The sequence below is a fragment of the Theropithecus gelada genome, chromosome 7b, assembly GCF_003255815.1.
Source record: "Theropithecus gelada isolate Dixy chromosome 7b, Tgel_1.0, whole genome shotgun sequence".
Lineage (NCBI taxonomy): Eukaryota > Metazoa > Chordata > Mammalia > Primates > Cercopithecidae > Theropithecus > Theropithecus gelada.
The window spans coordinates 25,721,971-25,862,848 of NC_037675.1; the positions used below are offsets into that span (position 1 = coordinate 25,721,971).

Below are 140,878 nucleotides of genomic sequence, written 5' to 3' on the forward strand. Positions count from 1 at the left end.
TGCTGCCTGAGAACAACATGGCGGCCAAGTAAGTCCCATGCAACTTCCCCTCAGTCTGCAGGCTTTATACTAGCTTTCTCCATTGGGCCTATGCTAGCCCACTTCTTCCTTTTCCAAGAAGAGGTAGACCTTATTCCTAGGAGCTGGCTTCAGGCCTACCCACCATCTGGAAGAGGACTTTTGGGGATGTGGGGGTACCCCACAGAGGCCGTCTGTGGGTTAGAAAATAACCTCCTAGGCACTCATCGAAAGTCATTCAGGGCTTTGGATGGAGGGCGGGAACTTCCCTCTTTAGGGATGTATCACCATTCTGGCTTCAGCTAGGAGGGCTTGCCATCCATCCTTTGCCTCCAGCATTGACTGTGCGGGAATCTTGAAGCTTCGGAATTCAGACATTGAGCTTCGGAAGGGTGAGACGGACATCGGGCGCAAAAACACACGTGTGCGACTGGTGTTCCGGGTACACGTGCCCCAGGGCGGCGGGAAGGTCGTCTCCGTACAGGCAGCGTCGGTGCCCATCGAGTGCTGTGAGCAAAGAGGCCCTGGGCCATCTCTCTGTCTCTTGCAACTCTTGTCTGTGTGTGTGTGTCTGTCTGCCCATTCCCTCTGTAGCGTCCTGTGCCCTGTCTGTCCTGAGTAGCTCTATAGAGGACTCAGGCTTTATTTCTATGCTAGTTTGCCCTTGCCACAGACTCTGTCTCTGGGGTGGCCCAGAGTGACCCTGGACCCTATCTGTTCCTGGGGTGCCCTGTACCCTTGTTTGGGAAACTCCCTGGTCTACTCTGTTTAACCCTCTCTCTGCTCTGGGAGTGGCCCCTTACATGGTGTGTGTGACTCCATGGATATTACTGGTTTATTTGTGTGTCTACTGCTGAGGAGGGCTCCCTCAGAACCCTGTGGCAGTTTTTCCAAAGTGGGTGGGGGTAGAGGAGGCCACCTCTCCATGCCCAGCCCAGACAGTCCTCTTCCTTGCACTGCTCTGCAGCCCAGCGCTCAGCTCAGGAGCTGCCCCAGGTGGAGGCCTACAGCCCTAGTGCCTGCTCTGTGAGAGGAGGCGAGGAACTAGTACTGACTGGCTCCAACTTCCTGCCAGACTCCAAGGTGGTGTTCATTGAGAGGGGTCCTGGTGAGTACCTGCTGCAGAGGGGAGGACAGGCAGGGAGAGCTTGGGAGTGGCAGGTGAAATATCTCTGGCATTGTCACTAAACTAGCCAGTGGAGCCTCAGTTTTTTTTATTTGTAAAATGGGACAGACAGACTACCTTTTCTATTATACTGTCTGCTTTCCATGTGGGATGCGTATGACAACAATCTAATATATTGAGCATGCTGAACAAATGGAAGCGATGCACATTCTGTCTATTAAAGAGGAGGCTCCTTCGAGATAATTTATCCCATGTAGATAGGCTCCCCGCTGGGCCTCTCTTGAGTTATGGGCAGTGATTAACAGAGCCTGTTAGGTGCCCTGAGATGGAGCTGCAGGAGTGGAGGAAGGGAAGACTGAGGGTTCGAGTTGCCAGCACCAACCTGAGGCCTTTGCCCTCTCCAAACACTGCTCACCAAGAGCCTCAGTCCCTATATCCTATTTTTTTTTTTTTTTTTTTTTTGTAGCAGGGTCTCACTTTGTCACCCAGGGGAGTGCAGTGATGCAATCATGGCTCACTCCAGCCTCAACCTCCTGGACTCAAGCAATCCTCCAAAAATATTTTGTGTAGAGATAGTGTCTCCCCATGTTGCCCAGGCTGGTCTCAAACTCCTGGACTCAAGTGATCTTTCCACCTTGGCCTCCCAAGGTGGGAGTGGTGGGTGGTGGGATTTATAGGCATGAGCCACTACATCTGGCCCCTATATCCAAATTTAGCATCCTAGGACCATGTCAGAGCTTCTCTAGAGATTCTGGGTCATGATACTTGAGTGTCTCATTGCCTTCTGTCAAGCTAGGACCCTTTCCTACCTTTAGTCTTCCTTCTTGGCATTATCATGGGAGAGGATGTTTGGAGTTGGGTGGGAGGGCTCAAGAGTTGCTTCCGTTACTGACTCCCTCTGGTTTCTGGGCTGGTCCTGCCATTTCCCTTGGTCTCAGTTTGCTTCCCTGTACCTTGAGGACAGTTTAAAACCCTACCTCTTCCACTCACATTAAGTTAACATGCAGTGGGCTCCTCTGTGTGTCAGATCTTCTAGGGCCTTCTGAATTTGGCCTTGGCTCTAACAGGAGGGGAAATGGCAGAGAACTAGGGCAGGGGGCAGGGGCGCTGGAGTTGGGCTGCAGCTCTCTGTTCCCTCTGGACAGATGGGAAGCTGCAATGGGAGGAGGAGGCCACGGTGAACCGACTGCAGAGCAATGAGGTACCAGTGTCACTAGGATACCTCCCGGGGGCGCGGGGTGGGAGAAGGCAGGGGATTCTCAGCTGGGTCCTCTTGCTCATGGGAGTGGACTTTTCTGGAGAAGGTAGACTGGCCATTCTGTAAGCAGGTGCATCTCTAGGGAATGAACTTTGCATCTTAGGAAATGGAGAAAACTAGGAGGTGGAGTCTGGGTCCCTGGAAAGGCTGGGCTAAGCCCAGATGCCTGAGGGCTCCCTGCCTCATTTTTACTCTTCCCTAGGTGACGCTGACCCTGACTGTCCCTGAGTACAGCAACAAGAGGGTGTCCCGGCCAGTTCAGGTCTACTTTTATGTCTCCAATGGGCGGAGGAAACGCAGTCCTACCCAGAGTTTCAAGTTTCTGCCTGGTGCGCTCTGGGACAGCCCATGGTGGGGGTATAGGGATATGGGGAGCTGGAGCAGGGGCAGAGGGAAGCAGTGTCCATCATGAGGGGCCAAGGGGTGAATGGAACCTGGGAGGAGCAGGCACCTGGAAGGTGTGCAGTGTGGAGACTACCAGACCTCTCACCAGCATGTCCTCCCACTTCTTGTCTTCCCAGTGATCTGCAAAGAGGAGCCCCTACCAGACTCATCTCTGCGGGGCTTCCCTTCAGCATCGGCACCCCCCTTTGGCACTGACATGGACTTCTCACCACCCAGGCCCCCCTACCCCTCCTTTCCCCATGAAGACCCTGCTTACGAAACTCCTTACCTATCAGAAGGCTTCGGCTATGGCATGCCCCCTCTGTACCCCCAGACGGGGCCCCCACCATCCTACAGACCGGGCCTGCGGATGTTCCCTGAGACTAGGGGTACCACAGGTTGTGCCCAACCACCTCCAGTCTCCTTCCTTCCCCGCCCCTTCCCTAGTGACCCCTATGGAGGGCGGGGCTCCTCTTTTCCCCTGGGGCTGCCATTCTCTCCTCCAGCCCCCTTTCGGCCTCCTCTTCCTGCATCCCCACCGCTTGAAGGTCCCTTCCCTTCCCAGAGTGATGTGCATCCCCTACCTGCTGAGGGATACAATAAGGTAGGGCCAGGCTATGGCCCTGGGGAGGGGGCTCCGGAGCAGGAGAAATCCAGGGGTGGCTACAGCAGCGGCTTCCGAGACAGTGTCCCTATCCAGGGTATCACGCTGGAGGAAGGTGGGTGTGGGACTGGGGGCTGTGAGTATGAGTGTGTGCAAGAGATTGCTGTGCATGTTTGCTGAGGGCTGGAGCTGGGCTTTTCAGAGATTGGGCATCCCTGGTCTCTCAGGGCCAGTTAGAGGTTCCCAGGTGGCATGTTCTTGATTCCTATGGCTGCCTGAATCCAATTAACTGAATTCTGAAGGGTGCATGGGGTAACTGTCTCAGCCTTTCTTCTGCCTCTGCCTCTGCCCTCTGCTCCAAATCATAAAATCTTAGAGCTAGAAGCACTTTCAAGATCATTCTATCCAGCTCACTCAATTTGCAAGTTCAGGCACTGAGTTCCAGAGAGGGATGGTAGCTTGCTGAGGTCCCAGTCAAACACACTTGCATTGCCTCAGCTTTCCCCTAAACACGGTGTCTGTGGTCAGGGTTGGTGAGGAGGAGCTTTCCTGTTTTGCCTCTCCTTCCTCCCGTTGGCTATACCCATCTCTGGCCCTGCTGATACCAATTCCCCTGACATTTCAGGCTAAGCCAGCAGGAAAGGGCTAGGACAGGTGCCTGGGAGTCCACATGGAGGGAGTTGGGCAAGATTTGATTCGGAGCAGGTGTCAAGACACGTTGGGGAAACTGAGGCCCAGTGGAAGAGAAGCCAGTAGAGGAGGAATCTAGAGGCCTCCTAGATTAAGGCCTGCCTGGAATGGATTGGGGGTGGGTCTTTGGAAAAGGAGGGGACCCACCTCTAGCCCAGTCTCTCAACTGCCCCTCCTTTACAGTGAGTGAGATCATTGGCCGAGACCTGAGTGGCTTCCCTGCACCTCCTGGAGACGAGCCTCCTGCTTGAACCACCTGAACTGTCATCACACGGCAACCCCAGCCCCAGCCTCAGCCCTGCCCCCTTTCCCTCCTTCCTGGAGTGGTGGCTACAGAAGCTTGGGGCCAATCCTGGCTCCTCTTTCCCCAGCTTCTGTTTGTCTCACTGTCTTCCCTCCCCTCCCCCAGCTGAGGTGTGGCCCCCAGGCCTGGTGCTGCCTTGGAGGGCTGGGGGAAGTAGCTGTGGAGGAGGGAGGAGGGTGGAGACTGAGGCTAGGTGCCAGAATGGACTGGAGTGAAGGCATGTCTAGAGTGTGGGCAGGCTGTTGTGCTGGGAAGCTGGGGACACGTTGATGGTAATAAACTGCTCAATGACCAGTGTTTCAGGCTCCAGAGCTCTTTGGAGAGACGGGTTGGGGCAGCTTACTCCAGCCCCGGTCCAAGGAGGCCCAGAAGTTGGAAACAGACGGAATGTGGCTGGGAACATTGCATCCCAAAGAGCTCAGTGGAGGAGGCTGGGGAAGGCATGAAGGGGCTAGGAGGCTCCTTGACTGGGGCCAGGATTGGGGGCCAGGGCTTGAGTAGGCCTCTCCACTCTCCTCCTTGGGGGTCCAGATTCCTTAGGAGCTTTGGGATGGGGCCCAGGAGGCTGCATTTTTCAAGCTCCTTAGTCTTGCCACCACACAGATGATTCTGATCTATAGCCAAGAAGAGGACACACTGATGTAGTTGATCTCTCTCATTTACAAAGGAGGATTCTAAGATTCAGAGAGAGAAAGGGACTTGCCTGAGGTCACGTAGATAATCAGCAGCATGTTGAACTGCACTCCTGGGCTCCTGTCCCCCGCCCCCATTCAGACACGCTGACTCAGGAGGTCCAGGCCTCTAAGGCTTCTCTCCCTGGAGTGAGGGTGGAGGTGAGGGAGAGCTAGCACAAGCTCTCCCTCTGGATCCTCCACTCCTGGGGATTATGAAGACATTCTGGAAAGATTTGTGCTTCAGAGGTAGACTGCAGAAAGCAAACAGTCTACCCAGCAGCTCTGAATGTCACCTGCCCCGGGAATCACAGCACTGTATGAGTTCCTGGCCTATCCTGCAAATATACCCATGCTGGCCTTCTAAATAGCTGGTACATCCATCACCACTGACGGGCCTGGGCTGGAAACCTGGTTTGTCCCCTGTCTTGATGGCCTACGAGAGGCCAAGTCCCATTGGGCTGGGGAAAGTCACTTTGTCTGTCTTGTTCACCTGGAGCCTGACACACAGTAGGTACTGAGTACAAATAGCTTGAGATGGCTAGGCTTGGCTGCAGGGGGACATGCCTAAAAGACATTCAGGGCGTTTGCACTTGGGAAACTTGCCTCACCTTCAGGCTGGTGGGGCCTCTCTACGCCCAATGAGTCCAGGCAGTCCTAGCAAGTACTCAGGAGAGCAGGGGTGGGTGTGACAGAGGCTGGCTGTGGATTGGGGGACAACAGAACCAGAGTAACTGCTCACCTGTTGCTGCTGTGAACCAAATTGACATCAAGTGATTAGCTCCCGGGCCTTGGTTGCTTTTCAAAGATCCCCTTCAGCCCCTTGCCAGAGTCATTGTCCCATAATCACCGTGTCAGAAGGAACCCTAGGGCACTCGTGTGCTATTTAGCAATCTTCAGCACCACCTCTAAGATCTCTGACAGAGGGTGGGTCAGCCTCTGTGTAAACAAAAAGCTGTTAGGACTTGTTGCCTCTCAAGGTGGACTGTTCTGTTTTCTGCCAGGACACTGCCATTCATGCATTGTCAAGATACTTATTAAACAGCTGCAAAGTGCCAGCCAGTGGGTCCTGGAGGAATTTGTAGCCTCATGGGGCAAAAGTAAATAAACAGCTCATAACAATTCAAACTAAATATTTTTTGCAGAGAGTACATTAGACCTTGAGGAGTCGGTGAACAATGTGTGTGTGTGTGTGTGTGTGTGTGAGAGAGAGAGAGAGAGAAAGAGAGAGAGAGAGAGAGAGAGAGAGATGGGGTCTTGCTCTAGTGTCCAGGCTGGAGTGCAGTGGCAGGATCACAGTTCGTTGCAGCCTCAAATTGCTGGGCTCAAGTTATCCTCTGGCATTAGCCTCCCGAAGTGCTGGGATTATAGGCATGAACCACTGTGCCTGCCTTCAGTGAACAACTTTTTTCTTTCCCTGCTTGCTCCTTCATCCACCACCCCCCTCCCGGGTAGTGGACTCCCTACCAAGGCACACAACCCCATGTCACTCCGTCCCACAGTGAACAACTTAAATATGAGATGTAGAGGGAACAGAGGAGAGGCATTCCGTCCAGCTGTGGGGGTTACAGGGAACCTCAGGGGGTGACTTCTAAACTGGGACCTGAAGAATGACTAGTAATTAACCAAGCTAAGAATAGGGGAAGGGCAGGCCAGACAGAGAGACCAGAAGAGGCAAAGTCCTGGAGGGGAGCGGCAAGTAAGAAAGACAGACAGATCTCCAGGGCCTGGTATACCTGGAGAACTCCGAAAGGTTCCCCTTCGAGGGTGGGAAGGCAGGTGAAGTTCTGGAAGTCAGGGGCTATAAGAAGGGATTGCAGAGGGAAGCCAGGCTGAATTCTGAAGGACCTTATAGCCTGCCAGGGTATTTAGAGTTTTCTAAGGATGATGGGCATTCTCCCACTAGACTGTAGGCCTTCAGCTGTGAGTGATGTAATAGATTTGCCATAAAGTTCTTCCTCACCTTGAGCTCCCGTCTGCTTCCTTGTGACCGCTCTGTAAGGGGCTCGTTATGCCCTCTGGGCCCACATTCTTCAGGCCTAACCCCTCTTCTCTTTGGAATCCTGATGTGGGTAGGCCTCCTGGTGCCTTTGCGTGTACTCACTCTGAGACTGGGGTCATTGTCTCCTCCCAGGCTCTCTACAGACATGTAGCTTCCTGGGGCTGTAGTTAGGAGAGAGAAGAACGAGGCTGGGTCTCCAGGTGGTGTCAGAAAAGACCTTCTTGGCCCAGGTCTGAGGATTACTTGTGTTTGAACCACTAAGGAGGTTTTTGTTTTTGTTTTGTTTTTAATACAGATTCCTAAGCAACCCTTAACCTGTTTGGGAGGGAGGACTGGACCCAGGTATCTGTGTATTAAAGAATACCTTCGGTGATTCTTCAGCACAGGAAAGTTCAAGTACTAGAGTCACCTGCCAATTGTCATTCCTTCCCATTCCAGATTCCAAAATAGCCCACTGCCCCAATGTCTAAATCTTGTCTAGGCTGCCCTGGGTAGAGAGTCACCTGGTGAAGAGGAGGAGACAGACACACACAGTCCTCACATTGCAGTTCATCCTTCCCCTCACCTGGCTCTGTCCTGCTAGTCCCAGAATGTGAGGACGGTCTCAGGCACAGCCTGCAGTCCTGGTACAGGAGCATCTCTGCCCTCCGAACTTACTGAGTCTCCTCCTTTGGCTGGAACTCTGGGCCTCCACAATGCTTGGGGAGTGGCGTGTTGCGTAGCTTTCCGTTGGGGTTTGGGATCTGCTTGGATTGAGTTCTGTGATGCCTTGGAACCCACTGCTGGACTTTCTAAATTGTCATGGAGAGGAACTCCTGGAAATTCCAGATGCAGAAAGTGCACAGGGGTTTGGCTGCTTTTATGGGAGCCTGTTTTAATCGCCTCAGTGTCTTGATTGTTCACGTAGCCAAATCCCCACAAAGTGCTGCAGGGTCCCTGCTCTGTGCCAAGCCCTGTGCTAGGCTCCAGGGACATGCATCTCACTGCAGCCTTGACCTGAAGGAGCAGACAATCTCATCGCTAATGAGAGAGACCTTCCTGCCTAGAGATTGAGGTGAACAGAGCAATGAGTAATGGTGAAGTCCCGGCGGCTTTGGGATGTCAGAGAAAGAGCACTGAGTCTGTCCTCTCTCGCTGCTTGTGTATCTCTTGTAGTAACAGTAGACAATTACGTTTTGAGATAACCCATGAGTCCATCCCTTATGGTGGGAACATTACATTCTCTGAAAGGAACATATGTTCCCAATGTCCATTCTACTGGAATAAAGAGTGTCTGAGTCAGGAAATGGGGATTTGTTACTGAGGCCTTGGGCAGAGTTAGAGGAAGCATCTCTCTGTACTTCTCTCTCCTGGACCTGAACCCTGAGGGCACTAGTTAGGCCAGGCTGTTCCCTAGTAGCCCCCACCTTGGTGAGGCAGAATCCTGGCAGGGCCGGGAGCCAAGGGGCAAGGAGGCAGCTCCATTGCTGGGTGGCACTCCACTTTTATGCTCCTCTGAGCAATTCCTTTCAGTTCTTCCTGGATCTCTTACTTTCCTAGGGCTGCTGAACCAAAGCATCACAAACTGGGTGGCATAAAACGACCGAAATTTATCGTCTCACAGTTTAGGAGGCCAGCAGACTGAAATCGAGCTGTTGGCAGGGTTGGTTTCTTCTGCAGGCCCTGAGGGAGGATCTGTTCCATGCCTGTCTTTTAGTTCCTGATGGTTGCTGGCAGGCTTTGATGTTCCTCGGCTTGTCGAAGCATCACTCCAATCTTGGCCTCTGTTGTAACATGGCTGTTCCCTATGGGTCTCTGTGTCTCTGTGTCCAAATAAACCTCCTTTCTCTTATAAAAGACACTGATCATTGGATTTAGGGCCCACCCTAATCTACTCTGAGCTCATCTTAACTTGAATACATCTGGAAAGACCATGTTTCCAAATAATGTCACATTTACAGGTACTGGAGCTTAGGACTTGAACATATCTCTTTTGGGGATATGTTTGGGAATTCTGGGGACCCAATTCAATTCCCTACACTGGGTTTCCTGCAAAGTTTTGTCAGTCATTATGATCTCAGTTTTGCTATGGAAGGTTAAGTAAAAGTGCCCGTGTTTGGGTCCATCCAAGTGGTGAAGGGGAGAATATTGTCTTCTGATTCCAGCTTGGTGGATGCAGCCATAATTCATGGGATTCCCAGGACAAAGGTGACTTTTGAAGGAGGAAAAAGTAGGAATTTCCGGCCCAAATCCTCAAGAGATTCTTCCTGTCCTGCTGCCCTTAGACAGTCTTGGTGTTATTTTATTTGGGATGCTGGCCAATTGTAGGTTTACTTACAACTACATTTCCAAACTGGAAAGAGTTAATAAGATGAAAAAGAAGTAAGTCATTATATGAGGATGGGATTCTCCATGAGTATTGTATATTAAAAGCTCTGAGGAGTCCTCTGAGAAATCCCTTTAGCTGTTTAATCCAGTGTTTCCCAAACTTATTTAATCATGATGCTCTTTTCTGTAAGACAGTACTGTGTCCGTTAATTACTCCCATGTAACACATTACCCCAAAAACATAGTGGCTTAAAACAACAATGAAAAGCTATTTCTCAAAGTTTCTGGGGATCAAAAACTTGGAAGTAGCTTGGCTGAGCAGTTTTGGCTTGGTGTCTTTCATGAGGCTCCAGTCATTGGAAGTGTCGCTAGAACTGGAGGATCCATATTCTAGGTGGCTCAGTCACAGGGCTGGCAAGTGGGTGTTGGCTGCTGGTGGGAGGCCTCAGTTCCTCACCTTCTGGGCTCTCCACAGGGCTGCTTGTGTGTCCTCATGACATGGCAGTTGGGGCTTACCCCACCGTGAGCTACCCAAGAAGCCAAGGTGGAAACTTCATAACCTTCCCTTGGAAGGAACTGTCACCTCCACCATACCCTATTAATCACACAGACCAGCCCTAATTCAGTGTGGGGACACCAGAAGGTGAAGGTCATATGGGGCCATCTTGGAGGCCGAGTGCTACATTAATTAATTCACTCAACAAATATTAACTAGTACCTACGAGTGCCATACACTGTTCTAGACACTGAGGATACAACAATGAGCAGAATAGACACACACTTGTCTCCATGGAGCTCACATTCTATTGATACTTCATTCAATGCTTGAGACAATTTGGGAAGTGCTGCTTCACAGGTATTTGGAAGAGTAAGTGAGAATTGCGAATACAGAAAGATAAATGTGGCCAGGTGCAGTGGCTCACGCCTGTAATCCCATCACTTTTGGAGGCCAAGATGGGCAGATTGCTTGAGCCCAGGAGTTTGAGACCAGCCTGGGCAACATGGCAAAACCCTGTCCCTACAAAAAATACAAAACTTTGCCAGGTGTGGTAGTGCACGTCTGTAGTCCCAGCTACTTGGGAGGCTGAGGTGGGGGGATCACTTGAGCCTAGGAGGCAGAGGTTGTAGTGAGCCCAGATGGTGAAACTGCACTCTAGCCTGGGTGACAGAGTGAGGCCCTGTTTCAAAACAAAACAAACAAAAAAAAGATAAATGCTAAAACAGGAGAGAAACTCACAATATCAAGGGAATGAGGTATCCTGATGTAGACTTGGAGAGTGGTCACAGATGGTTTCCTGAAAGAGGTAGACGCGTGAAGTTAGCCAATTAAAGGAGGAGTGGGAAGAGGAAAAGTGTTGCAAGCAGATGGAACAGCATGTACAATGCCCCAAAGCTTGATACAGTTGGAGAACGAAAGCAGCAGGAGCATATTATGTGTGTATATGTGTTATGTGTGTGCTCATGCATGTGTGTGCCTGCCCATGCACGCGGGGTGGGGAGAAGAGGTGAAAGATAAGGCTAGATGAGGTAATTGGCTGTGGGAGGGGAGGCAGAGAGATGTCAGTGATGGCATCCATGTTTCTGGTGTGAATCACAGCAATAGAGTATAGATGGGGAGAGAAAGGAGTAGAGAAAAGGAGTAAGAGAGGTCTGGGTTGGTTATAAAAGGAAGAACTCAGTTTTGTTCACACTGAGTACAGGCCACCTTTGGGGTTGTCAAGAACCCGTTACAGGTCAGCAATTCCACAACTGCTTTCTATGCATACCAGTGTTGAACAAATAAGTAAATAAATTGTCGCTAGTGGGAGGCAGGTTTCTCACTGTCACAGAAAGAAGAGGGGTGTTAGGATGGTGGTGGTGCTGGATTTGGGCTGGAGATATCAGTATGAATTCATGTGCATTTTAATACACATATGTACACTTAATAGTATAGAATATCTTTAATAGATCTATATAGATATCTTTATCTCAGATCTCTATATAGATTTATAATCCATAGATGTCTATATGATGTATATGTATGTACACACAGATAGAGAAATAAATATAGATATTGTATATATATACACACACACATACGTATGTTAATATATATACATATATTTGTTAGCTTTGTCTGCAAAGAGGGCCTAAAAGAAGTGATACCCCATTAGCAACAAGAATACTTAGCATCCAGACCTTGGTTTCTAGATAACATTCTCCAATAAATGAACCAGGGTTCCTTGGAAAAATGGTTAATTCTTGAGCTGGGACAGGGAACACATAAGATGATCCTGGAACAACTTGTAGTACCAGAAAATAAAGAAGTGCTTAAAAAAAAAAAAAAAAAAAAGGGCGGTAAAGGGCATATCAAAAGGACACAGGAGCCAACTTGAAAGAGCTCCCAATGGCCAAATCTGGAACAGTTTGAGCAATGGTAAGAGATAATAATACTGGATTATAACTCCAAGAGTAAAATAAACCTTTATGAATCCATACTGATGTAAATAAAGTATTGAATAAATAACTAAATGAGAGAGAAGGGATAAATCTTACTTGCAAAAGAATTCTAATTATAAATGTATCAGGAATAAGGAAAATACAAAATCACAATTAGATCATCACAATAATAATTGCTACAGGCAAGATCCATTGATGAATGTTAAAAGCAGTAGATAAAACTTTAAGGAAAAACAGGACATTTGCAAAACCTTCAAGTATCTGCCCCCAAATACGTGAATACCTGAGTGGTGTTCACACACTATCACAGATTCTTTGATTTCCCTTTCTCCAGGAGGTGCAGCTTATTTCCTGTTGCCTTGAGTGTGCTCTGGACTTAGGGACCTGCTTCTTACAGACTATGGAAAGAGAAAAAGAGTAACTTTGCAGTGGAGAAACCTCACAAACACCACCTGAACCGAATGGTCAAGATGAAGATCACCAGCGATAAATCATGTTGACATCATGTGCCCCCGTATACCGCAACGAGAAGGACATCACCTTTGTGCTACGCCTGCCAAAATCGACAACCTTAGTCTTTTCATGAGAAAACACCAGACAATCCCAGATTGGGGGACATTCTACAAAATACCTAACCATGAGTCTTAAAAGTGTTGAAATTTAAAGACATGTTTTTTCCTTAAATAGGGTCTTACTCTATTGCCCAGGCTGGAGTGCAGTGGCATGATCATTGCTCACTGCAGCCTTGGCCTCCCAGGCTCTAGCAATCCTTCCACCTCAGCCTCCAAGTAGCTGGGACTACAGGTGTGCACCACCACACCAGATTATTTTTGTATTTTTTGTAGAGACAGTGTTTTGCCATGTTCCCTAGGATGGTCTCAAACCCCTAAGCTCAAGTGATTCACCCACCTCACCTTCAAAGTGCTGGGATTACAGGTGTGAGCCACTATGGCCCACCCACTTTACATGTTTTAATTCTACATTTGCTGCATTCCTAAACCAAGGCTCAGAGCAATTGATTAAAAATAGCAGCAGCAGCAGCAGCAGAAGAAAACACGTTAAGGAGCCCAGGCGCTGGGGCTCACGCCTGTAATCTCAGCACTTTGGGAGGCCGAGGTGGGTGGATCACTTGAGGTCAGGAGTTTGAGGCCAGCCTGACCAACATGGTGAAACCCCATCTCCACTAAAAATACAAAAATTAGCTGGGCATGGTGGCAGGTGCCTGTAATCCCAGCTACTCGGGAGGCTGAGGCAGGAGAATTGCTTGAACCCGGGAGGCGGAGGTTGCAGTGAGCTGAGATTGTGCCACTGCACTCCAGCCTGGATGACAAAGAGAGACTTCACCTCAAAAAACAAAAACAAAAACAAAACAACAAAGAAAGAAAACATGTTAAGGAGTATTATCTGTTCCAGGAGGCTTGACAAGCCCTTTACATACATAGCTCATCTTATTTAATCATCTCCCAACAATCCTGAAAAGTTTGTCCCGTTATTATTACCATCTCACAAGTCAGGAAACTGAGGCATGGAGGGCGTAAGTAATGTCTGGAGTTCCACAGCTTGCTAGAGACAGAGCTAGGATTTGAAGGTCTATTTCCTAACTCCAGGTCCGGCGATCTTTTCCACAACACTGCAGCCAATTCCTTATCACATGGGTGAAATCAGATGAAAAGTAAACATCCAGGGCAGTCTTCAAATGAGGCAGCCAGACAGGCCAGAGATCGAACTTCAGACTTTTAACCAAAGGTTCTGGGATTCATGCTCCCAGTTGGACACTGTTTACTTCTTAAGTAGTAAAATGAATGGGGTTGGATCGATCCAAACAGTGTCTAAGATCCCTTCCAATTCTAACACTTAGGAGTTTATGTTTCAAAAGAACAGCCTGCAGAGGAGCCTGCAGAAGGGGACCCTCCCACTCAGGGTGGCCTGATAGAATATAGGACACTCTAACAAAAGTTAGAGTCAGGGAGGGGAATATGGGCTGAGTGTTCGTAGAATGAGGCTGGTTTTTAGCCCCCACGCACTCCCTTTCCCTACTGCATTCTTTTTTTTTTTTTTTTGAAAGATGCTGCTCAGCCTTCGAGTGAAGTCTTCTTCATTCATGATGGCAAAGGGCAGAGGAAGGCAGATGCCCAAGGGCTCCATCAGCCTTGGTACTTTGTCAACCCCCAGTCCCTAGCATGAAAGGTTTTTCCAAGACAGAGTAGGTAAATTTCAATTTTTTTTTTTTTGACACAGAGTCTCACTCTGTTGCCCAAGCTGGAGTGCAATGGCACAATCTCAGCTCACTGCAACCTCTGCCTCCTGGGTTCAAGTGATTCTCAGCCTCCCTAGTAGCTGGGACTACAGGTGCATGCCACCATGCCTGGCTAATTTTTTTGGGTATTTTTAGTAGAAATGGGGTTTCACCATGTTGGCTAGGCTGGTCTTGAACTCCTGACCTCAGGTGATCAGCCCACCTTGGCCTCCTAAAGTTCTGGGATTACAGGCATGAGCCACTGTGCCCAGCCTCAATTTTATCTTGTGTTGCTTTTGTATTATTTTCTCCATTCTCAAAATTCAGACACTTCCTAACCTAGCACCCATTGGCTACTGCTCATAGTCCTGCCTGGTTTGGGGTTTCCCAGTTTGGGGCGGATCTGGCTTCACTTCATTTTCTGCCTCCATCAAGACTCCCTATTGTTTCTTTGAGGTTGTATTAGGTCAAGGCAAACAATTCTCTTGTTCTCCCAAGATGTAGCAAAATGTCACAATTCTTTTTGGCTCCATTGTTCATTAGCCACTCCATTTTGTTATTCTATTTGCACTACTTCATCACTGAACAAACTTTTTTAAAATAAGGATTTGTGATGGTTAATTTTATGTGTCAATTTGACTGGGCTAAGTGATGCCCAGATAGCTGGTAAAATATTATTTCTGGGTACGTCTGTGAGAGTGTTTCTTGGAAGCGATTAGCATTTGAATTGGTAGACTAAATGAAGATCTTCCCTCATCAATGTGGGTCCACATCACCCAATACGTTGAGGGCTTGAATAGAACAAAAAAGTAGAGGAAGGGCAAATTCTCTCTATTTGAGCCCAGTCATCCATCTTCTTTTACCCTTGAACATCAGAGCTGCAGATTCTTGAGGGAAGGGCACACGTAGATTAGTGTTTTCTGCACAATGAGTTCACTCACTTCTCCTTGTCTGACCCATGAATGTGCCCGTATCTTTTGAGGTTCATTTGATTCAGATGCTACAGACACTGCCCTTCTCCAGGCTACTGAAATAACTTTCAAACTTGGACTGAATTACACTACTGACTTCTCTTGTTCTCCAACTTGCAGTCAGCAGATTGTGGGGCTTCCTGACCTCCATAATCACATGAGCCAATTCCCATAATCAATCTCTCTCTCTCTCTGTTTCTCCTATTGGTTCTGTTTCTTTGGAGAACCCTAACACAGGATTATAGAAACTGCAAGAGAAAATGTTAGTGCCTGTTGGGATTAGAAAGGCACATACGATAAAGCCCTATCCTCAAGGCTGTTGCAGCTGTGATAGGAGCTTGTCTTATAGCTCCATTTATATGTTCACAAAGGATTTACTATGTGTTAATTATCAGGCAATGGTAGGCACTCAGGATACCAAGATCAACAAGATATGATTCCTGTCCCCAAGCAGTTCACACCTAAGAGATCACTAACTGGTGACTGGAGTTGTTTGGTTGGTTGGAAAGGTGCATTAATCATTTCTGTCTCTTATATAAGGCTCATTTCTGTCTGCTATCTATGGCTGTGTAACAAATCACCCCAATTTAGTGGCTTAAAACCACAATGATTTACTTTTCCTCACAATTCTGTGGCTTAACCTGGTGATTCTCCTCCTGGTCTCACCTGGGCACACTCATGTGGTTGCATTCAGTTGGCAGTTTAGCTAGTTGGTCCTAGACAGCCTCACTCCCAAGTGTGAAACCTCAGCTAGGGCGGCTGGAATGGCTGAGATGAGTTTGCTTCTGTCTGCCCATGTGACTTCTTTCTGCCGGTATCTCAATTTTCTTCCTTCCGGCTATCCTGGGCCTCTTTACAGAAGAGCAGAGCATTCCAAGAGGGTCAAAGCCAAAGTTTCAAGACTTTTTGAGGTCTCGACTCAGTGTTACAAATGCTACGCCCACTGCATCTTATTGGCCAACACAAGTCACAAGGCCCGGCTAGAATGGGGAGAAGGAGGAACAGAATTCATCTCTGATGGAGGAGCAGCAATGTCATATTGTAAAGGGTGGGCAGATAGAGATGGGAGGAATTTGTGGTCATATGTTGCACTCTACTACAGCTGCTACAGCAAAACAAAATTAGATTTCACATAAACATCAAGTTTACAATGTTTTTTCCTTAACAATGGGGAGATTTGGCAACAAGCCACTGGAGCTGAGTAACTGCTGTGCCATTTAGACTAGACATTCTATCTCTATTCCATCGTAGTCTCTACCACTTATTTTTTAAAGAGTTGGGTTCTTGTTCTGTTGTCCAGGCTGGAGTGCACTGGCATGATCATGACTCACCGAAGTCTCGACTGCCTGGACTCAGATGATCCTCCAGCCTCAGCCTTCAGAGTAGCTGGGATTACAGGCACACACCACTCCAGCTAATTTTTTTTTTTGGTAGAGGTGAGTTTTGCTTTGTTTTCCAGGCTGATCTTGAATTTGTGACCTCAAGTAATATCCTCCTGCCTTGGCCTCCCCACTACTGCTTTATTTATTTATTTTTTTAAGATGGAGTCTTGCTCTGTTGCCCAGGCTGGAGTGTGGTGGTGCAATCTCAGCTCACTCCAACCTCCACCTCCCAGGTTCAAGTGATTCTCCTGCCTCAGCCTCCTGAGTAGCTGGGACTACAGGCATGAACCACCACATTCAGCTAATTTTGGTATTCTTAGTACAGACAGAGTTTCACCTTGTTGGCCAGGATGGTCTCAGTCTCTTGACCTCGTGATCTGCCTGGCTTGGCCTCCCAAAGTGCTGGGATTACAGGCATGAGCCACCATGCCACTTTTGTGCCACCATGTGCCCCTCTACCACTTTTTAAAGGTGAGGAAATTGGGATTTCCAGGGCTAGGATGTAGTAGTCTTTGGGCTACCGATATCAGAGCCTATGTTTTTAACCACTATATTCAACTGCCATCACCAAATGGGCTCTATGGATAATTACATGGGAAACCACTGGTGGGGAGTTACTGAAAAAGTTTGAGTAAGCTCATGTCACAGAGCAAGTGATGCTCTTCAATTAACTAGGGCTCTGGATTCAGAGCTGAATAGGGGTGAGGGAGGCGAATGGTCTGGTGGCTGCTAGATCAGTTTGAAAGTCATTTCAGTAGCCTGGGCCAGGGAGGTGTCTGTAGCATCTGAACCAAATGGAACTCAGAAGGTAAGGACACATTCTTCGGTCAGACAAGGAGAAATGAGTGAACTGGTTGTGCAGAGAATACTAATACAAGTGTGCCACTTCCCTCCAAGAAACTCTTTAGGCTCCCTCCTGCCTATACCTGCCAGTCTCAGTGGTAACACATTGTTATGTTAAAAAAAAAAAAAGAGGCCGTAATGTAAGCTGTGGACTTTGATTGTTAATGTTGTGTCAACGTTGGTTCATCTATTCTAACAAAAGTATCACGTTGGTGCAGGATGTTGATAGTGGGGGAGGCTGTGCACATGTGGGCACTAGAGGCATATGGGAAGTCTCCTTTCCACTCAGCTTTCCTGTAAACTTAAAACCACTTTAGAAATAAATTTTATATACACGAAAAATGGAGGAGGAGGATGATTTCTGAGGTAAGTTTAGGAAACTCAGGTAAATAAAGTTGATTTTTTAAAAAACTGCAGGCCTTACAGCATTGCTTTTACTTCATTACAATATAGTCACAAAACATAATTATGCAATTGCTTTTTTCAACTTTAGACATAGACTCCGTGACAGCAGGGCACATACTCATTGATGTATCGCCAGCACCTAGAATGGTTTGGCACATGCTGGACACTTCTTAGTACAAGGAAGAAGGGAGAAACAATCAACTCACAGGACTTAATGATTGACTGACTGAGAGAAGTGGGGGGCGGTTAGCTTCAGAGTGGCTTTGGTTAGTCATACCCTTGCTAGAGACACCCCAGAACTCCCACTCCCTGTCCTTCTCTGCTTGACTACTAATGGCCTGAGACCCCTCAGCCTCCACGGGACCAGCTTTTGCCCTCACTCTGCCATCAGTGGCTCCTAGGCATGTGCCCTTCATCCGCTGTGCTCACTGACCCGCCTTCAGACCTCCAGCCTCCTGCAGATACTCCCCCAAAATGTCCCTTACACAGCTTGGAAGCCCAGCCCAACACTCTTCGAGCTCTGAAACATTGTTGCTCCTGTTTTTGTCTTCATGAATCACCCAAAGTACAGCAGTGCCTCATGGTAGTAAATATGGGTAAGTGTGGGAACCACCAGGGTCCTCTGGTGTCCTTGGGCAGCCAAGGAGTAGATCCTCCTGAACCTGCCCCAAGGCTTATTTTAAGAAGGGCTGGAAATATGCCAGCACTGAGGCAAGGCAGAAATCACCGTATCTGGTGTGATGTCGGGGGCAGACTCTCTTTGCCAGCTCAAGCCAAGATAAACAGTAATTCTAAAGTCCCGGGGATAATGTTTGTTTCAGAAGCAAGTCCCAGAGAGAGGTGGGACCAGCCTCTTCATGTAAAGTTAGAACATTCCTGATAACAGAAGAAGAATTTCCCCTGTAAGTATTGATATAGTTGTGTAACAACAGGTGTACCTTCTTTCTGTTAATATTAAAAAATTATAATGATAGTATCTGCTTATTTTTAAAATTCTGGAAAAATAAAGGACTCTGAAGCAGGAAGTGGAAGCCTCCTCTTGTACTCCCTACTCACTCTCATCTTAAAGGCATGCCATATATCTTGTTTTGCAGCCTGTGCCCTTGTGCTCCTCACCACCCCCCTCCTTTAGGAATTGCTCTATCCTCTACTTCACGATTTTTATCGGCCACATAATTTACCATGGTATGGGTGAACCACGATACTGGAGAACAATCTAAGTGTGCACAGCCTTTAATGCAATTATTCTGCTTCTAGGAATCTGTCCTACAGAAACACCTGGCACTAGCGTGAAACACTGTATGTACATAAATGTTCATGATAGGATTGTTTGCCAGTAGTGAAACACTAGAGACAATCTGTCCATTTTAATATAATTGAAGAGAGATGAGAAGCCAACCACTAAGGTATATATGAGAAACTCTGACTTTGAGGACTCTGTAGGGGAGACAAAAGGCCACTATAAAGTGCTGAACATGAGTTTTCTACCAACAAAAGTTTCCCTTTTGAGGGGGCAAACAGGGTAGTATCAGGTTACCTGTCCTCTAACTTGGACTCCAGTGATCTAAAAGAATCGGAAGGACACTCCTGACAGTAGTAGTAGCTGTTGTTGTTCTCCTTCTCCTCCTCCTCCTCTTCTCTCTCTCTCTCTCTCTCTCTCTCTGTTTTATAGAGATGGGGTCTCGCTATGTTGCCCAGGTCCCACCTTGGCCTCCCAAAGTGCTGGATTATGCGCATGAGTCACAGTGTCAGGTCTTTTTTTTTTTTTTTTAAATTAAAGACAAAGGTTAACATGGTATTCTGCATTTTACTTTTTAATTTTTGGTATAAAAAATAGAAAAATCGGCTGGGCACAGTGGCTCACACCTGTAATCCCAGCACTTTGGGAGGCTGAGGCGGGTGGATCACCTGAGGTCAGGAGTTTGAGACCAGCCTGGCCAACATGGTGAAACCCCGTCTCTACTAAAAATGCAAAAATTAGCCAGGCGTGGTGGCAGGTGCCTGTAATCCCAGCTACTCGAGGGGCTGAGGCAGGAGAATCACTTGAACCCAGGAGGTGGAGGTTGCAGTGAGCCGAGATTGTGCCATCGCACTCCAGCCTAGGGGACAAGAGTGAGACTTCGTCTCAAAAAAAAACCAAAAACCAAAAAACAAGCCAAGTTACACATTTAAAAAAAAAACTGATAAGTACCAAAAATACCCTAAATTCCAGAAAAATAACATGGTATTTTTAAAAAAATTAATAAACTTCCCGACATGCAATTTTTGTGACCTCTACCTTTGTGTGGCCATCCCAGGTGAGGTGGCACAGTGGACAATAGGAATATATCTGAGAGGCTTTTCAGCACAGGATGGCAAACAATAAGTATGCATGGAAGTTACTGCATGTGAACACATCCCACTGAACCCACAGTGAATGTGTCTCTAACTTACCTTCCCCACAGCTAGGTCCCAGAAAAGCCTGTGGCTGCTCCAGTGTCACTTGACACAAGGTGATGTGTGACAGAGCGGAAGTTGGAAGAGAAAGACACTGTCATCTTGAACAACTGTGATTAAAATATCTTTTGCAAATTCTATAAAAGCACAGGACCATGTGACCACACTGCTGGGTCCCCTCCCAGGGCCTTGGCAGGGGCCTCTGCAAGTGACCTGAAACTTTAGCTTCCTTAGCAGACGCTGTGCCTGGGGATGTGGGTGCTGTGGCGTGAATAGGGGCAGCCAGCAGCAAAGAGTTTCCTCCAGCTCTCCCTCCTCACACTTGGCTTCAAGTTTACCTTTACATGTCTTGGAGATAGTCCCATATTAGGACAAATAGAGGTGCCGAATTCTATCCCGCTCCCCCACTTCTTTTGAGTGATAGTATTCCGTTGTATGAACATCCACATTTAGATAATTTCCAACCTGCCATAGTGAATAATGCTGCAAAGAATATCCTTGCTCAAATGGATATTTAGCATTTGTGAGAATATATCTGTAAAATACATCTCAGAAGTGTGATTGCTGGGTCACAGAGTATGTCTAGTTAAAATTTTGATAGATATTGTCAGTTGCTGTCCTTGGAGGTTGTGAGAACATGCCAGCAGGGTGTGACAGTGGGCAAGATTGTGTGTTAGCAAACATTGCTGATTCTTGCAGCATTTTTTTTTTTTTTTACCTCTGTAGGTTAAAAAAAAATAGTACTTTGCTGTAGTTTTAATCCGCATTTCTCTTATTAAAAGTGAAGTGGCACATGCTTTTATATTTTAAGAACCATATACAGTTTCCTTTTTGTGGACTCTCTTTATACTTTGTCCATTTTTCTATGGGTCAATCTTTTTCTTATTTGTAAGAGTTGTTTAAATACTTAGGAAATTAGCCCTTCATCTGTGGTATGACTGGCAAATATATTCTCCTAGCTTTTCATGTGTCTGTTGACTCTGTTTATGGTGTTTATGTTTCCATGGGAAATCATTCTATATTTATGTAACTAAAAGTATTAAACAGTTTTAAAATGACTTCTGATATGGGTATTATTCTTAGAAAGGCCTGCCTCTCCCAAATGTAATAATATAAAAATTATTCCATGGTTTGTTGTAGTACTTTTATGATTTCATTTTTAGTATTTAAGTGTTTGATCTTTCAGAAAGTTGTTTTTCTGTGTGGTGTTAGGTATGAATATTTTATTTTATCCCAGAAGGCTACCCTATTGTCCCAATATCATTTATTGAAAAATCCATGTTATCTCCACTGATTAAAAAACTATCTTGATTAGAGGAGAATACCTCCTGGCAAAAAACAAACAAAAACGATCTTGGCCATATACTAAATTTCAGTATATAGTTGGTTTTATTTTCTAGATTTTTAGTCTGTTCCATTGAACAGTTTATTTATGCACCAATTGTTCAGAGTACCTTTAACATATGTTTTGATTTTGGGGCCTTTAGCCTCCAGAACTGGGCAAGAATAAATTTCTCTTATTTTATGCCACTCAGTTTGTGGTAAATTATGACAGCAGCCTAGGAAACTGCTACAGTGACAGAGCTGGGATTTTAACCCAAGTCTTTGACTCTGAGTCCTGTGTTCTGAATGGGAGCACAGGATTATTCATTTCTGTTCCTAAGAGAGAGTGTTTATGAGGCGAAGAGTAGGGGAAATTAGTATAACTTAGTTTCCTTAAGCCTCCCCAGCCCGTAGGCGTTAAGAGATGGAGTGTACTGAATATTCTATGTGTACTCTTCACTCTTCTCCATCCTGCTCTGTGTTCAGGAGGTTGACCTCAAGGAACGACTTAGCCTTCCATGGCCTTGCCATTTGGCTTCTGGTTGGGTTTGTCCACTGCTGGGCATTTGCAAGCCGCAGGAAGGTGGCTCCCTCCATGCTGGGTGGCAGCCTGCTGGTGGCTGCGATCGTTACCCAGGCCGATAGCTTCTGTCTTGCAGCCTATGGCTCCAGCTCTTGCCCAGTGCTTGGTTGCAGTAACCACTTCTGCCTTTTCCCCTTCAGGCCTACTGGTGGTAACAGCTTCCTGCTGATACCTAGCCCTCAAGAACTGCACCCATCTCTTACTGGTTTTCCTTAACCCCACTCAAATCCCCATGAAAGATCCATTCTTTAAATTTCCCTCAGTCCTCTCATTTGCAAGTACTGTGTTTCCTACTGAGATCCTGACCACTCTGGGGACCATATTGAGTGACACACAGAGAGTACCTCTGGTTTCCTTGACTCTAGCCCTCAGTGCTTATTTGGAGCCACCTTAAGTCCTGACCATTCCAAATGCCTCTGGGAGGGCACTTCTGCTTTGTGGCTCTGAAGGAATGCAAGTTGCTAAGGGACAATGGCAAAGTCAGGGAGAAGCCTGTCTCCTCTCTGGGCTACTCCTACACAAAGGTCCCAAGCAGGGCTGCCTGGGTTCCAGGGCTCCCTGCCCCATCTCCAGAACTTGGATAGGTGTGGATCTGGGCCACGTATTTGAGTGACAGAACTGCCTCTCTCTCTGGAGCTTTGGAGGGATAAGGATCTATTACTCTGTCAAGCTCACAGGGCAGGCCCTTCCTTTAAGCAAGATGAGCCTTCTTCTTGGAGGTTTCTCACTCCTCATGCAAACAGACTCGTGACAGGGTGTGCTCCCCTGTTGCCAGACATGCCTAGACATATCGAATTCTACTTACACTTAAGCTGGGATCCTTTTATACAAGGTTAGGAAAGTAAACGAGGGCCAGGTTGCAGAAAGCCTCCAACACATCAAACCAGTTTGAACCTAATATTGTAGGCAAGGAATCACTGAATGTATTTGAGATAAGGAGAGCCTTGGATCAAGAACTGCTAAGAGCTTAGCTTGGTTGCCATCTCAGTGCCCATATTCTTGCTCTCCCTCTAGTTGAAACATCCCCTCAGCAGAGGGGCCTCATGGAGGCATTCTCCATCACGGTACATTGTCTTATTTCCAGGAGAGTAGTTCTCCTTCTCTGAAATCACACTCTTTCCTTTTTCTTTCTTCCATATTCCATGGGGGCAGGGAGATCTTCATCTTACTCAATGCCATACTCTTAGGGCATGGCTCATAGTAGATACTCAGTGAATACGTGTTAAATTTGTTGAATGAGTGAATGAATTTGGTCCTATGAGTGAATTTAGATGAGGAAGCCCAGAGAGTTCAAGGGACTTAGTGACCTGCCTGAATCCACATTAACTCATTAACTCATCCAGAACTGAGCGTAGCTGGGATTAAAATCAGGCTACCTAACCAAATCTCTACCTCCAGGAGAGGCAGAAGCTGGGGGATGGGTTAGTAGGAAGGGTAAGGAGAGGATTTCTACGAAGGTGTGGTGACACATTGGCCAGAACTGAGGTTGGGGAGAAGAGATAAGCTCTTGAAAGGAGGAACTCACATATATTGGGTATCTACTCTGTGTCAGGCACTGTGCCTGGCGCTTTACCTGTGTGGTCTGATTTCTACCCTCTGCTGTATGTATTATCATCCCAGTTTTCATGAGTTAAGGAAATAGGGATGCAAGAGTTTAAATAAATTGTCTGCTTTTGTCCATTTATACATAACTTGACTCCTAAGCTTGACCTCTTCTGACCCTCAACATGGCCTCTTTAAACATAGAATTAAACCCAGGAGTTCTCCATGAAGATGGCCACCATGCTTGGGGTTCACGATCAGATAGAGGAGGGCAACAAGAGTTCAGTATTCATTCAGGGAAAGTGCAGGGAACAGGGGTATGTAACTCTCACTTTGCTTTGTAACAGAAACTGAAGCACAATCAGGCAGGAGCCTCTTTTGATAAAAGGAGAGCAGTCAGAGGTGGAAAGAGGGCCAGAGATGGAGATGCACCCCAAAGGCCTTCTGCTTCAAGGTACTGTAGAGGGGCAGGACAGGGGGACCAGGCAGGATAGAGTAGAAGGCTTTGGAGCCAGAAGTAACACAGATGACTTTTTCCTTTTCTGGATTCCAATCTAGGGAGAAGAATCAGGTGTGTGGGATGAAGCGTGGTCCGGTGAGACCAGGAGTAGCATGAGCCCCTCCCTGCCCCCAGTTGGGCCCCTTCCTTGCAGTAGGGTGCTCCTGGTCCCTTGCCTGCACACAAACATATGATGACCCTGCAGCCCAGATGTTCCAGGGCAGGCCTAATTTAAAGTCTGATGCCTTTTGACCCCATAGGTATACTTGTGTCTATCAGACTGTGGCTCTTCGTTTTAATCTGGAAAATAAGGTCACTGAGGCCGAGACATAGGCCCTGCCCTCCATAGGGCCAGGTTCTGTTCAGGCCCAGGGCTGTATAAGGTGTTCTTTGTGCTGGGGATGTGACCAGAGCCTGGGTGTTGAAGGTGGCCCCCTAGCCCAGGGCTAGTCCCAGAGCACTCATGCCAATTGGCTGGCTGGTCAGGTGTTGCAGGAGACCTCGGAGGTTACATTACTGCCTGGACCCTCTATCTCCTTCCCCTCACAGCATAACTCAAACGTGCTAAAAAGGGCTTTCATAAACAACTCAAGTCTGAAAACTCTGGCAGCTTTCCCGCCCCTCCAGCCCTGGGGGGCTTCAGGAGGGTCTGGGCTGCCCGCCAGCTCCAGGCTGTCCCTAGACTTCAGTGGGGGGTGGGGAGTCAGTGCTGTTACCCTTTCCTTCCTGCTTGGTCTCCAGCCCAGAGTTTCCTTAGGCCCCGGCCTCCCTGGGCTCCCCACCCTACTCTACCTTAACCCTTTCCTCCCAGGGAAGGAGTGGCCGAGGTCCCCGTTCTCTTGGGATGCCTGGGAGAGGCGGTTGGGGGTTGCGGGGGGAAGGTGAGGGTAAAAGGGAGAGATCCCTGTTCCAAATCTCAAAAAAGGGTCCCGGAAACCAATCTTCCCCTCCTTCCTCTTCCCCCGTCCTTCCACTAGCAAGAGGGGAACGTGGAAGGAAACTAACTTTGACCCCTGGATTCTGGCTGTGGGCCCAAAACTTGGGTGGAAGGCAGAGGCCTCCGGGACCCTCCCCGCCCCCTCCTCCCCGCCCCGGCTCCCCCTCCCTCTTCTCCGCGCCCCTTTAAGCTATCCAGCAGACGCAGACAGAGTTGATCCAGGAGGGGCTGGCGGAGTGCTGGAGGGGGAAGGCTGGGGGCGGAGGAAAGGGCGGCAGGAGCCCGACCGGTCCCACCCCTCCTACAACCCCGGGCAGGAAGAGCTCGACGCGGGAGCGGCGGTCGAAGGGGACCAAGCTCCAGAGGGCGGGCGCCCGAGGCGTGCCGGGTGGGTCCGGCAGCCTGGAGGAAGGAGGCCGTGCGGGGGGCGCGCCGCGGGAGGAGGGGGCGTGGCTTAGGCGCCTGGGGCTGGGGGCTGGGGCGCCTGCCGCGCCGAGACCAGGGTGACACTATCTTCTCCTTCGTTCCAGGAGCAGGCGGGGCAGCCATGCTCCTGTCGGGGGGCGATCCTCCGGCGCAGGAATGGTTCATGGTGCAGACAAAATCGAAGCCTCGGGTGCAGCGGCAGCGGCTGCAAGTGCAGCGCATCTTTAGGGTCAAGCTGAACGCCTTCCAGAGCCGCCCGGACACCCCCTACTTCTGGCTACAGCTCGAGGGGCCCCGAGAGAACATGGGCAAAGCCAAGGTAAACAGCTTCTCCCCACCCCCACCCATCTCTTCCAGCCAGATCACTCTCTCCCCTTCCCCTGGGGAAATGGTGGTCCTCAGAGGCACCACCCACCCTGCCCCCGCCTGGATTTGGCAGTGTGGCGGGCAGGTACTGGGCCTTCCTCCTGCCTCGCCAGATCAGCCTGCGCTCCTTCCATGCCCTCTCTTTCCCTCTGGTTCCTTCCTTTCCTGCCCCACCCCTTCCCTACGTGTCACCTCTGTCCCTCAAGTGCACTGAGAGCACCTCCTCGGTGTGTGTCCCCCCATGAGACTTCCCTGGCTAGGGCCCCAGCATCCGCAGCCCCACTTTTCCATCTGGGCAGCAACTCAAGGCGCTGTATTTCTGTGGCCTCTGCAACACACCTCTTTGTTCTCCACCAGGACTGAAAGGCCCAGGTCCTTCTGTCTCCTCTTAAGTCTCCTTAAATCCTGGGCGGCCCCTTGGAGCCTCTGAGTACTAGGACTGGAGGGGCCTTTAGAGATCCTTCTAGAGTGATACTGGCATTTTACAGATGAGGTACTGGTGGCCAGAGAGGGTAAGGGACTTGGCTGAGTGCTCAGAGTCAGGTAGGTGAGGTGGTGGGGGTTGGACCAGAAACCAGGGCTCTGGGCTCCTTACCCCACACTCTTGATGCCACTCAGCCTCTTGCAGGGGTTCTGAGTGGCGTGCAGCCCTCTTCCCAGATTCCCACCCATCTCCAAGGGCTGGGAATCTGGGAGGAGGGCTGTGGGCTTTCAGATGAAAGGGCTTGCTATGTGGGGCTGGACCTTGGACAGGCCAGATCACAGCACACCTCTCTTGCAATCTCCCTGGCTTCTCTCACAAGCTTTTCCTCCCCTTGGGCCTGTTAGATTCCCCTGTCCCCCAAGGTTTACCTCTTCCCTTAGATTCCTTTATCTTACTTCTTTGTAGAAATGCGACAGTCTCCCTCTGCCCCAGACCACCACCACCTTCCCCTTCAACACACACACCTACTGCAGCTGGGTCTATACCTATATCTTAATTGGTCAAGGCCTTGGGTAGACAGGCCCAGAACTCGGCCAGCCAGGCTGGTAGGCATGCAGGCTGGGAAGTTCCTCCCTCAACCCCCCTGTGCAGCTGCTGGGTCAGCAGTTTTTCCAATTTTGACAGAGGTGCTAGGAGAGGGAAGTTCTGGGTGGGTGTCTTCCCAGAGAACAGATGTGCAGGAGGCCTTGAGAGGAAGATGTTTCAGAAGCCTGGGTAGGGTACGCTAACAAGAGGAGTGTTTTGGGTTCTTTGGGTTCTTAATCTTTTTGTTACTTTGAAAGGCAGCAGCTCACCCTCTTAGGGGACTCGCACTTTCTTTTTCTCTTTCTTTCTTTCTTTCTTTCTTTCTTTCTTTCTTTCTTTCTTTCTTTCTTCTTTCTTTCTTTCTTTCTTTCTTTTCTTTCTTCATGGAGTTTCACTCTGTTGCTCAGGCTGGAGTACAATGATGTGGTCTTAGCTCACTGCAACCTCTACCTCCACCTCTCGTGTTCAAGTGATTCTCCTGCCTCAGCCTCCCGAGCAGCTGGGATTACAGGCACCTGCCACCATCCCCAGCTAAGTTTTGTATTTTAGTAGAGATGAGGTTTCACCATGTTGGCCAGGCTGGTCTTGAACTCCTGACCTTAGGTGATCCACCCGTCTTGGCCTCCCAAAGTGCTGGGATTACAGGCAGGAACCACTGTTCCGGGTCAGGACTCACACTTTCGGAGGTGCTCCACACCCCCCTCCTTGCTCAAATCCTGGATTGGCTTCTCCAGGCCTACCTACTCCATCTCCCTCTGCTGCTTCAGGGTTCTTCAGGCCACAGATCTCATACCTCAGGCTCCCACTGTAGGCCCTGGTAATGGAATCAGTGGCTCCCTTGATTCCTAGCCCTGTTCCTCCACTTCCCTTTGTCTTCCGTTTGGGAAGGGCATTGTTGAAAAGTGGGAACCCAGCATGTGGGGATTCTGGGTAGCTCCCTGACATATATATATATATTTTTTGAGACGGAGTCTCGCTCTGTCGCCCAGGCTGGAGTGCAGTGGCTGATCTCAGCTCACTGCAAGCTCCGCCTCCCGCGTTCACGCCATTCTCCTGCCTCAGCCTCCCGAGTAGCTGGGACTACAGGCGCCCGCCACCTCGCCCGGCTAGTTTTTTGTATTTTTTAGTAGAGACGGGGTTTCACAGGGTTAGCCAGGATGGTCTCGATCTGCTGACCTCGTGATCCGCCCGTCTCGGCCTCCCAAAGTGCTGGGATTACAGGCTTGAGCCACCGCGCCCGGCCTCCCTGACATATTGTACACAATGAGCAGAAAGGAAACTTTGTTGGCAATTTGGAGGAGGACGAAGGGAAGGTGGAGGGGGATAAAGTTTTGTCTTGGGGGTTAGGGGATCTGGGTTTGATATGCTGTCACCAAGTTACAACCAAGATAGGAAGGGTATGGTGAGGAGAGTATGAGACTGGGGTTTGCTACCTGTTAACTGGGTGAACAGATCAAATAATTTATCCTCTCTTGAGCCATTTCCCTCATCTGTGGAACAGACTACAATAATACCTGGTTCATGAAGAGGTTGTGACAGTCTGCAGAAATCATGCATGTTACAATACTTCCATAAAATGTGGAGAGCTATAGAGTATAGATGTTAGCTACTATTGTTTTTAACTAGCTGCGTAACTTTGAGCAAGTCCTTTTCCCTCTCTGAGTCTCGATCTCCCTGTTTGTAAAGTGGAAGTCTTGGATTAAATGCTAAGGTCCAGTGATCTGATACATGAACATTTCCCAAGTGTAAGGATCTCTTGTGGTTCTCATAGGGAGGTACTGTGGCTGGCTCCAATCTCAGCTGTAGGGACGCAGAATTATGCACTTTGTTGATGGCCTATTGAACATAAGCCAACAGGCAGAGAGGACTCTGGGAGACCACAGGTTGCAGGATGCTGGGAGGGCTGACGGTGAGGGTGGCCTGCTGGGGTCTAAGGGAGGAGGGATCGAGAAGGATACAGGCTCATCTGGAGAAGGGCCTGAGTGTGTTTCTACGTGGTTGGTTTCTCAGGAAAATCTCTGTAAAACTTGAGTGCTTTAAATTGTTTTGTTTGGTGGGATTAAAAAACATTGAAGACATTACTGTGAAACACATTCCCAGGCAGCAAAACAAACACTGGGGAGGACTCTCTGAGGTGAAATCAGTGAGTGGGGAGGCGGGTTTTAGTAATGATCAGAAGAGGCCCAGGACAAGCCCTGCTCCGCCCTTCTGCCCTTTGGCAATGAGGTGAGGATGGGGTGGGCGGCAGAGAAGAGAGGTGACCACCGCGGGAGGTGATGGGGAGCCTAAAGGCAGTGGTAGTGGGCAAGAGTACCTTCTGGAGACTGGGTTCTGGAGCTCTGGGACAGGGTGTGGCCTGCTGACATCTGGCTTGGCTGTCAGATGGAAGTTGAACTATCTTTGCTGCACACTAACTGTGAGAAGTACCCTGAGAGTTGGTTGTGGTCAGTGCCTGCAGTTGGCTCCTATGGACCCACTGTTAAAATTTCGGGAATTGTGCAAGCGAGTGGAGGAGTATTTGCAGCCATGGTGGGAGTATTTATGCCACAAAAATTGGCAAATGTGACAAATCAAGGTTACCCCCCACCCCCAGCTGATTGTTAAACATTTACCAGGACACCTACTTGTGTTTGGGCACTGAATGCTTCTTTTTCTTTAAACTTAAATTTTCTTTTATCACAGTAATACACATTTGGAAAGTCCAATTATTACCAAAAGGCTTAGAAGAGCACACAGTGGTTCCCTGCCCTGGCCCTCCCAATTCCTCCTTCAACAACCGTCCCCATTGACAGTATTTGCTCTGGCATTTACGCATCTCCACATTTCTAAAAGAATATGTAGACACTGTTGTCTTTTAATTAATCGATTTTTGGTGTTATCTTTTTTTGGTCCCATTATTGTATGTGAGGATTTAGCTCCCTTTCCCTGCCAGTCCCTCTTCTCAAGATAGTTCTGTTTCAATTATCTGCTAAATCTACATTTAGCATTGCCTCATTATGCCTGTGCACATAGCGTTCACATTGAAGCACTGAAGTGTACTATGATTTTGTTTTCCTTCTTACTTTTTGGTTTCACTGAGGTCATTGAGGTTAAGTACTCCTTGTTTTTCAATTTGCCTTTCTTTGTACCTATTGTTAATTCTTACCACTTCCAGTAGCCTCTCAGTACAGTTTTCTACAAGGTCAGTCTATCAGTTCAAGGTGTTCTTTTGGTTCTACATTTTTTCTTGGCGCCATCTCTCCTGTCTGGTCAGTTGCTTTCCAGGCTGACACAGCTGTCGTTCTTGGCATCCTTTGCCTTTTTTCTTTGCTAAATACTCATGTCCTGGACCTTGAAACTTTTTCTTTCTTGGGTTGATGGAACACATCCATCTATAGCCTCAAGTTAAAAAGATGGCGCAGCAGCAAAGTGTATGCAGATGCCTGCTTTCAACATGCCTGCTTTCAACATGCCTGTTTCTTGAGTCATACCCTCCAATCTGAACTAGTTGTCCTGTGTAATGACCATTGTCACCCTAAAACAGTGCCTGGCATGTAGTGAAGAATGATTTATCAAATGGATGAATAAATTCTGAGATTTCTCTTCACTGTCATGCTGGAGATGGTCTTTGCTTCTTTCCTATTTGGTTTGCTGGAAAACTGCTCTCCAGTGGCTTCCTGGGAAAGGTTTTACAGGAGGAAAAATGCTGAGGTTGCATGTCTACGTTGCATAGCCAAAGGATACTTGATTGATAGCTTGGCTGATATCGAATTATAAAAGGAAAATTATTTTCCTTCAGAAATGTGAGGGTTGTGCTCCATTTGGAGGAGCTTGAAGCTATTCTGGTCCCTGGTCATTTGCGTCAGATGTTTTTTTCTCTCTGGAAGTTGTCAGTTTTCCCCGGTGTTCTGCAGTCTCCCAGTGAGGCCCCTTTGTGTGGGTCTGTTTTCCTCCATTGTCAGGCACTCTTGTTGTACTTAGGGGGCCTTCTATCTGGATGCTCATGTTCCTCAGATCTGGGAAATGTGGGAGAAATATTTAGTGGATGATTTCCTCTCCTATGCTATCTCTGTCCTCTCTTTCTGGAAGTCCTCTACTTTTCTTATGTTTTCTCCTCTTTTTCAACTTCTTGTTCTGCTTTCTGAAGATTTTCTTATTTTTATCTTTGAAGCCTTTTCTTGGGTCTTTCATTTCTGCCATCAAATTTTTAATGTCTAGAAGTCACTTATATTCTGTCTGTTAAAAAGCAGTATCCTATGCTTTTTAAATAAAATTTGAAACTTACGTATTCTATTCTTGTTTAGTGTGTACCATATTCTCTGTTATCTCTCTGAGGAGAGAAATGACAGTAGCTTTTTGAAGTTTTCTTCTCCCCACCTAGTTTCTCTTCTTTCAGGTTGCTTTTTTTTTTTTTCTCCCTGTATGGTTTGGTCTCTGTGTGTCACATTAGAAGTTTTTCTCATAAGCCTGATAATCCTTGCATGATAAAGAGTGAAGGACAAAAAGCTGATTGGGAGTGGAGGCTGTGGGCAAGACTTGTTGATTTTGAACTTGATTGTACAGAGATTTGCAGGTGCTGTCGGTTAGGGACCCGGTTTTGTGATCTTTAAGTCTTTGCTCTTGGGCTGGCCAGGTTTTCCAGAATGTATGCCTCTCTTCTCTGGCCTGGAGGGTCAGGGTCTGGCTGCCAAGCGAATCTCTGAGTGGGCAGAATGAGTTTCTCTGCATTTAGCTTGCATTGTATACATCATTCTTTGGCCGTCCTCAGTCCCTCCATGTTTTTTGTGTGGTACTTGCACCTTTGATTATGCTGATCAACCCCTACTCCTAAGACCTTGTTTTGTACTCCCTGGAGAACAGCCCTCCAGTGAGCGGGAAGGTACTTGCCAAGCCTATGTGTGTGTGTGTCTGTGTGAGAATGTCAGTGTGTGTGAATGTGTGTGAATGTGAATGTGTGTGTGTGCGTGTGTGTTGGGAGTGGTTGGGCTCCCAGGTCTAACTGCTCCTCAAAGAACCTGGTTTTTCATGTTCCCCTTCACTTCCAATTCCAGAGTTTCTTGTTGTTTTCTGAGTCTTTTGAGTATCCTGCAGTGTAAATTGGGGTGGTTCTAGAAAGTAGACAGTGAATGATAACTGACTTATGAGAAAGGAGAACCCTAAGTTAGGTGTTAAGTAATAAAGCACCTTGACAAGTATAGAATAGTATTAAAGTAGGTCATATAAATGCTTTTATTTAACTTACAAGTTGACTAACGACCTGCCGGTATTGGACAATATATTCTTACAAATACAGTGCACTTTTTCTGTGCCCTTTTCTATTCAGCCGTATCATCTTACTACCTAGTTGTTAGTTGTTCCTGCCTCTTCTTCTCTACTTTTTCTGCTCTTGGAGGAAGAAGATCTGGGTTGGCTTTAGGCAGGAAAGCTGTTCAGGTATTTTCAGGCTGTAAATGTCTGTTGTTTCCTTATCTTCTCTCCCTCTACAGTATAGATGGCATCATGGTGAAGACCCCTGACTATGGAGCTAGAGTGCCTGAGTATCCCAGCCTACCAACTGTGTGATCTTGGACATATGGCTTTCCTTGCTCATCTAAAATGGGGATAATAGTGTTTCCTTAAAGGGCAGAGAGAGGAATAAATAAGATAATGTGTGCAAAGTGCCTGACACATAATAAGCTCTCACTAAATATTAGTTCAGATTTATTATTTTAAAAATTATCACAGTTCCTATATATTTCTTGATTTTAAAATATCGGGCCGGGCACAGTGGCTCACACTTGTAATCCCAGCACTTTAGGAGGCCGAGGAGGGTGGATCACATGAGGCCAGGAGTTCGAGACCAGCCTGACCAACATGGCGAAACCCCATCTCTACTAAAAATACAAAAATTAGCAGGGTGTGGTGGTGCACGTGTGTAGTCCCAGCTACTCGGGAGGCTGAGGCAGGAGAATTGCTTGAACCTGGGAGGCAGAGGCTACAGTGAGCCGAGATCGTGCCACTGCACTCCAGCCTGGGTGCCAGAGTGAGACTCTGTCTCAAAAAATAAAATAAAATAAAATAAAATGAAATATTGAACAATTGATGGAACCATAACTATTCTAAGCTCTCCGCAGAAAGAGAAAGAAGCCTCCCATAATCTTCTTCCCCAGCACATCTCCATGTTTTATGTTGTTTTCAGGTCATTGAAATGGGGGTGCATGGGGTGGGGAATATTTGTTAAGGTCTGAGACAGCCCACACCTGCTCAGATTTAACCTTGCTAGGCAGTGGGACCAGATGAGGTTGGGATAGGAGGGGTTAGCTTGGGATGTCCATCAGGTTTTGAGCTGGTTTTGGACTGACTGAAAAGGGATTAGACATGTATTTCAGGCTCTGAGGAAGACGTTGCAGGTCTGTGGCCTTGGCCAGCTGGAAGAGGGACACGTAGGCCTGAGCAGGGAAGGATGGCCCAGGGACTGAGCAGAGGCACCTGGGTGGTCTTCAGGATGGCTGTTGGAGATCCAAAATGGAGTATGGGACTGCCAGGGGAAAGCAGGAAGAGGGATGAGAGGGATGACTGTCAAAGAAAGGAGATGTGGAGGGGCATGGGGGCATATGAAGTCCACATGGGGTGGCTGATCGGAGAGAGAGCTCATGGGACCACACTGATGGAACTCAGCCAGAGTGGAGGAACCCCAACCTCACCCACCCTAGCCACTGCTAAAGATGGCGAGTGTGTGCCTTGTGAGCTCTGTGAACTCTAGGACTTGGTCTGCCCAGAAAGCCAGAGGTCTTCCTTCTGGTTAGCTATTGCGTGTATGTGCGGGTGCAGGGGTTCCCCTGGACACTGGCCCAGTGGCTTATCTCCTCCTCTGTCCCCTCTGGGCAACACAGTTACTATGATTAGGGGTACAGGTTGTGCTAGAGGCATTCTGGAGAGGGATGAAGCTCGAGTCTCACATGATTACCCTGTAGTCACTGTGGTCAGCCAGAGCAGGTGGAAAAAACTCTGGTATCAGAGCCTCTAGCTATGTGCCCTTGGACAAGCTGCACAGCTCTTCTCAGCCTGCAAAATGGGAACAGGTTGTGCCAGGTGTCATCCTCAGTACTTTCTGCATATTAATTCACTGAAGCTTCACAGTGGCCCAATGAGGCAGGAACTATTACTGTTCCCATTTTACAGATGAGGAACCGCAGGCATGGGGGCAGGCGTGTTGTGTGATTAATAACTTGCCCCACATTGCATCAGTTCCTAGCTTATGGAGGGTGCTCAGAAGTGTGCAGCCACTTTCCCCCCAGCTGTCACACTATTCAGGAATGCCAGACTGGGACTAGACCTCAGGAGCATCCAGTTCAATCTTCCTTTTTCTCGGTGAAGAGACTGAGATGCTGAGAAGGTGATAAATGCCCCACAATTAACCTAATCAGTTGAGGTTGAGTTGGAGCTGCAACCTGGGTTCTTTCCCTCCTCCCTCCCAGGCTTCCTTGTTCTGTTGGTGTTCCCTGGAAAGAAATGGGTGTGTGAGGGTGCAGGACCAGGGAAAGAGTGGCTGGCCATGGTGGAGTCATTTGGCTCATGATGGATGGGGGGTGGTAGTGGTGGGGCCACATGGTTAGTGAGGGACTGGCCTTTTGGGTGGCAAGGGCAGATCCCAGGACAGGCCCCTAACGGGCTGACTTCATTGTGTTCTCCCCACTGTCCCAGGAATACCTGAAGGGCCTGTGCAACCCGGAGCTGTGGAAGGAGGTTCGCTACCCACCGATCCTGCACTGTGCCTTCCTTGGGGCCCAAGGCCTCTTCCTGGACTGCCTCTGCTGGAGCACGCTGGCCTACCTGGTGCCGGGCCCCCCTGGCTCCCTGATGGTGGGCGGGCTGACTGAGTCTTTCATCATGACACAGAACTGGCTGGAGGAGCTGGTGGGGCGACTGCGCTGGGGCCCTGCCCCTCTGCTGACCCCCCGGGGGATCTGGGAGGCTGAGGTGACCAGGGCCTTTGGGGCCCTGGTTTGGATCCGTGGTGACCAGCATGCAGGGGACCTACTGCAGCTGCCCCCAGCAGTCCAGGAACTGCTGCTGAGCCTGGTGCGGGATGCTGCGGGCAAGGAAGACATCATCGAGTGGCTCAGCCGCTTCGGCATCTCTGACTCCCACTCTGATCCGGAGGTTCTAATCTGCCCTTCCCAGCAGCAGAAGGAAGCCCCAGCCATGGTGTCTGTGGGAGAGAGTCCTGGACCCTTTGTGGACATGGGGACCCTCCAGAACAGGGTCCCAGAAAATTCAAAGAGATTATCTAGCCTGGGAGCCACTGGGTCCCTGATCCCAGCCCAGAGTACACCGCAGGAGGCAGCAAACCAGCTGGTACGGTAAGTTCTGGAGAATGAGCCTGGCTTCTCTGATCCTACCCCTGCTCCCCTACCCCAAGGAAATAGTAGTAGTTTGGGACCAAACTGGCCTTCCACCTTTTCAATGAACTTGGGCTTCCTCCAGGGTCGGTTCCAACAGCCAAGGTGGTATGGACAGTGCTCAAGAGGAAGGGCCAGTGCAAGCCACCAGCAGCCAGGACTCCACGAACCACACACAAGCCTTGTTGAAGCAAAAACAGGTCCAGAGGATAGAAGATAAACTCCTCTTCCAACCTCCAGTATCAGCCCTGGGTGTGTGCCCATCCTGGAAGGCCTGGACCCCGGGGCCAGCCTTTGGGCCATTGTGGCCGGGGGCTATTGCTGCAACCTTCTGGAGGATCAATGAGCTGCATTCTCTCCATCTGGCCTGGCTCCTGTCCCAGGCATGCTTCAATTTCCCCTTCTGGCAGAGGCCTCTGGGCCCCATTCAGTTGAAGCTGCCAGGGCAGAATCCTTTGCCCTTAAATCTGGAGTGGAAGCAGAAGGAGCTGGCTCCTCTGCCCAGTGCAGAGAGCCCAGCTGGTAGACCAGATGGGGGGCTGGGAGGAGAAGCAGCCCTGCAGAATTGCCCAAGGCCAGAGATTCCCCCAAAAGTTACCAGTTTATTGGTGGTCCCCGGGAGCTCAGATGTAAAAGACAAAGTCAGCTTGGATCTTCCACAGATAGGGCCACCCTTGACCTCTACACCCCAACTACAGGCTGGAGGTGAGTCGGGGGATCAAGGGAGTATGCAGTTGGATTGTAAGGGACTGGAAGAGGGACCCGCTCCTGTCCTGCCAGCAGGGCAAGGGAAGCCCATGGCTCAAGGGGAACTGACAGATCAGTCAGTACCTGGAGCTCAAACAGTGCCTGAAACTCTCAAAGTGCCCATGGCTGCAGCAGTGCCCAAAGCTGAAAATCCCCCCAGAACTCAAGTGCCACCTGCAGCTCCCAAAGTGCCTACATCCCAAGTGATGCCGGCAGTGCACACAGAGCCTGCAGCTCCCAAAGTGCCTTCGGCTCCTACAAAGTCAGCAGCTCAAATGATGGCCACAGCTCAAAAAACAGTTGTGAATCAGCCAGTGTTGGCAGCTCAAGTGGAACCCACAACTCCAAAAACTCCCCAGGCTCAGAAGATGCCTGTAGCGAAAACATCACCTGCAGGTCCCAAAACACCCAAAGCTCAAGCCGGGGCTGCAGCTACAGTTTCCAAAGCACCTGCAGCTTCCAAAGCACCTGCAGCTCCCAAAGTACCTGTGACCCCCAAAGTTTCCAGAGCTCCCAAAACGCCTGCAGCTCAGAAGGTGCCCATGGATGCAGGGCCAACCTTGGATGTAGCCAAACTTCTGAGTGAGGTCCAACCTACATCAAGGGCTAGTGCCTCCTTACTGAAGGGCCAGGGGCAGGCTGGAAGGCAGGGTCCCCAGCCCAGCGGCACCTTGGCCCTCAGCAGTAAGCACCAGTTTCAGATGGAGGGGCTCCTGGGGGCTTGGGAGGGGGCCCCAAGGCAGCCGCCTCACCACCTGCAAGCGAACAACACAGTGACCAGCTTCCAGAGGTACCACGAGGCCCTGAATACACCCTTCGAGCTGAACCTGTCAGGGGAACCTGGAAACCAGGGGTTGCGGCGAGTGGTCATTGATGGCAGCAGCGTGGCCATGGTGTGAGTAGTGACGGGCGCGGGGTGGGCTGGGGATGCTGTGGAGCTGGGGCAGGACATCCCAGGGGGACAGAATGTGGGCATCCCTTCCCATCCTTCTGATGGATGACATGGGGAAGAAATGGGAGGGAAGTGGTCCCTGTTGAATGGCTCCTGCATGCCAGGCAGTGTGCTTGGAATCCTCACCACAGCCCTCAAGGGCAGGTTTCTGGTTTCCCTCTCTGATAGATGCTGAAACAGGCTCAGAGGTGAGAAATCCTGCCCAAAGTCCCTGAGCCAGCAAGGGGTCCAGCTGGCCTTTTGGCTCAGATGTGTCCACTGCCAAGGTCTATGCCCTTCCCAGGCCAGCTTTTAAACTTTTAGCCCAAACTTCAAGGCCCAGCATAGATCTCTGGTGTGAAGCTTTTCCTGACCGTGCTGGCCCTTAGCGATTGCCCTTCCTGCACAGCACTTACTGCTGTAGAGGTGTTAGCATAAACACGTGCAGGCCACTGAATTTGCCACATGATAGAGTAGTTATCTGTGCAGAGCACACTCCCAGCACACAGTCGGTGGCCAGGGAATTTTTGTTTGCTTTAAGCTCTCAACTGAGCTCTCTGAGTGGAGGGGCTGCCGCCTTCCTCTTGCCCTCAGTGTCCCTACACTCATGCTTGCACACAAGTACATGCACACGCACACACACATGCACACACACACACATGCGTGCACCACACAGAGTTTCTGGCAGTGGCCTGCACCCAGTAGGTGCTCACAGAATGTCTGAGTACAGAGGGAAGGGGAGAGGGCATCATTAGTGTCCTTGGTGCCGGCATTGCCTGCTTGCTGCCCCAGGGCTGGCTCTGAGGGAGGAGTGGTGAGGCAGGGTGTTTCCTTGTCCCACCACCCCACAGGCATGGCCTCCAGCACTTCTTCTCCTGCCGAGGCATTGCCATGGCAGTGCAGTTTTTTTGGAACCGGGGACACCGAGAGGTCACTGTGTTTGTACCCACCTGGCAGCTGAAGAAGAACCGGAGGGTGAGAGGTGAGGTGTCCCCTGCCTGCCCAACCTCCGCAGTGTCACTAGGCTTTCTTCTCTCTGCCCTGCTGCCCCCACCCTCCACCACTCCAGAGTGACCATTTCCACTTAGCCCTCCCTTGACCATTTCTGTCGTTTGCCTTTTGCCCCCAGAAAGCCACTTTCTGACGAAGCTACACTCGCTCAAGATGCTTTCAATCACGCCCTCCCAGCTGGAGAACGGCAAGAAGATCACCACCTACGATTATAGGTGTGCCGGTCCCCAGGCCTGCCCTCCTGGGCTCAGGGAGTTGGGCCTGGCTGGTGTGTCAGGTGGAGTCCGGCCTGTCTTCTCTGGGGAAGTGGAGGCAAATATGTTGGGGGTGCAGGTCGTGCAGAGGGTGGGGTGGAGCACGGGCCTCTGTTGGCAGAGGGATGGTCACAGTGAGGAAAAGGCTGGAGGCTGGCTCTCCCCAAGCCCGGAGTTGTTCCTGACTTTGGGACTCTGGAGTCCGTCTGCCTTAGCTAACAGCCATTCTTCCCCCATGACCTGTGAACATCAGAGGTTCCTCAGGGTTTTGGGTGCCCGTTTCGGTTGAGGCTCATGTCTCCAGACTGCTTTAGTCTTTTCCTCCCTCGGAGCCCTGGCACTGGTGGAGGTCTATGCATGACTGATGTGGATGGAGCCCTGGGCTCTGAAAAAGGAGAGCCCTGAATGCGTAAACCCCGAATGCTTGCCTGCTTGTCAATCCTAAGCGCCCACTCTTCGGCATGGCTGCAGGACCACTGTACTCAGGGGAAGCCTGTGACCCCACCTCTCTTAGGGCAGGGAAGGCCCTGGCATAGTCACTGGTCCTGGGTTGGAGTTGATGCTGGGCAGACAGAGATCTTGGTTTCACATAGTCAACTCTCATGCCAGGCAGGGAGAAGTTCTGCTTCTCCACACTTTTTCCAAGACACGGCACCCAACCAGGCCTGGGAAGGGTTGGGCAGAGAGCCTGGCGCATCCCTCCTTGTAGAGCTAGTCCCCTCCCTAGTCTTTAAGTACCTCTAAGTTCAGGCGTAGGTTTGAGAGAAGATGCCTTTTCTGCGGACAGTCCCTCTGCTGGGCACTTGTGGAATAGCATGCTCTGGGGAGCAGGAATGGAAAGTTTCAGGGAATACTGAGAAGTAGGTAGCCTTTGCTTTCTTTACTGGTCACAGCCCTCTTTAGAGGAGAGGTGATCCTTGGAAAAGTGGATTTGTTTATTCAGGTATGTGTGCTTATATGTGTTAGCGTATATATGTATGTATGTCTTGGCATGTATATGAATATTGTGCATTGGTGAAGCATTATAACGGAATATGTGTGTGTTTGCTATGTGGCGGGCACTTACCTAGACACTTAAAAGCATTATCTCCTTCAGTTTAATCCTCACAGCAACATGGGGTAGGTATTTTGTCTTTTTTTTTTTTTTTTTGAGACGGAGTCTCGCTCTGTCGCCCAGGCTGGAGTGCAATGGTACGATCTCCTTTCACTGCAAGCTCCGCCTCCCGGGTTCACAACATTCTCCTGCCTCAGCCTCCTGAGTAGCTGGGACTACAGGTGCCTGCCACCACGCCCAGCTAATTTTTTGTATTTTTAGTAGAGACGGGGGTCTCTGTTTTACAGATGCAAAAACGGAAGAAGTAAAAATACATGTGTGAATGTGGATGAATGTGAGTTTCTGTGTCTGTGCATGTGTACGTGTGTGCCTATGTGTATAACAGGGGTGTGTGTTTGTATATACAGCTGGGAGTGTGTGCATCCAAGGTCACCCTTGGATGACCTCGATCCCTATCAGTGATCTCACATGGCCACATAGAGGAGGGGATGGGCTGGGGAGTCCTGGATTTCTGAGTAGGAAGGGCAGTGCCTTTGTCTGACACACCTCAATGTGAAGCTGCAAGTTCATTTTCCCAGATGACCCAGGAAGTAAAGGGGCTAGTTACTGGATCATTAGTGACTCCCCCTCTCCCTGCAGGTTCATGGTAAAGCTGGCAGAGGAGACAGATGGCATCATTGTTACCAATGAGCAGATTCACATCCTGATGAATAATTCCAAGAAAGTGATGGTCAAAGATCGGTAAGATGGCTCCCCAGAGACTTGAGCCATTCCTTCCCCTTGGATGTCAGGCAGCCCCTGGCATGGGAGAGGTTAGGGCAGGAAGAGAGGCCTTGGAGTAGTGCCCACCAGCACCTGCCAGGATGTGGGTCTCAGCCCCATGGAGAAGCCAGGCGACAACAGGGTGTGGGTGGGTCAAGGGCTCACAGTGACTGTGCCTCTTCTCCTCCTGGGCCCAGCTTGCTGCCTTTCACCTTTGCGGGGAATCTCTTCATGGTGCCTGATGACCCCCTGGGCCGTGATGGCCCCACCTTGGATGAATTTCTGAAGAAGCCAAACAGGTAATGGGTCAGGCCTCCCCAGCCTCCCAGGCCCTCCTGGGGCTGATCAGAAACTTCCCCTTAGTGTTGGCCAACATCTAGTGTGTAATAATGATTGGAGTGATCGGACTTTTTCATGTCTTTATACTTGTGCCACGTGTATGTGTTCATAAACCACTTACAGTAGGTTTTTTTTTTTTTTTTTTTTTTTTGAGACGGAGTCTTGCTCTGTCACCCAGGCTGGAGTGCAGTGGCCGGATCTCAGCTCACTGCAAGCTCCTCCTCTCGGGTTCACGCCATTCTCCTGCCTCAGCCTCCCAAGTAGCTGGGACTACAGACACCCGCCACTTCGCCCGGCTAGTTTTTTGTATTTTTTAGTAGAGACGGGGTTTCACCGTATTAGCCAGGATGGTCTCGATCTCCTGACCTCATGATCCGCCCGTCTCGGCCTCCCAAAGTGCTGGGATTACAGGCTTGAGCCACCGCACCCGGCCTACAGTAGGTTTTAATACAGACATGAAAGCACATATGTAGAATGTAGTTTTAACATTCTATGTGCATCCTTTAATACTATATGTATCTTTCCAAACTGGCATTTGTACTCAATGATTTATTAGTTTTTTCAGATGTATCCTATGCTAATTCATGTAGCTCTGTTTAATGGCCATGTAGTATTCCATTACATGAGTACCCAATAGATTTTTCTGTTTTCTTGTTGAGGGCCATTTGGCCACTTCCATTATATGCTGTTGGGTCCAAGGCTGCAGTGAACAGCCTTGCTCTTATTCTTTGTATCCAAGGGAAGCTGCGTCTAGAATATTCACCAAGTAGGATTTTTTCTATGTTTATTATCTCATTCAATCCTCACAACTTGAGTTATACGTAAATGACCACTGTCCTCATTTTATAGATGAGGAATCTGTGAGTCAAGTGACTTTTCCAAGGTCACGTTGCTGATGCCAGCATAACTGGTTTGCAGTAACTTGGATCCTCGGCTGCCCACCTGCCAGTTCCCTAGGCCCGGCAGGGGACCTTGGTCAGAATCTTCTGGGCAGAGCACTGCTTCCTGGGGCCAGATCCCCCAGTCTCACCTTGCCAGTTTGGAAAAAGTGATGTGGATGAGGTTTGTCTGCTGTGTCCTCACAAGTCCCTTGTCAGGCTCTCCTTTGCTTTGGTGACCCCTCCACTCCCCCGCCTTTTCCAGGATTGCTTATCCTGGGTTAGGCTGGAAGCCACCAGTCATCTCTTATCAAACCGTTGGCTTACAGCTAGTTTAAATGTTACTTGGTCAGTGAAGTTTTGATTGGATGAGCCTTTAAGGCACAGATGAACTTCTGATATTGGGGGTCTGGCCCATGCAGGGGGTAGAGGAAGTGTTTATAGGCAGGGGCCCAATTGTGCCTATGCCATGCAAGTTGTTGGCACTTGGCCCAGCCTCAGGACACTTTGGAATGGGGTTTCCACAGAGGTGCTTTCCCTTTGGAGGATTGCTCAGAATGGGGCTGCCTTCCCTCTTCCATCTGTTTTGGTGTAGGTTGGACACTGACATTGGCAACTTCCTGAAGGTGTGGAAGACCCTTCCTCCCAGCTCAGCCAGTGTCACTGAGCTGAGTGATGACGCTGACTCTGGGCCCCTGGAGAGTCCGCCGAATATGGAAGAAGTCAGGGAAGAGAAGGAGGAGAGGCAGGATGAGGAGCAGAGACAGGGGCAGGGCATGCAGAAGGCGGCTGAGGAAGACGACCTTGACTCTTCGCTGGCATCAGTGTTCAGGGTGGAGTGCCCGTCCCTTTCAGAGGAGATCCTGCGGTGCCTCAGCCTTCATGATCCCCCCGATGGGGCCCTGGACATTGACCTTCTGCCGGGGGCAGCTTCTCCCTACCTGGGCATCCCCTGGGATGGACAGGCTCCTTGCCAGCAGGTTCTTGCCCACCTGGCCCAGCTCACCATCCCCAGCAACTTCACCGCACTCTCCTTCTTCGTGGGCTTCATGGACTCCCACAGGGATGCCATCCCTGACTATGAAGCCCTTGTGGGCCCCCTGCACAGCCTCCTCAAGCAGAAGCCTGACTGGCAGTGGGACCAGGAGCATGAGGAGGCCTTCCTGGCCCTGAAGCGAGCCCTGGTGTCTGCCCTCTGCCTGACGGCCCCCAACTCCCAGCTGCCCTTCCGCCTGGAGGTGACCGTTAGCCATGTGGCCCTGACGGCCATCCTCCATCAGGAGCACTCAGGGAGGAAGCACCCCATAGCCTATACCTCAAAACCCCTCCTCCCTGACGAGGAGAGCCAGGGCCCCCAGTCAGGGGGAGACAGCCCCTATGCCGTGGCCTGGGCCCTCAAGCATTTTTCCCGCTGCATCGGAGACACCCCCGTGGTCTTGGACCTTTCCTATGCCTCCCGGACCATGGTGGACCCTGAGGTGCGGGAGGGCCGCAGGTTTTCCAAAGCTTGGTTGATCCGATGGTCCCTCTTGGTTCAGGACAAAGGCAAGAGGGCCCTGGAATTGGCCCTCCTCCAGGGCCTGCTGGGGGAGAACCGCCTGCTGACCCCTGCAGCCTCCATGCCTCGCTTCTTCCAGGTTCTGCCGCCTTTCTCTGATCTGTCCACGTTTGTCTGCATCCACATGTCGGGCTACTGCTTCTACCGTGAGGATGAGTGGTGTGCTGGCTTTGGTCTCTATGTTCTATCGCCCACCAGTCCCCCTGTCTCCCTTTCCTTCTCCTGCTCCCCTTACACACCAACCTATGCCCACCTGGCAGCCGTGGCCTGTGGCCTGGAGCGCTTTGGCCGGTCCCCACTCCCAGTGGTTTTCCTTACTCACTGCAACTGGATCTTCAGCCTTCTGTGGGAGCTCCTGCCCCTTTGGAGGGCTCGGGGCTTCCTGTCCTCCGATGGGGCTCCACTCCCTCACCCAAGCCTGCTCTCCTACATTATATCCCTCACCTCTGGCCTCTCATCCCTTCCGTTTATCTACCGAACCTCCTACCGGGGCTCTCTGTTTGCTGTGACAGTGGACACCCTGGCCAAGCAGGGTGCCCAGGGGGGTGGGCAGTGGTGGAGTTTGCCAAAGGATGTGCCAGCCCCTACAGTGACTCCCCATGCCATGGGCAAGAGGCCCAATTTGCTGGCATTACAGCTGAGCGACAGCACCCTGGCCGATATCATTGCCAGGCTGCAGGCTGGGCAGAAACTGTCCGGCTCCTCACCGTTTAGTTCTGCCTTTAACTCACTCAGCCTCGACAAGGAGAGTGGCCTGCTTATGTTCAAGGGAGATAAGAAGCCCAGGGTCTGGGTAGTCCCAACGCAACTCCGGAGGGATCTGATTTTCTCTGTGCATGACATTCCCTTGGGGGCCCACCAGAGGCCTGAAGAGACCTACAAGAAGTTGCGTTTGCTGGGGTGGTGGCCCGGGATGCAGGAGCATGTGAGAGATTACTGCAGGAGCTGCTTGTTCTGCATCCCTCGAAATCTCATAGGCAGCGAGTTGAAGGTTATTGAGTCTCCATGGCCACTCAGGTCGACTGCCCCCTGGTCGAACCTGCAGATCGAGGTGGTGGGCCCGGTCACCATAAGTGAGGAGGGCCATAAGCATGTGCTTATTGTGGCGGACCCGAACACCAGGTGGGTGGAGGCATTCCCCCTGAAGCCCTACACACACACGGCTGTGGCCCAGGTGCTGCTTCAGCATGTGTTTGCAAGGTGGGGTGTTCCTGTGAGGCTGGAGGCAGCCCAGGGGCCCCAATTTGCCCGGCATGTCCTTGTGAGCTGTGGGCTGGCGCTGGGAGCCCAAGTAGCCTCCCTGAGTAGGGACCTCCAGTTCCCCTGCCTGACGAGCTCAGGGGCCTACTGGGAATTCAAGAGGGCCCTCAAGGAGTTCATCTTCCTGCATGGGAAGAAGTGGGCGGCCTCCCTGCCCTTGCTGCACCTGGCCTTTAGGGCCTCCTCCACCGACGCCACACCATTCAAGGTCCTGACTGGGGGTGAGTCAAGGCTCACAGAGCCCCTGTGGTGGGAGATGAGCTCTGCAAACATTGAAGGGCTCAAGATGGACGTCTTCCTGCTACAGCTGATAGGGGAGCTGCTGGAGCTCCATTGGAGGGTGGCTGACAAGGCAAGTGAAAAGGCCGAGAACAGGCGTTTCAAGCGGGAGAGCCAGGAGAAGGAGTGGAATGTGGGTGACCAGGTGCTTTTGCTGTCCCTCCCCAGGAATGGCAGCAGTGCCAAATGGGTGGGTCCCTTCTATATTGGGGACCGTCTAAGCCTGTCACTCTATAGGATATGGGGCTTCCCAACCCCAGAGAAGCTGGGGTGCATCTATCCCAGCAGTCTGATGAAGGCCTTTGCCAAGAGTGGCACCCCCCTGTCCTTCAAGGTCTTGGAGCAGTGAGTGGGAACAGTGGGGGTGCCCCTGCCCCAGGGCCCTGGGTTTCTGCTGCTAGGCCTCCCCCGTCCCAGCAGTTCTCTCAGTCCACTGGGAGCCCTCAGTTGTGCCTTTTGTAGAGAAGTTGCTTCGTAAAGCTTTGCTGAATTGCCTTGAACTAGGGACCAGCATCCCCATGGAAACATCCCTAGTTTGGGGTACTTGGAGAATTTGCCAAAGGCTGTCAGATATGAGTCCCTGGCAGTTTTACACTGGGAAGTAGAGTGCTCCTCTAGGATATACCAGGCTCCGTGTCTTTTCCCCAAGTATCCTCTTTCCCCTTCACATGTCGGTGTGTGGTGGTGTGCACACACACTCACCCCAGAATCTTACTATCTTGGCCATGAAACTGTGACTGTGGGCCTCAGAATTGGAACCACAGCCCTTTCCCATACAGAAACCCCAAATGAGGGCTCCTCCCTCCAACCTGTTCTTTTGGGGACCCTTTGCCCTTAAAGCTGTCACAGCTGACATAAACCTGGGCAGGCTGTGGGGAGGCCACTGCCTCCTAGCCTCACAGCTTTCTTAAGCCAGGTGTGGCCTGCTCAGCTGTTAGGGCAGGGCTGGCCATCCTCCCAGGCCTCGAGGACAGTGTCATGGAGTGGGAGAATGGCCAGCCACAAGCCACCGGCTTGTCAGCACGGGAAGGGCAAGAGGGAAATGAGTTGGCCTACCTCATTTGACTCCAGCCAATGGAGACAATTCCTGACCCCTGCTTTGATGGTGTTGACCCCACAGGAATCAAGGATATTGATGCCAAGTGTGGCAACTCTACTTGAAGAGCTGCTTCTGTTAGACCCAGGGGCCCCGGCCTCTGTTTTAAGCGAGGAGGGCGTCTGCAACGAGAGTGGCACACGGCAAAGTGCTGGCGTGGCTCTACCTCCCAACCTCTCCCAACCCCATCCCAAAGCCCACAGCCCTCTGCTCCTTCCACCTCCACTGTATCCTGCATCCCAGACCCTACAGATTGTGTGATTGCTTCATCTGTATCACCCCCCAGTCATGTGGACCTGCCTTCTATGTAGAGCAAAACCCAGGCTCCCTCACAGCCATTCTTTGCAGAGAGCACCCTTGCAGTGAGAGTGAGTTCCTCGCAGGTGTGTGCGTGTACACTCACCCTCTGAATTGCTGCCACTGCCAAGGAAGTGGGCTCCAGGTGAAGGCCAGTGCCACGTCACTCTGGCTGGCCTTCTGAGTAGTTTCATTTCTCTGGAAGCTGAGCCAGTCTCCTGGTCTAGCCCAGGTTGCCAGAAGGCTTGGCGTTGCAGAGTGCTAGAGCCAGTACGGAACTTGCCGACTTGATTGTTTTACAGCAGAGGAAAGAGGATCACAGAGGGAAAGTGATTCACCCAAAGTCACACAGCGAGTTCATGGCTGAGCTGAGACCAGGACTAAGCTTCGTGACTCCCAGTTCACCATGAAAAGGGTTCTGGCAATAGGTTCAAGCTGGAGAATCCTTCAAAATCCTACACCCACATTCCCTGCAACTCCTCATCTCCCTGGTCTTCCAGACAAACTACCTGGATGTTGCCCTTAAACCATTTCTAGCTGTTAACCCTGTCCAGAAAAATGATTGAGTGATAGCTGAGAAGTGGAAAGTGTGGGATTTTTGGCAGGTGCTCTCTTTCCTCTGCTCCCCGTGCCATTCTTTCTCTTCCTCCTCTCTGTGATGGTATGTCCAGCCTCACTCTCCCTCCCTGGTGCTGTATGCGTTTCCCCTGTTAGCTACATTTGTGATCACATACCCTTCTTTTAAGTGAATTTTTTTTTCATTTGATTTGTCAATAAACGAATCAAACTGGAGCTGATGTCCAGTTTTTTGTTTAGCTTCAGTCTCAATTGTGGGAATGAGGAGTGTGGGGCAGACATGGGGTATGGCTGCTATATGTTTCCCAGATACACTTGCAGATTTGAAGACCTGGATAGTACCTTTTCCAGATCATCTGCCCTAAGCTCCTACTGTACAGATGAGGAGACCACGGCCCAGAGTGTGATATGCTTAAGGCCCCATAGCTGGTTCATGACAGGGATAGAAGGAGAGTCCCACCTTTGGCCTTCCAAGCTGGTACCCTTGGCAGTTAATATCTTGGAAGTGGGCAGGGTGGGAATGAAAACAAATGATGAGGCAGGGCATGGTGGCTCATGCCTGTTATCCCAGCACTTTGGGAGGCCAAGGCGGGTGGATCGCTTGAGGCCAGGAGTTCAAGACCAGCCTGGCCAATGTGGCGAAATCCGTCTCTACTAAAAATACAAAAATCAGCTGGGTGTGGTGTCAGGAGTCTGTAATCCCAGCTACTCAGGAGGCTGAGGCAGGAGAATTGCTTGAACCCAGAAGGCAGAGGTTGCAGTGAGCCAAGATCACACCACTGCACTCCAGCGAGACTCCGTCTCAAAAAGAAAAGAAAAGAAGAAAAGAAAATTTATAAATGAATGATGAGAGAATGGTGTTAGTGCTGAACCAGTTTCATTGTACTGGAAAAATTATAGACCTAGGTTTGTGTCTATATTTGCTACCTATAGCAGGCTGTTTCCTGGGGCCTCGGTTTCCCCATCTGTAAAACACAGGGTTAACAATTCCTAATTTATGAGATGGTTCAAGGATTACATGAAATAATCTGTTTGAAGAGGCCAGTATGGCTTGGGATGAAATAGCATTCATCACATGTAGCTAACATTACTCTTCTTGCTGCCCTGGGAACTCTTGCTGTTCTCTCCCCTTAGGGTCAGAGACCTTCTTAACCCAGGCCAAGCTTCGTGACTTTAGACCTTTGCTTTTTGCTGCCTTTCTCACCTGCCCAGGGTTCTGCTCAGCACTGGCTGGCATATGGGTGGGGGTGGGGACCATCCTTCCTGGGAACTCCCCAGCTCATGTGCATACCATTGTTCATTCAGTATTTATAGGACACCTACTATATGCCAGGCTCCGCCTAGGTGTGGGATGACTAACAGGTAACAGGAGTGACACGGTCTCTGCCTCTTTGCAGCCTACAGTCAGGTGAGGGAGACAGACAATCCAACAAACAAATACAGTTCAGGGTGGTAAGGGAAACAATGTGGCTTAGGAGCCCATGGTGCAGGGGCCTGGGGTCTTCAGCCCCCATGACAGTCAGAGAGGTCTCGCCTGAGCCCCTTCGTCAAAAGTAATAAATTGTTTGCAGCACAGGTCAGCAATGGAAAGGGTCAGCACTCTAAAGTGGAAGGCTGAATGGAAAGGTGGCTTGGCAAAATCCTATTATTTTTTACTCTAGATGACTTTAAGCAAGAATCAGATTTTACTCACACTGACTTCTAAGTCCTCTGACAGTGAGTTTTTTCTTCTTTGCTGTTCAACAGTCTACCAGGTCTGAACAGAAGTTTGAGATTCCTCCTGTTTTTGGAGGGGTGAATTAAAGAGTTTTGTCCATAGTAAAGAACCACGGATACTCTAGGCAACCAGTCAGTGCCTCTCTGGTTTACACCATCACAATTATTCCTTCTTATTTGGGCCCTGGCAGGAGGGCTTCCCTAAGTCTCTAACAGAGAAATTACAAAGTTGCCAGTATCCAGACAATCCCATGACATAAGCAAACAATAAAAATAAAGAATATCCCTATCTCGTGCCCTTGTTAAAACTTACATAAACTATCTGGTGAGGTTGGGACCACCTAAGACTTGCAATACCATGCTTTCCTAGCAACTATTTACTAAGTCCGTGCGTTCATGAATGAAAGTGAACACACTTGGAAGACAAAATCCTTGTAACAAGTAAATGGCTACAATAAATCAAAAATCCTACCTGCTTTTAAAAGATTGTCCAAGAATCCCTGGGACAGGCCCAAGTTTTAACTTGTTTACTAAGTCATCTGGTAACAGTAACTTACATATACTGAGTACTTGCTTTGTGTTGGGTACTGTTCTAAATGCTTTCCAACCCTGTGGGGTGCGTACAATTAATATCTCCATTTTATAGATGAAGAAAATGAGGCGCGGAGAGGTGAAGTAACTCACTGAAAGTCATGTACAGCCACTGAGAGGCTGGATTTGAGCACTGACCCCTGTGCTGACCATCTTTTTCTTTTCTTTTTCTTTCTTTTTCTTTCTTTCTGACCTCAGGTGATCCACCTGCCTTGGTCTCCCAAAGTGCTGAGATTACAGGCATGAGCCACCATGCCTGGCCTCTGTGCTTACCATCTTAACCACTATACTACTGCCTCTGACACAAGTACATTCATTTTGTTGTTAGAATTAGTCTCCCCTCGCTTAATTTATGGTCTCTCCATCTGTTATTAATGCACTATATAGTATCTGCTAAGATGCCTCCATTAAAGTTTGGTTCTCAGTAAGATGATTCATAAACTAAAAAGGATTTACCTCCATTGAGTCCAAAAACTATTCTCTTGGTCCTGATAAGTTTTGACTGAAACGCTGTACTCTCTTTTTCCAAAGAGGGCCGTTTCCCCTCAGCTAATAAGTGGCACTATTTCTTAGGTCTGTACATTCTTGTAGATGGTGAAAAATGAAGTAGTGGAGATTCTGGGAGATGAATTGCGAGGGATCTCGAAAACCATGGTAAGAAATATGGATTTCATTCTGAGGCCCACCTGGAGCCCCCAAAGGGCCTTAGGCAGTGAGGTTTATTTACACAGATCACTAAGGCAACCGCAGTCTGGAGAATTGAAGGGAAAAACCAGAGACCACAGGACCAGTTAAGAGGCTTTCATAGAAATCTATCTAAAAGATTGTTAGTTTGAGCCAGGGCAGATGGAAAGAAATGAATGGAACCGATGGATGTGAATGACTAGATATGAGGGTTATGGGAAAGGGAAGAATTAAGGATAATGGCCATTTTTGGTTTGGGCTACAGGGAAGTTCCATTTACAGATATAGAAAACAAGGGCAAGAGAACAGATTTAGAGAGGAAAGACTATAATTTCAGGTTTCAGCATGTAGACTTGAAAGTGGAATATTCAATGTATGAGTCTGAGTTTTAGAAAGGGTGATTCTGGATAGAGACAACATTGTCAGCATATGGATGGTCATTGGTGCCTTTGAGAGGGTCTTAGGACCAAAGAATGCTAGGGCAGAACCTTGACGAAAATCAACACTTAAGAGACGCAGGGCACAGGAAGAGAGGTGGAGGAAAACCAGGGAGCGCACAGTCAGGGAAGTCAGGGCAGAGAGTGCTTTTAGAAGGAGGGCATAGTCAGCAGGGTCAAGTTAGGGAGAGTCTGAGTGACAGGAGGACTAGGAAGTGTTCACCAGCTTCAGTAACACGGAAGTTATGAGCCATGGCTGAGGGCAGTTCAGGTGGAGCAGTGGAGGCCATAGTTCACTGGTGATTACGAGGTGTAATGGAGAGTGTAGGCATTTGTACTACGATATTTTGCTTTAAAGAGGAGGTGAGCTGACGCTAACTACCTGCAGGAATAGATAGAGCTGAGGATAGCTATATCTATATCTACAACTACTCCATGCCTATCTTCTCTTTTAGATTTAAGAGACTTGAGCTCTTAAACTTTAAAGCTGCTGAAGGGAAGGAGTGAGTAGAAAGGAGAGTGATAGATGGCAGGATGTCTGCAGGAAACTGGATCCAAGACTGGTGGATAAGGATAGCAGCCTTGACAGGAGGAAGAACTCGTCTCCCATCAAGACAGACAGCAGGAAGCAGAGATGGGGAGGAAGGTGAGTTTATAAGTGTGGTGGTGGGCAGGGTCCTGCTTGGAGTTTCTGTGTGCTCAGTGAGGTGGAAGGTGAGGCTGTCTGCCGCTGACCATGGGCCATAGGAGCAGAACTGGTGGAGCAAAAGGCTTAAAGAGTGAACAGAAGTCGGCAGTGGATTCTGGGGAAGATGAGGGGCAGCAGGCAAAGGAAACCAGTAAAGAGTCAGAGGACTGAGGATTACAGGATTGAGGACCAGATGTGGCTGGAGGCCATGGATTTAGATCCACACTGAATCCTTCATCAGTGGGACTTCTCTGTAGGAATCAGCTGCCAGGCCATGGGCATAGGGAAGGTGAACAGTTGGAGTCTGCTGTTAGGATCCTTAAAGTCTGAGGAGCTTTTGGTACCTGAAGAGGATCACTCACCATCATCTGTGCTTTATTTATTGTTTAATCTATTCACAAACCTACTGAAGGAAAAATGGTCTAAATATTTGAACACAATTTCTATAACCAGCAAATCAAAATCTCTACATTTAACAAGTAAAATTATTTAAACATTGATTAAAAACAATCAAATCCTCCTAAATATTTCAATTGAATCACAAATACATCAGTTTCTCTAAAAGCTTCATTTTGATAAAGGACACACACCATTATAAGGATTATAAAGTTTATGACACCTATGCTTAAATCCACTATAAAAATGGGCTGTAGACCTGAGAGACATTATCTCAGCTCAGGCCAATTTTTGAATTTAGATATCTAAAATAAAAATATATCTCAATGTAGATCAAGTTTTGGATTATTAATCAATGAATTTTTGGTTGGGACCTGGGAACTGGTCACTTTCTAAAATGATTAAAATCTGAACTGATATTTATCTTGTATATATCATGGGAAATTTTCAAGCCCATACGTTTTCCATGCAGTGGTATTGTAGCTGGATGCCTTTTCTCTACATGAAGCCATCTTTAAGTTTAGTGACTCTGATATGCAGATGTCCCGAAGATGTCCATACCTTAATCCCTGGAACCTGTGAATATGTTATATTACATGGCAAAACAAACTTCAAATATGCAATTCAGGTTGTGGACCTTAAAATAGGGAGATTATCCTGGCTTATCTGGCTGGGCCCAATCTAATCACATGAGTCCTTTAACTCAGAGAACTTTCTCCACTGAAGTCAGAGAGAGATGGTAGAAAGGTAGGCCTGAGAGATTCAAAGTGTGAGAAGCACTTGGCTTGCCATTGTTGGCTTGAGAATGGAGGGGGCCAGGACCTAAGTCCTACAACCATAAGGAACTGAACTTGAAACGAGTTTAGAAGTGAATTCCTCCCCTCCAGTAAGGAAGGCTGCCCTGCTTATACTTTGCTTTTGACCTTGTGAAACCCTGAGCAGAGAAGCCAGTCACGTTTTGTTGGACTTCTGACCCACAGAAACTGTGAGATAATAAATAGTTGCTTTAAGCCATCAAGTTGGTAGTACTTTGTGGCCGGATGTGGTAGCTCACACCTGTAATTGGATCACGTGAGGCCAGGAGTTTGAGACCAGCCTGGACAACATGGCAAAACCCCATCTTTACTGAAAATACAAAAAATTAGCTGGGCCTGGTGGTGCACAACTGTAATCCCAGCTACTCGGGAGGCTGAGGCATGAGAATTGCTTGAACCCAGGAGGTGGAGGTTGCAGTGAGCTGAAATTGCGCCACTGCACTCCAGCCTGGTCGACGGAGCGTGACTCTGTCTCAAAAAACAACAACAAAAAGCAACTTCCAGTTGTCTTCCCCGATAGCTAATCTCCCCTTCTTCTTTATTATAAAACTCCCAACTTCTAGCTGGACATGGCTGCCTGGAATAAACCCTATAGCTCCTAGCCTCTCTCCCTGGCTTGGTGAGTCCAGGTGACTAAATTCTACTGAGACACAATCAGACATATTGGTGCACCTTTCAGAAAGCTTCTTTCAAGGAAAGAGATGTGCTGTTTCTTCCTTCCTCCTTCCTGTTAGGCTGATGTAATGGCTGGAGCTCAGGGAGCCATCTTGGGCCATGAGGTGGCAAGCTAAGGATGGTAGAACAGCAAGACAGGAGACTGGGCTTTCAAATGATCATAAGGCTGCCATCCATCCCTGGACCCTTATTTACAGATTCTTCTATGTGAGATAGAAATGAATTCCTATTTTGTTTAAGCTATTCTTATTTTGGGTTTTACTGTTACAGCCAAACCTACTCTTAATCATTTTGCCTAATTAATATCTCATTATAATAAGTGGGGTAATACAGAGGATCCATTTTCCAGGAGATGAACAATCAAGCCTGAGCAGTGAACAATTGTCTTGGACATTTGACTAATCCATTGTCTTATAACACACCATTGGACTGTTTTTCTTCTTAGTTGCAAAATATGCCCAAATAGTTCCATCAGTATCTTTCATTCTTGGCACAGTGCCAGATCTTCCTGGAATTACTCACAGTTCTCTGTACTCACCCCTCCCTACTTACACAGATAAAGAAAAACAAACGTACCTTGCAAATAGACAAAATGTCTACTATATTTATGTTCTACTTACCGCGACTCACTAAAAATAGCCTATTACGTTCACTCTTTTTCACTTAGTATATTAACTACCTTTTGGCACACTTTATAGTGACTTCTTTCTTTTTGAATATCATTATAGATGCATGGATTTTTAAAAATTCACCTTGTCCAATTAGCTATATTATTTTCCTTTTGATAATCAAATTGTCAAAGCATGTTAAGTGGGAGCCTCTTTAAATTGATTCCTTTGCCTTTCAGCTTTACTTTATACATTTAAAAAATATCTTTGCTTTCTGTCATCAACAACATTTTCTGGGCCTGGAGTTACTTAAGGTGTGCAGCTATTCTTCAAGGAACCTGAGGTTTTTTTGGTATTTTTTTTTTAATGGTGACTAATATTTGAAGCAAACATCCAGTTTCTAAGAATGGATATCAGATTGTTCCTGATGTTGTTTTTAGTGTTAGTGACAGTTCAAAAAGTTATTTCTTTTTAAAACCACAAATTCACCTTGGTATTTCCTATTTAACTCAAACATTATTCAACTTTTAAAATGTAACTTTAGTATACAGTTTAATATTTATTTTCCTCTGCAACATACCTACTTGTACCCGTAACACCTGATCCAAACTCCAGAGGCATCTTCTCTTTAGTGATCCTATAGTGTCTCACTGACCACCATTCTCTAGTTGTTTTATTGATAGATTCATCCAGGCTGGGCCAATGGGACAGCAGGATAAGAAAGAGAGAGGGAGGGTTTAGCATACTGGCAGGAGAGGGTCTGAAGGAATGAATCATGGAATCCCAGGCAATAGGAGGCCTAAGGAGGAGAATAAGACAGCACCGATCAGGAGAAAGAGAGATGGTGTAGATAGGCTGGAACAGGTACAGTGAAGATAACTCAGTGAGAGAGCTGGGAGGAGGGAGGCAGCAGTCAGAGTGTGGAGGGACTGACGTTCAAACTTCAAAGGTGGAGCAGTTTCAGGAGGTAGCCAAGCAAGAGGATGCATGGTTATCGATGTTTTCCATGGTCCACCTCCAGCTCTGTATACCTGCTCTCAGCTCTGCTCTCAGCCAGAGCAAACACACTCACCCTAGTCTCAGGTGGGGAGGTAAGGGCCAGAGTCTATCTGGGATCTGGCATAGAAGGACAGCCAGGATTGCTGCCTGCTGGCTGCTCTGCTATACATGCAGAATGTGTACCATGTTCAGACTAGACAATACACCCTCCTTCCTTCCTCACCAGCTACAGACTCCAGGCCCTTCCCACACTTCTGCCTGTGGCTGAGCTTTCCACCCTAGCCCATACGGTGCTGGTTCAGCTTCTGACGGTGCTGGCTGAGATCTGTGATGCTGGCATTCCTCACAGGAAGAAGCCTGCAGGGTATGCTGAGGCTTGTCCATCTGGGCTCCTGTGGGGGCCTGTGAGGCTCACCTGTGCCACCTGTTCCTGAACAGCATTGAGCAGGAAGCTGGGGTGGGGGAACAGGAGGAGCAGAGGCTGCAAAGTAGTGCAGATCTTCCTTCTTGCCAAACCTTGCCCTGATTCTAGGGCTGCAGGCAGGAACAGATGCAGCAGGTGGCTGGGAGGGGAACTGGTGGTGTGTGGGTGGAAAGACCAGGTCTGGAGATGACACAGCTCTACTCTTTTCTTAAACTTGGGTGTTTGGCACAGGGTCCCATGCAAGGAGGTGGGATGTAGGCAGCCAGAGGGGAGTCTCTCTCCTGCCTCTGCTGTTTCTGGGGCAAGAGAGGGCAGAAGAAAGTCGTCAGGGGCTGGATTCTTGTGCTTGAAAGGCTTGGGTCCTCAGAGAGGGAAGATGAGGAAGCCAGAGAAACTTGAGTATTTCCAGCCACCCAGTAGATTTCCCCGACGCAGGCGCAGAGACACTCGGTCCCCGGGGTCCAAGGGCAGTAGCACAGAGCTGGTGGCTGCCTCCCGGGTCACATCAGGGTCATTGGCAAAGGCTGAGATGACAGGCCACGTGTTCAGCATCAGGCTCACCTGGGGAGGGGAGCCCAGTTAGCCTCCATTCTCCAGTCCTTAGCTCAGGACCCCCACTTTCCCAGGGGCTTCCTCTTGGGAAGCTGGGTCTTAATGGGCTCTCCTGGGAGGGCTGAGGGGTGGCCAGCATTGGACTCTGCACATCCTCTACACTCAATGCAAGGCAGGCCCATTCCTCCCCTGGTCCTGGACTCCAGGACGCAGGTCAGTGGAGGGTCCACCTGGAGGTCAGCTGGGCTCCACTTCTTCTCCCTCCCTCCCCTCCTGAGCCAGGGATGGGGGCCAGTGCTGAGGTCACCTGGACAGTTTGGCGGTTGTACACCTTCACCACATGGAACCGGAAGCTGTAGACACCCCGGACAGGGGCTACGAAGGAGCCGGAGGCCCGGTCAAAGCCACCGCCCTCGTTCACCAGGACCTGGGGGAAGCAGAGCCTGCTGAGTGGGGCTCAGGAAATGCCCATGGCTCAGGGGTACCATGGGGACTGGGCAGGGGCAGTGAGTAATGAATAGAAGGAGTGGCAAGTAGGAGTTAATAGGCATGAACAGATTCAAAAGAAATGGTGAGAAGGGGCAAGGAGGGGCTGCATATGGGTGGAGGGAGGGGAAATCATTGGTGGGGTGGAGCAGCAACAGGCCAGATTAGGGAAAGATGTAGGAAGCTGTTTTCTTAAAGCCTCAGGGACAACAAAGTGGGCTTGGACAGTTGCTTCCAGGTCCTTGCAGGGTCCTACCAGGTCCCATGGACAGGGGCAGGGGGATTACCTGGTCGAAGTAGATGGCCCCACTGGTGCCATTGCCGGTTTCCCCTGCTGGCTCATGGTGGTGGCTTCGGACCGCAGCAAATGCCACTCGCCCAGGGGGCGCCTCTCCCAGGGCTGCTCCTCCGGGCCCCCCTGCGGCAGCTCGCCCAGGCTCACAGACCACAAGGCACTCCCCCTCCAGCAGGACGGGCTCTGACCCCTCCTGGGCCCACCCGGCCCCCAGGGCCAGAAGCACCAGAGCCAAGGGAAGCCTGGGACTGTGTAGGGGACCTGGTAGCCAGTGTGGCTTGGTTCCCAACATGGCTGAGGGGCTCTGCAACCCACAAGTGCCCCTGTCTTCTGCTCCTCTTCTGTTTCCGCTCCTCTCCCGCCAGCACCCTGATCGTCTGCCCTCTCTAGGCTCGCTACACCCCCTCTCCATACCTGTGTCCCGGCTCTGTCCTGCCTCCCACTCTTACTCCTGCTGTCACTGCAGTTCCCTCCTCCTTGGCAGAGCATGCAGTGACAGCAGTTGGGCTTTGGGAGAGAGAGGAGGGATGAAGCCGCCCGCCCGCTGGACGGGAGGGCTGCAGCCAGAGCTTCAGGGCAGCCCTGCTGGACGGGACTGCACTGAAGGCTGGACCTGGGGGGATGGAGAACACGGTATGTGTGTGTGTGAGGGGTGTGAGAGAATGTATGAGTGTGTGCATATGCCAGAGGCAGCCCCTTAACCCCCTCCGCCTATTCCTCCTCTCTTCAAAATCCCCCACAAATCAACAGCCCTTCTTCGTGGCTTCTTTCCATTTGTTGGAAGAAAGGGGTGCTCCACCCGGGGTACCCCCCTCCCTCGCCTCCGCCACGATTGCTTTGGTGGAAAGTACTTGGGCCTAGAGCACCAGTGGAGCCAGTCACGCTGCCTCTTTGGTTGGCCACATCTTTATTCGCGGGAAACAACTTTCAACGCATGGTTTCACTTTCCGAGAAATAACTGCGCAGAATGCGCGAGGACCCCGAGGGCGGGGAGACACAGTGGAGAAGCGCGAGGAGCGAGCCCTGGAGCCGCCGAGGGGACTAGGCCGAGCGGGCCCGTCGGGGCCGCTGGGCGCGGCGGCGGGGTTGGGAGGAGGGCGCGCAGCCGGGAGGAGCTGGGCTGACTCCGCCCCAGGCCAGGAAGTGACTCAAGAAACAGTTTGCGTGCGATGTGGACAAGAGAGGTCCCCGTTGGGTGAGGAACCCGGGAAGGACCGCCCAGATTCGGGCCCCCTGCCCTTGTCCCCTGGGCTAGGGGCGCGGGCAAGGCGGGGGCCCGGCGGGCGCTGAGAGGACCCGAGGCCGGCGCGGGCGGCGGAGGCGGTAGGCGCGCCCCTCCCCCGCGCCCGGGAGAGGGGAGCGGGGGCCATGGTGCGGAGTAGGCCTGGCCCGGGGTGGCTGTCCCAGTCGGCGGTGGGCGGGCCCGGCCCGGCCCGGCCCCTGGGCCCTGGGCGGTGCTCGTGGCGTGACGGAGAGGGGCAGCGGACGGCTGGGGGAGGGGTGGGAGTGGCTTGAACCTTGGAAATGGCAGACCAGGGCCCCCAGAGGACAGCCTAGTTCAAACCCCTGCTGAGGATTCGTCTGTAAGAAGCTGCAGAGTCCCCCAGGAGACTCCTTCTGGCCTCCAGGCCGAGAGCTAGAGCTGAAGCCCCCCACCCTTCTTGCTCAGGACTGTGGTCTTCGTTTTCCAAAGCCCAGACGCCCACCCTCGATAGACAGCCTTGTTTATCGGGACTTCCTCTCCGGAAAGGCCTGCATGACATACTCCCTCCCTACCTCCAGTGGACTCAGATGCTTGTCACCTACTGGGGCTGTTTACCAGAGCCTTAACTAGGTGCGACCTGTTGATAGCTGGTGTAGTCCCACAAACCAGGATTTGGATTGAGGGTGCAGTGAGGCTCTGAGCTGCCTTCTTCCCTTCCAGGGCTGGGGGCAGCAGCCATGCCTACCTGGGAGGCCCGCCCCGCGTCCCCAGATCGCTTTGCGGTGTCTGCGGAGGCTGAGAACAAGGTTCGGGAACAGCAGCCTCATGTGGAGCGCATCTTCAGCGTGGGGGTGAGTGTCCTTCCGAAGGACTGTCCGGACAACCCCCACATCTGGCTGCAGCTGGAGGGCCCTAAGGAAAACGCCAGCAGAGCCAAGGTGAACTCCTTCTCTCCCCCATCCCTCCAGGCACCAAGGACGCTTTCCCCCGGGGCGGAGGAGAGCAGGGAAGAGGAGGGGCCTGGGGAGGATCTCGACTTCTTGGTTGTCTCACTGGCAACCTCAGTGCCCCTGAGTTTTGAGGGACTTTCCGACTCTATATTTGTTTTCAGTTTCAGCTTAATTTCTTCTGTGATAGCCCAGGCTCGCAAAAATCATTCTGTGCTCTTTGGTAGAGTAGAGAGATCTGGCTGAACAAGTTGGCCCCACCAAGGAATGCACTGTGAGGTGGGAGGCTGGGCCACATTGCTTCCTTTGGGATTAGGCTGGGGTTCCAGGATGGCTCAGTTTTGTGATAGGAGTCTCAGTTTCCTTATTTCTAAAATGGGAATAACATCATGTGGATACTTCAGACATCCTGGAGCTCAGGAGCGAGCAAGGATCCAGGAGAGGTGACCCAGGCCAGTTAGGATTCCAGCAGTTTACTTTTCCTGACCTTCCCTTCCTCCCAACCAGGAGTACCTGAAGGGCCTCTGCAGCCCAGAACTGCAGGATGAAATCCATTACCCGCCCAAACTGCACTGCATCTTTCTGGGAGCCCAGGGCTTCTTCCTTGACTGTCTGGCCTGGAGCACATCAGCCCATCTGGTGCCCAGGGCGCCCGGCACACTGATGATCAGTGGCCTGACTGAGGCTTTTGTCATGGCTCAGAGCCGGGTAGAAGAGCTGACAGAGCGGCTGAGCTGGGACTTCACGCCAGGACCATCTTCCGGAGCCTCTCAGTGTACTGGAGTGCTGAGAGACTTCTCTGCCCTGCTGCAGTCGCCGGGGGATGCCCATAGAGAGGCTCTGCTGCAGTTGCCCCTGGCTGTCCAGGAGGAGCTGCTGAGTCTGGTGCAGGAGGCGTCCAGTGGGCAGGGGCCAGGAGCGCTGGCTTCTTGGGAGGGGCGGAGCTCAGGCTTGCTCCGTGCTCAGTGCCAAGAAGAGAGAGCTCCCCCTAGTGACGGCAGGGAGTCCCTGGACACTGGATCTGTGGGACCCAGAGATTCCAGGGGAGCAAGGGGAGACAATTATGTTGTGGAAAAGGAGGGAGGGAAACAGGGTGGTCCCAGGGAGATGGATTTGGGGTGGAAGGAATTGCCTGGGGAAGAGGCCTGGGAGAGAGAAGTGGCCCTCAGGCCACAGTCAGTGGGTGGAGGGTTAAGGGAGTCAGCACCCCTGAAAGGGAAGGCCCTGGGGAAGGAGGAGGTAACTCAAGGAGGAGGAGGGGTCTGTGTCCACCGTGAGCCTCCCGGTGCCCATGGCTCCTGTCACAGGGCAGCTCAGTCCCGAGGAGCCTCCCTCCTCCAGCGGCTCCACAATGGGAATGCCTCTCCTCCAAGGGTGCCCAGCCCTCCGCCTGCACCAGAACCCCCATGGCACTGTGGAGACCGGGGTGACTGGGGAGACCGGGGAGATGGTGGGGACAGGGGAGACAAGCAGCAGGGCATGGCACGGGGTCGGGGGCCTCAATGGAAACGAGGTGCCCGAGGGGGCAACTTGGTGACTGGCACACAGCGTTTCAAGGAGGCCCTGCAGGATCCTTTCACACTGTGCCTTGCCAATGTGCCTGGCCAGCCAGACCTCCGCCATATTGTCATTGACGGCAGCAACGTGGCCATGGTGTGAGTACCTGGTGGGGCTGAGGGCCTAGGGGAGGGAGGATATGTCCTGAGGGGCTGGCATTGTAGCCAGGGTGCCAAGCCCCTCCTCTGGCCGACCCCCTCCCACTGCAGGCATGGCCTTCAGCACTACTTCTCCAGCCGGGGCATTGCCATTGCTGTGCAGTACTTCTGGGACCGTGGCCACCGTGACATAACTGTCTTTGTGCCTCAGTGGCGCTTCAGTAAGGATTCCAAAGTCAGAGGTGAGTTGGGCCTGGTCTTCAGTGTCCCAGGGTAGGCTCTGTTTCCACCTTGAGGAGAACCCTATTATGTTCTTTTTTAATAGAGAGTCACTTCCTGCAAAAGCTGTATTCCCTCAGCCTGCTCTCCCTCACACCCTCACGAGTCATGGATGGCAAGAGGATCTCCTCCTATGATGACAGGTACTTGCTCCTCTCCTGGCCCCAGGCTTGATATTCAAGGAGCCGTGTGGAAGATTGAGGGAGAGAGAAAAGCTCCTGGTGGTTTACACTTTCCAAGCCTTGGTGGTGGGTAAGGGCCAGTTACTCCTCTGTGTGCCTTATGATCGGGTAGGTAAACCTGCCCTGCAGGTGTGATGAGATGAACTGTAGACAACCATGTTTGCCTATTCATCATTCATCAAACAAAATGATACCTCATATTTGTATAGTGCCTTACTGTCTAGAAAATACTGGTTTAGTGGAAAGGTGGGAAAGCTGGTTACATAAATAGCTGACACGATGTCTTCTTATAACCTGAATTTCCAAACATGCAGAGAAACTTCCCGAACATTCTGGAGAAACCAGAGTAAAGATCAAAATAACAAGTAAAATGAAGAAACAACCCACGAATAATAGGACTGTACAAAACATGGTATAATAGAAGGATCACTGGATTTAGAATTGGAAGATCTGAATTTGAGCCTCATGTAGCACTACTCATTGACTTTGACTGTGCAACTTTTCTTAGTGAATTAACCTCTTTGTCTCAGGGTCCTCCTCCATTCATTTACCCTCCTTGTGAATATACGAAAAAGATGAGGTATGTGCTTGCCTTGCTCAAGGTGCTGGGCAAGAGTACAGTGACGTTCCTTCGTAACTTTGCACAGACCTACTCAAGTGTAGCAGTGGGTATATCTCCAATCTACAGTTGTGGAGACAGAGCGTCAGAATGGTTACCTGTCTTAGCAAAGGGAAATTAGACCTCAAAGCTGCCACATGGTTTTAATGAAAATACAAGGCACATTTCTACCATAGTCTGCATAGGTGGTGTGAGAAATGAGCAGATTTTAGAGAGCCAAGTTAAAAATTTTAGAAGTTCTTTATTCTCTAGGGCATTATTCAGTTTTTAAAAATAGTTTCCAAACCATAGTGATATATACTTTGTCTTTTCAAACACTTACCTTCTATTCCTTAACAAGTAAATGGTATTCTACAAAAAAGCAGTTTACTTTCTCCCAATGTTATTCTATTTATGTCTAGATTTCACAGATTACCCAAGATATGGAACCTTCTTTCCACACCTGCATTGAAACAGAATTGAAACTGAAGATTGAGTTCGTTTTAATGAATGTTAAAGGCATGTGTCTGCCCAGTTGTGTGGGACCTGGTTGGCAGATAACATAATATAAATTGGGAATTTGCCCAATAACAGTGAATAAACACAGTGGTGCACAGCATAGGCATACTGAATGAATGTTGCTGAACAACATACTGTGTAATGCGATCATAGTAAAATATGCTTAACTGGAAAATACCGTTTGCATACCATAAGTGTACCATATACTTTTTGTTTTTGTTTTTTTGAGACAGAGCCTTGCTCTGTCCGCATACTGGAGTGCAGTGGCATGATCTCGGCTCACTGCAACCTCCGCCTTCTGGGTTCAAGTGATTCCCCTACCTCAGCCTCCCGAGTAGCTGGGACTTCAGATGCATGCCACTATGCCTGGCTAATTTTTAGCATTTTAGTAGAGATGGGGTTTCACCATGTTGGCCAGGGTGGTCTTGATTTCCTGACCTCATGATCCGCCCACATCAGCCTCCCAAAGTGCTGGGATTACAGGCGTGAGCCACCAAGTCCGGCCAAGTGTACCATAGACATTTGTATGTCATTCTCTGAATTTGTTTCCCAGACAGAAGCTCAGAGCCTGATATCTGTCACATCTAATCCTGACTCCAAGTTCCCCCTATACCACACTATCTTTCAAATACTGACTGCTCACTTAGTACTAGGTGCATGGCCTGCAGGAGGAGGTGGGAACACTGGGAACAAGATCTGATTCTTGACTAGAGAGCTGAAAGAAACCATAAACCAAACACTACAGGAATGTGCCCTTCTGGCTGGGGTTTTGTGGGAAAGGAGAGATTTGTGAGTTTTTGTGTTGAGAAGACTGGGATGGTTGGGATCTCTTGGTTTCTAAATCTGTTAAAAAAGACCACCACCCACCACCTCATGAGTCCTATCCTGTCTTGTGGAATCAGAATTACTGAAGTGGAGCCCAGGCATTTTTTTTAAAAGTTCCCTTGGTGATTCTTTTCCTTAGCAAGTCTTGGGAAGTGCCTTCCAGATAGAGGAAATAGTTGGAGAAATATGGAAGTCAGCATAAGACATATGTGGAGAGCAGAGTGTAATCTGATTATTGATTTTAGCTGGAGTTGGGAGTGGATTAGGGAATATTGGGAGAGAGAAGGCTGTAAGGGTGATTTGAGCTGGCCTGTAGAAGGCCTTAGCTGCCAGGCCTGGGCGTGTAGACTTTATTTGGTAAATAAAGGGCAAGTGTGGAAGAGTTTTGTGTAGGGGATAAGCATGCTTTCTTGTGGCAGGGCAGGGGAGACTTGAGGGTGGGTGAGTGGTCAGAGGTGGGGACCCCCTTGTTGGGAAGTGATGCGTGATCTCAGTTGCAGTATTTGAATTACTAGGGTGCTAATGGTGGTCCTGGGAAGGAAGGGAGCAGAGCACAAAGGCTTTTCAAAGGAAGGGCATGTTGGATTTGCGAGGGATTGGTTGGGCAGGGTGGAAGACAGTCAGAGCTAGATCTTACTGTTCACTAATGTGGCACAAAGTGTTGGGTAAAGGACTATGGTGAGCAGATAGGATACTACTGGGAGACCACCTTGGATTCATCTTTGTTTCCTCTCTAGCCCATGGCACTTATATCTAGTCAGTTGCCTGTAGCTGGGTCAAGTGAGGTAGGGGGCCAGATCTCCATCATCAGAAGTGACTCATGGGAGTCAGTAAAACTTCTGGGGTTGGGGCCTTGGAGAGTCTCAAATGGTTGCTGTGGTTTTTCCTTTTATTTTTATAGATTTGGGGGATACCAGTACAGTTTTGCTACATGGATATAATGCATAGTGGTGAAGTCTAGGCTTTTAATGTAACCATGATCCAAATAGTGAACATTGTACCCAGTAGGTAATTTTTCAACCCTCCCTTGGTTGCTGTGGTTTTGGAGACAGGTTCATGGTGAAGCTGGCTGAAGAGACAGATGGGATAATTGTCTCCAATGACCAGTTCCGGGACCTGGCGGAGGAGTCTGAGAAGTGGATGGCAATCATCAGAGAACGGTGAGGGAGCCCTCCTGCTGAGAATTGGGCACAGATGCAGATGTTTTTCTAAAGCCAGCTCTGCTCTGGCCATGGGGTGAAAACTCTGGGAAGCAGGTGAAGTTTTCTTGAAGGATGGAGCCAGCAGCTTCTGGTGATACTGGTCTCAGTCGTCTGGGAGGTGGGCCAGGGCCCCCTCTGTGACCACATATCTTTTGCCATCCAGCCTGCTGCCCTTTACCTTTGTGGGAAACCTCTTCATGGTACCTGATGACCCACTGGGACGAAACGGCCCCACCCTGGATGAATTTCTGAAGAAGCCAGCCAGGTAATCCTTCCCCTAGACTACTTGCAGGCAGCCCCCACCCCTGGCCCTCTCTCAGCAGGCCCAGAGACTTGGGTGGAAGTGTGATATCAGTTTGGGCAAAATTAAGTGTGATCTTAATTTTGCAGTGGTTTGAGTTGCCTTGGCCTTTATAAGCTTCCCAGGGGATCCTGACATAGAACCTCCTTGCTGGTAGGGAAACACCTGCTTCCTGTTTCTCTTAATCAGCATGTTTGATGGAGTTATTTGGAAAACGGTTGCTTAAACGGAGATCCAGTTGTATTCAGCATGCCTTCTACTGACCATTACATAAGTGATTCATTTAGGACTAGAACTACATCATAATAGTGGCAGAGTTCACCCTGGTTCCAAAAGAACGGCCCAGCTCCCCTTCAGAAGTGGGTTGATACTGCCACTCAGTGGTCAGCTTCAGGAACTTCAGGGTTTCTCCCCAAAAGCCAAGAATAGGCAGGACAATTAAGAGAGGGGTAGCCCACTAAGATCTAATTTCCCCCCAGGATGCTCATCAGCTCTTTTTCGTCTGTTTCTTCCTAGGACACAAGGGTCTTCTAAGGCTCAGCATCCTTCCAGGGGCTTTGCAGAACATGGTAAACAGCAGCACGGGAGAGAAGAGGAAAAAGGTAGTGGTGGCATTCGGAAGACCCGGGAAACAGAGCGGCTCCGGCGGCAGCTGCTGGAGGTGTTTTGGGGTCAGGATCACAAGGTGGACTTCATCCTGCAGCGGGAGCCATACTGCCGGGACATTAACCAACTGTCTGAGGCCCTGCTCAGTCTTAACTTTTGAGCCTCACCTGCTTGAGTGGTTGCCGCCCTGTCAGCTCCAGCCGCCTCCAGCTCAGCCCTTTCTGTGAGAGTCCCTCTGCTGCTCACACTCTGATCCAGAGGCACCCTGAGTTGATGCTTTGGATCAGGGAAGCCACTTTGGGACAGGTCCATAAAGTGACCTGATCTTACCGAGTGAGGACCTCAGCCAGCTCTCAAGAGGTTCTGCTCAGCCTTAACTTCTCAACTTTGCCTTAGCACAGGGTTTCTGTAGGGAGTAGGGGCTGCTGGAAAGGATTAGTTCTGGACACTGAGACTGTTGGCTCCACCTCCAAGCTGAGCTGGGGTGGAGGGCAGGGTGGGCGGGAACTGACAGGAAGTTAAGCTGTTCCTCTCTCTGGCTGCTGCTGTGGATGGCCAGAGGACAGGATACTCCCTGGCTGAGCTCCTGGGAGTGTGGAAGGAGACGCTGGGCCCTGGAAGGGCCACAGCGTTATGTGGATGGGGCCACGATAGGATGGAGTGAGCTAGTGAAGAAGGCAGAGGGAGACTTGGCTTCTGGTCTCAGCTATGCCTGTTTGTGACCTTGATTGAGTTGCTTGGGCTTTACTTCCGCCTGCAAATCAGTGGTAAAAATACCTGTTGGGAGGAGAAATGAGAACATAGAGGAAACCTTCTTGGAGAAAAGGTGCTTGGACCAAGTCTCAGGTGTGTCTGCCTGTGGCTGCACAGGCTCTCTAACCAAAACCTCACTTTCAGAGAGATGTGGGTCCTTTGTCTTCAGGGTCCACACCCTAGATTTTAACACTGCATTCTCACTATAACATGCCCTATAATGGCTGCATCCCTTTTGAGCAACCTCCAAAATCCACATTTATACAATAGGTAAATTAGGGATGACTGCATTATCAGAATACTCTCAGGGTTCCTATAAATGGCAGCTCTCCTGTTGTATTCAAGTGTTTGTTTACAGACTAACAAATTTGTTGGCAAATCCCTGGTTAGATGCACTTGCTGGTGTTGAGATGAACACATCGATTTTTCACCAAATCGATGAAGCCATGCTCTGCAATGACAATATTAATGTGATCCAACCCTAACATTTTCTCTATGGAAGATATATGTTGCATAAAGTGAGGCACACTTCTGCTTTATGTATGTGTGTATGGGGATGGGAAGACTTAACGGAAGTTGAACCAGTTGGTTCTAGATGAACCAATTATCTGGAAAATGAAATAACCAGAGTTGGAAGGCACTTGACTGGCCACCAGACCAACTCTGCTGTCACTAACATGCTCTCTCCACCCTGATTCCTACAGGTCATTGCCCTCGGTCTGCTTGAAGTCCTCCTGTGCCAGGGAATTTACTATCTCCAAGGTAGCACATTCCCTGTGTAGACGGTATTAATCAGTACTCCTTCCTTTAGTGCAGCCTAAAGTATGCTTTTCTGTTACGTCTACCTTTGAGGCTGGTCATACCCCCAGGAACAATACAGAGCCAGTCAACTTCCTGGAATCCAAGACCAGATAAAGAAGTAGGACAGGTGCCCCTGGATTCTGTTCTATGTGGGCCCTGTGGTGAGTCTCTGGATAAGATCTTTTCCAGGCCGTGACTTTTGCCTCCCTCTGAATGGCACAGGGAGTTGAATACTGCATGGAGAATGTAATGATGATGGGGAGGGTCCTTGGGTCCTTGTGTCCTCACCCCTCCCTTTTTGGTGATTTACACCACTGTACCATACTGACCCAGGCTGGGGGCAGGTGTGTTGGAGACAGGCTGGTCAAGGAGGTGACAGTGATTCAGAGATAACCCAGAGGTCCCTGAGAAGAAGAGACTGGTTAATATGGCCTGAACCGGTGGCTGGGGTAACTGTGTCTGATCAAGTTATGGCAGATGTCACAGCTTTAGGTAGGTAAAAAGGGTCTTAGATGAAAACTTGGGAGGTTTTTTTTTTTTTCCGGATAGGGTTATTTATAGTTCTTGATTGGTATCTTGCCCTTTTCACTTTCAGTGATGGTGGGTGTACAGTAGACCAAAAGTATCTTCTGCCCTTTTGTGCTAACGGCGCTGGTTGACTTGAGTGGCCCCAGTCAGATGAGAGGCAAGTCCTAAGCTTCTTATAGATAGGGATGTTGGCTTTGTTCTGCTGCAGCCTGATAAACTGGGACCACTGTGTGGTTAGTAATGCACTTGCCATTTGGTGACACAGACTGAAGTCTATCCTACACCTGGGCCTCACCTCTTCCTCTACTGGCATTCTAATGGCACTCTGACAGCATCCAGGGTGACTACAGGGCCCACTGGAAATAGATCATCATTCTGTCTTCTAGTGCCTACCTTTATCATAACCAGATGTCCCAAACTTGTGACAAGCTCTTTTGGCAACTGAAGGACCAAGAAGGGAGAGGGTGATGAGAGAGACTGCCCATTATAACTTTCAAAACCCCGTCTTGGGGGAAGAATCATCTAGGGTGACATTCCTTGAAGTATATCGTAGGCGAATCTAGGCCAGAGAGATGAGCCAAGGTTAGTAAGATAATTTATCTTTATTGCCTAAACTGCAGAGCATTCTCTACACAGCATAAAGGAGAAGTGGGGCAGCTGCAGGACATGTAGAGAAACCCAACTGGGAAATCTTGCAAGGAGTTGAAAAGATTAATGTCCCAACCTGATGAGATTACAGCCTTGAGACAATAAGGTGGAGCAACAGAACAATGGGAAAGAGGACTGGGGGAGAAATCTAAGAACCAGATGGCTTCAGCTCTCTAGAGGAGCTGAGCCTATTCACAGTGCCTAACCTGGAAGCCTATGAGGGACAGGCCTCAGGCCCTTGCCATGACCTACTTAGGCTACAATTTCCTTTAAGGCAGCCCCTAGCTCTGGGAAGGAGTACTGGTAGCCAGTAGCCAGTGTTCGCCGTGGGATCACCTTCTGGCCCTCCAGCAGCATGATGGCACGCTCTCGCCCAAAGACAGCTTGCACTATAGTGCTGGGGACAGGGATGAAGGCTCGGTGGCCCAGGGCAGCACCCAAGGCCTGGGCAAACTCAGCATTAGTGGCGGAGGATGGAGCCACTCCATTCAGGACCCCGTGCACGTGGTTTGCTTCAAGAGCATGGGTCAGGATTCCTGCCAGGTCCCCGATGTGTATCCAGGGGAAGAATTGGTGGCCTGAGCCGATGGGGCCCCCCAGGCCCAGCCGAAAGGGCAGCAGCATGTGGCTGATGGCACCACCCCCACGGCCCAGTACAACCCCTACAGCAGGCAAGAGGGAAGGTACAGAGGTCCTCTCAGCCTTGAAGCAGCCCCACTGCTCCTCCTGGTTTCTGTTTCCCCTTCCTCACTCTCCCCATGCTGACTTGGCTCTGTAACAGAAGTGAGCAGTATGGCTCTCTAAGACTTCATACCTTCTCATCTGCAGGATGGCTAGAAGTGGTAGCATCCTCTCACTCTGTAATCTCAGCTCTCCTAATCCCATCAGCTCTCCTAATCCCATCACTGCCCCAGCCCAGAGAAGACATTCCAACCCTGTCTGATACCCAGGCCCCTGTTTCTCACCTGAGCGCACCACCACCTGGCGTGTAGAATCTCCAGGAAGCCTGGCTGCAGCTTCCCATTTGGTTACGAGGTTGGAGAAAAAGTCAAAGTCCCCTCCTGGGCTGTCTTCATCATACTCCGCAGTCAGACTGGGCTGGTAGTAAGCTGCCGGTGGAACACACTCATTTGCCCTGGGTGTCCTTGGTCCTGCCTGGCTCTCTGTAGTGGAGGCTTCCCTTGGCCTCACCTTCTTTGGCCCTTAGGATCTCCCCATTTGGAGACAGAGCCATTTGGATATTTTCCCCTTGAACTTTTCCAGGACCTGAAGTGTTCCTTCCCTGGAGGAACTCTGGTTGCAGGGCTAAACTTAGAGGCTGCTAGAGTGTAGTAGTTAAGAACAGGAACTTGGGTACCAGGCTGCCTGAGTTTTAATCAGCTCCCTCATTTTTAACTCTGTGACTTGATGCAAGTTACTTAACCTCTCTGTATAGAATTTTCACATCTTTAAAATGGGAATAATAGTACCTACCTCATAGGGTTGTTGTAAGGAATAAATGATAGTAAGCATAAAACACTTCAAATAGTGGCTGGTGTGTGCATTATAATTGTTTGCAATTACTTGGTCCCAGAGGTGACCAGGAACTCTGTTCCTAAAGAACTATGGTGTGAGAAGTAAGGGACTTTGGAATAGGTGGACTTTTCCCTGGCACTAAGAGTGATGCCACTCCTCACTCTTTTTCAGGGTCTCAGTTTCTTAGTGAAAGTACACAAAGGTTAGGAGAAACATGCATGGATCAAGGGCCTAGGAGGTCATTTTGCCTGGAAAAAACCAGTGCTTGGGTGTGTGCACAGCTACAGAGGTCTGAGTTACCCCTTTCCCATGGCTAATATGAGGGGCTGGTGATTTAGGGGGCATACCTACACCTGTGACTAAGACCCAGGCCTTGGGGGGTTGTGGGGCTTTGGTGATGGCTTTAGCCAGCAATTGGGTGGTCTCTAGGCGGCTGCGGAGAACCTCTTTTTGGAAGGTTTCATTCCATCTGCAGGAGAAACATGGGAAATAAAAAGCCACTAAATACATAGGTGCACATATCCCTCTCTCTATCTTTTCCTGGGAACTATTTCATACCCATTTCTAGTAAAGCCCTGAATTTTGGCTTAACAGAAACAGTCAACGTCTCCTGTAGAGGGAAAGGGCATACATTTTCTGGGCATCCTGAGTTATACCTGAGGACTTAAGCCAATTGGCTGACTGGGTGGAGAAGTGGAGCAGAATGAGTAGTCTGGGATATCGGTTTAGTTCAGAATCCATTACCCTTAGCTCACAGGTTCTCATCAGTGGTACACTCTCCTCCCTGTGCTCTAGTGGGTATCAGCTTTAGGGCCCAGGCTGACCTTCGGAGAGGGTTGAGGATGTTCTGTCCGGCCAGGTTGACGGCGGCATCGCAGCTCGGCAGCCCAGATGCAGCCAGCTCATCCTGTTGGAGAAAGCACACAGTGCCCCTGCCCCGCCCTGCACCGCCCAACTCTGCCCTCCCACCCGCTTCCAGAGGATGGACTTACCCACGTGATCCGGCCGGGCCCGGGCTGTCGGGAGACCAAGGTCACTTCGTGGCCTCTGGCATTCAGCAGCTGGCTTAGGGCTGTCCCAATGAAGCCAGTCCCGCCACCTGATCGGAAAATACAAATTGCTTATATTCCCGGGGAGTCGGGGTGGGGATGCCTTTCGTCCCCGCTGTGGCCCCCCTCTTCCGGCGCCAGCCCATCTGACACCAGACTGCTCCCCACTTCTCCCCCTCCCCGCGATGCAGAGGTGACACAGGTCACAGGGATTAGGGAGATTCGGCTTCTCGGGCTAGGCGGCCAAGGCCAGGTTACCAGTGCACTAGACAGTGCCCTCCCGGAAGCGGATTCCCAGCCCTCAATCTCCGACTAAGCCCGCCCGGCACTCTCCCTTTCTGCAGTCCCTCACCCACAAGCACACGCATAGCGACTAGGACCTAACGCGCCTGCGTAAGGTTTAGAATTTACCTCACTTCAAACGCGACCAGGACCTCTCTGCGCATGTCCCTTTCGGGAAGCGGGTTCCAATCGAGGTCGCAATCCTGTGCGTGGCCCTTCTCGGCGACCCGGAAAAGCATGTAAATATAGGCTGTGTGTTTCTCTAGCAAGCGAGGTGGGAGGGATTAGACCGATGGACCCAGAAAAGGCGGAGGTGTGGAAAACCAGCCAAACCAAACTCAACCAACAAAACCCTTCACTTAAAACCCGAAGCTACCCAGACCTCAGAATTCTGGATATCTATTAAGTTGGCGGGTCAGTAATGCAAGAGAACCCTTCCACCGGTAGTCTGGATTTCTTTCCACTCGGCCAGTTTTTTCTTCTCTCTCTTCCCGCTGGCTCCTTTCTATCCGCATTTAAACATTCCAAAGGTCCCCTCATATTAAAATAACCCTTCTCCAGACCTGTTTTTCCTCTAGCTAACATTCTTTTTTTTTTTTTTTTTTTCCTTCATAGCCAAACTTCCGAAAAGTGTGTTTGCCATTTTCTACTTCTTTCTTCACTCCTATAGGGTTTGTGCCTTTATCATTCATTTCCTCACTGTCCAAGAACATGTTTCCCATGTGTCAACAAATCTAATCCCTAGTTTTCAGTTAGTTTTCTTGACCTGTCTGTATCATTGTGCAGCTGCTGATTCCTTCCTCTCTTTGAAAATGTTTGGCCTCGGTGAAAGACATTCTCTTCTGGGTCTTTCTCCTACCTTTTTTCAGTCTCTGATGCTTGCTCCACCTCTGCTAAGTTCTTAAAATATTGGTATTCCTCAGAGCTGGGTCCTAGGACCTTCTCTTCCCACTCTGCACTTTACGCCAGGGATCTATGCCTTGAATTCAGTTACCAGGCTTTAACAGAAGACATCCCAAATCTCCTATGCAACTCGGATCTCTCATCTGAGCTCCTAACCCCTATAAAAACTTTTCACTACACATCTCTTCTTGGACATTCGAAACCCTATTGATTTTAAATACTGAATCTCTCCCAGGTTTATCTAAGAGGAGTCTTTGAAAAGTTCATGGAAAATGTGTATTATGCTAAAAACTACATAGGTTTCCAAATTTTTTTACACCAAAATAAACTTGTATTGACTTGTTATATAATATGTCTGAACAGGATCTGAGGCACTAAGAAGGCTAAGACAGTTTGAAAAGAGCCCCTATTAAAGCAATCTGAATTCTGTGAAAATTGAAGCAAGAACAAACACGGAATTTGTGGTGAAGAACGATGAAATTGATGCTTTATGAAAAATTTATGAGGACAATGCCCCAAATAAATCAGCAGTCTACAAATGCATAACTCATTTTAAGAAATGAGGAGATGTCCAAGCATGGTGGCTCATGCCTGTAATCCCAGTACTTTGGGAGGATTATGCACGAGGTTCTCTCAAGTCCAGGAGTTTGAGACCAGCCTGGGTAACATGGCAAGACCTCATCTGTACTAAAAATTTAAAAATTAGCCAGGTGTGGTGGTGCACACCTGTAGTCCCAGTGTCTTGGGAGGCTGAGGCAGGAGGATTGCTTAAGCCCAGTAGTTCAAGGTTGCAGTGAGCTATGATTGAGCCACTGTGGTCCAGCCTGGGCAACAGAGTGAGACCCCATCTCAACAAAATGGGGAGGAGATGATGTTGAAGATATAGATAGTGGCAGAGTATCCACATCACTTTGTGAGGAAAAAAATTCATCTTGTTTGTGCCCTAATTGAAGAGAACAGCAGAAACAATAGCCAACACAAGAAACATCTCAATTGGTTCAGTTTACACAATTCTGACTGAAAAATTACAGTGGAGCAAACTTTCCACTTGATGGGTGACAAAACTGTTGTACTCAGATCTGCTACAGATAAGAGCAGAGCTTTCAGTGGAAAGTTTAAACAAGTGGGGTCAAGATCCTTGATATGACTTTGCGATCTCACCCAAATCTCATCTTTAATTGTAATCCCCAGCTATTGAGGGAAAGACCTGGTGGGAGGTGATTGGATCATCGGGGCAGTTTCCCCCATGCTGTCTTCATGATAGTGAGGGTGTTCCCATGAGATCTGATGGTTTTATAAACAGCAGTCTCCTCTGGACTTTTCACTCACTCTTTCCTACCACCATGTGAAGAAGGGCTTTGCTTCCCCTTTGCCTTCCACCATGATTTTAAGTTTCCTGAGGCCTCCTGAGACATGCAGAACCGTGACTCAATTAAACCTATTTTGTTTATAAATTACTCAGTCCCCAGCAGTTCTTTATAGCAGTGTGAAAACAGACTAATACAATCCTGAAGCATTTCATCAAAGAATTGTAACAGGAGATGAAACATGGCTTCACCAGTATGATCCTGAAGAAAAAGCACAAGCAAAGCAATGGCTATCAAGAGGAGGAAGTCAAAGCAAAGCAGACCAGTCAAGAGCAAAGGTAGTGGCAACAGTTTTTTTGGGATACTCAAGGTATTTTTCTTGTTGACTTTGTGGAGGACCAAAGAATGATAACATTAATTTGCCTATTGAGAGTGTTTTGAGAAAGTTAGCCAAAGCTTTAGCGGAAAAACACCTGAGAAAGCTTCACCAGACAGTTCTTCTCCACTGTGACAATGCTTCTGCTCATGTCTCTCATCAAACAAGAACAATTTTGTTAGTGTTTCAATGGGAAATCATTAGGCATCCACCTGATTTGGCCCCTTCTGACTTCTTTTTGTTTCCTAATCTTAAAAACATCTGTCAAGGGCACACAGTTTTCTTCAGTTAATAATGTAAAAAGGACTGTTTTGACATGGTTAAGTCTCCAGGACTCTCAGTTCTTTAGGGTGTACTAAATGGCTGGTGTCATTTCTTACAAAAGTGTCTTGAACTTGGTGGAATTTATGTTGAGAAATAAAGTTTATATTTTATATTTTTTATCTTTTAATTCATTTTTTCCACAAACATTTTGAAATTTCCTCATATTCCCTCTGTCTCTGCCATCACAATTCTCTTATGAGTTATTCTGTCTTGTGTAAATATCTGCAATAGTCTCCTAGTAGGTCTTCCTGCTTTTGCATGTTTCTCCTCTCCAAACTATTTCACACATTGCAAGCTGAGTGACCTTTGAAAACCATATGAGGGGAACATTATAGTGGCATGTATAGTTTAAAAAACTCCCAGTTTAAAATTCCTGGATATGCTGGATAAAATCAAACATACCTCTGTTTAAATGTGTTGCCAAGTTAGCTAGAAAAATAAAAAAATCCCAGAGGCCAAAAAATGAAATGTGTCTTGGGACTGAGGTTATGATAAAGATAATTTGCTTGGCCAAACTTTAGTCAGGCTTCTGAACCTTCTAGGCTTATTTGTACACCTCTTTGTAAAATCCAGTTTTCGCAAAGAGCCTTGCTAAGTCAGTTTAGCAAGAACCCCCTCACCTTTGATATCTGATCATTCTCAATCTCTGATCAGGCCCCTCATCCTTCACCATCCCCTGGGTGATGTCTGATCACCTTGGCCTATCTTCACATGAATCCCATTAGTTTGTGTTAGCCAGAATCCCTCTTACCCTTGATATTTTTCTCTTATTTATTGTTCATCTACAGAGTTGAGCCACAATGCAAGACCACATTGTAGTGGTACCTATACTTATTGTGATGGAAAATCTTCCTTACCTCACTTTATGAAATGTCACTGAATAATTGTCTTTAACAGGTGTTTTGTGGCTTTTAATTTCAGTAACCAAGAGGCTTGGGTGGCAGGAAACAATGCCTGAGATTGAAGCAAATTTGGAACTGAGACCCCTGCATAAAGCCCTTGGACTGTGTTCTCAGAGAAAAAGTAAACTTTAAAAGTCCACCTGGTATCAAAGAACATGGCTTGGAAACTTGTTTCTCTAGGCTTTGCTCTTGTCTAGGATTGGTTGTAAAAAAAAATTACCATTCTCTGAGAAGTTTTATCTGTTTTCCTGTCCTCCATCATATTTGTGGTTTGAATTAATTGTTACCTACTTGGCCTAGGAGGCTCTAACCCAATAATTTAAATTAAATGTCACAGATAGAAGACATAAATCTTCACTTGGTTTGGTTTCACAGGATTTCAATAGATAAAGTCCTGTCAAACAGAAACATACAATCCAAAATTACAAAACACACAAACAAACAAAGCACTCTGAAGAAGTGTCAAAACAACAACAACAACAACAAACAGCAGAATTAGACAATCAAGGATTTAAAATGTTAGAATTTAGAGATATAGAATATAAATTACTAAGTTTCAAATGTTTAAGAAAGAAAAGAAATTAAAAACATGAGAAAGGGACAAGATGCTATCAAAAAATACCAGCAGAATTGATAAAGAACCAACCTGAACTTTGAAAAATTAAAATGTGACGATTCAAATTTTTTTATTATACTTTAAGTTCTGGGGTACATGACCACAACGTGCAGGTTTGTTACATATGTGTACATGTGCCATGTTGGTGTGCTGCACCCATTAACTCGTCATTTACATTAGGTATTCCTTCTAATGCTATCCCTCCCCCCTCCCCCCACTCCACGACAGGCCCTGGTGTGTGATGTTCCCCACCCTGTGTCCAAGTGTTCTCATTGTTCAATTCCCACCTATGAGTGAGAACATGTGGTGTTTGGTTTTCTGTCCTTGTGGTAGTTTGCTCAGAATGATGGTTTCCAGCTTCATCCATGTCCCTACAAAGGACATGAACTCATCCTTTTTTATGGCTGCATAGTATTCCATGGTGTATATGTGCCACATTTTCTTTCTTTTTTTTTGGGGACGGAGTCTCACACTGTCGCCCAGGCTGGAGTGCAGTGGCGCGATCTCGGCTCACTGCAAGCTCTGTCCCCTGGACTCATGCCATTCTCCTGCCTCAGCCTCCCGTGTAGCTGGGACTACAGGCACCCACCACCATGCCTGGCTAAAGGGGTTATTGTATTTTTAGTAGAGACAGCATTTCACCGTGTTAGCCAGGATGGTCTTGATCTCCTGACCTCATGATCTGCCCGTCTCAGCTTCCCAAAGTGCTGGGATTACAGGCAGGAGCCACCGTGCCGGCCATGCCACATTTTCTTAATCCAGTCTATTGTTGATGGACATTTGGGTTGGTTCCAAGTTTTTGCTGTTGTGAATAGTGCTGCAATAAACATACGTGTGCATGTGTCTTTATAGTAGCATGATTTATAATCCTTTGGGTATATACCCAGTAATGGGATCACTGGGTCAAATGGTATTTCTGGTTCTAGATCCTTGAGAAATCACCACACTGTCTTCTACAATGATTGAACTAGTTTACACTCCCACTAACAGTGTAAAAGTGTTCCTATTTCTCCACATCCTCTCCAGCACCTGTTGTTTCCTGACTTTTTAATGATTGCCATTCTAACTGGTGTGAGATGGTATCTCATTGTGGTTTTGATTTGCATTTCTCTGATGGCCAGTGATGAGCATTTTTTCATGTGTCTGTTGGCTGCATAAATGTCTTCTTTTGAGAAGCGTCTGTTTATATCCTTCGCCCACTTTTTGATGGGGTTGTTTTTTTCTTGTAAATTTGTTTTAGTTCTTTGTAGATTCTGGTGTCCCAGAAGAGAGGAGTCAGAGAAGAGGACAGAGAAAATATTTGATGAAACAATAGCTGATTGTTTTCTAGAATTAAAGAAATATATGAATCCTCAGATTCAGTAAACAAAATGAGTTTCAAGAAGGATAAATAAAAACAAAACTATACCTAGTTTCATCATAGTAAAACTAGAAAAAGAGAGCTATTAAAAGTAGTCAGAAAGAAGACAGATTATCTATAAAGAAATGCCCTTTTTTTTTTTTTTTTTGAGATGGAGTCTCTCTGTTGCTCAGGGTGGAGTGCAGTGGCAGGATCTCAGCTCACTGCAACCTCCACCTCCTGGATTCAAGCGATTCTCCTGCCTCAGCTTCCTGAGTACCTGGGATTATGGGCGTGTGCCACCACAGCCAGCTAATTTTTATATTTTTAGTAGAGATGGGTTTTGCCATGTTGGCCAGTATGGTCTCCAACTCCTGACCTCAATTGGCCCACCCACCTCGGCCTTCCAAAGTGCTGAGATTACAGGCATGAGCTACTGTGCCCGACCTAAGAAATGACAATTAGAAAGACACCTGACACCTCAGCTGCAACAACACAATCTAGTGGAATAATATCTCAAGCGTGAACAGAAAATAATTACCAACCTAGAACTGCTTATCAACAAATTATTCAAGAGTGAAGGTGTTGAGACCAGCTGGGTCGTGGAGACCCTAACCCAGGGGGCGCTAGAGGAATTAAAGACACACAGAAATAGTGGGAAATCAGGGGTCTCACAGCCTTCAGAGCTGAGAGCCCTGAACAGATATTTACCCTCATATTTATTGACAGCAAGCCAGTGATAAGCATTGTTTCTATAGATTATAGATTTACTAAAAGTATTCCTTATGGGAAACAAAGGGATGGGCCGAAACAAAGGGATGGGCTCTGGCTAGTTATCTGGCTAGTTATGCAGCAGGAACATGTCCTTGAGGCACAGATCACTCATGCTGTTTTTTGTGGTTTAGGAATGCCTTTAAGAGGTTTTCTGCCCTGGGTGGGCCAGGGGTTCCTTGCCCTCATTCCGGTAAACCCACAACCTGCAGCGTGGGTGTCATGGCCCTCACGAACAGTTTATGACCAGATTTGGAAGGCTGTTCCCAACATGAAGGTAAAACAAGGATACGTTTTAGACAAGCAAAAACTGAGAGCATTTGCCATCATCAGACTTAATATACTTTGTCAGGAAAAAAGAAAATGATCTCAAAAGGAAAATGTAAGATACAGGAAAATAGTGATCGATGGAATTGATAAAGTTGATAAATATAAATATTTACTATGTTAAGCAACAACAATAATGTTTAATTTCTGGGTAAAAATTAAATATATTAGTCACAAGTAATAGGTAGTAAGAGAAATATTTGACTGGTGTTGAATTGTTATGAAAAATATAGCAATACTGAATAATGTTAAACTTTGTTAAACGTAAATTTAAAAAGGCTAAATCTTGCGTATTAGAAGTAAAGTATGCACTTCTAAATCAGTAGAGGGAAACAATTGAATAAGATAATCTAATCAATTTAAAAGTTATCAGGAAAAGATAAAAAGAGGATGCTTAGGAAAAACTAGAAAGGCCAAAATAAGATAATAGAAATAATCAGTAACCATAATAAATTTAAATGGAGTAAGAAATTAAATTAACTAGATGTAACTGGAATTACAAATTTCAAGAGAAGTGAATCTCACAACTATAATGTTAAACAAAAAAGAAGTTGCAGAAAAGTACCTACAATGTAATGCTATTTACCTAGAGATTAAAAGTATGCAAAATAATACTTTTTTTAAATTGAGGGGCTAAATATATTTGTAGTTAAAGTAAAAAGAAATGCAAGGGAATGATGATGATAATAGTACTGTGATCAGGGAGGAGTACCCAGGGAAATTTAACTTCTCATTTCTTAGGCTGTATTCATTTTATCTTTTGTATATCTGAAATATTTCACAATATGCAAAAATGTGTAGTGGATTTAAGATGTGCTGTCATATTTCAGATGTATAGAAAGATAACTATTTTCTGTAATTGAATAGAACTTGCTCATAAACATTTCTCCTTGGAAGTGGTATAAACTTAAACTCACCCAACAAAGTTAATTATCATTTCTAGTTTAAAACTGCTCATATACTCAATTTTCTTTGGGTAAATTCTTAGTCTTTCAGCGTGCCTTGTCCCTTTTCTCCTTTCCTTCTCCTAGCTAGACATCCGGGTGTAGCAGGCCCTTTGGCAAGCACTATTATCTAGTCCTCAGTGCCTGCTTGGAAGGGTCTCATCTCCTTTGGCCTTTGGATCTTGCCTGCTGAGGTCGGCTAAGGTGCAGCTGGTTAGGCCAGACCTCTGGGCAGTATTTTGGTCACTGCTTCTGATACCCATGGCTCTTGCCTTGATATCAGGTTCCACAGCATCTGCTGGAGGATGAAGAAACACTTGGCTTGCCCCTGGCCAACAGAATGGAATGCATGGGCCTTGCTGAGTGTCCCCTCAGGCTCATCTCTTGGTAATTTTTCACAGTCATTACTGCTCAATCACTTTATTGTGATCTAGCTCTGAGTCAGTTATATGTTGCTGTTAACAAATTATCTCAAAACTTAATGGTTTGAAAAAACAATAGTGTTTATTATCTTATATAGTCTTGTGGGTTAGGAATATGGTAGCAGTTCAGCTCGGTGATTGTGGGGTGTGGCTCAGGGTCTCTCCTGAGGTTATGCTCGAGATATCACCTAGGGCTGCAATCATCTGAAGACGGGCTGGAAGATCCTCTTTCAAGAAGGCTCATACACACTGTTGCAGGAGGCTTCATTCCTTGCTGATTGTTTCTTGCCATGTGGACCTCTTCACATTGCTGCTTGAGTATCCTTATGACATGGCAGCTGGCTTCCCTGGAGTGAGTGATTCAAGAGAGTGAGAATGAGGAGAAAGCTTCAATACCTTTAATGACTAATCTAATCTCAGTGTAACATACAGTTACTTTTATCACAATCTATTTGTTAGATGTGAGTCACTGAGTCCAAGGGGAGAGAAATTTAGCTCTAAAACTTTTAAAGGGAAGAGAGTCAAATAACTTGTTCACACATTTTAAAACCAACACAAGCTCTGTGTTGAATTTAGGGCGGCTTCTCTGAGATCCTTGCAGACTCTCTCAGTTGTGCCTGGGAATTGTGGTACAATCCCTGTTATTTTCAGATGCCTCTTTTACCTCTCTAGGTTTTCAAGCATCTCTCCTTACCTCCCTAGCTAGGCTCCTTCTCAGAGGGTTCAGGCAGCATTTATAATCTAGTTATGTTCTCTCCAAATCTTTTAGCTCCTTCCCTAAGCCCAGGGAAAGCTAGGTAATGGGCAACTGCTCTGACGTCATAGCCAGTTTCTTTCCTACCCTCTGATTTATAGAACAAATTCCATGCTTGGACTTCTCTGAACAAAACCCTTGCTCTTGAATTTCCTCCTTTCCAGGCTATTAGATATGTAATAAAACAACTTGCTTTTGAGAGTCAAAACTAAGGCTTGCTGGATTTGTTCCCTTACACAGCAAAGAGAAAAGGAAGTACTGAGAGGGAAAATACGTTGGGTAATATTGCAAAGCAAACTGGCTTCATACATGGCTAGATCCAGGTGCTTACATAATGTCATCAAGAATCCACATCTTTTCAATTCTCAGCTTTTATTTTTTGATGGTTGACTTCATTCTTAGGAAGATTTTCTCCTTTTAGAGTGAGGGTGAATTCTTGGCTTCTATTTCCAGCAGAAAAACTGTCTCTCTTAGTTCCATAAAGAATGTCAGAACTAACTATCCTTGGACTGTTATGGGTTTTGTGCCATCTCCGAACCAACTATTGTGGCCAAGTGTGGAGTGTTCTGCCTGGCCAGGCCTGAGTCATGTGTCTACTGCTGGACCAGGGGTGGGGTAGCCCCACTCACTGTCCTCCACTGTGGAAACCCAGCTGAGCCCCTGAGGTGTTAAGGAACTCCTCATCTCTTCAACAGCGTTGACAATCCTTCCTTTCTCTCCTGGCTATGTCTTTCCTTCCAGTGAGCTGAGGGTTGCAGTGTAGAAGGTGAGAGGTGAGTGGGAGGGTTCCACTAAATTAGGTACCTTTTAGTGTATAGATTTAGGAGGGTGGCTGTCCATCAACATCCTCAAGGAGGTGAGATGGAAACCTCCTGCAGAGCTTTACACCCCTTGTGAAGAGGAAGTACATAGGGGCAGAGCTCTGATTGCAGCAGCCAGCCCCTCATCTCCAGGGAGGCTGATGGAGAGCAGGCTCTGTCTGAGTGTGTTCCAACTTTCCCTCCAACCTCCTTAAAGTTGTTGTTCTTCTGGGTTCTGGGGATGGGTGGGTCAACTTCTCTTATCCTCCTCAGCCTCTCCTTTAGCAACTGAACTATTTTAGGTAAACTTTTTGCAGCTCTCAGCATCCATCTGTCACTTTGGAGGTAAAACATTCAAATCTTAGACAACGAGACATTAGAAATATTCATCTGCACATCTGGGCATAGGGGTGAGTGCAGCTGGCTTTCCCTTTGGGAAGAAAAGACTTCTTCCTGGGTCTGCAGCAATCACAAGGACTTTGTTCATTGAAACAGGACTGTTTTCCTCACAGCTGCTTCCAGAAACAACAAAAGGAGCTGAGCTCAGTCAACCTCTGGGACATCAGGCCAGCCCTGCAGGGCAGGATAAGTCAGAGAAGGATCCTGGCTGCTTCCTCAGCTTGGGCAGAGGCAGAGCGGGATGGGGGATTTGCTGGTGACAAGTGCCTCTGCCCCTTCCCAATGCCACCTGTGTGAATGTTCCCTGCTTCATTTTGTTTGAGTAGATTTTTGTGACTTCTCTTGGGCTCTGAGATGTTATGTGCTAAATGCTATTCACATAACCGTTTTATACATTTCTATTACTACATGGTAGAACCAATCAACCAACCAACCAACCAACCAACCAACCAACCAACCAACCAAAGTCCTAATTCTGGAGACACATTAGATAAAGGATCCTAGAACTCTCCCTTCCTTTTTATAAGATAGTCTGTTCTGACCTCAGGGTCTGGGGCCATAGGAANAAAAAACTAGCCGGGCGAGATGGCGGGCGCCTGTAGTCCCAGTTACTTGGGAGGCTGAGGCAGGAGAATGGCGTAAACCCGGGAGGCGGAGCTTGCAGTGAGCTGAGATCCGGCCACTGCACTCCAGCCCGGGTTTACGCCATTCTCCTGCCTCAGCCTCCCAAGTAACTGGGACTACAGGCGCCCGCCATCTCGCCCGGCTAGTTTTTTGTATTTTTTAGTAGAGACGGGGTTTCACCGTGTTCGCCAGGATGGTCTCGATCTTCTGACCTCGTGATCCACCCGTCTCGGCCTCCCAAAGTGCTGGGATTACAGGCTTGAGCCACCGCGCCCGGCCTTCTCCCTTCCTTTTTATAAGATAGTCTGTTCTGACCTCAGGGTCTGGGGCCATAGGAACAGCATTCCGGAGCCTGGGCGTCTGTGGAGATGCCAGGTCTTCTCCAGGGGTTGTACCTTGTCTTCTCCTTTCTCCCTTCCACTAAGACTTTTAGATGCCTCCATCCCTAGTCTGAACCCTAACCAGACATCTGTTCCCAGTAGGACCTTTTGTAGGTACTGAGAGACCTGACCAGCCTCCAGCATCAGCTCCATACCCTCCATTGTTGGCCAGGACCTGCGGTGGAGAACAAGTGCCCTTGAGAACTCTCTGCTCTTAGTTTCCAGGGCAGTGAATGAGAAATACCCTCTTACACACTCTGACAGTGCTGGGTAGAGAAAGATAGATGGAGAGATAGATAGAGAATGATATTAGATTTTGGCGAGGCCAGACCTGAGGGGAACTGTTTAGCATGAGCAGCTCTTCTTGCACCACCAGAGGCTTCACCAGCCCAGAAATTCCATTTCCTACTCACTCAGAGGAAGGGCTACTGGCTGCAGGCTCTTGCCACTGTCTGGCTCTGTGCTGTAAAATGGCCATTGGGAGGCTTTTCCTGGGTCTGTTTTCCCCTGGCCCCAGCACAGGCCCCTCTGAAATTGATCTATGGAGAATGTATTTCCCCATCTCTAGTGTGTCTGTGGCCCTTTCCCTACAGTCTACTCAGCACTACATGAGATGGGGGTAGTGGGAGGCTGGGCCCTAGGGAAGGGACCCAGGGAGACATGATCGGGTACTTGCAGGGAAGGTCAGTTTTCTCCAGCTCCTTTCTTATGGCAGACACTCAATTAGAGGGCCTCTCAGGTACTGGATAGCTCTGTGCTGGCAGAATGCTACTTCTCATACCCCTCTGCACAGCAGAGATGATGAGGGCTGGGCCTGCTTTTCTCCATGCACTCTGATATAATAAAGGTGTTGTCACTAGGACCTATTAAATAAGACACTCATGGTAGTAAATGTGGAGAACAGGCAGCTTGGAAATCCTCAGGCACATGTGCATGTGGATGCGTGTGTGTGTCATGAGGATACAGGATAAAGTCTGTTGTCTGTGGCCCTGGGGGGTTGAGACAGTGATCACCAGAGCTGGCTTTATCTTTGCGCTCATGCATCTTCTGCCCATTCAGCTCACATTTCGTTATACAATTCAGCAGTTGGCAACCTGAGGGGTTTCTAGGGAGGGAGATGTAGGCTAGTCTATCTTCTCCTCCATGGATCAACATAGGCCAGACCCAGCTACAGGAGGCTGGACCATAACCAACATGGAATTTTTACTGAGTTTAGAGAGAAGGTCACTATGTCACTGAGGTATCTCACTGAAGACTTGATTAGATAGAGGAGATGATGGAGAAGAAAGAAAGATGACAGGAGAAGAGAAGGGGGTGGCCATGACAACAGAGGAAGAGAGAGGACTCAGAGGGTGTCCCCAAAGCTTAGACTCTAAATAATTAAGAGATAGCCCTGGGCTCAGTATCCAGTTTAGATCTGTGTAGGATCCCTAGGGCACTGAAGTTGAGGATGTAACTAGTGGCTTGAAGGTGGAGTTGAGAGGTTCAGGGTGTCTGGTGTGGATTGTGGGGAAGAAGGTTACAACTAGGACCTTTTATGGACTGTTCATGGGACTCCACATCCAGGCAAAGGCCAGAGTATTGATTCTTAGATGAAATGCTGTTACACAGCATGGGGACTTCATTTTTTTGAGATTGAAGAACTTTGAGGGGAAATAAAATCTCTTTAAAGAAGCTAGGTTCCATCTACAGAGATAGCATGGCTTAGTGCCTCTCCTCCATTCTGTTGAAACAGCTCTTGTCAGTGACCTCTATGTTGCTAAATTCATTGATCTCACATCACCACATACTTTGCCTCTCTGCAATATTTGTTTCAGTGAAAACACTTTCTCCACCGGTTTCCAGGACATGATTTGTCCTCCTCTTACCTTACTAGCCACTGCTCAGCCCCCTTGGCTGGCTTTGACTGTCACCTAATCTCTGAACATTGGCACACTGCAATCTTTGTCTTTGGGCCTCTTCTCCATGTAGGCTCTCTCCTTAGTATGAATCTCAGGTTTTTGAATAGTATCTAATGAATCCCAAGTTTCTGACTCCAGCCTGAACATTTTTCCTGAATTCTAGGTTTAAATATCAAACTACCTACTCAATGTTTGTATGTGGATGACTAGCAGCCATCTAAACTTAACACGCCCCATACCATTCTCTTGATTTCCATGGCCCCAAACTTGTCCCTTTGCTGGTTCTCCCAGTCTCATCTAATGGCAGTGTAGTTTTCCCATTTGCTTAGGTCAAAATAAAAAACTTGAAGTCATCATTAACTCCCCTAATCCATGAGCAGGAATGGTTGGATTTATCTCTAGAAGAAATCCATACATGCAATAAACCCATAATTAGGTATCTCACCATGTCCACCACAGCTACCATCTGGTTCAAGTTAATTTCATCTTTGTCTGGATCATCATAAGGGCCTCCTTACTGGTTTTTCTGCTCTAATTCTTACTCCCTTACAATTTATTCTTCACTTGGTAGACGGAGTTATCCCTATAAAAACTTAAATCAATCATGGCACTCCTCTGCTCAAAGTCTTCCAATGGATTCTGGTTTCAGAGTAAAAGCCAAAGATCTTTCAAGATCTTGGGGACCCTTGAGACCCCCAGTGATTTGGTCCTCACTTGTCTATATGACTTCACCTCCTGCCTGTCCTGCCCAAGTCACACTGGCTTCTCAGTTTAGCGTGACAAACTTGCTTCTGCCCCAGGGCCTTTTTGCTATTCCCCTGCTTGAAATGCCATGCCTTCAAATAGCCACATGGCTCTCCTAGACCTCACTTCCTTCAGGTCTCGAATCAAATATCTTATTAGACATCATTTCACCAGCATATTTAAAATCAATTTTCTTCCTCACGTTTGGAACTTCCTTTTGCCTTCATGCTGTCTTATGTTTCATATCACTTATTACCATCTGATGTATTGTATATTTACTTGTTTGTTTCTCACCTGTCTCCTCTCACCAGAATGCAGACTCCACAAGAGCAGGGATTTTATCTGCTTTATTCACTCTTCACCCCTGAATTTTGGAGAGTACCTTCATTTTGTAGATGCTCAATTAGTATTTATTGAGTAAATGAAACAATGTGGTTGAGAGTGTAGGTCCTGGAAAAAGATTCCCTGAGTTCAAATTCCAGATCTTCTCTTTAACAACTGTGTGACTTTGGGGAAGTTTCTTAACCTCTCTGTACCTTAGTTTCCTTACTAAGGTAAGGAATTGAGGATAACAAGTACCTGCCTCATATAATTGCTGTGAAGACTAAGTTAATACATTTAAATCTCAGATCAGTCCACAGCACATAGATCTGATAGATGTCAATCATCATCACCATCATCATCATCATCGTCATCATCATCACATGAAATTATTGGCTGGGGCGTTAGAAATATAAGATAAGACAGAATTTTGAAAATCTGGGAGAAGTGAGAGAATGCAGAACATACGGATGGGATTGGTGGAAGCTTTGTGTGGCAGATTGTATTTTTCAAAGATGGCCACAACAATATCTCAGTTTCACATGCTATTCTGGAAAGTTTTCACTCCCCATCAAAAGGTAAAGTGTATGTACTTTCCCTTCAAGTCCAGATGGATATTTATGACTGCCTCAAGTGATGTAACTTCCAAGACTAGGTTATAAAAATTCCACACACTTCGACCTTATTTTCTTGAAATGTTCACTTTTAGAACCACCCATCATGCTATGAGAAAGTCCAAACTAGCCCACGTAGACAGACTACATAGAGAGGCCATATGGGTGTTTCTGCTGATAGCCCAGCTGAGGTCCTTGCCAACAGCCAGCAACAACTGCCAGATGTGTGAATGAAGATGCCTCTAGATGGCTCCAGTCCCTGTTGAGTCACCCCCAGCCTTCAAGTATTCCCACATGAAGCACCAGGCTTCATGGAGCATAGACCAGGTGTCTCTGCTGTGCTCTGAAATTCCTGGACCAGGCAATCCATAAGAATAATCCTATGGTTGTTTTATGGCACCAAATTATGGAGCAGTTTGTAGTGCAGCAACAGCAATAGGGTACACAGGTTCAACTGTCAAGAGACCAGTCAACAGCGTAGCAAAAAGATAACAGGCAAGAAAGCCACACAAAAGCAGGTGCGAGAAGTGGTCCTATTTCATTGCTGGGTCACGGATTACTAAACAGGAGATTTGAAACCCTTAACGGCATATCTGATCAGCAGGGGTTTAATGGGGAGAAGATGATTGGAACGTAATTCCAGAGTAAAAGGAAGATATATGAACAGGCAGATGAGGGTAAAGTGGTCCCGTATGTGAGGAAGGCATAAGTAATTTTAAAACAAAACTTTATAAAATATCTATGGGAGGAAATTACATTTTCATGTGAATCTGAAAATCACACTCACATATAATAAAACATTTGTGACTTTATGATGCAATATACTCTTGGAGGTTGCTTGAGAAGGCAGATTGTCAGATGAATTAAACTTACGTATTTATTGGCTTACTAGAACATATTTGGCATCCTTTTTTGGGAACCACTGAGTGAGTGAATGGGGTGGTAAAGTATACTTTTATTTTTAAAGATTGAATGGATAAAACAGTGAAACACGAGTGTAAAAAACTGGAGGCACTCTTTTTTTCTTTTTTCTCTTCATATATATGTATCTTTTTTTTTCTTTTTCTTTTTCACACCTGGTGAACAGGAGTAGAGGTACTCCTTCTTGTAGATCATCTGACTTGTCCAAAAGACTGAGTAAAAAATGAGATTTTAGAAGCTGTTAATTGAATACAAACAGTACTACATGATGAAACAAATGGTGGAAAATGCCTTATTATGATGGAAATTAAAGGTGATGTTTTAAAGATTTGGGGATATAAAAATAGACTGGCATATAAACCAGGTCAGGTGTTGGCTATAATTCTTTGTTTTTTTTTTTTTTTTTGTTTTTTGTTTTTTGTTTTTTGAGACGGAGTCTCGCTCTGTGGCCCAGGCTGAAAGCAATCTCGGCTCACTGCAAGCTCCGCCTCCCGGGTTCACGCCATTCTCCTGCCTCAGCCTCCCGAGTAGCAGGGACTACAGGTGCCCACCACCACCACGCCCAGCTAATTTTTTTGTATTTTTAGTAGAGACGAGGTTTCACCATGTCAGCCAGGATGGTCTCGATCTCCTGACCTCGTGATCCACCCGCCTCGGCCTTCCAAAGTGCTGGGATTACAGGCGTGAGCCACCGCACCCGGCCTGGCTATAATTCTTTTAGCAATAGTGTTTATGCCCAATTAAATTCAATATCCTCGTGGGAAAAGGGAGAAAACTGAGATAAAATAGGAAAATTAGTTAATGAAAAATTGAAAGATAGAATATGAAAAGGTAATAACCTTTAAGAGCCAGGTAAATTAGAGACACAGTGGAAGTTCAAGAAATAACAATTTCTGGATCAATATTTTCGTGTATTTAATATTTTTTCCTTGGTGATTAATAGCGTAATCAAAGAGACTGTTATGGATAAAAATATGCCTCTTAATATATGGTAAAATTGAGAAGGTGAGGGAAAAATGAGGTCACTGAAAAGTGTTAATTATAAATTAGGAAACTAAAAATTCTCACAGGGACTGAAAGCCAACTTAAAACAAAAACAGACCCAACATACCAAACTTTTTTATTTTTATTTTTTTTGAGACAGGGTCTCTATTGCCTAGGCTGGAGTGCAGTGGCAAGATCACAGCTCATTGCAACCTTGACCTCCTGGGCTCAATCGACCCTCCCACCTCAGCCTTCTGAGTACCTGGGACTACAGATGCACCCCAGCACGGCCGGCTAATTTTTGTATTTTTTTTTGTAGAGATGGGGTCTCGCCATGTTGCCCAGGCTGGTCTCAAACACCTGGTCTCAAACAATCTATCCTCTTCGGCCTGGCAAGGTGCTGAAACTCCGAGCATGAGCCACCATGCCCAGCCCAAACCAAACTTTTAATTGCAGCGTGGTGCTCTACTAATATAACTCAGCAATCAAAAAGTGAACACGTCCATGTTACCACCACCCTAATCAGGAAATAGGACATCACCAACACTTCAGAGGCCCCCCAACAACCATGTGCCTCATCCTAATTCTTGCCATCTCCACCCTCACCAAATGTGACTGCCATCTTGACGTTTAACACCAAAGATTGATTTTGTTTGTTTCTGTTCTTTTTATAGGTGTACTGACACAATAGGTCTCTTTTTAAATTTAGCTTTTGCTCCCTTTAACATTATACTTGTGAGATTCATCAATGTCATTGTAATAGCAGTTAATTTTTGTTGCTGGGGAGTATCCCATTGTATAACTGTTCCATAATTGTATTTATTCTTTCTGCTGTTGAAGGACTTTTGGACTGTTTCACATATCACGTTGTAATGAACATTATTGTTCATGCTTTATGATGCAGAGATTTCTTTTGGGTGTATTCTTAGGCATTGAATTGATGTCATAGGATATGTGCATTTTCAGTTTCTCAGTTGATACTGAGAAAGTGAAGAGTGATGGAGCTGTTAACTGGCACTTCCTCTAATAGTGTAGAAGAGTTCCAGTTGCTCTCCTTGTCAATATTTGATATTATCAATCTTTCTAATTTTAGCTATTCTAATGAGTGCATGCTGCTCTTGCTCTGTGGTTTTAATTTGTATTTTTCTACTTACTAATGAGGTTAGTACCTTTCATATATTTATAGGTCAGTTGGTTATCTTACTTTTGTTAACTTTCTGTTCAAGTCTCTTATCTGTGTTTCATTGAGTTGTCTGATTTTTTTTCTTATTGATTGATAGGTACAACCTGTAAGTTCTGCATGTGAACCCTTTGTTGATATATGTGATGCAAGGATCTTCTCTCATTCTACGATTTGCTTTTTTGCTCTCTTAAAGGTGTCTTTTCGTGAGCAAAAGTCCTTCTTGTAGTCTCATTTTTTAAAATCATTTTTCCTTTAAGGCAATGATTCTCAACGATGGGCTGAGTATTTTTCAGGCAATATTTGGGACATACTGAGTATCTATCATCTATCTATCTATGATATCTGCCTATCTATCTAATCTATCTGAGATATCTATCTATTTATATGGTTTTTTCCTTGTTGTTTATCTGAGATTCTAATTGAATTTGGCATCTTGCTTTTTTCCTCCTAAATCTGGTAACCGTACCCCCAGGGCACATTGGAGAATGTATTGCAGAAACTTTGGTTGTCATAACTGGAGAGTGGTGGTGGGGAATCTTTTGGCATCTCGTGGGTAGAGGTCAGGGATGCTACTGAACATCCTACAATGCACAGAACAGCTCCCCACAACAAAATTGTATTCAGTTTGAGATGTCAATAGTGCGAGGTTGAGAAGCTTGCTTTAAAATTAGTGCTTTTTTATGTGCCTTGAAGAAATCTATCTAAACTCCAAAATATTAAATATATTTTTCTATTGTATCATCTCAAAGTTTTATTGTTTTGCCTTTCCCATGTGGATCGCCTGGAATTAATTTTTGTGTGTCTGTGAGATGGGGGTTAAATTTCATTTTTCCTTCTAGATATTCACTTGACCCAGCAATATTGATTGAAATGACTATCCTTCCCACTTCTCTACAGTTCCTCCTTTGTCATAAACCAAGTGTTTGTGGATAAAGGTGTTTATTTCTGATCTCTGTTCTGTTCTATTGCTTTAATTGATTGTGTTTGCATTCACACCATATTTTACTGATTATAGTAGTTTTAAATAAATCTTGGTATCTGGAAGTATCGTTTTTTTGGTCTTTAAAACATTTATATAAATGTCTGGGGTGCAAGTGCATTTCATTACATGCATAAATTGCATAAGGGCCAACTCAGAGCTTTTAGGGTATCCAGTACCCTAATAACCTACATTGTACCCATTAAGTAATTTATCATCACGGGAGTATCTTGACTGGATTTCCTCAGAAACAGACCCTGATACAAAAATTGAGTGTAAATAGTTTATTTGTGATGTGATTCCTGGAAGCACTGATGGGCGAGTGAAGAAGTGAAACAGAGAAGGAAAGAAGGAAAGAAAATACAGGGTGTTTTAATGAGCAAATTACCTCTGTGGGCACCTGGGAATTTATCTCATCCAGGACTTTTGGAAGATGGTGTGGTACATGTCTCAGCACTGTTCCACCAGAAGGAACATGAATGAAATAATGAAACTGGGTTATTTATCCAGCAATTCTCAACCACAATGGGTTAAGGCAACTTTAGAGTCATTAACTCCCTGACATTTCTGGTCTGCTGTTGTACTCTGGCTGAGCATGCTCCTGTGGTCTGAGAAAGCTTTTGGGGAGAGTTGTGGATGATTAGCATAAGAAGCCTTCTGTAGAGGCTCACTTTGGTGCGAGCATTGATGATACATTAGCAGGATACCAACAGTATCAGCTACCCTCCACCTTTTAAAATGGTCTGATCCAGTACCTCACATTGAGTTCATTTCATCTTGTCACTGATTGTTCAAGGGAGTAGCCATTTCAATTTATAATAAAAAAGTCTTATAAAGGGAAGTGTATTACTCAGGGTTCTCTAGAGAAACCGACCCAATAAGATAGATATTATTTGTAATTGAGAGACAGAGAGACTGAGAGAGAGAGAGAGAGAGGAGAGAGAGAGAGAGAGGAAGAGAGAGAGATTAAAGAATTGGCTCATGCTGTGGAAGCTGGCAAGTCTGAAATCTGTAGGGCAAGCCAGCAGGCTGGAAATTCAGATAAGAGTTCAAGAGTTGATGCTGGAGTCTTGAGTCTGAATTCCTCAGGGCAGCAGGCTGGAAACTCAGGAAGTATTTCTATGTTGCAGTCTTGAGGAGAATTCTTTCTACTTTGGGGAACCTCAGTCTTTGCTTTTCAGGTCCTCAACTGATTGGATAAGGCCCACTTACACTGTGGAGGATAATTTGCTTTACTTAAAGTCTACCGATTTAAATGTTAATCACACAATTTTAACGCAATCCCTATAAAAATACCAGTGACCTTTTTCACAGAAATAGAAAAAAATCCTAAAATTTGTATGGAACCACAAAAGACCTCAAATAGCCAAAGTAATCCTGAACAAAAGTACAAAGGTGGAGGCGTCACACTACTAGACTTCAAAATATACTGCAAAGTTGAAGCAACCAAAATAGCCTGGTACTGGCATAAACAACAGACACATTGACTGATGGAACAGAAATGAGAGCCAAGAAATTAATCCACATAACTACAGCCAACTAATTTTTGACAAAGGCACTAAGAACACTCATTAGTGAAAGGACAGCCTCTTCAATAAATGGTGCTCAAAAAACCCAATATCCATTTGCAGAAGAATGAAACTAGACTCCCACCTCTCACCCTATACAAAAATCAACTCAGAGTGGATCAAAGATCTAAATATAAGACACGAAACTGCAAAACTACTAGAAGAAAACATAGTGGAAACACTTCAGGACATTGGTCTGTGAAAAGATTTTATGAATAAGACCTCAAAAGCACAGACAACAAAAGCAAAATAAACAAGTGGGATTATATCAAACTAAAAAGCTTCTGTACAGCAAAGGGAATCCTACACAAAAGGAAAAGACAACAGAGTAAAAATACATCCTACAGCATGGGGGGAAATTTTTGTAAACAATTCATCTGACAGAGAAGTAATATCCAGAATATACGAGGAACTAAAAAGCTCAACAGCATAAAAAAAAAAAAAAACCACCCAAAAATGATTAAAACATGGGCAAATGATCTGAACAGACATTTCTTAAAAGAAGACAAACAAATGGTCAACAAATATTTAAAAAATAGTCAACATTACTGGTCACCAGGGAAAGGCAAATCAAAACCACAAAGAGGTATCATCTCACCCCAGTTAGAATGGCTATTACCAGGAAGACAAAAAATAACAAATGCTGGCGAGGATGTGGAGAAAAGGGAACTCATATACACTGTCTGTGGGAATGTGAACTAGTACAGCCACTATGGAGAAAAGTATGGAGGTTCCTCAAGAAACTACAAACAGAGCTACCACATGATCTAACAATCCCACTACTGGGCATTTATCCAAGGAAAGGAAATCAATATATTGAAGAAACATGTGCGCCCCCAAGTTTATTGCAGCACTATTCACAATAAGCCAAAATATATAATCAACCTAGGTGTCCAACAACAGATGAATGGATAAAGAAAATGTGGTGTATGTACACAATGGAATAAATTCATCCAGCCACACTCAGCCATAACAAAGAATGAAATCCTTTCATTTGCAATGGCATGGATGGAACTAGAGGACATTATGTTAAGTGAAATAAGCCAGGAATAGAAAATTAAACACCACACGTTCTCACTCATATGGGAAGCTAAAGAAAAGTTGATCTCAAAGAAGTAAAAAGTAGAACAAGAGGATACTAGATACTAGAGAAGGGGATGGGGAGAGGAGGAGATTTGTTAAAGGATACAAAATTAGAGCTAGATAGCAAGAATGATATATAGGTTCAAACAACTAGAAGGAAGATATTGACTGTCCTCGACACAAAGAAATGATGTTTTAGATGATGGATATACTAATTACCCTGACCTGATCACTATACATTTTTTGTATCAAAACATCACTATGTATGTACTCCATAAATATGTACAATTTTATATCAATAGCAAAATTTAAAAATGAAAATGTTATACAAATATTAATAACCTCTTAAAATATTTTTATAGGGACAAGCTATAGTCCATACTTTTTTCATAATTTTATTTAATTTTTATTATACTTTAAGTTCTAGGGTACATGTGCACAATGTGTAGATTTGTTACATAGGTATACATGCGCCATGTTGGTTTGCTGCACCAATTAATTGGTCATTTACATTAGTTATTTCTCCTAATCCTATCCCTCCCCATGCCCCTCACCCCATGACAGGCCCCCGTGTGTAGGGGGCCTGTGTCCAAGTGTTCTCATTGTTCAATTCTCACCTATGAGTGAGAACATGTGGTGTTTGGTTTTCTGTCCTTGTGATAGTTTGCTGAGAATGACGGTTTCTAGCTTCATCCATGTCCCTGCAAAAGGACACGAACTCATCCTTTTTTATGGCTGCATAGTATTCCATGGTGTATATGTGCCACATTTTCTTAATTCAGTCTATCATTGATGGACATTTGGATTGGTTCCAAGTTTTTGCTATTATGAATAGTGCTGCAATAAACACACGTGTGCAAGTGTCTTTATAGTAGCATGATTTATAATCCTTTGGGTATATACCCAGTAATGGGATCACTGGGTCAAATGGTATTTCTGGTTCTAGATCCTTGAGGAATCGCCACACTATCTTCCATAAAGGTTGAACTAGTTTTCACTCCCACCAACAGTGTAAAAGCGTTCCTATTTCTCCACATCCTCTCCAGTATCTGTTGTTTCCTGACTTTTTAATGATTGCCATTCTAATTGGTGTGAGATGGAATCTCATTGTGGTTTTGATTTGCATTTTTCTGATGACCAGTGATGATGAGCATTTTTTCATGTGTCGACTGCATAAATGTCTTCTTTTGAGAAGTGTCTGTTCATATCCTTTGCCCACTTTTTTGATGGGGTTGTTTGTTTTTTTCTTGTAAATTTGTTTAAGTTCTTTGTAGATTCTGGATATTAGCTCTTTGTCAGATGCGTAGATTGCAAACATTTTCTTACATTCGCTACAGTCCATACTTTTACAGTCAGTCCTGAGGTCATTATTAACAGTCATTATCTTCCTTTAGCACATTTTCTACTTTCCCCACCCTAACTCCCTGGCAAGCACTTCTGATGGTTTAGGTTGTTTATTCAATAAGGCAACTCAGATCTTTATCTCTAAGGTTACCATGCCATTGTTAAAGTAGGATTGCTGCAATTGTGTGTTATAGTTATCACTGGGTAGAAGCATCAAGAAGTGTCTTCTACTGCTTCCTGGGCCACAATTTTTTGTTGTGTGGCAACAACTTGATCTCTTCATGATAACCAGGTCATTTTGTAACTTCACTGTTGCCTAGAGATCTACTGTTAAGGGAAGCTTGACATGATGGTTGGCAGCCATAACTCTATTTTTTAGTGAAACCCTTATTGTATCCCTGGCCCTGGTGAAAGCAAATCCCCCACTCTGTGCTTGGAAACAAGGACCTTTAATTAAGTGGCACCTAAAGTTGTGGGGACAGAAAAGCCAAACTCACCAGGTTGGTCAATAGGAGTGCTTGCCTTATACTATGACTTGGTGGTTCTGGTATGATTCAGCTCATGATGGACAGCTGTGATCACACAGTCACCCTTATGTCCCATGGTCAGATACTCATTGTCTGCTAGGGCCCAGTAGCACCCTGGCAGCTACTTTTCATATGGTAAATAGTTCTCTGCTACATATGGCATAACCTTACTATGGAACCCTAGAGGTCTGTGCTATAATTCATTTATGAGGGCTTGTCAGTCATTTCACAGGTGCCCACCCTTATCTGTCATGGCTACCTTTAGCGCCCATGGGATCTGCTGGGTCATATGATTAAGTGCCAGGGCTGCTCATACAGCAGTCTGAACGTGCTGCAGGACTCTCTTGCTTTGGGAGATCCTCTAAAAAGCTGACAGCAGCCTTCTGAGAAGCCCAATAAATGGGCTGGAGCAGTATTCCCAAGAGTGTTATATGCTATCTGCAAAATCCAAAGAGGCCTGCCTGGCACTGCGCCTCTTTGTGGTCCATGTCATCAATATAGTGGATCCGTCTGATGTTCTGTAGAATGTCCAGATGCAAAGGTCTCTGGACTGTGTTGAGAGAGAACCAGAGGTTTAATATAGTGCTGAGATGAGACTGCTTTCCATCCTGGGTGAATGCAAACTGTTCTGATCCTTCCTCCTGACGGGAACTAAAAGAACATATTCGCCTTATCAAAAGTCACATATCAAATACTAGAGGTTGTGTTGCTCTATTCTAATGAAGACACAACATACAGAACTGCGGTAACCGCTGGGCCACCACTTGGTAGAGTAGTCTGCTATTATCTGCCAGGGTGTATTTGGTTTTCCAGGTGACCATATCTGCATCATTTAAATCTTTGAGGCTACCACCAAATTCTGCCATTTTACCCGGAATGTTGTATTGTTTCTGATTTGTCATCTTGGCTAGGTTGTGGACAACTACAGCTTTTTTTTTTTTTTTTTTTTTTTTACCATAATACCTCTTATTTTATAAGTCAGGGAATCATGAGAGTTCCATCAGCGTTTAAGTGCTGCCTATACATTAAAAGTATGCACTCAGGGACCATGGTATTTACCAAAGGGTAGGTTCAAGGACCCAACTGGCCCACTGCGGGATGGATTTAGGATAGGGCTTCCTTTATCATTTGGCGCCTTTTAAGTGCAACTCTAACAGATGGACCACAACATATTTTGGGTTCCCTAGTATTAGTACCAGCTCAGATCCTATACACAAGACCCCTCAAAAGTGCTGCATATTTTGTAGGTTCCTTTGGCAAAGGATTGGAACAGTATCTTCTGAAGGTCAGATGAAGTGTAGTGGAAGGACCCAAAGTCACCAGTTCTCTCAGATGCAACTGGGGCAGTGAGAAACTAAAGAAAATATTTATAAAATGGTATACAAATGGGGGCAACACACAAGGCAGAAGAGATGTCAAATGTTTGCTCTCCTGAAGCTGTTGGCTGAGCTTTGATGAGTGTCACTCCATGTCTCCTTGTGTAGGTGAGGGTTCCCTCTCTGTGAAAGGATGGTGGGATCCAGGTTACATCCCTGTTCCTAGGAGCCAGGGTTAGGAGTTAATTGTTATGGGGTGATCAAAAGATGTTTCTCTGGCTCCTGCAATACCTCCGACCCCCTTGGTGGCCTCTGTTACATAGGGATTGGAAGACTCCCTCTTGAGGAGTGTGACTTCAAAAAAGAACATTTCCTATCTCCAGGAACTGGAGACATAACAGTATACTTTTTGGCCTGTTTGTTTTTCTTTACCAAATATTATTTTAGAGAAAGCTTGAGAATATCTAAGTCTCAGTGATTTGACTTTTTCCTTTTGCTTCTGTCCTTGAAGAGGAAGAGTTGAGGAACCTCCTTGGATAGAAGGGGTATAGCTTATTTTAGGACTTCAACCAAAGGCATGGGAGAGGAGAACAGGCCAAAGGACTGTAAGGAAGGTTACCTCAGGACTGGGATCTGGCAGGAAAAAGGTTCCAGGTCATTATTCTCCACTTACCCCTCCAGGACAGCTCCTCACCCTGCTCTGGGTCCTACTTTTGTGGGCGGCTTCAAAAGCCATTCTGTGCTCTGGCTGGCAGTTGGAGTTGGCCAGTGGAAGCACTGGCAGGAGATGGAGGCAGGAGGAGAGTGAGGTGATGGAATTTGTTCACAGTCTCTTCCTGCCAGACCACCATTTGGCTGTGGGTCTTTCCTGTATTGCAGCCACAGCTCCTGCCTTATAGCTGCAACTGGCACCATAAAGGTAGAACTTCAACTCTCTTCCCAGGTTTCAAGAACCAATTTTTCTCTAGGCCCCTTCCTGCTGCTAGGCAGTGGTGGCTTCTCACTCTTGCTAGCTTTGGGGCACATCACCATGCCCTACTGGTTTCCTGTAACTCTGTTTCTTTTGCAAATATTCCCTCTGTTGAACTTTCCCTACATTAACCTGTGTGATTGTGCCATCGGCTACTACTGGGATGTGACAGAAAGGCCATTTGAAGATAAAGGACTAAAGAACAGGTCAGTGTGATTATTTCAGAGCCTGAGGTGGGGTTGATTACAGAAAATTCACAGCTGGTCATGGTGCACTTTTCAGAGCCAGGGGGCCCAGCAAAGATACGGTCATATACTAGATGAAAATCAGAGAAGATTTTCATCAGGAAAACTACCATGAAAATTAGCAAAGATCTTAGCTTCCTGGCTACCCCTACCTAATGATATTATTGATGAGAAAATGAACCCAAAGTAATGCTGCCAACTCCTCTTCTGGGGAGTGGGAGCATTTAATTGCACTAAAGCCACGTAACAAAAGCAACAGCAAAACCCCCAAACACTTAAACTATCCAAACAAATTGAAAGTGTTGAAAAGTTGAGTGAGGACAGAAGCCTCTCATCATTTAATCCAAAACATAGTATCACTGAATAATAACCCCAGCCACAAATCATGTAATCTAGAGAGAGATCTATGAACTTTTTCTCTGTCTCTCTCTGGCCTGGCAGACTGAGAGATCCAGTGCACAGAAGGGCAGCCTCAGATGGTTTGTGTGGGGAGTGCTTAGTCTTGGGATATTCAAAAGGAGAAGAGGAAAAGTCCAGGGCTTTTCCCAGAAAAACCAGGCTTGCCTTAGAACCCTCATACTGACACACCCTTTAATTACACGTATTGTGCTGTGTATTGACATGTAGTCAGTATTCAGTGTTTTTATGGAGTTGTTTTTTGCTTTTTTTGTCTTTAGAGACTGAGTCTCGCTCTGTTGCCCAGGCTGGAATACAGTGGCACAATCACAGCTCACTGTAGCCTCAAAATCCTACTACTGGGCCTGACTAGCAGCGTGTTTTGACTTGAGCAGTGTTGGCTTCTTTCTCTTTCCCTCAGCAGAGGGGACTCAACTTGGCCAGTGCTTGTGTTGGGCAAACCTGGGGCATCCCCTTCTCATGGGCTAGGTGAAGCCTCTATGCTGAATGACAAAGCTCACACAACTCCCCACTTTTGGCTCTTAGCACCAGCCAGACAGGAGCAAGCACCAGGAACAACTCCCAGCATCTCAGAATCAAATCTCCACTGCTGGATGCTCTAGTCTTTCCTGATTACAGGCCCACATGGAGCTTATTTGAAGGGGTCGCTGCCATGGGCTGAGTCAGGGCATTGAGGCCTGGATGTCAGGGCTCAGCAGTATCCAGTTTCCAGGCCTCATTTCAGCTGCTCCCATGAAGGGTTCCCCTAGCACTGAGCCTGGAGAGTTATGAGTCTCTCCTGTGCTCTTTGCTCTGGGGACCTGTTTCCACAATCTTCTGGGAAGGTCTTTCTGCTGTATGTGCTCTGTCTGAGTTTACATTCTGGACTCCTATGAAGATGTTTCAGCAAAGTCGTTTGCTCCTTTGTGTTTTATGTTTACTTATGTCTATTGTAAAAAGTCAAGGTAATAACTTTAAAATTAATTAAAAAAAACCCAGTCATTTCTAATCTCACAAACAAGTGTGCATCTATTATCATATTATTGGAGATATGGTACATATACATTTTTTTTCTTTGCCTCAACATTGCATTATATTAAGACTAAAGGCTGGACAATGGCTCCATGTGGAGGAGGGGAGGAGTTTCAGAAGCCTGGCCTTCATCTTGTCTTTTTTTTTTTTTTTTTTTGAGACCAGGTCTTGGTTTGTTACTCAGACTGGAATTCAGTGGTGTGAACACAGCTCACTGCAGCCTCAATCTCCTGGGTTTAGCAATTCTCCCACTTCAGCCTCCTGAGTAGGGTAGCCGAGACTACAGGCATGTGCCACCATGCCCAGGTAGTTTTTGTATTTTTTGTAGAGATGGCATCTCATCATGTTACCCAGGTTGGTCTCAAACTCCTGAGCTCAAATGATCCTCCTGCCTCAGCCTCCTAAAGTGCTGGATTACAGGCGTGAGTCACTGTACCAGCTTCCTCTTGTTTTATACAAGGGAAGAATCCTATTTCAAAGTGAAAGGAGGAGTTCATCTTCTTGTACTGGATCCTGTGTCAGAAATATTTTAAAAATATTTTATTATAAAAGTTTTTGAATGCATACAAAAGTAGGAAGGATTGTATAGTGAACTCAATGTATCTGTTCCTCAGCTTGCATCATAATCAATACATGGCCAATTTAATTTCCTTTACACCTTCCATTCCTTGCCTTATGCCAACCTCCCCAACCCCTCAGATTATTTTGAAGCAAATCCAAGACGTCAACAAATACTTTCGTCAGCTACACCATGAGTATGGGTCTCGAGTTAGGCAAGTGATCTGGTTCTAATTTGTATACTTGGCTTGCCCCACTCCTCCAGTGGCCTGAAGAGTCATGGGTAGGGCAGGGGGCCTTGCCTCCTGCTCTTGCATGTGGTCTTTCACAACAGCTGAACATATGGGAGACCTGTCCCAGGAAAGCATCAACCCTGGACCTTGAGGGATATGTCCAGAGAAGTGAGGAGGTTGGAGGAATGAGAGCTATTAGTCTGAGAAAGAAAAGACCTGGAGAGGTATGACCATTGTCTTTAAACGATTGGAGGGTGGTCTTGGATTTGAAGTGTTAGATTTGTTTGACTTGTTCCGGTGTGAACACAGAATGCAAATGAAGGCCCTCTGGGCAGAAATAACCGGGAAGCAGATTTTTAGTTCAAGAACTTTCTAATCATTTGAGTGGTCGAAAAGTGAAGCAGGTCACCCAGGCTTGGGGATCACCAGGTGAGGATGAGGTAGGAGAATTTAAGCAATGGGTTAAGGTGGTACATGAGTAAATTAAGTTCCTTTAAATGAATTTTCCAGTTTCTAAGAGAATCAATGACACACTTCATTAAGAGTTAAGAACTTTGTGTGACCACAGAAGTCCTTTTACCTTATTGGGTCCTACTCATACAATTAGGGTTTTGGATTATGGGATAGCAATAATAGCTAACTATGTTGAGCCCTTATGTGTTTTAAGCAGCATTAACTTGCTTTCAATAACTACATAAGATAGTGTATTAGTCCAATCTCACACTGCTAATAAAGACATCCCCAAGATTGGGTAATTTATAAAGGAGAAAGTTTTAATTGACTCAAAGCTCAGCATGACTGGGCAGGCCTCAGGAAACTTAACAATCAATGCAGAAGGGGAAGCAAACATGCCCTCTTCACATGGTGGCAGGAAGGAGATGTGCCAAGCAAAAGTGGGAAAAGCCTCTTATAAAAACATCAGGTCTCTTGAGAACTCATTCACTTTCACAAGAACAGCAGCATAGGGGTAACTGCCCCCATGATTCAATTACTTCCCACTGGGTTTCTCCCATGACATGTGGGAATTATGGGAACTACAATTCAAGATGAGATTTGGGTGGGGACACGGCCAACCTTATAATTCCACCACTGGCTCCACCCAAATCTCATGTCCTCACATTTCAGATCACAATCATGCCCTCCCAACAGTCCCCCAAAGGCTTAACTCATTCCAGCATTAACTCAAAAGTCTAAGTCTAAAGTCTCATCTGAAAAAGGCAAGTCCCACCTGCCTATGAACCTGTAAAATCAAAAGTAAGTTACTTCCTAGATACAGTGGGGGTACGGACATTGGGTAAATACACCCATTTCAAATGGGAGAAATTGGCCAAAATGAAGGGGCTACAAGCCCCATGCAAGTCCAAATTCCAATAGAGCAGTCATTAAAACTTAAAGTTCCAAAATGATCTCTTTTGACCCCATGTCTCACATCCAGGTCACACTGATGCAAGAGGTTGGTTTTCACAGTCTTGGGGAGCCCTGCCCCTTGGCTTTGCAGGGTACAGCCCCAACTTCTAGCTGCTTTCACAGGCTAACATTGAGTGTTTGTCGCTGCACATGATGCAAGCTGCTGCTGGGTCTACCATTCTGGGGTCTGAGGACAGTGGCTCTCTTCTCACAACTCCACTAGGCAGTGCTCCAGTGTGGACTCTGTGTGGGGCTCCCATCCCACATTTCCTTTCTGCACTGCCCTAGCAGAGATTCTCCATGAGGGCTCTGCCCCTGCAGCAAACTTCTGCCTGAGCATCCAGACATTTCCATACATCCTTTGAAATCTAAGCAGAGGTTCCCAAATCTCACTTCTTGATTTCTCTGCACCTGCAGGCCCAATGCCATGTGTAAACCACCAAGGCTTGGGGCTTGCACCCTCTGAAGCAAAGGCCTGAGCTACACATTGGCCTCTTTTGGCCATAGCTGGGACTCAGGGCACCAAGTCCCAAGACTGCACAAAGCAGCAAGGCCCTGGGCACAGCCCACGAAGCTATTTTTTTCTCCTAATCCTCCAAGCCTGTGATGGGAGGGACTGCTGTAAAGACCTCTGACATACCCTGGAGACATTTTCCCCATTGTCTTCAGAATTAACATTTGGCTCCTCATTACTTATACAAATTTCTGCAGCTGGCTTGAATTTCTCCTCAGAAAATGGGTTTTTCTTTTCTAGCACATCACCAGGCTGCAAATTTTCTGAACTTTCATGCTCTGCTTCCCTGTTAAACATGAGTTCCAATTCCAAACCATATCTTCATGAAACAATAAAAGTGTGTGTTTTTAAGAGCACCTAAGTCACATCTTGCTGCTTAGAAATTTCTTCTGCCAGATACCCTGAATCATCTCTCTCAAGTTCAAAGTTCCGCAGATCTCTAGGGTAGGGGCAAAAAGCCACCAGTCTCTGTGCTAAAGTGTAACAAGAGTTACCTTTGCTTTATTTCCCAACAAGTTCCTCATCTCCATCTGAGACCATCTCAGCCTGGACTTTATTGTCCATATCATTATCAGCATTTTGGTCAAAGCCATTCGACAAGTCTACGGGAATTTCCAAACTTTCCCACATTTTCCTGTCTTCTTCTGAGCCCTCCAAACTGTTCCAACCTCTGCCTGGTACCCAGTTCCAAGGTCACTTCCACGTTTTTGGGTATCTTTACAGCATTGCCTCACTACCTGGTACCAATTTACTGTATTAGTCCATTCTCACACTGCTAATCAAGACATACCCAAGACTGGGTAATTTATAAAGGAAAGATGTTTATTTGATTCACAGTTCTGCAGGGCTGGGGAGACCTCAGGAAACTTACAATCATGGCACAAGGGGAAACAAACACGTCCTTTTTCCTTCTTCACATGGTGGCAAGAAGGAGAAGTGCCAAGCAAAAGAGGGAAAAGCCCCTTATAAAACCATCAGATTTTGTGAGAATTCACTCACTATCATGAGAACAGCAGCATGAGGTAACCGCCTCCATGATTCAATTACCTCCCACTGGGTTCCTCCCATGACATGTGGGGATTATGAGAACTACAATTCAAGATGAGATTTGGGTGGGGACACAGCAAAACTATATCAGATAGGTACTATAATTATCTGTATTTTGGATATGGAGAAACTGAGGCACAGAAACAGTATATATTTTGCTCAAAGTCACACAGCTATCATATGATAGAGCTGGGATTTGAACCCAGGCAGTTGGTTTCAGTGCTAGCATGCTTAACCACTATGGCACAGTACATTTCAAAGATAAGTTTGAGTGTTTCAGCTCTAATCATACAGTGATTCTAGGATGAAATGAGATAATATATGTGACCTTGTATTATTCTATACAAATGACATCCCTTCACATCTTATATTTTTCTCAAAACAAGGTTATTACAATTTTTTTTCCCCAACCAGATCTTGGACAAGCTGTGCTCCTCTGAGACAGTAACATCAGGCACAAGTCTCATACACCGTGGTCTCTGATAGGGCGAGTACTGAACCAGGCATATTCACTTTTGTAAGCCTGGGACGATGTTGGCCCTCAGGAGGATTTGTTTATTGATTGATGGCAGGGCTGTGGCCCAGGAACATTTTCACTCGAAAGGTGCTATGCTCCAGGTGGCCAGCTGGGGGAGCCTTAGCCCAAAGGCAGGGCAGGCTGAAAGTAGCAGAGGCTGCGTTGTGATTGGCGGTCAGCGGTCCGGAGTCCACCGAGTGCTGGGCTGGATGTGAAGGGTTGAGTTTCCTGTGCGGAGAGGTCTTGCCTGCTCCAGAGGCCTGGTCCCGCTCAGCTAGGGCATGGGACAGTGGAAAGGCCCCGCTGGAACCTGGGAGGAAGTTGCGCAGGTCAAGACGGTCTTAGGGGACAGGAGCTGGTGGCGGGAGGGGAGACAGCGCTCTGAACAACCTCAGCGTGCCTGGAGGGGGACAGGCATCCGGGACGCAAGCGGCTGAGCTGGGTTCTGGGCCCTGGCAGGTCAGCAGGGCAGGGAAGAGAGGGGCATGGACGGTGGGCCTGGGGGCTTCCCAGCAGCCAGCCCCTGTGACTGGGAGAAAGTCCTGCCCCTGGGCGGACTTTCTCACCCTAGGGGTGAGAGGGTAGGACCCCAACGGGGCCCCAAGCTGTGCCTCTCAGTGTGCGCCTCCTTCAGGCGATTTCCCACCCCATCCCCGTCTTCTCTGCCATTCAGAGGGGTAAGGGTATGTAGGAGACGAGGTAGGGAGATTCCTCTCTCCCGAGGAGCCCTGGCAGAGGGGCCTGGCACTGCAGGGGTGCATGGAAGAAGTGGGTGCACGTCCGCAGAACTTGGGTGGGCAGCAACGAGGGGGCTTGGTTGGGCGAGAAGAGAAGGCAGGGCCGCTTGCACTCATCTTGTTTCAACTCCACAGAATGCGACTCAACCACGAGGTGAGTTGCTGAGGCTGGGCGAATGCTCTGCTCCCATTTTACCCAGGGAAGCCAGATGGAGACCTGAGAGAAGATAGGAGGAAGAACCCGGAACCCCACTCTCATGGGAAGTGAACTCGGACCACAGACCTTCCTCTTCTTTATGTTTTATTTTATTTTATGTTTTTAGAGACAGGGTCTCACTCTGTTGCCCAAGCTGGAGTGTACTAGTACCATCACAGCTCACTGCAGCCTCAACCTCCTGGGCTCAAGCAATCTTCCTGCCTCAGCCTCCTGAGTAGCTGGGACCACAGGTGTGCACCACCATGCCCCACTAATTAATTTTTTTTTGATGGAGGTGGGGTCTAACCATGTTGCCCAGACCGGTCTCAAACTCCTGGCCTTAAGTGATCCTCCCAGTTCAACCTCCCAAAGTGCTGGGATTACAGGTGTGAACCACTGTGCCTAGTTCCTCCTTTTTTGACTCTATTTCCTCTTCCCCAAGGAAGGGGCTGAAGGAGAGGCCTCTGTTAGCTGCTAGTGTGAGGTTAAGCTGGGAGGATGGCCAGAGGCTGAGTCACAACTCTCGAGGCCCCTTTAGGTGCTGTGGTTCCAGTAGTCCAGCCTCCTACCCTCTTTAGGCCACTTAAGCCCCAGGTACTAGCACCTTCACCCTGGTGCTTTTCCCTCCCAGGGAGTCTCATTAACTATTTCCTTTGGGGAAGGTGAAGAAAGTCCACAGTTTAGCTTGAAGGGGACCATCTCTACTACTCAATGCCCCAATAGAGGACTTCCCAGCTTCATCTCAAAATTTCTCATTCTTGGCTCTTGTGGGTAAAGTCTAATTCTAGAGCTCCCCAGAGTCACTTTATCTCCTGGGGCAGTAAAAATGGCACTGATCTTGGAGGAGACCTCTTATCTTCAGGGACACCGCATCTGCTGGAGGTAGCAGAGGCCTTTCTGCCTTTCCTTTCCGCCTGTGAGCCGCAGCACCTTTTTCTCGGCTGGTCTGGAGAACCCCGCTACCCACACTGCAGGCTGGAGGTTGCCTTGAATGCTCCAGCTCCTAGGCTGGGTGAGCGTTAGAGCCTTTGGGCGAACTCCTGCTTTAGCAGCTTAGAAAGGCAAATCCTGGCTCCTCTTTCTCCCCTCACTTGCTAGGACTCAGAGCAGAGAGAGGACGGCTTTTCTCCAGTCCTTCTCCCTTTTCGGACAGTCGGCACAGCTGGAGAAATTTGTAAAGATCAGGGGAAGCCTGTTTTGCATAGTGAGAGTCTTGCATGCTTGGGACATCAGGACAGCCTCCAGGGGTTCTAAGAGTGTGTGGACTAATCTCAGGGAAGAAATGCTGGAGGGCCTTGGGCTGACATTCTAGCTCCTCCACACTGCTCTTGACATCCTAGAATAAAGAGGGAAGGCCAAGGTCACCTTTAGGGCATTCTTTGAACGTGGCTGACCTGGGACTGGAATGGGAGAATATAGTGCGGTCCTGGCTCTGAAAAACCACAGCTATTCTGTCCCAGGGCTCAGGATTTAGAGCTAGTGTCCTGTTCCCTTTAGCAGAACTGACTCCTCTCTCCTCTGTGCCTCTGTGTGATTGCTGACCTGGCCTTAAGCACCGCCTCAGTGGTTAAGTTTTGCAGAGAGGGCTGATTACTTCCCTGGTACCTCTCTTTTGTTATTGAACCCTAGTTTCCTGATGCATGTCTATCTTTTCTTCATTTACTCCTTATTTTGTCATGTCTAGCTCCCAGCAGCTTTCTGAGAAAGGGTACTTGGAAAGCCATTTTTTTGAGACTTTCAAAGATGGAAATACATTTTTTTCATTCCTCACAGTTGATTGATAAACTGGCTGCTTAAGCATTTCAAGGGTCAAATTATGTTTTCTGGTATCAGTAGTAACTGTGAGCTGTGAGAGATCTTTTTGTTTCATGATAAACAGGTACAATATGATGGACTCTTGGAGAAATAGCTGGTCACAAGGGGAGCAGGTGAGGTCTCTGATGACCCTCCTGAAGTACACATAACCAATAAGCCAAATCATATCTGAGCCCAGTATACTGGAGCTGTGGATTGGGGTGGCCAAGAGCTTTGTCACATGTATGGTAATAGCTTATTAGTATTTATTCCCAAATGGCTAAGAAATTAACCCAGCACCATTTATTTTACCACGGTTTCTGTGTTTACTATATACCAAATGTTTTCTATAGGCTAAAGCCATTATCTGAGCTCTCTAGTCATTTTCATGGATCTATCTGGTCAATTCTTGTAGCATCATATATATTTTAAAGTTTCTCTTCTCTTTATGTGTTTATTTTATTTATCAGGTGTCTTAAGAAGCAATCTCAAACTATCAAAAGGCTCTGATTTTGTTCTTGGGCTACCTAGTGCTTTCGACAGCCTTTGAGATGCAATGGAAAGCATACACACACACACACACACACACACACACACACACACACACACAGAGTCTCATTGGGATTACAGGGATTACAGGCACCTGCCACCATGCCCAGCTAATTTTTGTATTTTTAGTAGAGATGGGATTTCACCACATTGGCCAGGCTGGTCTCGAACTCCTGACCTCAGGCAATCCGCCTGCTTTGGACTCCCAAAGTGCTGGGATTACAGGCATGAGCCACTGCACCTGGCCTATATGTATATACTTAAAGGATAGATATAGAGTCTCTCATTTGGTTTAAAGACCAACTGCACAAGAATAAAAGTGAGTAAGGATGCCTTAACAGTTGCGTATGTCAAGAACACACGGGGTTTCACTTGGATGCAAAGTCAACTTGAGGCTGCTCTACTCTGATCAGGTAAAATACCTACAGGAACCAGGATGGTAACTGCACTAGTGCAGTGAGCTGTTAATTTAACTGTATTACATTATATTTAATTTAATATGTACACATTAAATTAATGTGTAACTTTGTTTACATATTAAACATTAAACCCATAGGAAGAATCTTTATTCCTACAAAGCTGTATGTGCTCTCCACACTTTTTTTGAAGCACATGGCCAGCTCTCTCAATCTATATTTATCGTTCTCCATGTTCAATACAGAAAAATGTCAAGAAAAGCAACAGCATAACAGCAATGATACATGGAAACTGACACTCTGTGCTGGGGAAGCAAATAAGGGGAGGTTGGATTTCCTGTGTGGGAAATAGATGGTTGCGTGTTCCTTCTTTTTTTTTTTTTTTTTTTTGAGACGGAGTCTCGCTCTGTCGCCCAGGCTGGAGTGCAGTGGCCAGATCTCAGCTCACTGCAAGCTCCGCCTCCCGGGTTCCCGCTATTCTCCTGCCTCAGCCTCCCGAGTAGCTGGGACCACAGGCGCCGCCACCTCGCCCGGCTAATTTTTTGTGTTTTTAGTAGAGACGGGGTTTCGCCGTGTTAGCCAGGATGGTCTCGATCTCCTGACCTTGTGATCCGCCCGTCTCGGCCTCCCAAAGTGCTGGGATTACAGGCTTGAGCCACCGCGCCCGGCCGCGTGTTCCTTCTAAACTGAGCAGCCTTCAGCTCCAACTGATTCTTGCTATACAGGAATATGGGTCAATGATTGCCAGACCTGATGTTCAGGAGATGCCAGCAATCTGGATTTTCCCATGAGATTTCCTGATTTTAAAAATTTTGGCAACCATGTTCTTAAAACCTTGTGCAGGACAGGCTCAACGAGCAGGATGCTGGATTGTGCTGTCTTAAACATTGTAGCCAGCTCTAAGTACTTTATTTTATTTTACTTTTTTTAAGGTGGAGTCTTGCTCTGTCACCTAGGCTGGAGTGCAGTGGGGTGATCTCAACTCCCTGCAACCTCTGCCTCCTGGGTTCAAGCAGTTCTGCCTCAGCCTCCTGAGCAGCTGGGATTACAGGCATGCAACTCCGTGGTCAGTTAATTTTTGTATTTTTCATGGAGATGGTGTTTCCCTGTGTTGACCAGGCTGGTCTTGAACTCCTGACCTCAGATGCTGCACTTGCCTTGGCCTCCCAAAGTGCTGGGATTATAGGCCTGAGCCACCATGTCTGGCCAGCCCTGAGTACTTCAAAGTAACAGTGACAAACTAGAGCACATTAAAATTGTGAGAGAAACTAGAAGCTTGGGAAAAGGGTGGAAGACCCAGGGATGATGCTTCTGAGAAAAGAAAGCTCAGCTGAGATTTGATACCAGACTTCTGGTTGTGTATGAACTTCTCTGTTAGGGACAGAACATGTTTTTTTACTGGAGACAAGAGGAGGGATGGGATCAGGTCTAGGGTTGGAAGGTATTTTGGAAGCAGCTGTGAGATCTATATAAGCAGAACTAACAATCAGCTACTTTACGACATCAGGACATATCTGCCTAGGGAAAAGCAGTGAGTTTCCATCATTGGAGATGTTCAAGCAGGGTCTTCAACCCGTTGGGGACATCATAAAGAGTACTGAAACACTGGAGAAGGGCATCATGCCCAGTCTTGATGGTCCTGTCCATCCCCAAGGGATTATGATTCCAATCTTCTTTAGCTACTGTGGAGCATTTGGGCTTTTCCTTTCCCTAAGCTCCCATGCAAGTTGTACCATTCTTTTGGCCATTTAAGGCATGCAGTAGGCAATAATTCAATGTATAGGGCTCCAATCCTGGGTGCCCTGGCTTTTGCCCTTGGCAAAGCTTTATAGCTTCTCTTAGCCTTACTTTATTTATAAAAATATGAGTGAATACAAAATATCAGTGTGAAGATTCATATGGCCCATGCAGCTCTTGTGAGAGGTCATGGAGATTGTGACTGTCCAATGGACTTTTAAAAAAATTAATCCAATGGCCTTTTAAAAAGTAGGTCTTTAAAAATAATTTAGCTCTGCTGAAGGGGGAGGTTCCAAAATGGCTGAATAGGAACAGCTCCAGTCTACAGCTCCCAGTATGAGTGACACAGAAGACTGGTGATTTCTGCATTTCCAACTGAGGTACCAGGTTCATCTCACTGGAGCTTGTCAGACAGTGAGTGCAGGACAGTGGGTACAGGACAGTGGGTGCAGCCCACAGACTGTGAGCCAAAGCAGGGTGAGGCATTGCCTCACCCAGGAAGCACAAGGGGTCAGGGAATTCCCTTTCCTAGCCAAGGGAAGTCGTAACAGATGGCACCTGGAAAATCAGGGTCATTCCCACCCTAATACTGAGCTTTGCTTTTCTTCTTCTTTTTTTTTTTTTTTTTGAGATGGAGTCTCGCTTTGTCACCCAGGCTGGAGTGCAGTAGCGTGATCTTGGCTCACTGCAAGCTCCGCCTCCTGGGTTCACGCCATTCTCCTGCCTCAGCCTCCGAGTAGCTGGGACTACAGGTGTGCACCACGAGACCCCGCTAATTTTTTCTATTTTTAGTAGAGACAGGGTTTCACTGTGTTAGCCAGGATGGTCTCGATCTCCTGACCTCGTGGTCCACCCGCCTCGGCCTCCCAAAGTGCTGGGATTACAGGCATGAGCCACTGCGCCTGATGTAATATTGCAATTTTCAAATGGTCTTAGCAAATGGCACACCAGGAGACTATATCCTATGCCTGGCTCAGAAGGTCCCATGCCCAGGAAGCCTTGTTCACTGTTAGCACAACACTCTGAGATCGAACTGCAAGGCAGCAGCGAGCCTGGGGGAGTCACACCCGCCATTGCTGAGGCTTGAGTAGGTAAACAAAGCAGCTGGGAAGCTCAAACTGGGTGGAGCCCACTGCAGCTCAAGGAGGCCTGCCTGCCTCTGTAGACTCCACCTCTGGGGGCAGAGCATAGCTGAACAAAAGGTAGCAGAAACTTCTGCAGACTTAAACGTCCCTGTCTGACAACTTTAAAGAGAGTAGTGGTTCTCCCAGCATGGAGCTTGAGATCTGAGAACAGACAGACTGTCTCCTCAAGTGGGTCTCTGACCCCCCAGTAGCCAAACTGGGAGGCACCTCCCAGATGGGGCTGACCGACACCTCATATGGCTGGGTGCCTCTCTGAGACGGAGCTTCCAGAGGAACAATCAGGCAGCAACAGTTGCTGTTCTGCAATATTTGCAGTTCTGCAGTCTCCGGTGGTGATATGCAGGCAAACGGGTTTGGAATAGACCTCCAGGAAACTCCAATGGACCTGCAGCTAAGGGTCCTGACTGTTAGAAGGAAAACTAACAAACAGAAAGGACATCCACAACAAAACCCTGTCTGTACGTTACCATCATCAAAGACCAAAGGTAGATAAAACCACAAAGATGGGGAGAAACCAGAGCAGAAAAGCTGAAAATTCTAAAAATCAGAGCACCTCTTCTCCTCCAAAGGAATGCAGCTCCTCGCCCGCAATGGAACAAAGCTGAACGGAGAATGACTTTGACGAGTTGAGAGAAGAAGACTTCAGAAGATCGGTAATAACAAACTTCTCTGAGCTAAAGGAGGATGTTTGAATCCATCTCAAAGAAGCTAAAAACCTTGTAAAAAGATTAGACAAATGGCTAACTAGAATAAACAGCATAGAGAAGACCTTAAATGACGTGATGGAGCTGAAAACCATGGCATGAGAACTACGTGACGCATGCACAAGCTTCAGTAGCTGATTTGATCAAGTGGAAGAAAGGGTATCAGTGATTGAAGATCAAATGAATGAAATGAAGCGAGAAGAGAAATTTAGAGAAAAAAGAGTTAAAAAAAGCCTCCAAGAAGTATGGGACTACGTGAAAAGACCAAATCTAGGTCTGATTTGTGTACCTGAAAATGATGGGGGGAATGGAACCAAGTTGGAAAACACTCTGCAGGATATCATCCAGGAGAACTTCCCCAACCTAGCAAGGCAGGCCAACATTCAAATTCAGGAAATACAGAGAATGCCACAAAGATACTCCTCAAGAAGAGCAACTCTAAGACACATAATTGTCAGATTCACCAAAGTTAAAATGAAGGAAAAAATGTTAAGGGCAGCCAGAGAGAAAGGTCGGGTTACTCACAAAAGGAAGCCCATCAGATTAACAGCGGATCTCTCAGCAGAAACTCTCCAAGCCAGAAGAGAGTGGAGGCCGATATTCAACATTCTTAAAGAAAAGAATTTTAAACCCAGAATTTCATATCCAGCCAAACTAAGTTTCATAAGTGAAGGAGAAATAAAATCCTTTACAGACAAGCAAATGCTGAAAGATTTTTGTCACCACCAGGCCTGCCTTACAAGAGCTCCTGAAGGAAGCACTAAACATGGAAAGGAACAACTGGTACCAGCCACTGCAAAAACATGCCAAATTGTAAAGACCATCGAAGCTAGGAAGAAACTGCATCAACTAATGAGCAAAATAACCAGCTAACATCATAATGATGGGATCAAATTCACACATAACAATATTAACCTTAAATGTAAATGGGCTAAATGCCTCAATTAAAAGACACAGACTGGCAAATTGGATAAAGAGTCAAGACCCATCAGTGTGCTGTATTCAGGAGACCATCTCACGTGCAGAGACACACATAGGCTCAAAATAAAGGGATGGAGGTAGATCTACCAAGCAAATGGAAAACAAAAACAAGTGGGGTTGCAATCCTAGTCTCTGATAAAATAGACTTTAAACCAACAAAGATCAAAAGAGATAACGAAGGCCACTACATAACGGTAAAGTGATCAATTCAACAAGAAGAGCTAACTATCCTAAATATATATGCACCCAACACAGGAGCACCCAGATTGATAAAGCGAGTCCTTAGAGACCTACAAAGAGACTTAGACTCCCACACAATAATAATGGGAGACTTTAACACCCCACTATCAACATTAGACAGATCAATGAGACAGAAAGTTTACAAGGACATCCAGAACTTGAACTGAGCTCTGCACAAAGTGGACCTAATAGACATCTACAGAACTCTACACCCCAAATCAACGGAATATACATTCTTCTCAGCACCACATCACACTTATTCCAAAATTGACCACATAGTTAGAAGTAAAGCACTTCTCAGCAAAAGTAAAAGAAGAGAAATTATTATAAACTGTGTCAGACCACAGTGCAACCAAACTAGAACTCAGGATTAAGAAACTCACTCAAAACTGCTCAACTACATGGAAACTGAACAACCTGTTCCTGAATGACTATTGGGTACGTAACGAAATGAAGGCAGAAATAAAGATGTTCTTTGAAACCAGTGAGAACAAAGACACAACATGCCACAGTCTCTGGGAAACATTTAAAGCAATGTGTAGAGGGAAATTTGTAGCTCTAAGTGCCCACAAGAGAAAGCAGGAAAGATCTAAAATTGACACCCTAACATCACAATTAAAAGAACTAGAGAAGCAAGAGCAAACACATTCAAAAGCTAGCAGAAGGCAAGAAATAACTAAGATCAGAGCAGAACTGAAGGAAATAGAGACACAAAAAACCCTTCAAAAAATCAATGACTCCAGCAGCTGGTTTTTTGAAAAGATCAACAAAATACATAGACCACTAGCAAGACTAATAAAGAAGAAAAGAGAGAAGAATCAAATAGATGCAATAAAAAATGATAAAGGGGATATCACCCCTGATCCCACAGAGATACAAACTATCATCAGAGAATACTATAAACACCTCTATGCAAATAAACTAGAAAATCTAGAGGAAACGGATAAATTCCAGAGCACATACACCCTCCCAAGTCTAAACAGGAAGTTGAATCCATGAATAGACCAATAACAGGCTCTGAAATTGAGGCAATAATTAAGAGCCTACCAACCAAAAAAAGTCCAGGACCAGATGGATTCACAGTCGAATTCTAACAGAGATACAAAAGGGAGCTGCTACCATTCCTTCTGAAACTAGTCCAATCCATAGAAAAAGAGGGAATCTTCCCTAACTCATTTTGTGAGGCCAGCATCATCCTAATACCAAAGCCTGGCAGAGATACAACAAAAAAAGAGAATTTTAGACCAATATCCCTGATGAACATCAATGCAAAAATCCTCAATAAAATACCAGCAAACCAAATCCAGCAGCACATTAAAAAGCTTGTCTACCATGATCAAGTTGGTTTCACCCCTGGGATGCAAGGTTGGTTCAACATACGCAAATCAGTAAATGTAATCTGTCATATAAACAGAACCAAAGACAAAAACAACATGATTATCTCAATAGATGCAGAAAAGACCTTCTAAAAAATTCAACAGCCCTTCATGCTGCAAACTCCCAATAAATTAGATATTGATGGGATGTATCTCAAGATAATAATAAGAGCTATTTATGACAAACCCACAGCCAATATCATACTGAATGGGCAAAAACTGGAAGGATTCCCTTTGAAAACTCACACAAGACAGGGATACCCTCTCTCACCACTCCTATTCAACATAGTGTTGGAAGTTCTGGCCAGGGCAATCAGTTAGGAGAAAGAAATAAAGGGTATTCAATTAGGAAAAGAAGAAGTCAAATTGTCCCTGTTTGCAGATGACATGATTGCATGTTTAGAAAACCCCATTGTCTCAGCCCCAAATCTCCTTAAGCTGTAAGCAACTTCAGCAAAGTCTCAGGATACAAAATCAATGTGCAAAAATCACAAGCATTCCGATACACCAGTAACAGACAAACAGAGAGCCAAATTATGAATGAACTCCCATTCACAATTACTTCAAAGAGAATAAAATACCTAGGAATCCAACTTACAAGGGATGTGAAGGACCTCTTCAAGGAGAATTACAAACCACTGCTCAATGAAATAAAAGAGGACAGAAATAAATGGAAGAACATTCCATGTTCATGGATAGGGAGAATCAATATCACAAAAATGGCCATACTGCCCAAGGTAATTTATAGATTCAATACCATCCCCATCAAGCTACCAATGACTTTGTTCACAGAATCGGAAAAAACTACTTTAAAGTTCATATGGAACCAAAAAAGACCCTGCATTGCCAAGACAATCCTAAGCCAAAAGAACAAAGCTGGAGTCATCACACTACCTGACTTCAAACTATATTACAAGGTTATAGTAACCAAAACAGCATGGTACTGGTACCAAAACAGAGATATAGACCAATGGAACAGAACAGAGCCCTCAGAAATAATACCACACATCTACAACCATCTGATCTTTGACAAACCTGACAAAAACAAGCAAAGGGGAAAGGATTCCCTATTTAATAAATGATGCTGGGAAAACTGGCTAGCCATATGTAGAAAGCTGAAACTGAATCTGTTCCTTACACCTTATACAAAAATTAATTCAAGATGGATTAAAGGCTTAAATGTCAGACCTAAAACCATAAAAACCCTAGGTGAAAACCTAGGTAATATCATTCAAGATATAGGCATTGGCAAGGACTTCATCTCTAAAACACCAAAAGCAACAGCAACTGAAGCCGAAATTGAGAAATGGGATCTAATTAAACTAAAGAGCTTCTGCACAGCAAAAGAAACAATCATCAGAGTGAACAGGCAACCTACAGTATGGGAGAAAGTTTTTACAATCTATCCATGTGACAAAGGGCCAATATCCAGAATCTACAAAGAACTTGAACAAATTTACAAGAAAAAATCAAACAACCCCATCAAAAATTGGGCAAAGGACATGAACAGACACTTCTCAAAAGAAGACATTTATGTAGCCAACAGACACATGAAAAAATGCTCGTATTCAGTGGCCATGGGGTGGAGTGGGGTGAGGGGGGAGGGATAGCATGAGGAGATATGCCTACATAAATGACGAGTTAATGGGTGCAGCACACCAACATGGCACATGTATACATAAGTAACAAACCTGCACATTGTGCACATGTACCCTAGAACTTAAAGTATAATAAAAAAAGAAAAAAATTTAAAAAGTTTTTCAAATTTTAATTTTTCCAGTTTTATTTATTTATTACTATCACTATTTATTTATTTATTTATTTATTTATTTATTTTTTGAGACTGAATTTCGCCCTTTCATCCAGGCTGGAGTGCAGAAGCACAATCTCGGCTCACTGCAGCCTTCACTTCCTGCGTTCAAGTGATTCTCGTGCCTCAGCCTGCCAAGTAGCTGGGACCGCAGGCACACGACACCATGTCCGGCTAATTTTTGTATTTTTAATGGAGACAGGATTTCACCATGTTGGCTAGGCTGGTCTCGAACTCCTGACCTCAAGTGATCTGCCAGCCTCGGCCTCCCAAAGTGCTGAGATTACAGGCATGAGCCACTGCACCCAGCCAATATTAATTTTTAAATTGACAAATACAAATTGTACATATTTATAGTGTACAACATGATGTTTTGATACACATATGTGTTGGGGAATGACTAAATCAAGCTAATGAACATATTCAATGCCTCACATGCTTATCTTTTTTTCTGCTGAGAACACTTAGAATTTATTCTCTTCATGATTTTCAGTTCTCAAAATGCATTGTTATTAACCGTGACCAGCATGTTGTACAATAGGTCTCTTGAAATAGACCTTTAGTGTTGTTAAATTCCTTCCTTTAGTTATGTTTTGCTCATAAAACTTTTTCACAGGTAAATGATGAGTTTGCCCATTGAGTCGAAACCCTTGTCAGGGAAGGTCAGGAGTGCACATATCACATGTTTTGGACCTCTGCCATGACACCAGTGAATTACAGGTGTGCAGTTTGCAGGCCCTCGCTGTGTCCTGTTTTACACAGAGGTGGTTTTCATCCTGATTTTATTCTGCTTCACCCACAAGTTTGCTGATCTCTCTTTACCTAGGTTGTTGAAGACTAGATAAATCATTTTTGATTTGACTATCAAATGTCCATGAGGAGACAAATCTCCGTTTATAAGAACGTATATGTTTGCAAGAACTTTTCTTAGGGAGGGGCAGAGGCTGAGAAGAATTCAAGTGTGTTGGGCAGTGTGTGGAGAGAAGAGTGCTATGAAGCTGTCAGAGCACAATATTTACAAGCATCAGATGTTCCTGAACATTCTGGAGCTGTACTCTGTACAAGCTCTTACAGTAGGATAAGCCTTCTTTGTTTCTTTTTCAGTTTTTTTTGTTATCATTTACTATATAACCACTTTAAAATAATTTGACACATATAAGGGAAATCTGTTTCTCTATTACCCCTTGCTCTATATCAAGTGGGATTGTGAGTGTACAAAATAGTTAAGGGAATGGTGGAATGGAGGGAGGGGAACAGTTTGCAGTATCTTAGGTGAAGGCTCAGCTTTGGGTCAGGGTCAGGGTCGGGAGTTGGTGGTGTCCGTGTTTGGCCTCCTTACTTCTGTCTCTGCCTTTTCTGCAGAACCCAGGGAAACTGGGCTGTTTTGGACTATAATTGTCCAGTGTTTGTGTTGGGCAGGTCCCTTCCCATTGCATGGAGGAAAAACCCCTCATATCTAGGCTAAATCTGCAGATGCTGGAACATTTTTCTTCCCCTTATCAGATCCTAGCCTCCGTTAACACAGTCAGTGTCACTCTCTGAATCACTGAATCAAATCTGCAATGATGGTTGATCTTGTCTTTTATGGATGGGCTGGCTGAAGAGGCCAGTGTGCCACCAACGGCTCTTTCCACACTCCTTGACCAAGAGAGACTTGTCTTCTTTGGGTTCACACTACAGGGCAGACCCAGCCACTGGCCTCAGGGCATTCCTAAAGATTTTCCTAGGTAGTTTCTCCCAGCTCAGGCTCTGGATGATCCTGAGTATGTCCTCCTCACTCCCCATCTTCTGCCCCGGGCGACGGGGTACCATGTCCTGTGGTTTCCCTGCTTCCTGGGGAATGTGCTCTGTATGGGAAAAACAGAAAATAAGACCATTTGCTGAGCATCTAAGCAAATGTTTGAGAAAGCCCCTCTGCATTTTTGTGTTTCTTCATTTTTTTTGCAATTTGTGAAAATAAAAACAATTTTAAGGAGAATAAAAAATAAAAATAAGAATAAATAAATAAATAAGCCATCCTTTAAGTTACAATTCTGAGAAAACTACCTCTATATTTGAAGGATACTTTCCACTTTTCCCTAAAATGTATAGTTTTCCATACTGTTGCAATCAAAGTATATGTACATTTTTGAAGATTCTTTTTTCTTCAATTCACACTATATTGCACTTACAACTAGATTTGCAGTTGGGATTCCCAAGCTCTGAGGCAAGCAGGGAGAGCTGTTGGAGGCCCCTTGATGTTTGCGCCTTTGGAGTAGGATGGTTGTGACAGCAGTAGAAGGACTTCAGAACCAGGAAGGTCGTCTCCTCCTGTACCTCTCCCATACCCCAGGCTCTGGTAACCACCATTCTACTTATTTCTATGAGTTTGGCTTTTAAGAGTATATGACCGAGATTATGCAGCATTTCTCTTTCTGTGCCTGGTTTATTTCACTTAGCATAACGTCCTCCTGGTTCATCCATGTTGTTGCAAATGACACCATTTCTTCTTTTTAAGGATGGATAATAGTGTTCCACTCTGTGTGTGTATGTGTGTGTGTGTGTATGTATGTATTCTTTATCCATTCATCCAGTGATGGACACCTAGGTTGATTCCATATCTTAGTTATTATGAATAAACATGGGAGTGCAGATATCTCTTGGACATACTGATTTCAGTTCCTTTAAATATATATCCAGTAATGGGATTGCTTGATTGTATGGCAATTGTATTTTTAATTTTTGGGTAAAGCTCCATTTTTTTTTATAATGGCTATACTAATTTACATTGCCATCAACAGTGTACAAGTGTTCTCTTTTCTCTACATCTTCTTTATCAGTTATCTTTTATTTTTTGATAATTGCCATTTTAATAGGCGGTATCTCATTGTGGCTTAATTTGCATTTCCATGGTGATCAGTGATGTTGAGCATTTTTTCATATACCTATTGGCTATTTGTATTTCTTTTTTTGAGAGATGTCATTAGGTTCTTTGCCCATTTTAAAATTGGGTTATTTGCTTTCTTGCTATTGAGATGACTTCTTTATTTATTTTGAATATTAACCCCTTATTAGATGTGTGATTTGCAAATATTTTCTCCCATTCTACTGATTGCTTCTTCACTCTGTTGATTGTTTCCTTGGTTGTGCAGAAGACTTTTAGTTAGATGCAATCCCATTTGTCTATTTTTGCTTTGTTCCCTGTGTTTTTGGGATATATCCAAAAATTTATTGCCCAGAGCAATGTCATGGAGTTTTCCCCTATGTTTTCTCCTAGTAGTTTTACAATTTCAGGATTTATATGTAAGTCTTTAATCCATTTTGAGTTTATTTTTGTATATGGTGTGAGACAAGGGTCTAATTTCATTCTTTTGAATGTGGACATCCAGTTTTCCCAACACCATCTATTGAATAGACTGTCCTTGCCCTATTGTGTGTCCTTGGAAGCCATGTCAAAAATCAATTTGGGCATCTATTTTGTGTGGAGAGAAGTGGCTCAGGGAAAGGATATATATGAACTCATGGACATGGATATTGGTTGATGGCTATGACTCACAACAGCTGGGGAATGGGTGCATCACCTGCTTAAGAGGTCCTGGGAAGGGCATCAACAATGTCTACTAAAATCCATTCCTTGCACTGTTCAGATTCACTTGTTTCTGGCTTTCAGGTGGGCAGTTTTTATTTTCTCATCCACCATTGGTGTTACCTCCTCAACCCCCTCCTTCACTCACTCTAATAGATGATATTTATATACATAATTAGGTCCACTGTTTGAAAATATACTTTGCTCAGAATGATCTAATTATCAGCAGAATAAAGGTGAGCTTGTTTTTGGAGGGTCCCAACTATATCTCTAGGTAAGGACCAGTGCACCTGGTCCAGTTTATACACCATCCCAGCTCCCCTGGATTCCACTTGCGTTGACTGCTTGCTTTGCTTTTAGATTGGAGTGACTCTAGTGACAACTCACTCTGTTCTCATGGTCATAAATCCCTGCTCATTGCTGCCACTGCTGCTGCCACCACAGACCGAGAACTCCACTTGCACAGTGCTGTCTGCTAAGGAGAAGTTGCTGTGCCTGAGCACCAGACCAAATGGACTCACAGAGACTCCCAACCAGGTAAAGAGGTGATATGGCTTGTGGATGTCAGCCACATTCTCTTCTTGATCACCTCGCTGCTGGAACAATGGGCCATGATCAGAGTAGAGTGGTCATGGAGATTGAATGGAGGCTATTCATGGGTCCAAGAACATGGACACTCTCTTTCACCAAAATCAATTCGGGTCTTGCCACTATTAATCACCTAACTTGCCAGCAGCAGAGACTATCGCTGAGTCTTTGAGATGGCACTGCTTTTGGAGAGATCAGGTGGCTATCCAGTGAGAGATTGACCCCTCTACTTTGGAGGGGATGGACATTCATCTTTATCACCATTGATACCTGCTCTAGACATGAGTTTTCCTTCTCTGTCTGAAATCCCTCTGCCACTACCACCATATGAGGGCTTACAGATTTCCCAATCCATCAACCTGGTTCTCACACATGTTACCTCAGAGCAAAGGACTCATTTTATGGCAAATAATGTAAAATGATGGGCTCATTGGTCTTATTATATACCATGCCACCCAGAAGCAGTCAACCTAGTGGAATTATGAGCTGGCCTGTTGAAAGCTCAGCTAAGGTGCCAGCTCAGAGATGACACCCTGTAGGGTTGGAAGTTGGAGCACTGCTTTCCAGGATGTGATACATATGCTGAATCAATAACCAATTTATGGTTCAGTGTCCCACATAGCTAGAATATATGAGTCTAGGAATCAAGGGATAGAAGTGGAATTGATCCCTTTAGTTATCACTCCCAGGCACTTACTTGTGGAATTTGTATCTTCCTGTTCCTGCAAACTCAAATTCTGCCAGTTTAGAGGTCTAAGTTTCCAGGAAGAAAATGCTTTTTCCAGTGCAGGTGGGAAAGGCTCCAGTGAACTGGAGGTTGTGACTATCACTCAGCCGTTTGGGACTCCTCATAACAGTGGACCAGCAGGCAAAGGAAAGAGTTGCCTTATGGCTAGAATAATTGGCCTTAATTACCATGAGAAGCTAGGGTTGCTGCAATGCAATGGGAGAAGATAAGAGTATGACTGCAACTGAGGGAATTCCCTGGAAGTATCCCCTATACTTTTGTGCTCACTGATAATTGTAAATGGGCAGTTACAACAACCCAAACCTAACAAGTGCAAAGCAACTAACAACTCAGTCCCCTCAGGGTGGAGCTCTGGGTCACTCCATCAGACTACAGCTCAGCCTTACTAAACTGCTAGATGGTTGTAGGGGGGCACCTAGAGTGGGTGGTGGAAGTGAGATGCAAAATATCAATTAGGACTCTAGGACCAGCTGTGGCAGTGGAGATTTTCAGGAGATTGCAATTGACCATTGACACCAATTACCAGAAAAGACTACTCACTAACCTGAGGGAACCTGTAGGACTTAGCTTCTGTGGTAGCTTCCTGAATGGGCTGAGTGACGCACCTGGAAATGGAAGGATGCTTTGTTCCCATGCAGAAAACCCTGACCAATGGGATTCTGAAGATGGGTATATGCATTTATCCACTGGTGGAGCCATGAGTGGTGCTGCATCCTCAATAGTTAGAATACAAGGATGGGACTTGGAGCCAGCATAAAGACAAAATCAGAATAGCTATTAATCCCATCATGTAGAGATAACCCCCATAATTATTTTGATGTAATTACTTCCAATTTTTTCCTGTGCATATGTAAAACATATAGCTACCAAACTGAGATTCTACTCTAGGAAGATTTTTCATATTGCTTTGTAAAAACATTACATTATATTGAATATATTGAATTTTCTTGAATTTTTCCATATTAAATGTTTTTAACACAAAGCTTGTGAATTTAAAATATTCATTCATACAAGTTTGTCATAGAAGCTTTCCTCCATGTCTGGGATTCCAGATTTTTGTTATTAAAAATGCTGCCATTAAAATTTTTATGAATGAGGCCGGGCGCGGTGGCTCAAGCCTGTAATCCCAGCACTTTGGGAGGCCGAGGCGGGTGGATCACGAGGTCAGGAGATCGAGACTATCCTGGCTAACATGGTGAAACCCCGTCTCTACTAAAAATACAAAAAAAAAAAAAAAAACTAGCCGGGCGTGGTGGCGGGCGCCTGTAGTCTCAGCTACTTGGGAGGCTGAGGCGGGAGAATGGCGTGAACCCGGGAGGTGGAGCTTGCAGTGAGCCGAGATCACACCACTGCACTCCAGCCTGGGAGCACAGCGAGACTCCATCTCAAAAAAAAAAAAATTTTTTTTTATGAATGAATCTTTGTATATGTCTTTGATTTTTTCTTAAAGAAAATTCCTAGCAATAGTTCACTTGGCCAAAGGTGTTCAGCACACCTTCAGAAGTGATGGGTGTTGCCAGCCTCAGGCTCTGGCTGTTGTGTCCCTGTCCTGCCCTGTTTTCTCTCCTCCAGTCAGTCTCCCGTGACAAGGGTTTGTGTTGAGCAGGCTCTAGGTTGTGGACTTCCTGCTGGTTTGGGTGAAGCTATTTGTGGATGGGTGTTGCTCATACAGACCTTGTGATGCTGTCTCTCCTCTAATCTGTTCTCAGTATCTGTTTTGTAACAATAAGTGAGTGGAAGGCAATCTTCTCTGCATATCAGATGAAAGCTTCACAGAGGGAAGATCTTTTCTTATCAATGTGGGCTATGAGGAGGGCCCTGTGTGGTATCAACTGCCTTCTTTATATCATGTATCTAAACCAGCAGTCTTCAACGAAAGAGAGTGATCTTTCTTTCCTCCTCCCTCCCTCTCCTGGGGATATTTAGCAATGCCTGGAGACATTTTGGTTGTCACAACTTTGCAGTGGAGAAGGGGGTGTTGCAACTGGCATCTAGTAGGAAGATGCCAGGGATGCTGTAAACATCTTATATCTTGTTTATAATTCAAAAGGTTCTTAGTGATTCTGAGTATTACTAAAGATAAATCAGAACTGGTATAGCGGTGATAATTAAGGCAAGGAAGGATTTGGTGGCATTCATTTCTCATGCTGGAAATATGGATCCCGCCTTTCCAGGGAAAATCTCTTCTTTTTTCTCAATTTTTTCTTCATTATTTCCTATTTTTTTTCTCTCTCTCTCTTTCTTTCTCTTTCTGTCTCTCTCTCTCTCTCATACACACACACAGACACACCCCTTCCAAATCCTTGTGTGCTTGGGCTGGGAATCAGGTCGCTATGTGCAAGGAGAAGAGAGCAGCAGAGAGGGGACACACACTCATGACTAGAAGCTGTGTCTTCACTGAGGTTTATTGAGAGTTCTGTGACCTGTAGGATACTTCTGGAGGCTCAGGGTTGTGGCTGAGGGACCAAGGGCAGGCCAGAATGAATGGCACACACTTTACTGGTCAGGTCCAGTTCCAGGTTCCCTTTAAGGCTGGCTCAAGATCCAGGGTTAATTTGCCTGCAGGATCTTGTTGATCCAGGGCCGGTAATGGGAGATTCGGGTGAAGACAGCAGGGGGCTTTGCATCCAACCGTCCATAGGATACGATGCCCTGGGCCACCCCAGCACACAGAAGAGGGCCCCCAGAGTCTCCCTGGAGGGGGAGGAGAGAGAGAGAGAGAAGGAGGTAAGCCCAGGAAGTCTTCCACTCCTGTCTGCCAGCCAGCTTGGAGTCACAGTGAGACCTAAAGTCAAATCAGACCCGGGAGCTGGGGCTCCTCACTTACACATCTAGTTCTGATGCCCCTTCTTCCTTTCTTGGGACAGTCACCCACATTCTTCATGTCACCCCATGCCCCCAGTGCAGTAGACTGGAATGGATGGTCAGAGGCTGTCTTGGGCCATAGGAGGACAGACAATCCCTGTGATGCCAACTCTGTCACTGGCTGACAACCTTCTGACCCAATCTCCTTCTAAGAGCATTCTGGTCCCTGAACAGTGAGTTTTGGAGAAGAAACCTAGTTGGAGGATCACCTTAAATGCAGATTTTGTCTTCCTGGGATTGCCCACACACAGCTGAAGATTGTGGTCAAAGTATCTGAAGTGGCTGCAGGCCTGGGGATCCATGAGTCTCAGCTTCACCTCTTGCAGAGTGTCTGAGCCCGGCTTCAACACACCTGTTCTTCCCCAGCCAGCCACCCGGCACATTCTCCCAGGTGGGACAAAGTTGAATTGGGATGGGAAGGGGAGTGTCCCCACGGCCAGGGTCAGGCTGGCTTTCTCCTTCAACTGTGAAGGGAATGAAGGACTGTCAGTCCTCGAAATGGGTTCTGGACAGTTGGAGGTGAACAGGGAGGGACAAGGTGAGTAGCTTCATGTTAGAGTCAAGTCCTAAGAAAAATTCAGGGCAACGAGGACCTGAAGGAGAAGCTTAGGAGAATGGGAAGTGGAAAAGGAGAAGAGAGGTGTTGTCACCTTTAGTAACATGATATCGTGGTGAAGAGTAGAAGTGTTATATTTTGGATGACGGAATTGCTTTATAACCTCAAGCTCCTGCCAGGTGTCTTCTTTCTCTGTTATGTTATGGGCTCCAAGGGTGACTGTTATAGACCTGTTGTGAGGAATAAGGAAGGAAAAGGAGTGACAGGGATGGCTTGGGGTTTCTCCTGAGGTGAGCTCATTCTGAGAAAAGGGGACTAAAGTCTCTCACTGGGTCCCCGGACTCTACCCATCTCCCTTTTCATGGGCCACTTGTGGCGTTTAGGGGCTCAGGTTTTACTCATGAAAGAGCTTTCTCAGGGAAGAGACACAATTTCTAGGACCCCTGGAATTACTGGGGAATGAACAGACCATGGAGGACTCAGGGGACAGGGTTCACACTTCCTGATTCAGGGAACCCTGAATGAGGGCCAGCCCCCTGAAGCAGGAGATATCAGTTAAAGGGAAAAGTGAGGGTCTCATGTGGACCCTGTTCTCTGCCTCCCATAAAATGATGGGTTCAGGACCCTGAGAACTAGAGGCCAGTGTTCTTGAAAAGGCCATAGAGGAAGTGGCCCTGAGACTGGGTGGGGCCCTGAAAAGTGAACCGTGTGCCTTGAGTTCGGTAGGGGTGAGGGGTGCTACTGCTACAAGAGGGACCTTGGACAGGGCCTCCTTCTCCTCCGAAGGGGAGCTCACAGTGACTGAGGCTCAAGGAAGCTATTCAATCACAGACTAAAGTCTTTCAGCCCAAGTCTTCCCTCTCCTGAAAGTTGACCAGACCCAGGACCCCCTCTTCAGGCCCCACTGCAGGTGTAACCCTGGTTGCTACTCTGGTTGTTCACCTCCCATTTGGAGATAAATGGACCCTGTTGTCTCACCTTCCTGCACAATGAGCGGCTGTCAGCACAAAGTTCCGTCTTATCAGGAAACCGCCACAAGATTTTGAGGGACCGTTGGAGGTGACAATTTCCAGGTAGGCCATGTAGGGGCGGGAGTGCGGCTTGCATTCTGTGCCCCTGATGATCTCCCCTGGAACAGAGCACCCCAGGGTTTAAACATGGGTTTTAATACTCTCTCCAATGAATGGACAAATTGGGTTAAAGCTGAGCGAGGCTTCCCTGGAATCTCATTCTTACTCTGTGTTCTGCCCACCTTCCCTCTCCTATCTCCTATATTTCGTATCTTTCCCACTCATAACCTTCCAGGTGAAATCCATTCTTTCCTCCAGGTGCAACAGCTGGTCCTGCCTCTGCTCCATTCAGATGTTTTCACCTCAGATTTCCCCCACTCCCACCTTGCCCTGGCCCACCCTCCTCTCTCTCTGTGTAGGATCCGCTGTCCAGGTTCCTGTTTTAGATTTCTCCACAGCTCGTGAGCATGGTCACAGAGTCAGCAAATAACAAGGTAATGGGTAGCCCTGATGCTCAGAAGATTAAGAGGACATGTCTGTTTTCCTGGGGATACCCCTTTTCCTTCCACTTGCTCTGGGTTTTTCCACAATTGAGGTAAAATTCCTTGTTCCTGGGAGCTGTCCTAGGCTGTAGAGAATGGCAGTGGGTGGGGTGGCGTGCATCCCAAGTGGAAATTTCCCTTTGGGACTCTTGAAGAGAGATCTTGGAACGCTGTTCAAGAGTCAGCTATTTTCAGACTAAACATATTTGTTTCAGGAGCTGATACTGCAGATTTCAGAGGGAAGAACCCCGATACTCACCAGCTTCAGCTCTGGAGCACAAAAAAAAGAGCAGCAGGGGGAGAGGAAGAAGCAGCATCTTCCCAGAGAGGTTGCCTGAGCAAATGCTGGTTTTCCTTTCCAGTCTTGGGTTTTATAATACCCAGCAGGCAAGAGAGGGGCAGGGTTGGTAACCACAGGAACTGCGTGGTCATGTTTTCTTTTCTCACTCTGAATTGGCTGTGTTTATGATCAGAAGTTCCCCCAGAATCACCCTGTGTTTTTCTAGAGAGGAACTTGAGCCCTGAACTCCCAAGTGCTGGCTTCTCAGATGTACCCTCAACCATGGTGCTTTTTCTGGAGTTGGGGGCAGGAAATGGAGGGGCCATGTTTTTCTTTCCCAGTTAGGGCAGCTTGTGAAAGGCCCACTGAATGTTCAGTGCAAAGATTTTTATGGCTATGATCCATAGTCAGAAATGCATATTGCAGAGTCCCAATGCATGCACATATGTATGTGTGAGTACGTAAGCAAAAATCAAAGGTTTCAGAAAACAATCTTTATCTTAACCTTCTGCGATGTTCTGTTAGTTTCCATTCCACTCCACTCCATTCCACTACATGTCAAAACTTGAGCAACAATGCCACTTAAAGGGATAATTCCTTGTAATTTGAAAAACATTGACCTGGATCTCTCTCCTCTGAACCATGTGTTTTTGGCAGAAGAGAGATCCAAGGAGGCTAGATGTGGAAAAGGAACAGACCCTAGGACAGAAATTTATGCAAAGAGCAATTGGGATTGGAATTAGCATTTTCTGAGAGTCTAGGCATATCATATATTGTCACAACTCTTAGATATATTATTACTTTCATAACAACCCTATCAATATGTATTACCGTTATGATCATTATCATGTCATGATAGTCAAATTTTTAGATCAGCTATCATAGCTTATGGTTCAGATTAGGTTTTTCTGATTCCAAATCAAGGGTCCTTTCTGCTCTAGCACTAGAGAGAAATAGAGGAATAGAGTCCTGCCAATGTGGAGGGGAAGTAAAGATATAGAAGGGTGTTTGCTCCAGAGAGGTTGGGGTTTCCTACTGTCACATTAAGAATCAAGCTTTCCACAACAACCTGGGGACACACCATTACTGTCACTTTACAATTGTAGAATTGAGACTCAGACACATTAACATGACCAAGACCACATACCTCATAATATCAGAAGTGGGTTTCAAGCACATAGCTGTAATTTTCCCTGGACTTAGAGAAGGCAGTCCACATGGTGGACTGTCATTTCTCTTGGAGATTTACAAGGCATTTAGTTCAAAAGATGGGGATGTGTAGTGTATAAGTGCCTTTTCCAAATCATCTTGCTATGCCCTTGGTCTCAGCTTGGGCTTGTGACCAGAGTGATCCACTCCTTAGTATATATTGGCCAGGCCCTCTGTTGCTTTTAACTTAATTTCCCAAGTTCTACCTACAGCTCTAACTCTCTCTAGAATAAGATATTTACACACATTCCTAATGTCTTTTCAAATCTGGTCTTCTTAGGTGTCCTTATACCACTTTCTTCACTCGTTCAAGTGTTGCCAGAGAATATTCAGAATGCCCAGTTAAATTTGTATTTCAGATGAACAACAAATCATTTTTTAGTTAAGTATGTCCAAATATTGAATGAGACATACTAATACTACAAAATTGTTGTTTATCTAAAATTTGAATTTAGCTGGGAATCCTGTATTTTTTATTTGCTAAAGTTGGCAACCCTACTCTGGGCATTCCACCATTAGCAGAACAGAAGAGAATCCAGAGCTGGAGAAGTCTTGTCCTGTGGTCTTACATCAGTTAGACCAAAAAAAGCAGAGGCTTAAACAAATCAAAGGTGTTTGTTTTCACTGATATAATGATAAATTGAGAGGTAGGTAGTCTGGGACTAGTATGACAGCTCCACAGCATCAAGATTCAGATCCACCAAGACTTAAGTTTTGTTCCACCTGCCTGGCTGAGGGTGAGGAAATGGAATAGGTATAGCCCCAGTCAGGGGACCAATTTCAGAAATGAGGACTGCACTATCTGCTCACATTTTCTTCTTTTCTCTGTCATATGTATACCTGTGTATTTTAAGGTATTTCCTTTTTCTCATTCTTCTTCGAAGCCCCTTTGGTTATTTTATATATAGCATGTTGGTAGTGAACTTTATGGATTAGTGTACAGTTATCAAGTTGGGAGACTAGAGAATATCAAATTGAAAATGTGATCAAACTATTGTTGGAGCATGTATCACCTCTCTAGGTACTCTAGGTACTTCACAGTACTTGAAGTTAAAAGCAGTAACTGTTGACACTGGGTTATTTCAGTTCTGCTGAGTCAAGCCTAATTTTCCTTTATATAAAAGATAGTAAAGATTACGTTCAGTGGGATAATTTTTGTTCTTGGAAACTTTAAGTACGGCAAAAGAATGAATGTTGATGTTGGGCAGCCAAGTGATGGATTGTAGTAGACATTTTCCATTTATGTGGCTCCTTAATGTCTCTGGAACACCCTTCTTGTATTAGAGGAATTCCCAATGATAATTTTTGCCTTACTAAGGTGGAATCCACAAACTTCCATTCCCAGTTCCTCTTGCATTTAGGTCATGTGACTTAGACTCTGTTTATCAGATAAAGGGGTGTACAATTTGACTTAGAAGGGAGTAACATGAGGGAGCTATTATCATGTAGAATTAATTCTTCTAGTGAGGGTGAGTGGTTTGTGGAAACCCTCAAACCACAGAGGGGTAAGAGTTTGTGGAAATAATTGATGATTCAGATGTCCAGTGCTGCCTAGAATGTTTGGGCCAACCAAGGGGTAGTGGGACCTCTGCTGCACAGTGCAATGGTGTATTTTGGAAATTGCTTCCGGCTAGTTCGACTCTAGACATAATCCTACAGCATCTTGGGAAGCAGCTGTTGAGTATGTATAGAAAGAACTTACTAACAATCTGTTGTTACAGAATAAATGTGTGGTCAGTGGAGGTAAGTGATTTCTCATTGCGGCAGATACTCAAGTAGAGGTTGAATCGAGTCTTGATTAACAGTTAGTAGGACAGAAAATTTGGGCCTGATGTAGAAGCACTGGCATTTAAATAATGGCAATGATTCCTTAGTAACTATAATGCAGAGGGATCATCCCTTGTCTGAGTTCCCAAAGCATGTATTAACTGTGCTATTATTCACTTTGACATTTAAGGCATGCAGTTTGCTCTGCGGTTAGATGGGGTGAGTTTGAATCTTGGTTCTGCCACTTAGCTATGTGTCTGAACTTAGGAAAATTTTTAAAGTTCTCAACCTTAGTTACTGCATCCATAAAATATGAAGAATGATATAGTACAAGGCTTTTTTTTGAGAATTAAATATGATGCTCAATATGAAATGCCACATGATTGGTTCTTAATAAATGTTAGATGGATAATTGATAGATGTGCCCTTATTGGCTGTATTTTTTTTGATGAAAGAATAAATCTTATACTTCCTCTAAATTCTCCTAAACACATTACAGATCAACATCCATTATGGACTTTGGTTATTCCATGCTTTGCATATAACATCTTTTTTCTATTCATTCACATGCTGCCCGGCTGTTTATCGTTCTTTGAGTAATGACTGTGTCTTTCTTGATTGAACATTTTTATGCCAATTGTTTTAACCCTCGAGGCGGCAGGTATAAAACACCTATAAATTTTCATGAATTTTGCAGTCTCTTGTAAAGAACTCCTGTGGGTCAGGGACAGCTGATGGCATGGGCTCAGACCGAGCAGTAGTGCAGTGGAGCAGACAGAGTACATCCTTTATGGCATTGGCAGATTTTCTTGAAGCAGGCTGGAGCTCACTCTGTGTTTGCCCTTGCAATAAGTCCTGCCTGTTTCTATAGTTTCTGAATGACCAAGTTTTTCTGAATTTAAGGTTTACATTTAACAGCTACTAGCTTACTTTAAACATCTATAAAGCAATTTAAGAGAATTACTTTCAAATTGATTTATTTTACTATATTGCCTTCACTCTTAACACAATAGTTCACTTTTGAATTACTGCACTCTGCACAATATTTCTGAGTGAACAGAGTATCCAGGAGAATGAGATATGGAGAGATCCTGGGAGATTATTCCCAGTGTTGGGGCAGGAGGAAGATTCCTCAGTGTGTGTGTCCTTATTTCTTTTCCAGGCTCTTTAGCACAAACCTAAAAACATTTTGCTCTTTTGGGGGGTTTTTCGTAAGATTTCTCTTTCCATTCACCATTTCTGAAATGGGCTAGTATTAAAGTAGGGAGAGTCTGAGGGTGTCCTTTATCATAAGTTTGGGCAAAGCTCTTTTATGTGGATGGCTTCTGCTGTAGTCTCTGAGATGCTACCGCTCCCCTTATCACTCTCAGTTTCAGTTAAGCAGGCCTACTTCTTGGGCCATCATCTTCTGTAACATTGTAGCCATGATGACTTTATCTTTTCTGGGTGGGCTGTGGGGGACGCTGATAAGGCAACAGCTATTCTTTCCATCCCAGGGGTCCACATGATGCTTGTTTAATCTGTGGTTGGTGGCAGTGGTGGAGCCGGTGCTCACAGGCTCAGCCCTGATCCTCATCATCTTCACTTCTGCTTCCTGTGAGCCAAGATGTTAGAGTATTGTTCCTGGATTGAAAGGAACTATACTCTAGTTGTATTCTAGATAGTCCTGCAATGGCTTGATAGCTCCTTATTGAGATTACTATATTGTGGGATTTTTATATTGTGCTGGGGCCTTAAAGGGTGTCTCATTGGTCTAGTCATTCTTGGTTGCAAGGAGATTCCTTAGTTTCTTGAAGGGCAGATGCTGCCCAGGATGCAGGTATGGTTTTGGTAAGGCTGATGGGGTAGATAGTGTGAAAGGGCAAGTTATGTGAGACTCACGAGACAGGTGGTATCAACAGCATGTGTCCACGGCCACAGGGTAGAGCCTGCAGGGGTCGTTTAGGGATTTTTCAATGGTGCTTCTTTCCAACCACAGTTGGAAGGAAAGGCAGAGGGAGCAAATCAGGACAACAGACAGCTCCCAGCCCTTCACTTTTTTTTTTTCTGGGAAATGCCAGGTTGTTCAAAGAAAATGAGTTGTCCTCTGGGGAAGGTAAGGAGGATGGAAATGCAGGTCACGAACGGCAAGATACAGATGGAGTGGACATGGAGAGATGTATAAATAAACTTGCATATTGATTATGTATTAACCGGGATCCCTGTTAGGAAACTCCTCTCCCCCAACCTTTTTTCCCCTCTGAAACTCGAAGTTCTTTTTCATAATTTCAAACATTCCCTTTAATGATCTTTAATACTACCAAAGGTGGAGAAATCAATATTTCACTATCAGTTAATGACTGAAGTAAGGAAGGGGCACTGGCTGCTCAGGGAATGGGTCAGTGGGCAGTAGAAATGGCAGTCACAAACAGGCCTTCAATGTGTGTTTTTAAGGGGATTTTCTGGACACACCCCATCACCTAAGTGCATCCCTAAAGGCTGGTGAGGAGCACAGTTCTTCTGTATGACCTGGCTACAGAAAAAAATGGCTTCTCTCTGGTTATGGTTCATGTTAATTTTTTTTAAAACTGAGAATCATAATATACATACTTAAGAGTGCAAAAAATATTTTTTCTTTAAATCAATAATTATAAATTAAACATTCATGGAATCATTACCCAGCTTGATTTGTCATTTCCTTTAGACATTTCATCATGTCCTTATCCTGCCCTCCTCAATACGAGAGAAAGGCCATAGATAAGAATCGGGGGCATTTTGAACAAAGTAGGTTAAGGGAAACTTCCAAAGCCAGTTTCTAATTCTTTCTCCACCCTAGTCTTCTTGTCCCTGGGACACTCGAATCAACTGCAGGAAAGAATATGTCTCTTCTAGGTAGAGATCTCCCTTTGGAACACAAGCAAAGATATCCTGCAGCATTATTTTAGGCTCTTTTCTGACCCAGGTTAAAGATTTTGGAATAGGGGCTGAGGACCTAGAGGAGAGGAAGTTACACCCTAGACTCACTAGATCTGGCTTCAGGAGGCAAGAGGAAGACCAGCAAAATGATCAGGGCCTGCATTTTCCCTGTGACACTGCCCATGCTGACCATGGTTAGTTCTTCTGTCACCCATTCACTGGGCCCTGCTTTTATAGCCCTAGAAGTAGAAGAAAGGGGAGGGCTTGAAGCCACAGAAACCACCTGATCTCGTTTCTGTCTTTCATGCTGGCATGGTTATCTTCCTCATCAGAAATTCTTATGACTCTACTCTCTGCTCTGGTGGTGTAGAAGTTGCGGTCAGTTCCCAAGAGTACTAGGATGAGGGATGCACGCTTGTCATTCAGAGCAGCTCTCTAGAAGTAGATAGTGGAACACATGGAGGTGAGAGTTTTAGGTGCTGTAGTGCCCATTCTAAGCAGGGATTAGGGACTTTTTCTGTAGATCACCAGGTAGGAAGTACTTTCAACTTTGAGAGCCAAATGGTCTCTGTGGCAACTATTCAACTCTGCTGTGTAGCAGAAAAGCAAACACAGACAATTTGTAAACTCTGGATATGAACGTGTTGCAGTAAAACTTCATTTACAAAAGAAAGTGGGAGGCTGATTTGGCCTGCAGACCATAGTTTGCCAGACCCTAATCTAGGTATCAGCCCTTCTTTCAATTCTAACAATCAGAAGAAAGGAATGTGGTGGTGTGAGGAGGAAGGAAAAAGGGAGAATTTATTTTTTATTTTTTTCTTTCTTTCTATATTTTTATTGAAACGTAATTCACATACCATAAAATCACCCTTTGAAAATATACAATTCAGTGCCTTTTAGTAAACTCACAAGGTTGTGCAATCATCAACACTATTTACTCTAGGACATTTTCATCACCCCATAAAGAAACCTGTATTCATGAGTAGTCACTCCCATTGTCCACCTCCCCACAACCCCTGGCAACAAATAATCTACTTTCTGTCTCTTTGTATTTTGCCTATTCTGGACATAAATGGAATTATATAATATTTAGCTTATTATGTTTGGATTCTTTTACCAAAAGTAAAGGGTGAATTTACAATGTGTTTGGCACTGCTAGGACTTTCCGTGTATCTTCTCATTTAATCTTTATTAACAGTCTTTTGGGGTTAGTATTATTATACACAATTATGTGGCACTCAGTGGAAGTTCAGAATGTCACATAGCGGCAGAGCCAAAACTTAATTTGTCTGGTTCTGAAGCTCATACTTTTTCCATTCCACTAATATGAGTAATACGGGTTGTGGGAGGAAGAGTTAGTCCAATGAATGGAGAAAAAAATGGAACGTATAAAGGAGAACAGTTGTGTTCTCTGGAGGGGTTGGGGTTACCACTTGCGCATTGAGAGTCACACTTGGCTTGAGAATAAATTGATATCTGCAGCTGTCGTTATTTGAAGTTACCCTGGACTCTGATTATTTTATGTGCCACTGAGGAAGAATAAAATTTTTTCTAAATTAAACAATAATGTGTCATTAATTACCGGGTTCATTTCTGTTGTGAAGAAATTAAAATGAGAAATATTGTGCATCTTTTAACCTATGACGTATGGGAGAGTTCAGGTGTGTGCTTTATCTCATTCACCCTCAAGTCAACCCTGAGAAGTATTATTGTTTTTATTTTACAGATGAAGAAACTAAGTCTTAGATAATTTCAATCACTTGACAAAATTTTGTAAGAGTAAACATAACTAGGTTTCGAACTTATATCCAATTGCATGATCTTTCCTTACATCATCCTGCTGTCCTGGACTGTAGAAGCAGAGCAAAACCAACAACAAACAATTTCTCTCAATTTTATAAGGCATGATCTGTATTATTATGATTTTTAACATTATTTTAATTTCATTTTAGATTCAGTGGGTACATGTGCAGGTTTGTTACATGGATATATTGTGTAATGGTGAGGTTTGGGCTTCTAGTGAAATATTGTACTCAATATGAAATTTTTCAATCCCTCTGCTTTGGAGTTCCTGGTGTCTCTTATTTTCATCTCCATGTCCATGTGTACCCATTGTTTAGCTCCCACTTATGAAAGGGAACATGCAGAATTTGATTTTCTGTTTCTGAGTTACTACACTCAGGATAATGGCTTCTAGGCCCATCCATATTGTTACAATGGGCATGATTTCATTCTTTTTTAAGGCCGCATAGTATTCCATGGGGTGTGTGTGTGTGTGTGTGTGTGTGTGTGTGTGTGTATGTGTGTGTGGTTAGATATTTTCTTTATCCAGTCAGCCACTGATGGACACTTAGGTTGATTTTATGACTTTGCTATTGTGAATAGTGTTGTGATAACCATACAAGTGCAGGAATCTTTGAGATATTATATCTTTTCCTTTGGGTAGATATCTAGTAGTGAGATTGCTGGGTTGAATGCTAGTTCTATTTTTTGTTCTTTCAGAAACTCCATACTGTTTTTCGTAGGAAATTTACACTCCTACCAACAGTGAATAAGCATTCCCTTTTCTCTGCATCCTTGCCAGCATTGGCTTTTTTTTTTTTTTTTTTGACTTTTTTTTAATAGCCTTTCTGACTGGTGTGAGATGGTAACTCATTTTGGTTTTGATTTGCATTTCTCTCATGATTAGTGATGAGTTTTTAAAATATGTTTTTTGGCTGTTTGTCTTCTTTTCAGAAATGTCTGTTAATGTCCTTTGCTCTTTTTTTTTTTTTTTGAGACAAAGTCTCACTCTTTCACCCAGGCTGGAGTGCAGTGGCGCTATCTTGGCTCACTGCAGCCTCTGCCTCCCAGGTTCAAGTGATTTTCCTGCCTTGGCCTCCCAAGTGGCTGGGATTACCGGCACCCACAATCACTCCCAGCTATTTTTTGTATTTTTTGTAGAAACAGGGTTTCACCACGTTGACCAGGCTGGTCTCAAACTCCTGATCTCAAGTGATCCGCTCACCTCAGCCTCCTAAAATACTGGGATTACAGGCGTGAGCCACTGTGCATGGTTTTTGCCCACTTTTAAAATGAGGTTATTTGTATTTTTTTCTTGTTGATTTGTTTGGGTTTCTTACATATTAGTCCTTTATTGAATGTATAGTTTGCAAGTATTTTCTCTCACTCTATATGTTGTCTGTACGTAGGTCTGTCTCATTCTGTAGGTTCTCTCATTCTGTAGGTTGATTGTTTTGCTGTGCTGAAGCTCTTTAGTTTAATTAAGTCCCATTTTTCTAATTTTGTTTTTGTTGCATTTGTTTTTGAGGTCTTATTCATAAATTCTTTACCTAGGCCAATGTCCAAAAGAGTTTTTTCTAGATTTTCTTCTAGGATTTTTATAGTCTCAGGCCTCACAGGCGAGTATAGGTGTAGTAGCTGGGAGTATAGGTGCGCACCACCACGCCTGGCTAGTTTTTTGAACTTTTAATAGAGACTGGGTTTTGCCACATTGGTCAGGCTGGTCTCAAACTCCTGACCTCAAGTGATCTGCCCACCTCGGCTTCCCAAAGTGGTGGGATTACAGGAGTGAGCCACTGCACCCAACCCTTTTGCTTTCTTGCTTCCATTGCAGATTCATTGCAGACCCGAGAACAGTTGGGTTTATGTTGTTTCCTGTTCTGTCTTACTTCCTTTCACCAGTCTCCTTCAGTGTTCATTCTAAGCAGTCCTTAAACCATCCCTTTCCCATGGGTTTGGGTAGAAACCCTTAAATCTGGGATGCTTCTCTCATTAAACCTTGTGATGCTGCCCTTCCCTCTATCAGCTTTCAGCACTGGCAAGGCCAGCAACGGAAAGTTCTCTACATCTTAGAATCAAATCTATCAATGGTGATCTCATATCTGGTGAGATTTAGAAGAGGTCTGTAATGTCACAAACTGTCCTTTTCACATGCCTACATGAAACTCATTTGATTTGTGGTTGTTGCCAAGAATAGAGGCAGCCTACTCAGGAGTTCTGAGTAGTCGTGGATGTAGCCCTCCAGGATCTGAAATCAGTGTTGTCCCAGATAATGATTCTGCCTTTCATTTGCTCTTTATTCCTGTATTTCCTTATCTCTTAACACATACATCCAGGAAAAACTTTCTCCTTCCCTTAGCAGTTATGCATGACTGACACAGTTCTGAACATTTGGCTAGTCTATTGATGCTGCCACAGGGAAGTGCTCTAAATATCAAGACCTCTTCTGAAAGACTGATTTTTCAGTGCCTGTAAGAGGAATGTCATAAGGAGAAAGGAGCGGTGAATTTCTCAGGACAAATGTTCTTGATTAACAGCAAAGATCACATTGTCGAGACTTGGGAAAGGGTACATCTTTTTCCTACAAAAGCCTTACTCACACCATGCATTTGGGAATGAGGTAAAGTAAGTATTAAATACATAGTTAAGAGCTCTGGAATCCGACTGCATTGGAATCCTGGTAGCACCCTTTACTAGCTTTGTGACTTTGGGTGAGTTTCTTTATCTCTCTTAGCTCCCCACTTCCACATCTATAAAATGGGCTTAATGATAGTGAGGATTAAAATTGTTTTGGGAAAGTATCAGGCATAGTAAGTACTCAAAGTTAGTTATCAGTATTGACATTATTGGCCCCAAGATCACTAACCTCTTCCAAGAGTTTGTGAACCAGAATTGTCTTCCTTTAAGTTACGCCAGTACTCTAAAAGGCCAAAGAAATAAAAAGAGGACCTCTCAACACTTGGAACAGTCTTCCACCTGCCCCAATCCTATCACAGCATCTGAGGGATTCTGGGAGCCACCACTCTGTTCCCAGGCCCTACTCTGAGGAGCAGTGGTTCTGTGTCCTGGGGTTTCCCAGCCTTGTGAGAATGATAACATCCTTTCTATGTTATGCTGGGGCAGTTAGGTGCATCCTCATTTTGTGTTGTGGGACCTCACGTGCCACTATTTCCATGCATTCTTGCAGTTGCTCAGCTTCCCCTAATTTTTATAACCTTTTCTGTATGGCCTGGGTTCCTTGAGAACCACCTGATACATGACTGGCACTATCTCACCCAGCCTCAACCTTCTATTCTTTTTCTTCTGCTGTCTTATGAGTTCTTTCAATGACAATATTTGTGTTAGCCTGGCTATCAAAATTCTCTATTCCTCCCAAGCTCTGGGGTTCTAATAAAATGCCACTCACTCACTCACTGACTCACTTTACCGTGAGAAAGTAGATGGATGAGCAGTTCCTAGATACCAGACCCTGGTGAGACAAAGGAGATCATAATCTGCAAGCTCATAACTACAGCACAAATAGCCATGTGCTTCAGTGAGAGATGTATAATGTGCTGTGGGGTGGTTAGAGAAGCTCTCGAGTCTGTCCTGGGAAAGCAGTGACAGCCTCATTTGAGCTGAGATCTCAAGGATAGGTTAGATTTATCATTGGCCACATTGAGATGGGGCTTTCTGTGCAGAGTAACCTATGCAAAGATGGCAAGAGAAAGGACGGGTGTTTGTGGAACTACATAAAGTATCCAGCAGAAAGTTGAGTGAAAAAGGGCAGGAATGGCGGAAGATGAGGCTGGAGAAGAGCTGGGTTAGGAAGGGCTTATGTGCCATGAAAATGTAGAGTTTGTCTTATAGGTCAGTTTTTAAAAATTGTGGTAAAAAACACATAAAATCATGGTAAAAACCATATAATTCACAAACCTAACCATGTTTAAATGTACAGTACAGTAGTGTTAATTATATGCACCCTGCTGTGCAGCAGATCTCTAGAACTCTTTCATCTTGCACAATTGAAACTCTATACCCATTGAATAATTCCCCATTTCCCCCTTCCCCAGCCACCATTCTGCTTTCTGTTTCTATGAGTATTGGCTACTTGAAATACCTGATGTAAGGGGAACTATGCAGTTTAAAAATTTTTTTGCTTGTGTGTGATTGGCTTACATCTCCTAACACAACGTCTTCAAGTTTCATCCATGCTTTAACATATGACAGGATTTCCTCATTTTTTAAGGCTGAATAATATTTCATAGTATGTATATAGCACATTTGCTTTATTCATTCATCCATGGTCATTTAGATTGCTCCTCCCTCCTGTCTTTTTTTTTTGGGCGGGGGACAGCGTCTTACTCTGTCACTCAGGCTGGAGTGTAGTGGCACACTGCAACCTTGAACTCCTGGGGTCAAGCAATCCTCCTCCCTCAGCCTCCTGAGTAGCTAGGACTACAGATGTTCATCACTATGCCTGGCTTATTTTTTGTTTTTAAATTGTGAAATATATCACCTATACAGAAAGGACTTACAGTGTACCTGTCAGTTTAAAGAATGATTATAGAGCAGATGCTTGTATTACCATTACCTAGGTTAAGAAATAGAAACATAGACAGCTCTCAGAAGCCCTGTATGCTTCCCAATCACAATTCTATACCTCCACTAGAGGTAACTGTTAGCCTGACTGACTTCTGTGATAATTTCTTACTTTTTTGAATCTATTTGGCTCCTGAGTTTGGAAAAGTGAAATAGTTATATTTTTACCATCTATATATGTACCTCTATAAAATATAGTTTGGCCTATTTTGAATACTATATAAATGGGATAATATGTATGTATTATTTTGTAACTAGCTTCTTTCACTTAATATTATGTATGTGGGATCTACTTATGTTGTTGTGTGTAGGTCAATGTTTCCATTGTGTGAATACTACAATTTAACTATCAATTTTACAGATGATGGACATTTTCTTCTGTCTCGTTTCTTTCAATTATGCATCTAATACCGGGAAAAGCATTCTTGAACATGTATCCTGGTGCACATTTGAACATGTCTTTATGGCCTGTTATCTAGGAATACAATCACTTGGTCAAAGCATACACATAGCTTCAACTTTAATAGGGAATCCCAAACTGTTTCCAAAATCATTGTACCAATTTATGCTCTTTCCAGCAGCTTATGAGACTTCTTTTTGCACTACAGCTACACAAACATATGGTGTTTTCAGGCAGTTTAAAATGAACTTTTTATTGAAGAATGACACAAGCATACCAAAGTGTACAAATCTTAGGTGTAGTCCCAACGTTTTGTTACAAAGTGACACACTTATGAAACTGCAACGTAGATCAGACAATAGACCATTGCCAGCGTCTCAGAATTCCTTCTCAGACACTGCCTTTCTTTTCCTGAAATGTAACCTGTACTTTGACTCCCGTTACCTTAGATTAATTTTACCTGTTTGTTTTAAAACTTTATGTAAATAGGATCAATCAGTCAGTTTTGTGTCTGGTTCCTTTTGTTTAACATTATTATTGTAAAGATTCATCCATGTGTTTGTGTGAAATGTTATTCCTTAATTCTGATTGATGATTATTCTTCCATTAAATGATTATACTATAATTTATATATTAATCCTACTGGATATTGAAATTTGTCTTATTTCTAATTTAGTTGTTGCTATTGGGAATGGATCGCTCTGAACTTTGTTATTCGTATCTTTGGTACGTAGATGTACGCATTTCTGTTGCATGTATCTTTAGAAAGGAATTGCCGTGCTCAACATAAGCATACATTGAACAAAACATTTTTTCTTCAAAGTGATTGTGCCACTCCCATCAGCAGTGTCCAAAAGTTTTGGTATTGTTGGTTTACTTTGCTGACACTTCGGATGTCAAAACTTTTTATGGTAGGCACTCCGGAGGTTGGGTAATGGTATCTTATTGTGGTTTTAAATTTGCATTTATCTAAAGACCAATAGGGTTGAAAGATGTTTTACATATATATTGGCCATCTCAATATCTATTGTGCTAAGTGTGTATTTAAAATTTTGTTCATTAAAAATTGCATTGTCTGGATTTTTCTTACTGATTTGTAGTTCTTTGTATATTCTGGATATGAGTCTTTTGTCAAATACATGCATTGCAAATGTTTTCTTCAATGTTGTGGTTTGCCTTTTCACCCTCTTATCTTTTGATGAACAAAAATTCTTAATTTTAAGATTAACTCACTTGTACATATAGATTTTGTACATATATCAAAATAAATGAGAACATTTTTGCAAGTGCTCCATATAGAGGCAGCAGAGACATTCCAGGTCAGAAAGTGGGAGATGCATAATGCAGTGGAGGCAAGGTGCCATCCAGTTGCATTGTGGGGAGCTGATTGCTATGGCAATGACTGGAGTAAAAATGTGGGCCAAGAGGATGTGAGACAGGGCACAAGAGGTGTTCAATATGCATGTAGATATTTTAATCTGCCTGTATATCAATAGAGATGCCTGTTGTACAAATAGAGATGTGTTAAAACATTCCACTATGTTTGAGGATTTGTTTTGTTGATTATTGCTTTATATATTCCAAAGTTATGTTATTAGATGCACATGGTTTAGAATTATTATGTCTTCTCAACGAGTTGACTTTTTGACATGATTAAATGTCTTCTAAAATCTCTAGTAATATTCCTGTCTTTAAAGTTTTCTTTGTGAAGTTAGATCAGTTTTACTTTTTGGTTAGTGTTTGCAAGTGATCTATTTTTTCATCTTTTTACTTTCAACTTTTCTGTATTATTATATTTAAGGCATTTTCCTAGTAAGTAGTGTATAGCTGTTTTTCAATCCAATATGATCATTTTGTCTTTTAATTAGATTATTTTTGGGGTGCATTTTAGGTGCATTTAAAAAATGATACCTAATATTCATTGAGCACTTACTATACATTGTACTAGGCACTGCATTAAATGCTTTTCATATGCTTTGCCATTCATTTCTTACCACAGCTCTATTTAGGTAGTAATTGATATAGCTGATGTAAAATCTACTACCTTACTACCTGTTTTCTATTTGTTTCTTCTGTTATATGTCCTTTTTCTTTCTATTCTTATCTTCCTCTGGATTAATTTCTTAATCATTTAATTTGGCTTCTGTTTCCACTTACTAATTATATGTTATTTTTCTATTCTTTTAATAGTTACCCTGGAGATGAAAAAATAAAGTCTTGACTTATTAAATGTAGTCTATGTTAGTACTCTTTCCACTTCCTGGAGAATTCAAGAATCTTAAAAGATTTTAACTTAATCAGTTTCCTTTAATCACTTATGTTATCATTGCCACATATTTAAAACCTTACTAAGACATTATTGTTATTGCTTTATATAGATAATATTTATTTAGATTTACTCATATATTTATCATTTCTTTGCATTTGATTCATTCTTACATTTGAGTAATTTAGCTGAAAACATATTTTATTAGTTCGAATAACTTTGTATAAATATTTTTCTAGTGTTTTTTTGGCAAATAATTCTGTCAGTTTTCTATATATTTGGAAATATTATTATTTCACCTTCAGCATTAAAGAATATGTTCTTTAGATATAGAATATTAAGTTGGTAACTATTTTAAAAAACTTTATACATATATGTTCAGCACCTTAAAGTATATTATATTGTCTTATGGCTTCCATTGTTTTTATAATAAGAAGCCAGATGCCAGTCTTATTGTTCCTTTTTTACTTTACTAAAATGTTTTCAGCATTTTACTATAATATGGCAAGGTGTGTTTTTCATTTTTCTTTTTAAAATTTATACTTTAAAAATTCTGTAGCTTGATATATTTTACCAGTTTGAAAATTTCTTGGTCTTCAGAACTTCAAATATTGTTTCTGTTTTATATTCTCTTTCTTCCCCTTTTAAGACTTGAATTTCATTTTACATTAGAACTTCTTACTATTTTCCACGTGGCTCTTACACATCTTTTTCTATTTTATATATTTTTCTTTCTATGATTTCTCAACCATAATAAGTTCAGAAGAAAAATGGGAAACATAGTAATTGCTGGTCCATAACAATGATGAAATCCCACTGGGCAAATGTTACAAGGATAAATCTATTAGCTCCTGTATCTTCACCCAGGGAAGGGCTTCCCAATGTATTGTTCTATAGGATCAGATTCAGATGCCTTAGCCTGCCCTGTAAAGGGCTTCACAAAAGAAATCCAGCCCCCTTCTCCAGTCTCATCTTCAGTCTCTTTCCTTTAGGTCCTTCAGTGCACTTCCTCTTCCTCTCCCACATCATGCTCTTCTGTCATTTTTGGACCAAGGCTTGTACTCTTTCTTCTGTCTGAAAGGGCCCTCCCCTCTTGAGGATTTTGGAAAGCTCTTCATCATTCTGCACAACTCAGCTCGACTATAACTTTCCCCTGACATTCATCTGCCTTCTTCCTTCACTAAGACAGAGTAAAGTTCTTTCTTATGTACGTTCTAACAGCAATTTACACCTACATCTATTGTACCTTTTACTGTATTGTCATAGATAACCCTCTGTGTATCCACTGCTTCTACGATAATTTGGGTGTCTCAATCAAGGACTTTATCTTGTTTATCTTTGAATCTCTAGAACCTAGCAGAGTAATTTATACATGGGGAGCCCTCTCTGACTGTGGTTGAATTACACTGCTGAGTTTATACCTATAGAAGCTGCCTCTGACCATGCAATGTAGGACACCTGCACAATCTTCTCATGACCTGAACTGGATTGTGTGAGGTTGAGAGGTGATGAGAGTTAGTAAGAAAATCATTCCTGAAGACTTAGGAGATTAATATGGCTGCTGAGGTGTGTTAACTGTATTTTGCCAAGTTCAGAACGTAAGGATGGGAAATACAGAGGAAGGCAGTAGGGCTATGGTAAGAGGTTAGGAACCAGGCCCCAGTTCTCCAAAAGAGTGTCCAGAATATGTTGGGTAATGGGGACATATGGTGATATAAACAAGACATAGACAGGAGTTCTAGCTTTCAGGGTTCCTGAGCAGACCTATACCCAGGTAAAAGAAGGCTTTGTGAAGGCTTTGTTAGGGGAGCTACTGTGATGGTAGTGGAGTAACTCATTTAACTCCACATCTCCTTTTCTTTTCTGTTGTTTTGGGCTTCCACAATGTAAATGATATACTCTTTAAACGTGCCTCTAAGCTGCGTAGCCAGTGGGGATGAATGTGTGAAGTCTGGACATCGTTTAAGGTGCAGTTTTTGAGGAGTTCTTAGTTCTGGTGAACCTTGGGGGAAATCGTTACTAGTCTTATTTGCATTTAACACATTTCTGGGTGGAAGTCATCAGCTTTCTCCAGGGTTCTTCTTGAAGTGGGGGAAATCCTGGGAGTCACTTGGAAATAGATGAAAACCAGATAGGGATGTTGGTTGTTTCAAGTTCATCACTTTCTATTTATCAGCTTCATGAAGGTCATGGAAGGTTCTAAATTGGATGGAAGTGATCCTTTTTCTATCCTGTCAGTCAGCTGTTTCAGAGAACTGATAAAAGAAGTCATGCTTTCCCCCAAAGGAAACATAAAACAGTCCCAAGATAAGGATGACACCCCAGGCCTGAGACTCCTGTGTCTACCTTTTTTTTTTTTTTTTTTAAATACAGAGTTTGCTGCATAAGAAGAATGGTGGCCATATTAGGAAGATTGGCCCCTAGCTCATTCTTGGGCTGGATCCTCATTTGAGCTCCCACTGGAGTATAGAACATGCCTTTCTCCCAGTGATGATCTTTGCTACATTGCTTGTCATGTTATGTCAGTATCACCTGCACAAAATCCAAGAGGATCTCATCCTAGAACTTCGTCCGTAAGCTCTGGGGAGAGTTTCAGGAAGAGAAGGTCTTATGTGGTAAATGTACTCCCAACTGTCTCATAGTGGGGACCAGTGAAAAACTGATAGGGGTGGAGAGTAGAGGTGTTTAACTTAGAACTCAGTAGAATTTCCCTGCATTGGGGATGGAGGAAAGTGTGTGTGACAACTGTCTTTAAGCATTATACAGACCATTAGATGGCACATGTGTTCCTTGTACACATGGTTTTATGTAGGGTGTAAAAGGAAAATGGTTGAATTCTGTATATTATCTGTCCAGGTTTGCATCTGAGTAGCCAGATGTTTGCTTGACCAGGGAGGTTGGGATGAAAGCTATTGGGGAAGGAGGTGGCTAAGTGAGTTTGAAGGCCACTTGCTCCTCTAAAAAGTCACATCTCTGGGCTGGAAGAGCACTGGCATTGCAGTTGGGAGACCAAGGTTTCAAACCTGGCTTTGTGGGTAACTCAATAAATGGCTGTCTGGGGTCACTTTCCTTTCTCTGCCTTGGTTTCTTTATATCCCAAAGGAGGAAGTTCTCCATCAGTGGG

The 140,878-nt window shown here is 45.8% G+C and overlaps 6 protein-coding genes and 1 long non-coding RNA gene across 21 annotated transcripts in view; 4 read left to right on the forward strand and 3 right to left on the reverse strand.

Annotated features, from left to right (window-relative positions):
• Positions 1-4,681, forward strand: part of NFATC4 (nuclear factor of activated T cells 4) — a 10,756-nt gene extending 6,075 nt beyond the window's left edge. For 4 of the 7 annotated variants that reach the window (XM_025391667.1, XM_025391666.1, XM_025391669.1 and 1 more), the window contains 7 exons: positions 1-28; positions 355-527; positions 986-1,126; positions 2,290-2,345; positions 2,605-2,731; positions 2,924-3,505; positions 4,264-4,681. The exon at positions 1-28 is cut by the window's left edge and continues 172 nt beyond it. In XM_025391667.1, the coding sequence (XP_025247452.1) occupies positions 1-28; positions 355-527; positions 986-1,126; positions 2,290-2,345; positions 2,605-2,731; positions 2,924-3,505; positions 4,264-4,331 (1,175 nt within the window). In that variant the 3' untranslated portion in view covers positions 4,332-4,681. The remainder of the gene's footprint in view (positions 29-354; positions 528-985; positions 1,127-2,289; positions 2,346-2,604; positions 2,732-2,923; positions 3,506-4,263) is intronic. The other 3 variants (XM_025391671.1, XM_025391670.1, XM_025391673.1) reach the window with 1 other exon arrangement.
• A 20,369-nt stretch (positions 4,682-25,050) lies between these two features.
• On the forward strand, positions 25,051-46,379 carry NYNRIN (NYN domain and retroviral integrase containing). The gene is made up of 9 exons (XM_025392015.1): positions 25,051-25,348; positions 25,491-25,705; positions 34,424-35,082; positions 35,207-36,763; positions 37,651-37,781; positions 37,929-38,025; positions 39,758-39,859; positions 40,078-40,179; positions 41,693-46,379. The coding sequence occupies exons 2-9, from the start codon at positions 25,508-25,510 to the stop codon at positions 44,541-44,543; spliced, it is 5,697 nt and encodes a 1,898-aa protein (XP_025247800.1). The 5' UTR covers positions 25,051-25,348; positions 25,491-25,507; the 3' UTR covers positions 44,544-46,379.
• Positions 46,380-53,298: 6,919 nt separating this feature from the next.
• On the reverse strand, positions 53,299-56,282 carry CBLN3 (cerebellin 3 precursor). Its single transcript, XM_025391373.1, has 3 exons — positions 55,522-56,282; positions 55,056-55,175; positions 53,299-54,757 (listed from the first exon to the last, which is right to left on the reverse strand). Exons 1-3 carry the CDS (start codon positions 55,939-55,941, stop codon positions 54,560-54,562), a joined length of 738 nt encoding a protein of 245 aa, XP_025247158.1. The 5' UTR covers positions 55,942-56,282; the 3' UTR covers positions 53,299-54,559.
• Positions 56,047-68,102, forward strand: KHNYN (KH and NYN domain containing). 3 transcript variants are annotated; one of them, XM_025391363.1, is made up of 8 exons: positions 56,047-56,162; positions 57,454-57,671; positions 58,188-59,335; positions 59,447-59,577; positions 59,661-59,757; positions 62,791-62,898; positions 63,104-63,205; positions 63,758-68,102. In XM_025391363.1, the coding sequence occupies exons 1-8, from the start codon at positions 56,057-56,059 to the stop codon at positions 64,005-64,007; spliced, it is 2,160 nt and encodes a 719-aa protein (XP_025247148.1). In that variant the 5' UTR covers positions 56,047-56,056; the 3' UTR covers positions 64,008-68,102. The 3 variants fall into 3 exon arrangements, with proteins under 3 accessions (XP_025247148.1, XP_025247149.1, XP_025247150.1); XM_025391364.1 differs by lacking the exon at positions 56,047-56,162 and adding an exon at positions 56,617-56,852; XM_025391365.1 differs by lacking the exon at positions 56,047-56,162 and adding an exon at positions 56,617-56,724.
• On the reverse strand, positions 66,513-69,645 carry SDR39U1 (short chain dehydrogenase/reductase family 39U member 1). 6 transcript variants are annotated; one of them, XM_025391366.1, is made up of 6 exons: positions 69,494-69,541; positions 69,085-69,191; positions 68,917-68,999; positions 68,440-68,561; positions 67,543-67,686; positions 66,513-67,239 (listed from the first exon to the last, which is right to left on the reverse strand). In XM_025391366.1, exons 1-6 carry the CDS (start codon positions 69,507-69,509, stop codon positions 66,830-66,832), a joined length of 882 nt encoding a protein of 293 aa, XP_025247151.1. In that variant the 5' UTR covers positions 69,510-69,541; the 3' UTR covers positions 66,513-66,829. The 6 variants fall into 6 exon arrangements, with proteins under 6 accessions (XP_025247151.1, XP_025247152.1, XP_025247154.1 ...); XM_025391367.1 differs by lacking the exons at positions 68,440-68,561; positions 69,494-69,541 and adding an exon at positions 69,558-69,645; XM_025391369.1 differs by lacking the exon at positions 68,440-68,561 and having other exon boundaries at positions 69,494-69,543.
• A 47-nt stretch (positions 69,646-69,692) lies between these two features.
• LOC112628994 lies at positions 69,693-117,262 on the forward strand. The gene is made up of 3 exons (XR_003120513.1): positions 69,693-69,866; positions 70,690-71,971; positions 116,626-117,262. It is a non-coding gene; the product is annotated as an uncharacterized LOC112628994 (long non-coding RNA).
• Positions 117,263-119,993: 2,731 nt separating this feature from the next.
• Positions 119,994-122,921, reverse strand: CMA1 (chymase 1). 2 transcript variants are annotated; one of them, XM_025392389.1, is made up of 5 exons: positions 122,834-122,915; positions 122,001-122,151; positions 121,117-121,252; positions 120,676-120,930; positions 119,994-120,295 (listed from the first exon to the last, which is right to left on the reverse strand). In XM_025392389.1, exons 1-5 carry the CDS (start codon positions 122,889-122,891, stop codon positions 120,152-120,154), a joined length of 744 nt encoding a protein of 247 aa, XP_025248174.1. In that variant the 5' UTR covers positions 122,892-122,915; the 3' UTR covers positions 119,994-120,151. The 2 variants fall into 2 exon arrangements, with proteins under 2 accessions (XP_025248174.1, XP_025248175.1); XM_025392390.1 differs by lacking the exon at positions 122,001-122,151 and having other exon boundaries at positions 122,834-122,921.
• Between the last annotated feature and the right edge of the window lie 17,957 nt (positions 122,922-140,878).

Coding starts and splice junctions, on each gene's coding strand:
- CMA1 (XM_025392389.1), bottom strand. CDS start 122,891: ATGCTGCTTCTTCCTCTCCCCCTGCTGCTCTTTTTTTTGTGCTCCAGA. Junction 122,152..122,833: donor GTGCTCCAGAGCTGAAGCTG/GTGAGTATCGGG, acceptor GCTCTGTTCCAG/GGGAGATCATCAGGGGCACA. Junction 121,253..122,000: donor GCCGCTCATTGTGCAGGAAG/GTGAGACAACAG, acceptor TCCTCACAACAG/GTCTATAACAGTCACCCTTG.
- SDR39U1 (XM_025391366.1), bottom strand. Junction 68,562..68,916: donor ATCCTCAACCCTCTCCGAAG/GTCAGCCTGGGC, acceptor TTTCTCCTGCAG/ATGGAATGAAACCTTCCAAA. Junction 67,687..68,439: donor GGTCTTAGTCACAGGTGTAG/GTATGCCCCCTA, acceptor TTCCACCGGCAG/CTTACTACCAGCCCAGTCTG.
- KHNYN (XM_025391363.1), top strand. CDS start 56,057: ATGAAGCCGCCCGCCCGCTGGACGGGAGGGCTGCAGCCAGAGCTTCAG. Junction 59,578..59,660: donor TAAGGATTCCAAAGTCAGAG/GTGAGTTGGGCC, acceptor CTTTTTTAATAG/AGAGTCACTTCCTGCAAAAG. Junction 59,758..62,790: donor ATCTCCTCCTATGATGACAG/GTACTTGCTCCT, acceptor TTTTGGAGACAG/GTTCATGGTGAAGCTGGCTG.
- CBLN3 (XM_025391373.1), bottom strand. CDS start 55,941: ATGGAGAGGGGGTGTAGCGAGCCTAGAGAGGGCAGACGATCAGGGTGC. Junction 55,176..55,521: donor GGGCCATCTACTTCGACCAG/GTAATCCCCCTG, acceptor TGCTTCCCCCAG/GTCCTGGTGAACGAGGGCGG. Junction 54,758..55,055: donor ACAACCGCCAAACTGTCCAG/GTGACCTCAGCA, acceptor TCCCCTCCCCAG/GTGAGCCTGATGCTGAACAC.
- NYNRIN (XM_025392015.1), top strand. CDS start 25,508: ATGCTCCTGTCGGGGGGCGATCCTCCGGCGCAGGAATGGTTCATGGTG. Junction 36,764..37,650: donor GGCAGCAGCGTGGCCATGGT/GTGAGTAGTGAC, acceptor ACCACCCCACAG/GCATGGCCTCCAGCACTTCT. Junction 37,782..37,928: donor GAAGAACCGGAGGGTGAGAG/GTGAGGTGTCCC, acceptor TTTTGCCCCCAG/AAAGCCACTTTCTGACGAAG.